Raw genomic sequence first — 144,179 nt, forward strand, 5'->3', positions numbered from 1 at the left:
CGTCCATTGCATGGAGCAGGGACCTCTGATCTTGAGCCCGATGCTCATACACTCTCCACCTCCAAGCGGAGAAATACTCCTCAATAGGATTGAGGAAAGGAGAGTAAGGTGGTAGGAACACCATGACCATCCTTGGATGAGTATTGAACCAGGCCCTGATGAGCGGGCCACGGTGGAAATTCACATTGTCCCATACAATGACATATTGTGGTAGGTGAGGCCCTACGAGACCTCTCTCATTTTCAGGGATCAAATCAAAAATGAAGGCTGTCCAAGAAGATGAGGAGCTTCTGTGTATTGTATGGGCCAAGACTGGGGATGTGAGTGGCCACACCATTCTCAGATGTGGCAGCACACATAGTTATATTGCCCCCTCGCTGGCCTGGGACATCCGCCGTGGCCCGGTGGCCAATAATATTACGGCCACGTCTTCGGCCCTTGGCCAGGTTGAAGCCAGCTTCATCAAACGAACACGAGGATGTGATGGGTCTCGTTTCCTTCCAATGCCATTATTCTCTCTACAATAGCGTAAAAAAAATAAAACATCAAATCAGTCATACAGAAGAGTCATACACTACAGTTACAGACAATTACATAGGAATAGTCTATGTTCTCCACAAGTTCAATATACTACTGGCCACTACTCCAGTGGTTCCAAACCTGGGGTACATGTACCCCTATGCAGAGGTACTACAGGGGGTATTTGACAGAAAGGGGAGGGGGGGAAATCATCAATGACTAGACTTACTGAAATGTTACAGTAAAAACCCACAGTATTAGATAGATTTACATGGGAGGCACTAAATTGCAGCTCTTTGACCCCTTTTCTTATTGTATGTTATATTCTTCAAAATAAGGATTATAATGATAATTGCATCATACAGTAAGCTGCAGTTTTTAGGCGAAATGTTGAAGTCAGATAAATCAAATACTTCCATACCTGGATTACCTGGATACCCAAATCAGGTAAAGTGGGTACTGAAGCCAAAAAAACGTTTGGGAACCACTGCTTAATTGTAAAAAGGTTATAATGACGGACAACCAGTAACTGACTTACATGTACATACTGGTACCGCAGCTCTTTCACTCTATCAGAGTTCCTCTCAAATGGTACCCTGTAAATTTGCTTCATTGTCATCTGATGCTTCTTCAATATCCGGTCTATTGTGGAGTTGCTTATAGAGTTGACATTTTGGAATATGGCATTGTCTTGTAGGATTGCAGCGCGGATCTGTCTCAATGTGATGGCATTATTTGCCATCACCATGTTACAGATCTGTTGTTCTCGTTGTTCATTGAGAAGTTTTCCTCTGCCACCCGTGCAAGGTTGTCGTCCAATCCTAGATATAGAAGTCAAAGGATAACACTCCATTCGTAATGTATACCTTATGTATTCCTTACAGAATGAGTTACCTATGTAATTGTATTGCTGTTTTACTTACAGTAACTTTACCACAATTCTAATGCGTCACTGCACAGTGACTGGAATACTACTGTAAACTGTATCATCAATAAACTATTCCATAGTTTATTTTCTCCAATGTTTTTCTTGTCATTTTTAGTATCATAACATCCCATTGAGGTAAGATATTACTGTAGGCCTATTACACACACACACACACACACACACACTAAATGAATAGGTAAATGTGTAAATAAATATATTTCTTGCTCTATGCACAGTGTCCTGTCCTATACAACATATAATTCCATCATTGACTGACTACATACCTGTTTCCCTGCGAAAGGTTTGGATGATGGAGGAGACTGTTGAGCAAGGCACATTAGGCTGCACTCGGCGACCTGCCTCCGCCATTGTGAGGCCATGGTTGATGACATGGTCTATAATTGTGACCCGAATTTCATCCGGGACAGCATGGTGTCTTCGTGCTCCTCGGCCTCTTCCCCCTATTCCACCACCACGCACCCTTACTCCTCCTCTTCTTCCTCTTCCTCGAGCAGGCAGTTGCCCTTGTTCATTTACTTGGCCAGTTGCCTCCATGTTCAGAAATTGTACTGGTCCTGCATGGTCAAGCTCTTTACATACATGTTTGGCAGCATTCACAGTCATGGACAGCACCTGTCAGGTAACTAAACATACTGTTTGATTGGTCATCTGAGATGTGTGAAACTCCTCCTTCGTCAGTCTAGTTTCACCTGACTGTCAATTGCTGTAATAAATGTATCAAATGTTCCAAGGGATTCATGGTATTATGTTCTTTACTAATTTTGACAATTGAACAGACTATTGTGCATGTGATGACTTATACAGTGAAATGACGCTGTAATGGATCTTCTTAGAGAAGTGGAGGAGTCAGGCGCAGGGATGAAGGTAAACAAAACGTGTTTACTAAAATTATTCAATCCATCTTCTCTTAAAAATACATAGTCTGGAGAAAACACCTCCAACTACACTAAACGGACAAACAATCACCGACAAGACAAACAGGAAATGCAGAGGTTTAAATAATGAACATAATTAGGGAAACTCAAAGCAGGTGTACACAATAAAGACAAAACCAAACGAACAGTGAAACATCGATCGGTGGCAACTAGTAAGCCGGTGACGTCGACCGCCGAACGCCGCCCGAACAAGGAGAGGGGTCGACTTCGGCGGGAGTCGTGACAGTACCCCCCCCCCCTGACGCGCGGCTCCAGCAGCACGCCGACACCGGCCTCGGGGACGACCCGGAGGACGGGGAGCAGGGCGATCCGGACGGAAGCGATGAAAATCCTGGATTAACGATGGATGCAGGATGTCTTCCGCCGGTACCCAGCTTCGCTCCTCCGGGCCATACCCCTCCCACTCCACGAGGTACTGAAGGCCCCTCGCCCGACGTCTGGAGTCCATAATGGCTCGTACGGTATATTCCGGGGCCCCCTCGATGTCCAGAGGGGGCGGAGGAACCTCCCGTACCTCTGACTGCTGGAGCGGACCAGTTACCACCGGCCTGAGGAGAGACACATGGAACGAGGGGTTAATATGATAATCAGGGGGAAGTTGTAACCTATAACAAACCTCGTTCAATCTCCTCAGGACTTTAAATGGCCCCACAAACCGCGGACCCAGCTTCCGGCAGGGCAGGTGAAGGGGCAGGTTTCGGGTCGAGAGCCAGACCCGATCCCCCGGGGCATAAACCGGGGCCTCACTGCGGTGGCTGTCGGCACTCGCCTTTTGCCGCCTGATGGCTCGTTGCAGACGTACATGGGCAGCGTTCCATGTCTCCTCCGAGTGAGGACCGGCTGATACCCTAGCACACACTGAAAAGGGGTAAGGTTAGTGGAAGAGTGGCGTAAGGAATTTTGGGCCATCTCCGCCCAAGGGATAAATGATGCCCACTCTCCCGGCCGGTCCTGGCAATAGGACCGCAGAAACCTACCCACCTCTTGGTTGACTCTTTCCACCTGCCCATTACTCTCGGGGTGGAACCCTGAGGTAAGACTGACCGAGACCCCCAGGCGTTCCATAAACACCCTCCAGACTCTAGACGTAAATTGGGGACCCCGATCAGAGACTATATCCTCAGGCACCCCGTAGTGCCGGAATACATGGGTAAATAGGGCCTCCGCAGTCTGTAGGGCCGTAGGGAGACCGGGCAAAGGAAGGAGACGGCAGGACTTAGAAAACCGATCCACAACGACCAGGACCGTGGTGTTCCCCCGTGACGGGGGAAGATCCGTCACGAAATCCACCGATAGGTGTGACCACGGTCGTTGCGGAACGGGAAGGGGTTGTAATTTCCCTCTGGGCAGATGTCTAGGTGCCTTGCACTGTGCGCATACCGAACAGGAGGAGACATAAACCCTCACGTCCTTGGCTAACGTGGGCCACCAGTACTTCCCCGTCAGGCAGCGCACCGTCCGACCTATACCAGGATGACCAGAGGAGGGTGATGTGTGGGCCCAACGATCGCGAACATCAAAAGGCATGTACACGCGCCCAACGGGACACTGGGAGGGAGTGGGTTCTGCACGTGACGCCCGTTCGATGTCCGCGTCCACCTCCCATACCACCGGTGCCACCAGGCATGAGGCTGGAATTATGGGAGTGGGCTCTGTGGACCGCTCCTCTATATCATACAGCCGGGACAGTGCGTCTGCCTTGACGTTCTGGGAACCTGGTTTATAAGAAAGAGTGAAAGAAAAGCGTGTGAAAAACATAGCCCACCTAGCCTGGCGAGGGTTCAGTCTCCTCGCTGCCCGAATATACTCCAGATTTCGGTGGTCAGTCCAAATGAGGAAAGGGTGTCTAGCCCCCTCAAGCCAATGTCTCCACGCTTTCAGAGCCCCGACAACAGCTAACAACTCCCTATCCCCCACGTCATAGTTTCGCTCCGCCGGGCTGAGCTTCTTCGAAAAGAAAGCACAGGGGCGGAGTTTTGGTGGGTTACCCGAGCGCTGAGATAGCACAGCCCCTATTCCAGCTTCGGATGCATCCACCTCAACTATGAACGCTAAGGAGGGATCAGGATGCGCCAGCACTGGAGCCGTGGTAAACAGAGCCTTCAGGTTACCAAAAGCTCTGTCCGCCTCAGCCGACCACCGCAACGGTCCCCCCTTCAGTAAGGAGGTAATGGGAGCCGCCACCTGGCCAAAGCCCCGGATAAACCTCCAGTAGTAGTTGGCAAACCCTAAAAACCGCTGCACCTCCTTTACCGTGGTTGGAGTCGGCCAATTACGCACGGCTGAAATGCGGTCAGTCTCCATCTCCACCCCTGACGCGGACACACGGTACCCAAGGAAGGAGACGGACTGTTGAAAGAACAGACATTTCTCCGCCTTGACGTAAAGGTCATGCTCCAACAGTCGACCAAGCACCGTACGCACAAGGGACACATGCTCAGCGCGGGTGGTGGAGTATATGAGAATATCATCTATATACACCACTACACCCCGCCCGTGCAGGTCCCTGAAGATCTCATCCACAAATGATTGGAAGACGGATGGAGCATTCATTAACCCATACGGCATGACGAGGTACTCATAGTGCCCAGATGTAGTGCTAAATGCCGTCTTCCACTCATCCCCTCCCCTGATACACACCAGATTGTACACGCTCCTGAGGTCCAATTTTGTGAAGAAGCGCGCCCCGAGCAATGACTCTGTCATACTGGCGATCAGAGGTAGCGGGTAACTGTATTTCACAGTAATCTGGTTCAAACCTCGATAGTCAATGCACGGGCGTAAACCTCCATCCTTCTTCTTCACAAAAAAGAAGCTCGAGGAGACAGGTGAAATGGAGGGCCGAATGTATCCCTGTCCCAGAGATTCAGCGACATATGTTTCCATAGCCGCCGTCTCCTCCTGTGACAGAGGATACACGTGACTCCTGGGAAGTGCAGCACCCTCCAGGAGATTTATCGCACAGTCCCCCGGTCGATGGGGTGGTAATTGAGTCGCCTTCCTTTTACAGAAGTCGATTGCCAAATCGGCATATTCGGGGGGAATGTGCATGGTGGAAACCTGGTTTGGCTTTCCACCGTAGTGGCACCTAAGGAAACACCTAAACACCTCCCTGAACACTGACAGGACCATCCCTTGAGAACCCTCTGTTGCCACTAAATAATAGGATCATGAGAAGCCAACCAGGGAAGCCCCAATACAACGGGAAACGCAGGAGCGTCAATCAGAAAGAGACTAATACTCTCTTCATGACTCTCCTGCGTCACCATAGCAATGGGAACTGTGACCTCCCTAATCAGCCCAGACCCCAAAGGACGACTATCTAGGGCATGTATAGGGAAGGGAACATCAACGGGAACAATAGGAATCCCTAATCTATTGGCCAAAGACCGATCTATAAAGTTCCCAGCTACGCCTGAATCTACTAGCGCCTTATGCTGGGAATGCGGGGAAAACCCCGGAAATCTTATAGACAACCACATGTGAGCAACAGGGGGGTCTGGGTGAGTCGTGTGCCTACTCACCTGAGATGAACCACCAGTGTTCCGCCTACCACCTCGACGACCTGGAAAACCTCCCCAGCACCGACCAGCAGTGTGTCCTCTGCGGTCACCTCTGGTGCATGGAACGTTTCCCCTCCGGTCTCCCTAGGACCAGCCCCGCCCAACTGCATTGGTGTTGGGTCTAAGGGACTGGAGGATGGAACCAACGGACCACGATCCGGACGTCTGCGGGAGGCCAGCCGATTATCCAGCTGGATAGATAAGTCCATCAGCTGGTCCAGGTGGAGGGTGGTGTCCCTGCAGGCTAGCTCCCTACGAACGTCCTCTCGCAAACCACACCTGTAGTGATCGATCAGGGCCCGCTCATTCCATCCTGCACCAGCCGCCAGAGTTCTAAAATCCAGTGCAAACTCTCGAGCGCTCCTCGTCTCCTGCTTTAAATGGAACAAGCGCTCTCCCGCCGCTTTTCCTTCTGGTGGATGATCAAACACTGCCCGAAAGCGGCGGGAGAAATCCTCGTAGTTTTCCCGAGTCGGGTCTTCCACCTCACAGATGGCGTTGGCCCACTCTAGGGCTTTACCAGTCAAACAGGAGATGAGGGCGCTCACTCTCTCGCGTCCCGAGGGCGGCGGCCGGACAGCCGCCAGGTAGAGCTCTAGCTGGAGTAGGAACCCCTGACACCCGGCAGCTGCTCCGTCATACGGTCCCGGGGGCGAGAGCCGAATCCCACCGGATCCAGACGGCGGTTGGATAGGCTCCAGAGGTGTACCGGGCGGTGGTGTGGCTGGGTCGACGGGACATCCTTTCCTCTCCACTCTCTCCATGGTCAGCAGCACGCCATCCATGGCCGTCAGTAGATCCTGGATCATTTTAGCCTGCTGCTGAACGTGCTCCTCTAGCTGATTAGGAGAACTGGCTGCTCCTGCTGACTCCATTGGTGGTCGGTGATTCTGTAACGGATCTTCTTAGAGAAGTGGAGGAGTCAGGCGCAGGACACAGCGATGAAGGTAAACCAAAACGTGTTTACTAAAATTATTCAATCCATCTTCTCTTAAAAAATACATAGTCTGGAGAAAACACCTCCAACTACACTAAACGGACAAACAATCACCGACAAGACAAACAGGAAATGCAGAGGTTTAAATAATGAACATAATTAGGGAAACTCAAAGCAGGTGTACACAATAAAGACAAAACCAAACGAACAGTGAAACATCGATCGGTGGCAACTAGTAAGCCGGTGACGTCGACCGCCGAACGCCGCCCGAACAAGGAGAGGGGTCGACTTCGGCGGGCGTCGTGACAGACACTGACACGTTTTGGAGCGAACAACCATTAGACTGAGAATCAACAATCAGTTTAGATCGATAAGATCTATTCACTTGGAAATTGTGCTAAATGTAGGCTACATGTACTAAATCATTTGCAAAGATGTACTGAGACATGTACTTAGACATTTGCAATTTGATGAAATGAATGAGAAATTCAATTCTGTTGTGAACAATTGCCAAGTGGTTTGGAGGTTTGTCCATGTAGTTTTGAGAATGTAATTTCTGTTTCAAGAAATGAGCCAAACCAATGGAGAAAAACTGTAATACCCAGCTATATGCTTGTGTTTCTACCATAGGGTGACCATATTTTAGTTTTCAAAAAAGAGGACATGTCCGGGAAAAAGAGGACGTACGGTCACCTTACTGTAAATGCAATACATTTGGAAAAAATCCCATTATTTTTATTCTTTGATGTATTGCGCGATCGTATCAGCTGTCTCATTTGAAGTGTTTTTAACTTCGACTAATTCACTTTGCACGCCACCATTCTTCCAATCAAAATACTGAATAAGCAGAGGGAATATTTTCACAGCACCGTGATTGCTCCCATCAGTAGAAACACCACAGTAAAGGTACGTCTTCTAGTGCTTTCTGAGCTATGTCGACAGAATGTCGGTCGCGTCGGCTCGGTCGTACGAGCTTCGGTCTTAGTACGAGCGCTTGAAAATGTTGGCGCAGTCTCGGAACCAGGGAAAGCCTTTTTTAACAAGGCAGACGTGCAGTCAGTCCATTGATCTGTAGCTAATGTGATGCTTCGTGTTGTGGAAACTACTGACCTGACCTCCGCAGCAGTAACAGCATCTTCTGTTTGACCTGCTCTCACAAAATAGTCAGTTCATTTCCCTGACCAACTCTCTCCTTTAGCTGCAATGTTGTGTTTTGCAGGAGCTTATGTGGGCTTCTAGGTCGCTAGCACCTTTATTTGACACTGACACGTACGTGCCAGCTTTACAGGTCCATGCATTCTGCTTCACACGGATCCCGACCAAGACGAAAACACGGGAATTTTCTCTGGAAATCGTCTGTGAATTTACATTTGCGTTTGGACATTTTTACGCTGTTCTGGAGCCATGTGCCACTGTTGACAAGCTGCTGCTGCTCTGTCTCTTGGCTGTTGCCATGGTGAGGGTAATGATTGAGATGCAGTTTGACCAATGTTTGCGTAGGCCCTACATGACCCACCAATGGTGGCGTGTGAGAAGGCGGGACCTAAAGAGAAAGGTCAAAGCAATGCAAAAAAAACCAAAACGCACACAATGAATGGCGACTGTAGAAAGCAAAAGCCGAATCCCGGACATTTTGGGCGATTTAGAAATCCCGGCTGGACACATTTTTTTAGGTCCAAAAAGAGGACATGTCCGGGAAAAAGAGAGGACGTATGGTCACCCTATTCTACCTCCAATAGTGCAGTAAAACCCAGCTAAATGCTTGTGTTTCTAGCTTCAACAGTGCAGTAATACCCAGCTAAATGCATGTTTTTCTAGCTCCAACAGTGCAGTAATACCCAGCTAAATGCTTGTGTTTCTACCTCCAACAGTAATACCCAGCTAAATGCTTGTGTTTCTACCTCCAACAGTAATACCCAGCTAAATGCTTGTGTTTCTACCTCCAACAGTGCAGTAATACCCAGCTAAATGCATGTGTTTCTACCTCCAACAGTGCAGTAATACCCAGCTAAATGCTTGTGTTTCTAGCTCCAACAGTGCAGTAATACCCAGCTAAATGCTTGTGTTTCTACCTCCAACAGTGCAGTAATACCCAGCTAAATGCTTGTGTTTCTACCTCCAACAGTGCAGTAATACCCAGCTAAATGCTTGTGTTTCTACCTCCAACAGTGCAGTAATACCCAGCTAAATGCTTGTGTTTCTACCTCCAACAGTGCAGTAATACCCAGCTAAATGCTTGTGTTTCTACCTCCAACAGTGCAGTAATACCCAGCTAAATGCTTGTGTTTCTACCTCCAACAGTGCAGTAATACCCAGCTAAATGCTTGTGTTTCTACCTCCCACCACACGTGCCCCCCAGTAATACCCAGCTAAATGCTTGTGTTTCTACCTCCAACAGTATTACCCAGCTAAATGCTTGTGTTTCTACCTCCAACAGTGCAGTATTACCCAGCTAAATGCTTGTGTTTCTACCTCCAACAGTGCAGTAATACCCAGCTAAATGCTTGTGTTTCTACCTCCAACAGTGCAGTAATACCCAGCTAAATGCTTGTGTTTCTAGCTCCAACAGTGCAGTATTACCCAGCTAAATGCTTGTGTTTCTACCTCCAACAGTGCTGTATTACCCAGCAATAAAAAACAAACAATACAAACATAATCAAGAAATAAAATAAGGAAATGTAGAAATATCTGATATATCCTAATTAATAAGTTGTACTTTCAGTGTTCGAAATTATCTTCAATTTTTCAAACATATGACTATTTTACACCATTTTAAAGACAAGACTCTCATTAATCTAACCACACTGTCCGATTTCAAAAAGGCTTTACAACGAAAGCAAAACATTAGATTATGTCAGCAGAGTACCCAGCCAGAAATAATCAGACACCCATTTTTCAAGCTAGCATATAATGTCACATAAACCCAAACCACAGCTAAATGCAGCACTAACCTTTGATGATCTTCATCAGATGACAACCCTAGGACATTATGTTATACAATACATGCATGTTTTGTTCAATCAAGTTCATATTTATATCAAAAACCAGCTTTTTACATTAGCATGTGACGTAGCATGAGACTAGCATACCCCCCGCAACACTGCCGGTGAATTTACTAAATTACTCACGATAAACGTTCACAAAAAACATAACAATTATTTTAAGAATTATAGATACAGCACATTTTGCAATATTCTCAGTAGATAGCCCGGCATCACAGGGCTAGCTATTTAGACACCCAGCAAGTTTAGCACTCACCAAAGTCAGATTTACTATCAGAAAAATGTTATTACCTTTGCTGTTCTTGGCCTGCCATAGGAGTTCTGTTATACTCACAGACACCATTCAAACAGTTTTAGAAACTTTAGGGTGTTTTCTATCCAAAGCCAATAATTATATGCATATTCTAGTTACTGGGCAGGAGTAGTAACCAGATTAAATCGGGTACGTTTTTTTATCCAGCCGTGTCAATACTGCCCCCTAGCCCTAACAGGTTAATGTTAGTTATTTTGTCTGAAACTTTGTTCCCCCTGCTGCTATTGGACCAGGTTTCTCTGTATAAACCTGTATAAATAAAGGTAAAATATATATATATATATTTATATTAATATAAGGTTTAACAGCGAAGCCTACTTACATGCCTTTTTGGGGCCATATAAAACCCTTTCTACGGTTCTTTATTGTCACGCCCTGATCTGTTTCACCTGTCTTTGTGCTTGGTACCCCTGCACATCCACTCAGTACTGGTACTTCCTGTATATAACCATGTTTTTACCCTGTACTTCCTGTATATTGCCATGTTATTACCTGGTACCCCTGCACATCCACTCAGTACTGGTACTTCCTGTATATAACCATGTTTTTACCCTGTACTTCCCTGTATATTGCCATGTTATTACCTGGTACCCCTGCACATCCACTCAGTACTGGTACTTCCTGTATATAACCATGTTTTTACCCTGTACTTCCTGTATATTGCCATGTTATTACCTGGTACCCCTGCACATCCACTCAGTACTGGTACTTCCTGTATATAACCATGTTTTTACCCTGTACTTCCTGTATATTGCCATGTTATTACCTGGTACCCCTGCACATCCACTCAGTACTGGTACTTCCTGTATATAACCATGTTTTTACCCTGTACTTCCTGTATATTGCCATGTTATTACCTGGTACCCCTGCACATCCACTCAGTACTGGTACTTCCTGTATATAACCATGTTTTTACCCTGTACTTCCTGTATATTGCCATGTTATTACCTGGTACCCCTGCACATCCACTCAGTACTGGTACTTCCTGTATATAACCATGTTTTTACCCTGTACTTCCTGTATATTGCCATGTTATTACCTGGTACCCCTGCACATCCACTCAGTACTGGTACTTCCTGTATATAACCATGTTTTTACCCTGTACTTCCTGTATATTGCCATGTTATTACCTGGTACCCCTGCACATCCACTCAGTACTGGTACTTCCTGTATATAACCATGTTTTTACCCTGTACTTCCTGTATATTGCCATGTTATTACCTGGTACTCCCTGTATGTAGCCATGTTATTACCTGGTACTCCCTGTATATAGCCATGTTATTACCTGGTACCCCAGCACATTGACTCAGTACTGGCAATTAATCAATCAATCAATCAATCAATCAATCAATCAATCAATCAATGAAATGTATTTATAAAGCCCTTTTTAGATCAGCTGATGTCACAAAGGTCTTACACAGAAACCCAACCTAAAACCCCAAACAGCAAACAACGCAGATGTAGAAGCACGGTGGCTAGGAAAAACTCCCTAGAAAGGCCAAAAACCTAGGAAGAAACCTAGAGAGGAACCAGGCTATGAGGGGTGGCCAGTCCTCTTCTGGCTGTGCCGGGTGGAGATTAGAAACCTAGAGAGGAACCAGGCTATGAGGGGTGGCCAGTCCTCTTCTGGCTGTGCCGGGTGGAGATTAGAAACCTAGAGAGGAACCAGGCTATGAGGGGTGGCCAGTCCTCTTCTGGCTGTGCCGGGTGGAGATTAGAAACCTAGAGAGGAACCAGGCTATGAGGGGTGGCCAGTCCTCTTCTGGCTGTGCCGTGTGGAGATTATAACAGAACATGGCAAAGATGTTCAAATGTTCATAAATGACCAGCAGGGTCAAATAATAATAATCACAGTGGTTGTAGAGGGTTCAACAGGTCAGCACCTCAGGAGTAAATGTCAGTTGGCTTTTCATAGCCGATCATTGAGAGTATCTCTACCGCTCCTGCTGTCTCTAGAGAGTTGAAAACAGCAGGTCTGGGACAGATAGCACGTCCGGTCAACAAGTCAGGGTTCCACAGCCGCAGGCAGAACAGTTGAAACTGGAGCAGCAGCACGGCCAGGTGGGCTGGGGACAGCAAGGAGTCATCAGGCCAGGTAGTCCTGAGGCATGGTCCTAGGACTACCTCTTCTGAGCGAAGAGAGAGTTAGAGAGAGCATACTTAAATTCACACAGGACACCGGGTAAGACAGGAGAAATACTCCAGATATAACAGACTGACCCTAGCCCCCCGACACATAAACTACTGCAGCATAAATACTGGAGGCTGAGACAGGAGGGGTCGGGAGACACCATGGTCCCATCCGTTGATACCCCCGGACAGGGCCAAACAGGCAGGATATAACCCCACCCACTTTGCCAAAGCACAGCCTCCACACCACTAGAGGGATATCTTCAATCACCAACATACCATCCCGGGACAAGGCCGAGTATAGCCCACAAAGATCTCCCCTACGGCACGAGCCCGAGGGGGGCGCCAACCCGGACAGGAAGGTCACGTCAGTGACTCAACCCACTCAAGTGACATACCCCTCCTTGGGACGGCATGGAAGAGCAGCAGTAAGCCTGTATATAGACGTTATTAGGCAGGGTAAAGTGACTAGGCATCAGGACAGATAATAATAAGGTATTAGAGGTAGATATGTACGTGAAGGCAGGGTAAAGTGACATCAGGATAGATAATAATAAGGTATTTGAGGTAGATATGTACATGAAGGCAGGGTAAAGTGACTAGACATCAGGTTAGATAATAATAAGGTATTAGAGGTAGATATGTACATGAAGGCAGGGTAAAGTGACTAGATATCAGGATAGATAATAATGAGGTATTTGAGGTAGATATGTACGTGAAGGCAGGGTAAAGTGACTAGACATCAGGATAGATAATAATAAGGTATTTGAGGTAGATATGTACGTGAAGGCAGGGTAAAGTGACATCAGGATAGATAATAATAAGGTATTTGAGGTAGATATGTACGTGAAGGCAGGGTAAAGTGACTAGACATCAGGATAGATAATAATAAGGTATTTGAGGTAGATATGTACATGAAGGCAGGGTAAAGTGACTAGACATCAGGATAGATAATAATAAGGTATTTGAGGTAGATATGTACGTGAAGGCAGGGTAAAGTGACATCAGGATAGATAATAATAAGGTATTTGAGGTAGATATGTACATGAAGGCAGGGTAAAGTGACTAGACATCAGGTTAGATAATAATAAGGTATTAGAGGTAGATATGTACATGAAGGCAGGGTAAAGTGACTAGACATCAGGATAGATAATAATAAGGTATTTGAGGTAGATATGTACGTGAAGGCAGGGTAAAGTGACTAGACATCAGGATAGATAATAATAAGGTATTTGAGGTAGATATGTACGTGAAGGCAGGGTAAAGTGACATCAGGATAGATAATAATAAGGTATTTGAGGTAGATATGTACATGAAGGCAGGGTAAAGTGACTAGACATCAGGTTAGATAATAATAAGGTATTAGAGGTAGATATGTACATGAAGGCAGGGTAAAGTGACTAGACATCAGGATAGATAATAATAAGGTATTTGAGGTAGATATGTACATGAAGGCAGGGTAAAGTGACATCAGGATAGATAATAATAAGGTATTAGAGGTAGATATGTACGTGAAGGCAGGGTAAAGTGACTAGGCATCAGGATAGATAATAATAAGGTATTTGAGGTAGATATGTACGTGAAGGCAGGGTAAAGTGACTAGACATCAGGATAGATAATAATAAGGTATTTGCGGTAGATATGTACATGAAGGCAGGGTAAAGTGACTAGGTATCAGGATAGATAATAATAAGGTATTAGAGGTAGATATGTACATGAAGGCAGGGTAAAGTGACTAGGCATCAGGATAGATAATAATAAGGTATTTGAGGTAGATATGTACATGAAGGCAGGGTAAAGTGACTAGACATCAGGATAGATAATAATAAGGTATTTGAGGTAGATATGTACGTGAAGGCAGGGTAAAGTGACTAGCCATCAGGACAGATAATAATAAGGTATTAGAGGTAGATATGTACATGAAGGCAGGGTAAAGTGACTAGGCATCAGGATAGATAATAATAAGGTATTTGAGGTAGATATGTACGTGAAGGCAGGGTAAAGTGACTAGCCATCAGGACTAGCCATCAGGGCAGATAATAATAAGGTATTTGAGGTAGATATGTACATGAAGGCAGGGTAAAGTGACTAGACATCAGGATAGTTAATAATAAGGTATTTGAGGTAGATATGTACGTGAAGGCAGGGTAAAGTGACTAGATATCAGGATAGATAATAATAAGGTATTTGAGGTAGATATGTACGTGAAGGCAGGGTAAAGTGACTAGATATCAGGATAGATAATAATAAGGTATTTGAGGTAGATGTGTACATGAAGGCAGGGTAAAGTGACTAGGCATCAGGATAGATAATAATAAGGTATTTGAGGTAGATATGTACGTGAAGGCAGGGTAAAGTGACATCAGGATAGATAATAATAAGGTATTTGAGGTAGATATGTACATGAAGGCAGGGTAAAGTGACTAGGCATCAGGATAGATAATAATAAGGTATTTGAGGTAGATATGTACATGAAGGCAGTGTAAAGTGACTAGACATCAGGATAGATAATAATAAGGTATTTGAGGTAGATATGTACGTGAAGGCAGGGTAAAGTGACTAGACATCAGGATAGATAATAATAAGGTATTTGAGGTAGATATGTACATGAAGGCAGGGTAAAGTGACTAGGCATCAGGATAGATAATAATAAGGTATTTGAGGTAGATATGTACGTGAAGGCAGGGTAAAGTGACTAGACATCAGGATAGATAATAATAAGGTATTTGAGGTAGATATGTACATGAAGGCAGGGTAAAGTGACTAGGCATCAGGATAGATAATAATAAGGTATTTGAGGTAGATATGTACGTGAAGGCAGGGTAAAGTGACTAGACATCAGGATAGATAATAATAAGGTATTTGAGGTAGATATATACATGAAGGCAGGGTAAAGTGACTAGACATCAGGATAGATAATAATAAGGTATTTGAGGTAGATATGTACATGAAGGCAGGGTAAAGTGACTAGGCATCAGGATAGATAATAATAAGGTATTAGAGGTAGATATGTACGTGAAGGCAGGGTAAAGTGACTAGGCATCAGGATAGATAATAATAAGGTATTAGAGGTAGATATGTACATGAAGGCAGGGTAAAGTGACTAGACATCAGGATAGATAATAATAAGGTATTAGAGGTAGATATGTACATGAAGGCAGGGTAAAGTGACTAGATATCAGGATAGATAATAATAAGGTATTTGAGGTAGTTATGTACATGAAGGCAGGGTAAAGTGACTAGGCATCAGGATAGATAATAATAAGGTATTTGAGGTAGATATGTACGTGAAGGCAGGGTAAAGTGACTAGACATCAGGATAGATAATAATAAGGTATTTGAGGTAGTTATGTACATGAAGGCAGGGTAAAGTGACTAGGCATCAGGATAGATAATAATAAGGTATTTGAGGTAGATATGTACATGAAGGCAGGGTAAAGTGACTAGACATCAGGATAGATAATAATAAGGTATTTGAGGTAGATATGTACGTGAAGGCAGGGTAAAGTGACTAGACATCAGGATAGATAATAATATGAGGACAGAGTAGCAGCAGCATATGATGAGTGTAAAAGTGTGTGTGTGTTTGCGATGTGTCGGTATGCTAGTGTGTGTGTGTGTGTGTGTGCGTATGTAGTGAATGTGTGTGGGTTTTGTGTGAGTGTGTTTTTAGTGTGTGTGTGTGTGTGTGCGTATGTAGTGTCTGTGACTGTGTGTGGGTTTTGTGTGAGAGTGTGTGTGTGTGTGTGTAGTGTGTGTGTGTGTGTGTATACTGTACGTCTATGTTATTCTTCCCTGAGCCACAGGGAAGGCCCAGTTCCCTGTTTATCTCTAGTCTTTATGATGCTAATGTTCAGTGTTCGCTACATTGTGGATCGGCTTGTACAGAATGACACGTTTCTCCAAAACGTTCTTGTATGTTCTTGAACAGACTTTGAGGTACGTTTGCTCCGTTCTTAGCAAATAATGTAAGAAATAACACATATGCAAAAATATCTTGCAAAGTTGTCTAGGAGCTAGGGATGGCAACCATGTCTGTCGGCGCCATCTTGTTATCTTTAACCTAACTCCCAACCCTAACCTTAACCTCTAGCTTAGCTAACATTAGCCACCTAGCTAACGTTAGCGTTAGCCACCTAGCTAATTCTAATTCGTAACATATTATGCGAATTGTATTTCGTAACATATATGGAATGGATGATGGAAATCTACAAATGAACACATACCATACCAAACGTAACATGTCGTACTAATTTGAGCGTCCCGGATTTTATTTTACTATGTTACGTCTACCCCTGAGTCCAGGTTACAATGTCAGTATTGCCTTGTAACTTATAGCTTTATGCCTTGTATGTGAATCCATTCATTTTTACAATGTAATTAAGTACATTTGCTTTGATATTCGCTTCTCATGACCCTTGATCCTAGTCAACTAAGCTCATAATACTCTATTGAACGTTCAACTATAATATTTCACGGAGTCAGTCGGGTTTATCAAATATAGACTGTTAAATATTATTTAACGCTAGTGTAAACCATTCTCAAAACGACACAAGGCCTTAACCTGAGCCTTTCACAAGACACTGTCACAGCCATAGTCACGTATAACATGTAACGGCCCCTCTCCAACACATTAGATAACTGAAATGACACTCTCACTCAGGGTTGCACAAAAAGAGCTGTGAGCAAAACCACGCCTTAAAATATTCTAATGAGCCGCTGCTCCTAAATTTGAATTATCACTAAAAGAGGGGGGGGGGGGGGGGGGAAATGTTTCTGAACTGCAAATAACCATTGAAGGGTTCCACATAGAACCATCCTCACCCCCCCCCCCCCCCCAAAAAAAATTTGAGGACCTCTTAGTGTGTAGAAATGGTTGATATTATTGCTCCCTGCAATAGTGAGATCTCAACACTAGATGTCGATATTGCATTGTTTATTAAACACTGGTTGTAAATTTAGTTCCCCGAGCTTTATCCTAATTCCCTACTGATCAGAATTGGCATAACATGATTCTTTCTTTATCTCGGAACAACAATGGTGTCCATCTTCAGCCAGACAAACCAGCACAGTAATACCGTTAAGAGGTTCCAGTGAGAGGTGATGCATGCAGCGCAAGGGTTGTTTTCTCTGCCAAATTTAACATTCACAATTAACCTTCAACATAGTTTTCATGGGTTTGTTTTCTGAAGAGATCTCAGATCTATGTTGATAGTTGACCTATTCTGGCACTGATGAGAGAGAGAGAGAGAGAGAGAGAGAGAGAGATGAGGGAGGGAAAGAGATAGGGGAAAGAGAGATGAGGGAGATGAGAGAGAGATGGATTGATGGATGGAGATGAGAGAGAGAGAGAGATAGGGGAAAGAGAGATGGATGGAGATGAGAGAGAGATGGATTGATGGATGGAGATGAGAGAGAGAGATAGGGGAAAGAGAGATGGATGGAGATGAGAGAGAGATGGATTGATGGATGGAGATGAGAGAGAGAGAGAGAGAGAGAGATGGAGGGGGAGAGAGAGAGAGAGAGATGGAGGGGGAGAGAGATAGGGGAAGATAGAGAGAAAGATAGAGGGAGAGAGAAAAAGAGTGGTGGAGAGAGAGATTTAGATCCCTGATCTCCTCAATTGTCCATCAGGTCCAACCAAAATGTATTCCAAAAGACAAACATACATATACCGGTTGGAGAGGTTTTCAGCCTGTGGACCAGTTGTTGAGGGGGGCTTAAGTGTCTTGCTCAAGGGCATCACGGCAGGTAACCACATCTAGGATCTAGCTCACTTCCCACCTGATTTTTTTTCCATCAGACCCGGGATTTGAACTGTCATGTTGCTGACTCACCTTTCTAACTGCTAGGCTACCTGCCAGGAAGGAGATCACTCACCTCTCTAACTGCTAGGCTACCTGCCAAGAAGGAGATCACTCACCTCTCTAACTGCTAGGCTACCTGCCAGGAAGGAGATCACTCACTGCTAGGCTACCTGCCAAGAAGGAGATCACTCACTGCTAGGCTACCTGCCAGGAAGGAGATCACTCACCTCTCTAACTGCTAGGCTACCTGCCAAGAAGGAGATCACTCACCTCTCTAACTGCTAGGCTACCAGCCAGGAAGGAGATCACTCACTGCTAGGCTACCTGCCAGGAAGGAGATCACTCACCTCTCTAACTGCTAGGCTACCTGCCAGGAAGGAGATCACTGAACCCCAGACAGGATGGCTGAACCACAGACAGGATATATGAACCACAGACAGGATCACTGAACCACAGACAGGATGATGAACCACAGACAGGATCACTGAACCACAGACAGGATGATTGAACCACAGACAGGATCACTGAACCACAAACAGGATGACAGAACCACAGACAGGATCACTGAACCACAGACAGGATGTATGAACCACAGACAGGATCATTGAACCACAGACAGGATCACTGAACCACAGACAGGATCACTGAACCACAGACAGGATGTTTGAACCACAGACAGAACCACTGAACCACAGACAGGATTAATGAACCACAGACAGGATCACTGAACCACAGACAGGATCACTGAACCCCAGACAGGATGAATGAACCACAGACAGGATCACTGAACCACAGACAGGATCAACTAACCACAGACAGGATCACTGAACCCCAGACAGGATGACTGAACCACAGACAGGATCACTGAACCACAGACAGGATGACAGAACCACAGACAGGATCACTGAAACCCAGACAGGATCACTGAACCACAGACAGGATGAATGAACCACAGACAGGATCACTGAACCACAGACAGGATCACTGAACCCCAGACAGGATGACTGAACCACAGACAGGATATATGAACCACAGACAGGATCACTGAACCACAGACAGCATGATTGAACCACAGACAGGATCACTGAACCACAGACAGGATCACTGAACCACAGACAGGATGAATGAACCACAGACAGGATCACTGAACCACAGACAGGATGAATGAACCACAGACAGGATGAATGAACCACAGACAGGATCACTGAACAACAGACAGGATCACTGAACCCCAGACAGGATAAATGAACCACAGACATGATCACTGAACCACAGAGAGGATCACTGAACCACAGACAGGATGTTTGAACCACAGACAGGACCACTGAACCACAGACAGGATGAATGAACCACAGACAGGATCACTGAACCACAGACAGGATCACTGAACCCCAGACAGGATGAATGAACCACAGACAGGATCACTGAACCACAGACAGGATGAATTAACCACAGACAGGATCACTGAACCACAGACAGGATCACTGAACCCCAGACAGGATCACTGAACCACAGACAGGATGTATGAACCACAGACAGGATAAATGAACCCCAGACAGGATAAATGAACCACAGACAGGGAAAATGAACCACAGACAGGATAAATGAACCACAGACAGGATAAATGAACCACAGACAGGATGAATGAACCACAGACAGGATAAATGAACCACAGACAGGATGAATGAATCACAGACAGGATGAATGAACCACAGACAGGATAAATGAACCACAGACAGGATGAGGAACCCCAGACAGGATCACTGAACCACAGACAGGATCACTGAACCCCAGGCAGGATGAATTAACCACAGACAGGATCACTGAACCACAGACAGGATCACTGAACCACAGACAGGATCACTGAACCCCAGACAGAATGAATGAACCACAGACAGGATATATGAACCACAGACAGGATCACTGAACCCCAGACAGGATCACTGAACCACAGACAGGATCACTGAACCACAGACAGGATGAATGAACCACAGACAGGATAAATGAACCACAGACAGGATGAATGAACCACAGACAGGGTGAATGAACCACAGACAGGATGATTGAACCACAGACAGGATAAATGAACCACAGACAGGATGGCAGAACCACAGACAGGATCACTGAACCCCAGACAGGATCACTGAACCACAGACAGGATGAATGAACCACAGACAGGATCACTGAACCACAGACAGGATCACTGAACCACAGACAGGATGACTGAACCACAGACAGGATATATGAACCACAGACAGGATCACTGAACTACAGACAGGATATGTGAACCACAGACATGATCACTGAACCACAGAGAGGATCACTGAACCACAGACAGGATGTTTGAACCACAGACAGGACCACTGAACCACAGACAGGATGAATGAACCACAGACAGGATCACTGAACCACAGACAGGATCACTGAACCCCAGACAGGATGAATGAACCACAGACAGGATCACTGAACCACAGACAGGATGACTGAACCACAGACAGGATGAATGAACCACAGACAGGATAAATGAACCACAGACAGGATAAATGAACCACAGACAGGATAAATGAACCACAGACAGGCTGAATGAACCACAGACAGGATAAATGAACCACAGACAGGATAAATGAACCACAGACAGGATGAATGAACCACAGACAGGATACATGAACCACAGACAGGATGAATGAACCCCAGACACGATCACTGAACCACAGACAGGATCACTGAACCCCAGACAGGATGAATGAACCACAGACAGGATATATGAACCACAGACAGGATCACTGAACCACAGACAGGATCACTGAACCCCAGACAGAATGAATGAACCACAGACAGGATATATGAACCACAGACAGGATCACTGAACCCCAGACAGGATCACTGAACCACAGACAGGATCACTGAACCACAGACAGGATGAATGAACCACAGACAGGATGAATGAACCACAGACAGGATGAATGAACCACAGACAGGGTGATTGAACCACAGACAGGATGAATGAACCACAGACAGGATGGATGAACCCCAGACAGGATGGATGAACCCCAGACAGGATGAATGAACCATTGATAGGATGAATGAACCACAGACAGGATAAATGAACCACAGACAGGATAAATGAACCACAGACAGGGTGAATGAACCACAGACAGGATCACTGAACCACAGACAGGATCACTGAACCACAGACAGGATGAATGAACCACAGACAGGATGTGTGAACCACAGACAGGATGATTGAACCACTGACAGGATCACTGAACCACAGACAGGGTGAATGAACCACGGGGATTCTCCACGTAGTGTATTGTAAGTTACCATGACAATAACATTGAACCCTGCAGTTATCATTCTTATTGCTATAGAGCCTCTGCTGTTTGGAGCTCCCCTGCCCTGCCCTGCCCTGCCCTGCCCTGCTCTCCCCTCCCTTGCCCTGCCCTGCCCTGCCCTCCTCTCCTCTCCTCTCCTCTCCTCTCCTCTCCTCTCCTCTCCTCTCCTCTCCCCTGCCCTGCCCTGCCCTGCTCTCCCCTGCCCTGCCCTGCTCTCCCCTGCTCTCCTCTGCCCTGCCCTGCTCTCCCCTTCCCTGCTCTCCCCTGCTCTGCCCTGCTCTCCCCTCCCCTGCCCTGCTCTCGCCTGCCCTGCCCTGCCCAGCTCTGTTCTAGACCTCCCCCTCCTCTTCTTCCTCCTTATCCTCCACCACCTCATTCACCTCCTCATTCACCTCCTCCTTATCCTCCACCACCTCATTCACCTCCTCATTCACCTCCTCATTCACCTCCTCATTCACCTCCTCATTCACCTCCTCATTCACCTCCTCCTTATCCCCCACCACCTCCTCCTCCACTTCCTTCTCCTCATCCTCCTCTTCCTCCTCCTCCAGATCCCCTCCTCATCATCCTCCACTTCCTCCTCCTCCTCTAGATGGAGGAGGAAGCTAGCCGGGCCCCCTCCAAGTCGAGCTGACAGGTCTGGAAAACAGATGTCCAGCCACCCCACATCCCCAGCCCCAAACCACCAGCACTCTCTTTAAAGGCGCTCAATATTAACAGAAATGGAGAGAGGCCAGTATGGTCTGCAATGCTCTGCCTGCATGTGTCCCAAATGGCACCCTGATCCCTACATACTGTGCACCTACAGGCCCTGGTCAAAAAAGTTCACTACATAGGGGAAAATGGTGTAATTTGGGACACATCCCCTCTCAGAAACATCTGTCTAACCAGACTCTAATGGGTCGGGACCTGCCTGCTGAGGTCTGTCTGTCTCCTTCCCTGCTTGCCCTGTGCCTGTCTGTCTGTCTCCCTCCCAGTCTGCCTGTCTCCCTCCCAGTCTGCCTGTCTCCCTCCCTCCCTGTCTGCCTGTCTCCCTCCCTGTCTGCCTGTCTCCCCCCCTGTCTGTCTGTCTCCCTCCCTGTCTGTCTGTCTCCCTCTCTGCTTGTCTGTCTGTCTGTCTGCCTGTCTCCCCCCTGTCTGTCTGTCTGTCTGTCTGTCTGCTCCCTCCCTCCCTCCCTCCCTCCCTCCCTCCCTCCCTCCCTCCCTCCCTCCCTCCCTGTCTGTCTGTCTCCCTCCCTGTCTGTCTGTCTCCCTCCCTGTCTGTCTGTCTGTCTCCCTCTCTGCTTGCCTGTCTTCCTCCCTGTCTGTCTGTCTGTCTGTCTGTCTGTCTGTCTGTCTGTCTGTCTGTCTGTCTGTCTGTCTGTCTGTCTCCCTCCCTCCCTCCCTCCCTCCCTCCCTCCCTCCCTCCCTCCCTCCCTCCCTCCCTCCCTCCCTCCCTCCCTCCCTGTCTGTCTGTCTGTCTCCCTCCCTGTCTGTCTGTCTCCCTCCCTGTCTGTCTGTCTGTCTGTCTCCCTCTCTGCTTGCCTGTCTTCCTCCCTGTCTGTCTGTCTGTCTGTCTGTCTGTCTGTCTGTCTGTCTGTCTGTCTGTCTGTCTGTCTGTATGCCTGTCTCCCTCCCTCCCTGTCTGTCTGTCTGTCTCCCTCCCTCCCTCCCTCCCTCCCTCCCTCCCTCCCTCCCTCCCTCCCTCCCTCCCTCCCTCCCTCCCTCCCTCCCTCCCTCCCTGTCTGTCTGTCTGTCTGTCTCCCTCCCTCCCTCCCTCCCTCCCTCCCTCCCTCCCTCCCTCCCTCCCTCCCTGTCTGTCTGTCTGTATGCCTGTCTCCCTCCCTGTCTGCCTGTCTCCCCCCCTGTCTGTCTGTCTCCCTCCCTGTCTGTCTCCCTCTCTGCTTGTCTGTCTGTCTGTCTACCTGTCTCCCCCCTGTCTGTCTGTCTGTCTGTCTGTCTCCCTCCTCCCTCCCTCCCTCCCTCCCTCCCTCCCTCCCTCCCTCCCTCCCTCCCTCCCTCCCTCCCTGTCTGTCTGTCTCCCTCCCTGTCTGTCTGTCTCCCTCCCTGTCTGTCTGTCTGTCTCCCTCTCTGCTTGCCTGTCTTCCTCCCTCCCTGTCTGTCTGTCTGTCTGTCTGTCTGTCTGTCTGTCTGTCTGTCTGTCTGTCTGTCTGTCTGTCTGTCTGTCTGTCTGTATGCCTGTCTCCCTCCCTCCCTGTCTGTCTGTCTGTCTGTCTGTCTGTCTCCCTCCCTCCCTCCCTCCCTCCCTGTCTGTCTGTCTGTATGCCTGTCTCCCTCCCTGTCTGTCTGTCTGTCTCCCTCTCTGCTTGCCTGTGTTTAGCTGTTCTTTTGAACCTCAGCTCTATGCAGGCTGTACTTCTCTGAATGGCATGTGGCTGGCTGCTATTCTGAAGGGGGATCTTCTGCTAGACCTTTACCTGTCAGTACTGTGTGTCCAAGGCCGCAGAATCTCTCACTATCTCTTTCTATCTCGTTGTATCCCTCTCTCTAACTCTCTCTCTCTCTATATATATATATATATATATATACACTGCTCAAAAAAATAAAGGGAACACTTAAACAACACATCCTAGATCTGAATGAAATAAATAATCTTATTAAATACTTTTTTCTTTACATAGTTGAATGTGCTGACAACAAAATCACACAAAAATAATCCATGGAAATCCAATTTATCAACCCATGGAGGTCTGGATTTGGAGTCACACTCAAAATTTTAAGTGGAAAACCACACTACAGGCTGATCCAACTTTTGATGTAATGTCCTTAAAACAAGTCAAAATGAGGCTCAGTAGTGTGTGTGGCCTCCACGTGCCTGTATGACCTCCCTACAACGCCTGGGCATGCTCCTGATGAGGTGGCGGATGGTCTCCTGAGGGATCTCCTCCCAGACCTGGACTAAAGCATCCGCCAACTCCTGGACAGTCTGTGGTGCAACGTGGCGTTGGTGGATGGAGCGAGACATGATGTCACAGATGTGCTCAATTGGATTCAGGTCTGGGGAACGGGCGGGCCAGTCCATAGCATCAATGCCTTCCTCTTGCAGGAACTGCTGACACACTCCAGCCACATGAGGTCTAGCATTGTCTTGCATTAGGAGGAACCCAGGGCCAACCGCACCAGCATATGGTATCACAAGGGGTCTGAGGATCTCATCTCGGTACCTAATGGCAGTCAGGCTACCTCTGGCGAGCACATGGAGGGCTGTGCGGCCCCCCAAAGAAATGCCACCCCACACCATGACTGACCCACCGCCAAACCGGTCATGCTGGAGGATGTTGCAGGCAGCAGAACGTTCTCCACGGCGTCTCCAGACTCTGTCACGTCTGTGTGAACCTGCTTTCATCTGTGAAGAGCACAGGGCGCCAGTGGCGAATTTGCCAATCTCGGTGTTCTCTGGCAAATGCCAAACGTCCTGCACGGTGTTGGGCTGTAAGCACAACCCCCACCTGTGGATGTCGGCCCTCATACCACCCTCATGGAGTCTGTTTCTGACCGTTTGAGCAGCCACATGCACATTTGTGGCCTGCTGGAGGTCATTTTGCAGGGCTCTGGCAGTGCTCCTCCTGCTCCTCCTTGCACAAAGGCGGAGGTAGCGGTCCTGCTGCTGGGTTGTTGCCCTCCTACGGCCTCCTCCACGTCTCCTGATGTACTGGCCTGTCTCCTGGTAGCGCCTCCATGCTCTGGACACTACGCTGACAGACACAGCAAACCTTCTTGCCACAGCTCGCATTGATGTGCCATCCTGGATGAACTGCACTACCTGAGCCACTTGTGTGGGTTGTAGACTCCGTCTCATGCTACCACTAGAGTGAAAGCACCACCAGCATTCAAAAGTGACCAAAACATCAGCCAGGAAGCATAGGAACTGAGAAGTGGTCTGTGGTCACCACCTGCAGAACCACTCAGGAGGCTGTATGGAGGTACTACAGGTGAAGCAGCTAGGAGTACTAGGAGTTGTACTATTAACCAATCACCGACGAAGGGGCGTAGACTTCAGCTTCCAAAATTTTGACTTACTTACCTAGAAAATGTTTTGTGTGCACAAACAGCCGAAAACCCCCAAAGACCAAAACGAACTTCAGAAAATGTTGCCATATTATATGCTGGGAAGCTTTAGCCTACACATAAAACTGAATTAGCTGACCATCTTGAGAAGTCCTCAACTTCAAAACTTTGTTCTCTCTATGGCACAACTAGCTTAGCATCGCTGTACTCACTACTGGCCTCGTTTTTTGTTATTGAATGGCAAAGACACACCCACATCAAACCACACCCCCCAAGACACACCCACATCAAACCACACCCCCCAAGACACACCCACATCAAACCACACCCCCAAGACAATGGCTGTTTGTCTTCAGTCATGGCCGCTAGCATTTCTTAATGAGCATTAAATGGAAAAACCAGGGTAAATCAGAAAGTGCAGTCATCCTTTAAAGTTGCCATATGTTTTAGGGAACTGTACTATTGGGAACTGAAAGAGATCCTACTGGGTGATCAGTGACCAACCAGGTCCTTTGAAGAGGGTAATAAACAAACAAAAGTGCTTAATAAAAGTATCATGTTAATTTGAAATGTATTCATGTTTTCAAGTCGATATGTCCAGTTCCTGCAATAACATAGGGCACATGTGCAAATATGTGCCCTACTGAGTAGGTGGCCTGTGACTTGACTGTGATGTAGAGTCATGGGGATTTGACTTGCCGCCATCCCTCCCGAGTCACAGGGTTTTGACTAGATGGGATGAAGTGACTTGTCGTAGCAAGTTAGAATTTATGCAGTAGGTTGAGAGAATTAACGTAACAGGTTAGGAGAATTAACGTAACAGGTTGAGAGAATTAACGTAACAGGTTAGGAGAATTAACGTAACAGGTTAGGAGAATTAACGTAACAGGTTAGGAGAATTAACGTAACAGGTTAGGAGAATTAACGTAACAGGTTAGGAGAATTAACGTAACAGGTTGAGATAATTAACGTAACAGGTTGAGAGAATTAACGTAACAGGTTGAGAGAATTAACATAACAGGTTGAGATAATTAACATAACAGGTTAGGAGAATTAACGTAACAGGTTAGGAGAATTAACGTAACTGGTTGAGATAATTAACGTAACAGGTTGAGAGAATTAACGTAACAGGTTGAGAGAATTAACATAACAGGTTGAGATAATTAACGTAACAGGTTAGGAGAATTAACGTAACAGGTTAGGAGAATTAACGTAACAGGTTGAGATAATTAACGTAACAGGTTGAGAGAATTAACGTAACAGGTTGAGATAATTAACGTAACAGGTTAGGAGAATTAACGTAACAGGTTGAGATAATTAACGTAACAGGTTGAGAGAATTAACGTAACAGGTTGAGATAATTAACGTAACAGGTTAGGAGAATTAACGTAACAGGTTAGGAGAATTAACGTAACAGGTTAGGAGAATTAACGTAACAGGTTAAGAGAATTAAGTTAAGGTTAGGAAAATAGTTCAGGTTTAGATAAAAATACCAAAAAATACATATACTTTCGACGTCAACTTGACATAACCCGGGCGCTGAAGGGAGAGAAAGGGGGGAGTTGACAGCAAACCAGCAGAGGGGCGTATAAAAAACACTGGCAGCGCGCTGCGAGAGAAAACAGCCTGTATAGCCCATAGTATCGGAGTGGGGACTGACCGCGGTTTACACCATTTGGGACACGGTGAAGGAACGGGACGCACTTGGAGCTTAGATTGGATAGCTGCTGGTTTTATGCTGCGCAGAACTCAGCCCAGCTCAGCCTATATTCGCGACTAATGGATGGATAATGGTCGTGGTTGAAAACGAGAACTATTCAAACTAAAAAGGATACTTTTTTGGGGGGGGGGTCCACTTCTTGGCGGTTGGATGGTGTACGAATGGTAACCACACCAGCAAGTTCATTCTCTGCGCAAATTCAAAATGACAATTTTTGGATTAGAGGATAGCCTATGTAATGCATAAGTGATCATTTGTGTCCAAACTATCAAAACAAAGGAGTGCTGCATACCATAGATGAGAGAGAGTGAGAGAGAGAGACAGAGAGAGAGAGAGAGAGAGAGAGAGAGAGAGAGAGAGAGAGAGAGAAAGAGACAGAGACAGAGAGAGAGAGAGAGAGACAGAGCGAGAGAGACAGAGCGAGAGAGAGAGAGAGAGAGACAGAGACAGAGACAGACAGAGAGAGAGAGAGAGAGAGAGAGAGAGAGAGAGACAGAGAGAGACAGAGAGAGAGAGAGAGAGAGACAGAGAGAGACAGAGAGAGAGAGAGAGAGAGAGAGAGAGAGAGACAGAGAGAGACAGAGAGAGAGAGAGAGAGAGAGAGACAGAGAGAGAGAAGAGAGAGAGAGAGAGAGAGAGAGAGAGAGAGAGAGAGAGAGAGAGACAGAGAGAGAGAGAGAGACAGAGAGAGAGAGAGAGAAAGGAACGAGAAGGTTTGATTCTAAAGCTGAGCCAAAGTATTGGTGTAAACAGTGGAGAATGCAGTGGGGGGAAACACTGGTCTGAAACTGGGCTACACGTTTCTTGATCGTGTAGAGGACTCCACCTGGAGTGCAACAAGCAATAGCCTACATTACTATAACATGCAAAATTGTGCGCAATTTTTTTTTTGTCCCGCTTTTATTTAATTACTTTCCCCATGGGTAGTGTTATACAGTCGCCCTGGCAGCATTTGTATAATTAACCTTGGAGATCCATGCCAACATAGAAGGAGCATAGTTCAAGGGGATACCAAAGGAAACCTTGCTGAATGAACCTTTAACTTTGGTTTAATGTTATCCTTTTTACACATCGAATCTGGATTCACTTTTTTGGCACATTTGAAGAACGCTCTCCACCGAGGCTGGTCGGATGTAATTCATAATAAACAAAAATATCAACCTAACATAACCACCTGATCCCAAACACAAACTTTTGACAGATTTTATTTTTCTGGAATACTCTATTCTACGTCCTATTCCCCCCCCCCCCCCCCCCCTCCCTTTCCCTTTAAAAGTGTCCTTCTGAACCTCGAAGTGGCTCCGAAGTGGTGTTGTGACTCCCGGCCCGCAGCGGATCCGGAGCGTGGAGCGTCTGCAGCGGGAGGAGTAGGCGGCGGATCCGCTGTCACACCGCAGAGACCCAAGACGGGTCGGGTGAAAAAGATGGTTCGATTGGCGGTAGAACTGTTGTTGCTTTTAGGACTTTTACTTCTTACTTTACATATCACGGTGTTACGGAGCAGCCCGTCGCACCAAGGGAATTTAACTTTGAGCCAGGATCAGCAGTATACAGTGATTGCAGAGGTAAGTGCTGTTTATTTTTTCTATTCTACCAGGAACCTGCAGTGCAGTATAAATTGCAGGGAGTCTTTTAAGCTATTGATTTCTGGGGTTAGGGCTCAATATCAAAAAAAATGGGGAATAAGCCTGTAACTTGTATTCTATGGGATCCACAGTCCTTTCCGGGAAATGCTTCTGTAACACATTCTATTTAAATGACCACAGAGTTGGATAACAGACGTGATATAGTATGGATGAACACGTTCACAGAGGGTCATTCTGAGTCCTTGGTGATATACAGCCCCCAAAATCAACTGGCTGGTCGGATCCAGACCCAGAAGGGGGATAAATACGGACCACGAGTCCCAAAATAATATCTATCCAGTTACCAGTTAAATGTTTTAAAACACAACGACTCATTCAAGGGTTTTTCTTTATTTGTTTTGACTATTTTCTACATCGTAGAATAATATGTGTTATTTCATAGTGTTGATGTCTTCACTATTATTCTTCAATGTAGAAAATAGTCAAAATAAAATCAAGAGTAGTTTTGACACTTTTGACTTCTACTGTATATCAAAAAAAAAATGTTTAACTTGTTCGGGCTTCGAACCCTGGTATCAATATAAACACACATAAGACATGGAAGAATACGCAGAATTGTGGGAAATTATCTTTGAAAACGGCTGGATTTTCACTCTGCCGACAAGAGGCGTTTGAACATTTTGAGGTCGCATGGGTTGCGAGGTGAGGGTTTGTTACTACAGCGGTAAATTACATTATCCTTCCAGATCTTTGCCACCTAGGAAATGTGTGGGACCAGACCTTCTCAAATAGCACTTGAGTACCCCTGATATACAGTATAAGAGACAGTCTATCAGTCCATTCATGGAGCCTCAGCCCACCGGGAGAGGCTAGGAGTAAGAGGTGGAATGGTAGACACACACACACACACACACACACACACACACACACACACACACACACACACACACACACACACACACACACACACACACACAATAGTCTCCCCTGGGAGAGGCTGGGAGTAAGAGATGAAATGGTAGACACACACACACACACACACACACACACACACACACACACACACACACATACACACTAGTCTCCCCTGGGAGAGGCTGGGAGTAAGAGGTGAAATGGTAGACACACACACACACACACACACACACACACTAGTCTCCCCTGGGAGAGGCTGGGAGTAAGAGATGAAATGGTAGACACACACTCACACAATAGTCTCCCCTGGGAGAGGCTGGGAGTAAGAGATGGAATGGTAGACACACACACACACACACACACACACACACACACACACACACACACACACACACACACACACACACACACACACAATAGTCTCCCCTGGGAGAGGCTGGAAGTAAGAGGTGAAATGGAAGATGGAGAGAGGGGTCACGGGGTCATCGTCCATTCACCTTCATCATAGCTGGGGGGGTTCCATGCCTTAGCTGCAGGGGTACTACTCTGTCATCACAGCCTCATCCCAGTCACCCTAGTTTCCTCTTTGGGGATGGATGGGGAGCGAGGTCAGGTCAGCGCCCTGAGGTACCCGCCATTCCCACCACATCCCATCCCGGCCTGTAGCCGCAAGGAACACTCTGCTTCTGATGGCTTTCTGGCTTCACATGACTTTTATAGTCACCTTTGATGGAGCCCTTCTGTTGGAAAGCTATCTCTCTCCCACACTTACACTGCTGCTGCCTTTATTATAAACCACTGTTATACCGCAGCTTTACAGGCAAAATAAAACCTCTCTTTTTGTCTCCCCCATTTTAACTGAAATCCATCACATTTAATCCCCTATGATGACTGGAAATGTGTCTGTTTCTTCAGCCTGACCCTTCTCTCCACCTGTTATAACCAGGTTAGTATTATTATTATTATTATTACTACCGTAGACATATTTAGGACTCCTCACCATCAGAATCACCTGAACTGATCTTCACCAATGGACCTGACCCTGTTCTAGAATTGAGAATTATATCCATTCTAAAATCAGTCATTCTAGTTGTATGGTTCGAGCTGCACATCTAAAATAGCCACAGTACACAGGACAGAGGGCGGCTACTTTGAAGAATCTCAAATATAACATTTATTTTGATTTGTTTGAATTTTTTGGGGAGGGGGGGGGGGGTTACTACATAATTCCATATGGTGTGTCCACATTTTTGACTGGTACTGTATATAAATATCTTTGAAAATACCATATTAGTACAGATGTTGGGTCTTAATTTGATCACTCCTTTCTTGATTACAATTTTCCTACACAGGTGGACATGCAAACTTTAAGTGTTTAAGGTTTAAAAAAGGCTTCTAAAATTAGTAATTTCCACTAACATTTCTGACTTGATTTTCCATAAAGTATGAGGTACAGTGCCTTGCGAAAGTATTCACCCCCCTTGGCATTCTTCCTATTTTGTTGCCTTACAACCTGGAATTAAAATATGTATTTTTTGGGGGGTTTGTATCATTTGATTTACACAACATGCCTACCACTTTGAAGATGCTAAATATTTTTTATTGTGAAACAAACAAGAAATAAGACAAAAAAACAGAACTTGAGCGTGCATAACTATTCACCCCCAAACGTTAATACTTTATAGAACCACCTTTTTCAGCAATTACAGCTGCAAGTCTCTTGGGATATGTCTCTATAAGCTTGGTGTAACAGTATAGCTTCCGTCCTTCTCCTCGCCCCCCTTTTGACCTCCTCCTTTTTCCGCAGCAACCAGTGATCCGGGTCAACAGCATCAATGTAACAGTATAGCTTCCGTCCCTCTCCTCGTCCCAACCTGGGCTTGAACCTCATCAACAACTGAGACCCCTACGAAGCATCGTTACCCATCGCGCCACAAAATCCGCGGCCCTTGCAGAGCAAGGGGAACAACCACTTCAGGTCGCAGAGCGAGTGACGTCACCCGATTGAAAGGCTATTAGCGCGCACCACCGCTAACTAACTAGCCATTTCACATCGGTTACATTGGCACATCTAGCCACTGGGATTTTTGCCCATTCTTCAAGACAAAACTGCTCCAGCTCCTTCAAGTTGGATGGGTTCCGCTGGTGTACAGAAATCTTTAAGTCATACCACAGATTCTCAATTGGATTGAGGTCTGGACTTTGACTAGGCCATTCCAAGACACTTAAATGTTTCCTCTTAAACCACTCGAGTGTTGCTTTAGCAGTATGCTTAGGGTCATTGTCCTGCTGGAAGGTGAACCTCTGTCCCAGTCTCAAATCGCTAGAAGACTGAAACAAGTTTCCCCCAAGAATTTCCCTGTATTTAGCGCTATCCATCATTCCTTCAATTCTGACCAGTTTCCCAGTCCCTGCCGATGAAAATCATCCCCACTGCATGATGCTGCCACCACCATGCTTCACTGTGGGAATGGTGTTCTCGGGGTGATGAGAGGTGTTGGGTTTACGCCAGACGTAGCTTTTTCCTTAATGGCCAAAAAGCTCAATTGTAGTCTCATCTGACCAGAGTACCGTCTTCCATATGTTTGGGGAGTCTCCCACATGCCTTGTGGCGAACATCAAACGTGTTTGCTTATTTTTTTCTTTAAGCAATAGCTTTTTTTTCTGGCCACTCTTCCGTAAAGCCCAGCTCTGTGGAGTGTACCAGATCCACTTCCAGTAGAAACCACCAACTCTAATTAGTGTGGACAGAGCAGGGCCATAGTATTTTGGACAGAAATTAAGCCATCAAATAACCATGAAATAAAACAGGACAGGACTAGGATAGAGAACAGGTTGGGAATAGCCCTGCCACAGGTACTGGCCCTGTGGGCTCTAGCTCATATGTTGTGAGAAAAGAGGTGGGCCTAGCTTGGGGAGAGTGATCAATCTGATGTAGCTAAGTGGTCCTCTATAGTGGGGTCTTTCTAGAAAAAAGAAACGCACACCTATAAAGGCGAGGTGCTGGCTAGCGGAGTAGAACACTCGAAAATAAGGGAAAGCCGCACACTCTAAGAGATCAGATGTAAAAATGTAATAACCAAAGCTGTCTTCATCAGGGTAGACAGCTTCGCTGTCGAAATGTTGGTTATTACATTTTTGCATCTGATCTCTTAGAGTGTGCGGCTTTCCCTCTATAGTGGTAAAGATAAATCTAAAGGGGGAGGCAAAGCGTTTCAGAGGATCTGTTTTATACATAATCTTATTCATTCTGATCTAAAATGTCAGAAATGATCTTAGATCAGAACTTCTACTCTGAGACACTTCATACAGGCCCTGGTCTCCACGGGGGGTGTAGAGGTACAGACTGACCCCCATCCATCAAACAGGCACAGAAATTAAAGGACAACTGAGAATAAGCGATATGGTTCTCTCTGTTTGGTTTTAGGAAGGTTAAACTGACTGCCCTAAGTAAATACAGTCAGCTCTAAAAATATTGGGGACGGTGACATTTCTCTTGTTGTTTTGGCTCTGTATTCCAGCACTTTGGATTTGAAATGATACAATGACTGTAAGGTTAAAGTGCAGACTGTCAGCTTTCATTTGAGGGTATTTCTATCCATATCGGGTGAACCGTTTAGAAATTGCAGCACTTGTTGTACATAGTTACCCCATTTTAGGGGACCAAAAGTATTGGGCCAAATTCACTTGTGTATTAAAGTAGTAAAAAGTTAAATATTTGATCCCATAATCCTAGCACACAATGATTATGTCCTGGCACACTATGCATAGTCACTTCGCCCCCACCTACATGTACAGATTACCTCTACTAGCCTGTACCCCTGCACACTGACTCTGTACCGGTAGCCCCTGTATATAGCCTCCACATTGACTCTGTACCGGTACCCCCTGTATATAGCCTCCACATTGACTCTGTACCGGTACCCCCTGTATATAGCCTCCACATTGACTCTGTACCGGTACCCCCTGTATATAGCCTCCACATTGACTCTGTACCAGTACCCCCTGTATATAGCCTCCACATTGACTCTGTACCGGTACCCCCTGTATATAGCCTCCACATTGACTCTGTACCGGTAGCCCCTGTATATAGCCTCCACATTGACACTGTACCGGTACCCCCTGTATATAGCCTCCACATTGACTCTGTACCGTAACACCCTGTATATAGCCTCCACATTGACTCTGTACTGGTACCTCCTGTATATAGCCTCCACATTGACTCTGTACCGGTACCCCCTGTATATAGCCTCCACATTGACTCTGTACCGGTACCACCTGTATATAGTCTCCACATTGACTCTATACCGGTACCCCCTGTATATAGCCTCCACATTGACTCTGTATCAGTACCCCCTGTATATAGCCTCCACATTGACTCTGTACCGGTACCCCCTGTATATAGCCTCCACATTGACTCTGTACCGGTACCCCTTGTATATAGCCTCCACATTGACTCTGTACCGGTACCCCCTGTATATAGCCTCCACATTGACTCTGTACCGGTACCCCCCTGTATATAGCCTCCACATTGACTCTGTACCGGTACCCCCTGTATATAGCCTCCAGATTGACTCGGTACCGGTACCCCCTGTATATAGCCTCCACATTGACTCTGTACTGGTACCCCCTGTATATAGCCTCCACATTGACTCTGTACCGGTACCCCCTGTATATAGCCTCCACATTGACTCTGTACCGGTACCCCCTGTATATAGCCTCCACATTGACTCTGTACCGGTACCCCCTGTATATAGCCTCCACATTGACTCTGTACCGGTACCCCCTGTATATAGCCTCCACATTGACTCTGTACCGGTAGCCCCTGTATATAGCCTCCACATTGACTCTGTACTGGTACCCCCTGTATATAGCCTCCACATTGACTCTGTACCGGTACCCCCTGTATATAGCCTCCACATTGACTCTGTACCAGTACCCCCTGTATATAGTCTCCACATTGACTCTGTACCGGTACCCCCTGTATATAGCCTCCACATTGACTCTGTACCGGTACCCCCTGTATATAGCCTCCACATTGACTCTGTACCGGTACCCCCTGCATATAGTCTCCACATTGACTCTGTACCGGTGCCCCCTGTATATAGCCTCCACATTGACTCTGTACCGGTACCCCCTGTATATAGCCTCCACATTGACTCTGTACCGTAACACCCTGTATATAGCCTCCACATTGACTCTGTACCGATACCCCCTGTATATAGCCTCCACATTGACTCTGTACCAGTACCCCCTGTATATAGCCTCCACATTGACTCTGTACCGGTACCCCCTGTATATAGCCTCCACATTGACTCTGTACCGGTACCCCCTGTATATAGCCTCCACATTGACTCTGTACCGGTACCCCCCTGTATATAGCCTCCACATTGACTCTGTACCGGTACCCCCTGTATATAGCCTCCACATTGACTCTGTACCGGTACCCCCTGTATATAGCCTCCACATTGACTCTGTACCGGTACCCCCTGTATATAGCCTCCACATTGACTCTGTACCGGTACCCCCTGTATATAGCCTCCACATTGACTCTGTACCGGTACCCCCTGTATATAGCCTCCACATTGACTCTGTACCGTAACACCCTGTATATAGCCTCCACATTGACTCTGTACCGATACCCCCTGTATATAGCCTCCACATTGACTCTGTACCGTAACACCCTGTATATAGCCTCCACATTGACTCTGTACCGATACCCCCTGTATATAGCCTCCACATTGACTCTGTACCGGTACCCCCTGTATATAGCCTCCACACTGACTCTGTACCGGTACCCCCTGTATATAGCCTCCACATTGACTCTGTACCGGTACCCCCTGTATATAGCCTCCACATTGACTCTGTACCGTAACACCCTGTATATAACCTCCACATTGACTCTGTACCGGTACCACCTGTATATAGCCTCCACATTGACTCTGTACCGGTACCCCCTGTATATAGCCTCCACATTGACTCTGTACCGGTACCCCCTGTATATAGCCTCCACATTGACTCTGTACCGGTACCCCCCTGTATATAGCCTCCACATTGACTCTGTACCGGTACCCCCTGTATATAGCCTCCACATTGACTCTGTACCGGTACCCCCTGTATATAGCCTCCACATTGACTCTGTACCGGTACCCCCTGTATATAGCCTCCACATTGACTCTGTACCGGTACCCCCTGTATATAGCCTCCACATTGACTCTGTACCGGTACCCCCTGTATATAGCCTCCACATTGACTCTGTACCGTAACACCCTGTATATAGCCTCCACATTGACTCTGTACCGATACCCCCTGTATATAGCCTCCACATTGACTCTGTACCGTAACACCCTGTATATAGCCTCCACATTGACTCTGTACCGATACCCCCTGTATATAGCCTCCACATTGACTCTGTACCGGTACCCCCTGTATATAGCCTCCACATTGACTCTGTACCGGTACCCCCTGTATATAGCCTCCACATTGACTCTGTACCGGTACCCCCTGTATATAGCCTCCACATTGACTCTGTACCAGTACCCCCTGTATATAGCCTCCACATTGACTCTGTACCGGTACCCCCTGTATATAGCCTCGTTATTGTTATTTTATTGTGTTACTTTTTATAATTTTTCACTTTAGTATATTTTGTAAATATTTTCTTAACTCTTCTTGAACTGAACTGTTGGTTAAGGGGCTTTGTAAAGTAAAGCATTTCACTGTATAGTCTACACTTGTTGTATTCGGCGCATATGACAAATAAAGTTTGATTTGATTACATTAATAATTTTATTTTGGATTCTTTAAATATTTTATTTTCACTCTGTGTTTCAAATACCTTAAATATAGACTACATCATGCCTATGACTACAAAACGTGTTGGTTGTATTTGCTGTGTTTCAGATTATTTTGTGTCCAATAGAAATGAAATGGTAAATAATGTATTGTGTCATTTTGGAGTCACTTTTATTGTTAATAAGAATACAATATGTTTCTAAACACTTCTACATTTAATGTGGATGCTGCCATGATTACAGATAATCCTGAATGAATCATGAATAATGATGAATGTGAAAGTTACTGATGCACAAATATCCTAATATTCAAAATATCTCTTGCTCTCTCTCTCTCTCTCTCTCTCTCTCTTTCTCTCCCTCCATCTAGAATAATGTCAGAGCAGAGAGCAGTTTGTTAGCCCAGCAGGGTCCAGGGAAGCGGAGAGGACCAGAGCCCCAGTCAGCCCAGCAGCCTGCTGCCCTCCCCTGGGCCCCGAGTCAGGCTACTGGAGGCAGCCTGCAGAGAGACGGGCCTGGGGCCTTCCTCCTTGACCTCCACAACTTCCCTGATCTCTCCAAGGCTGATATAAACAGACAGAACCCCAATATACAGGTAACACTGTCCCTCCTTGTAAACAGACAGGTAACACTGTCCCTCCTTGTAAACAGAGGCAGGAAGAGCAAACAGGAAGAGGCAGGATATCCTGGTGCACATCACTACCCTCTCTCTCTCAACAATTCAATTAAATTCAAAGAACTTTATTGGCATGGGAAACATATGTTTACATTGCCAAAGTATATACAGTGTTGTAACGATGTACAAATAGTTAAAGTACAAAAAGGGAAAATAAATAAACATAAATATAAACTCAGCAAAAAAAGAAACGTCCCTTTTTTTAGGACCCTGTCTTTCAAAGATAATTCGTAAAAATCCATATAACTAAACAGATCTTCATTGTAAAGGGTTTAAACACTGTTTCCCATGCTTGTTCAATGAACCATATTCAATTAATGAACATGCACCTGTGGAAAGGTAAGCAATTAAGGTCACAGTTATGAAAACTTCTACTGACTCTGAAAAACACCAAAAGAAAGATGCCCAGGGTCCCTGCTCATCTGCGTGAACGTGCCTTAGGCATGCTGCAAGGAGGCATGAGGACTGCAGATGTGGCCAGGGCAATAAATTGCAATGTCTGTACTGTGAGACAACTAAAACAGCGCTACAGGGAGACAGGATGGACAGCTGATCGTCCTCGCAGTGGCAGACCACGTGTAACACCTGCACAGGATCGGTACATCTGAACATCACACCTGCGAGACAGGTACAGGATGGCAACAACTGCCCGAGTTACACCAGGAACGCACATTCCCTCCATCATTGCTCAGACTGTCCGCAATAGGCTGAGAGAGGCTGGACTGAGGGCTTGTAGGCCTGTTGTAAGGAAGGTCCTCACCAGTCATCACCGGCAACAACGTCGCCTATGGGCACAAACCCACCGTCGCTGGACCAGACAGGACTGGCAAAAAGTGCTCTTCACTGAAGAGTCACGGTTTTGTCTCACCAGGGGTGATGGTCGGATTCGCATTTATCGTCAAAGAAATGAGCATTACACAAGGCCTGTACTCTGGAGCGGGATCGATTTGGAGGTGGAGGGTCCGTCATGGACTGGGGCGGTGTGTCACAGCATCATCGGACTGAGCTTGATGTCATTGCAGGCAATCTCAACGCTGTGCGTTACAGGGAAGACATCCTCCTCCCTCATGCAGTACCCTTCCTGCAGGCTCATCCTGACATGACTCTCCAGCATGACAATGCCACCAGCCATACTGCTCGTTCTGTGCGTGATTTCCTGCAAGACAGGAATGTCAGTGTTCTGCCATGGCCAGCGAAGAGCCCAGATCTCAATCCCATTGAGCACGTCTGGGACCTGTTGGATCGGAGGGTGAGGTCCATTCCCCCCAGAAATCTCCAGGAACTTGCAGGTGCCTTGGTGGAAGAGTGGGGTAACATCTCACAGCAAGAACTGGTAGATCTGGTGCAGTCCATGAGGAGGAGATGCACTGCAGTACTTAATGCAGCTGGTGGCCACATCAGATACTGACTGTTACTTTTGATTTTGACCCCCCCTTTGTTCAGGGACACATTATTCAATTTCTGTTAGTCACATGTCTGTGGAACTTGTTCAGTTTATGTCTCAGTTGTTGAATCTTGTTATGTTCATACAAATATTTACACATGTTAAGTTTGCTGAAAATAAACACGGCAGTCAGAGGACGCAGTTTTTGCTGAGTTTAGGTTGTATTTACAATGGCGTTTGATATTCACTGGTTGACCTTTTCTTGTGGCAACAGGTCACAAATCTTGCTGCTGTGATTGCACACTGTGGTATCAGTCAACGTGGCCTGTAATCTATAGTAAGACACTATGAGTGGTGATGGCCCCTAGTAAAATAGACAGTCAACACGGCCTGTAATCTATAGTAAGACACTATGAGTGGTGATGGCCCCTAGTAAAATAGACAGTCAACACGGCCTGTAATCTATAGTAAGACACTATGAGTGGTGATGGCCCCTAGTAAAATAGACAGTCAACACGGCCTGTAATCTATAGTAAGACACTATGAGTGGTGATGGCCCCTAGTAAAATAGACAGTCAACACGGCCTGTAATCTATAGTAAGACACTATGAGTGGTGATGGCCCCTAGTAAAATAGACAGTCAACACGGCCTGTAATCTATAGTAAGACACTATGAGTGGTGATGGCCCCTAGTAAAATAGACAGTCAACACGGCCTGTAATCTATAGTAAGACACTATGAGTGGTGATGGCCCCTAGTAAAATAGACAGTCAACACGGCCTGTAATCTATAGTAAGACACTATGAGTGGTGATGGCCCCTAGTAAAATAGACAGTCAACACGGCCTGTAATCTATAGTAAGACACTATGAGTGGTGATGGCCCCTAGTAAAATAGACAGTCAACACAGCCTGTAATCTATAGTAAGACACTATGAGTGGTGATGGCCCCTAGTAAAATAGACAGTCAACACGGCCTGTAATCTATAGTAAGACACTATGAGTGGTGATGGCCCCTAGTAAAATAGACAGTCAACACGGCCTGTAATCTATAGTAAGACACTATGAGTGGTGATGGCCCCTAGTAAAATAGACAGTCAACACGGCCTGTAATCTATAGTAAGACACTATGAGTGGTGATGGCCCCTAGTAAAATAGACAGTCAACACGGCCTGTAATCTATAGTAAGACACTATGAGTGGTGATGGCCCCTAGTAAAATAGACAGTCAACACGGCCTGTAATCTATAGTAAGACACTATGAGTGGTGATGGCCCCTAGTAAAATAGACAGTCAACACGGCCTGTAATCTATAGTAAGTGATGCCTTCTCAACATGGCTCCTCATGTTTAACTCTCTCTGTCACTCAGAAAATGTTGCCTGATGCCACGTTTGAACATCATGTACTAATATATATATATATTAGTACATGATGTTCAAACGTGTATAGTAATCTCATCTTCTTTTACCAAAGAACACAGTTCTCCAAGCTTGCTGAAGCTCTCCTGAAAGGCAGGTTTTCAATTTGAGTCCTGAGCCGTGACCCCTTTCAGAAAGATACAGGCCGTGTCCTGAATACCCATTCTTGCATCCTAAATATTAGGCCGTTTTGAGTAATGGGAAGAAGAAAAAAAATTGAGTATGGTTTTAAATGCCAGGATGTTAATATTCAACTTTCCCACAAAACATTGGAAGAGGTGGGCTGCAACTGATTGGCTACATGAAGAGAACTAGGGTCCAATCAAATTTGTCTACTTAATTGGGAAGATGCCAAATAGCAAAGCTTCTGCGGTGGTGTTCAAAATGTAGGCTAACATGCTGACTACACCGCCCGCGTTTACATGCTCGTTCCCGGTCTAGTCAGTTCGTCCTTTTTCTTCTCCTTTTGAAATGATCAGGAGTATTGCATAGTTGGCTGCATCTTTGAAAACGGAAGTATTTTTGTTATTTTATTAAGTGGATTTCTGTTTTCTCATGATTGTGTTAAGCTAAATACTAAACCATCTTTTGATCTCTGAATGTGTCGACAACAGGGACTCGGAATGTGGCTTTGTAATTGATGCCATGTTAAATCAGGCCTTTTGATTTGAACACATTAATAGTTTTGTACCTATTGAATTATTTAATTTATGAAATAATCAAGCATTAGCAGCATTTATCAAGCATTAGCAGTCATTCTGTTCTCGTTCACAATGATCAGTTCTTTAGTTTATTATGGGCGGGAGGGTAGCCTAGTGGTTAGAGGGTTGGGCTTGTAACCGTAAAGGTTGCAAGTTCGAATCCCCGAGCTGACAAGGTACAAATCTGTCGTTCTGCCCCTGAACAAGGCAGTAAACCCACTGTTCCTAGGCTGTCATTGAAAATAAGAATTTGTTCTTAACTGACTTGCCTAGTTAAATAAAGGTAAAATATATATATATATTTTTTTGCTGTCCAGGGGTTCTGAATAGCCTTTTGATTTGAACATTTGAAATGTTTTGGTGTTTGTACAAGGCTATTTGATTTAATGCTACATCACTTTGGTTTCACTAATACACTGCATGACCAGAATAAATAAATAATAATACAGTTTACACATAATAAAATATGTGGACACTTGAACATCTCATTCCAAAATCATGGACATTAATATGGAGTTGGTCCCCCCCCTTTGCTGCTATAACAGCCTCCACTCTTCTGGAAAGGCTTTCCACTAGATGTTGGAACATTGCTGCTATAACAGCCTCCACTCTTCTGGGAAGGCTTTCCACTAGATGTTGGAACATTGCTGCGGGGACTTGCTTCCATTCAGCCACAAGAGCATTAGTGAGATCGGGCACTGATGTTGGGCGGTTATGTCTGGCTCGCAGTCGGTGTTCCAATTCATCCCAAAGGTGTTCGATGGGGTTGAGGTCAGGACTCTTTGCAGGCCAGTCAAGTTCTTCCTCACCGATCTCAACAAACCATTTCTGTATGGACCTCGCTTTGTGCACGGGGGCGTTGTCATGCTGAAACAGGAAAGGGCCTTCCCCAAACTGTTGCCACAAAGTTGGAAGCACAGAATAGTCTAGAATGTAATTGTATGCTGTAGCGTTAAGATTTCCCTTCACTGGAAGGGGGCCCAAACCATGAAAAACAACCCCAGACCATTATTCCTCCTCCACCAAACTTTACAGTTGCTACTCTGCATTGAGGCAGGTAGCGTTCCCCTAGCATCCGCCAAACCCAGATTCGTCCGTCGGACTGCCAGGTGGTGAAACGTGATTCATCACCCCAGAGAACGCGTTTCCACTGCTCCAGAGTCCAATGGCGGTGAGCTTAATACCACTCCAGCCGACACTTGGCATTGCGAATGGTGATCTTAGGCTTGTGTGCGGCTGCTTGGCCATGGAAACCCATTTCATGAAGCTCCCGACGAACAATTATTGTGCAGAAGTTTCTTCCAGAGGCAGTTTGGATCTTGGTAGTGAGTGTTGCAACTGACGACAAACTACGCGCTTCAGCACTCAGTGGGCCTGTTCTGTGAGCTTGTGTGGCCTACCACTTTGTGGCTGAGCCGTTGTTGCTCCTAGACATTTCCAAGTCACAATAACAGCACTTACAGTTGACCAGGGCAGAAATTTGACGAACTGACTTGTTGGAAAGGTGGCATCCTATCACGTTGAAGGTCACTGAGCTCTTCAGTACGGGCCATTTTCCTGCCAATGTTTTTCTATGAAGATTGCATGGCTGTGTGCTCGATTTTATACACCTGTCAGCAAAGGGTGTGGCTGAAATAGCCGAATCCACTCATTTGAAGGGGTGTATATTATATATATATATATATATATATATATATATATATATATATATATATATATATATATATATATATATATATATATACACATATTGACAAGGAAGCTAACCTCCCCTTTTACAAGCCTGAGATACCAGACAAGTGAATCACGGGAGACACTTGAAAACGAGGGGAATGAGCCAATGAGTCAGGACTTTACCAAGCTTGTAGGGTCAGTGGGAGTTGACCTTTTTACTCTTGATTGGTATTTTATTCTTCAGAGTATCAAAACTAGACCAGGCAGACTGGTGTTGATGTGTCTGGAATATAACAGGCTGGACAGACTGGTGTCTGGATTATAACAGGCCGGACAGACTGGTGTTTTGTGTCTGGAATATAACAGGCTGGACAGACTGGTGTTGATGTGTCTGGAATATAACAGGCTGGACAGACTGGTGTTGATGTGTCTGGATTATAACAGGCCGGACAGACTGGTGTTGATGTGTCTGGAATGTAACAGGCTGGACAGACTGGTGTTTTGTGTCTGGAATGTAACAGGCTGGACAGACTGGTGTTGATGTGTCTGGATTATAACAGGCCGGACAGACTGGTGTTGATGTGTCTGGAATGTAACAGGCTGGACAGACTGGTGTTGATGTGTCTGGAATGTAACAGGCTGGACAGACTGGTGTCTGGATTATAACAGGCCGGACAGACTGGTGTTTTGTGTCTGGAATATAACAGGCTGGACAGACTGGTGTTTTGTGTCTGGAATATAACAGGCTGGACAGACTGGTGTTTTGTGTCTGGAATATAACAGGCTGGACAGACTGGTGTTTTGTGTCTGGAATATAACAGGCTGGACAGACTGGTGTCTGGAATATAACAGGCCGGACAGACTGGTGTTGATGTGTCTGGAATGTAACAGGCTGGACAGACTGGTGTTTTGTGTCTGGAATATAACAGGCTGGACAGACTGGTGTCTGGAATATAACAGGCCGGACAGACTGGTGTTGATGTGTCTGGAATGTAACAGGCTGGACAGACTGGTGTTTTGTGTCTGGAATATAACAGGCTGGGCAGACTGGTGTTGATGTGTCTGGAATATAACAGGCTGGACAGACTGGTGTTGATGTGTCTGGAATATAACAGGCTGGACAGACTGGTGTTTTGTGTCTGGAATATAACAGGCTGGACAGACTGGTGTCTGGAATATAACAGGCCGGACAGACTGGTGTTGATGTGTCTGGAATGTAACAGGCTGGACAGACTGGTGTTTTGTGTCTGGAATATAACAGGCTGGACAGACTGGTGTTTTGTGTCTGGAATATAACAGGCTGGGCAGACTGGTGTTGATGTGTCTGGAATATAACAGGCTGGACAGACTGGTGTTTTGTGTCTGGAATATAACAGGCTGGACAGACTGGTGTCTGGAATATAACAGGCCGGACAGACTGGTGTTGATGTGTCTGGAATGTAACAGGCTGGACAGACTGGTGTTTTGTGTCTGGAATATAACAGGCTGGACAGACTGGTGTTTTGTGTCTGTAATATAACAGGCTGGGCAGACTGGTGTTGATGTGTCTGGAATATAACAGGCTGGACAGACTGGTGTTTTGTGTCTGGAATATAACAGGCTGGACAGACTGGTGTTGATGTGTCTGGAATGTAACAGGCTGGACAGACTGGTGTTGATGTGTCTGGAATGTAACAGGCTGGACAGACTGGTGTTGATGTGTCTGGAATGTAACAGGCTGGACAGACTGGTGTTTTGTGTCTGGAATATAACAGGCTGGACAGACTGGTGTCTGGAATATAACAGGCCGGACAGACTGGTGTTGATGTGTCTGGAATGTAACAGGCTGGACAGACTGGTGTTTTGTGTCTGGAATATAACAGGCTGGACAGACTGGTGTTTTGTGTCTGGAATATAACAGGCTGGGCAGACTGGTGTTGATGTGTCTGGAATATAACAGGCTGGACAGACTGGTGTTTTGTGTCTGGAATATAACAGGCTGGACAGACTGGTGTTTAGTGTCTGGAATATAACAGGCTGGACAGACTGGTGTTTTGTGTCTGGAATATAACAGGCTGGACAGACTGGTGTTTTGTGTCTGGAATATAACAGGCTGGACAGACTGGTGTTTTGTGTCTGGAATATAACAGGCTGGACAGACTGGTGTTTTGTGTCTGGAATATAACAGGCTGGGCAGACTGGTGTTGATGTGTCTGGAATATAACAGGCCGGACAGACTGGTGTTTTGTGTCTGGAATATAACAGGCTGGACAGACTGGTGTTTTGTGTCTGGAATATAACAGGCTGGACAGACTGGTGTTTTGTGTCTGGAATATAACAGGCTGGACAGACTGGTGTTTTGTGTCTGGAATACAACAGGCCGGACAGACGTGTTTTGTGTCTGGAATATAACAGGCTGGACAGACTGGTGTTTTGTGTCTGGAATATAACAGGCTGGGCAGACTGGTGTTGATGTGTCTGGAATGTAACAGGCTGGACAGACTGGTGTTGATGTGTCTGGAATATAACAGGCTGGACAGACTGGTGTCTGGATTATAACAGGCCGGACAGACTGGTGTTGATGTGTCTGGAATGTAACAGGCTGGACAGACTGGTGTCTGGATTATAACAGGCTGGACAGACTGGTGTTGATGTGTCTGGAATATAACAGGCTGGACAGACTGGTGTTGATGTGTCTGGAATGTAACAGGCTGGACAGACTGGTGTTGATGTGTCTGGAATGTAACAGGCTGGACAGACTGGTGTTGATGTGTCTGGAATATAACAGGCTGGACAGACTGGTGTCTGGATTATAACAGGCCGGACAGACTGGTGTTGATGTGTCTGGAATATAACAGGCTGGACAGACTGGTGTCTGGATTATAACAGGCCGGACAGACTGGTGTTGATGTGTCTGGAATGTAACAGGCTGGACAGACTGGTGTTGATGTGTCTGGAATATAACAGGCTGGACAGACTGGTGTCTGGATTATAACAGGCCGGACAGACTGGTGTTGATGTGTCTGGAATGTAACAGGCTGGACAGACTGGTGTCTGGATTATAACAGGCTGGACAGACTGGTGTTGATGTGTCTGGAATATAACAGGCTGGACAGACTGGTGTTGATGTGTCTGGAATATAACAGGCCGGACAGACTGGTGTTGATGTGTCTGGAATATAACAGGCCGGACAGACTGGTGTTGATGTGTCTGGAATGTAACAGGCTGGACAGACTGGTGTTGATGTGTCTGGAATATAACAGGCCGGACAGACTGGTGTTGATGTGTCTGGAATATAACAGGCTGGACAGACTGGTGTCTGGATTATAACAGGCTGGACAGACTGGTGTTGATGTGTCTGGAATGTAACAGGCTGGACAGACTGGTGTTGATGTGTCTGGAATATAACAGGCTGGACAGACTGGTGTCTGGATTATAACAGGCTGGACAGACTGGTGTTGATGTGTCTGGAATATAACAGGCTGGACAGACTGGTGTTGATGTGTCTGGAATATAACAGGCTGGACAGACTGGTGTCTGGATTATAACAGGCCGGACAGACTGGTGTTGATGTGTCTGGAATGTAACAGGCTGGACAGACTGGTGTTGATGTGTCTGGAATATAACAGGCCGGACAGACTGGTGTTGATGTGTCTGGAATGTAACAGGCTGGACAGACTGGTGTTGATGTGTCTGGAATATAACAGGCCGGACAGACTGGTGTTGATGTGTCTGGAATATAACAGGCTGGACAGACTGGTGTCTGGATTATAACAGGCCGGACAGACTGGTGTTGATGTGTCTGGAATATAACAGGCCGGACAGACTGGTGTTGATGTGTCTGGAATGTAACAGGCTGGACAGACTGGTGTCTGGATTATAACAGGCCGGACAGACTGGTGTTGATGTGTCTGGAATGTAACAGGCTGGACAGACTGGTGTTGATGTGTCTGGAATATAACAGGCCGGACAGACTGGTGTTGATGTGTCTGGAATGTAACAGGCTGGACAGACTGGTGTTGATGTGTCTGGAATATAACAGGCCGGACAGACTGGTGTTGATGTGTCTGGAATATAACAGGCTGGACAGACTGGTGTCTGGAATATAACAGGCCGGACAGACTGGTGTTGATGTGTCTGGAATGTAACAGGCTGGACAGACTGGTGTTTTGTGTCTGTAATATAACAGGCTGGACAGACTGGTGTTGATGTGTCTGGAATATAACAGGCTGGACAGACTGGTGTCTGGAATATAACAGGCCGGACAGACTGGTGTTGATGTGTCTGGAATATAACAGGCTGGACAGACTGGTGTTTTGTGTCTGGAATGTAACAGGCTGGACAGACTGGTGTTGATGTGTCTGGAATATAACAGGCTGGACAGACTGGTGTTTTGTGTCTGGAATATAACAGGCTGGACAGACTGGTGTTGATGTGTCTGGAATATAACAGGCTGGACAGACTGGTGTTTTGTGTCTGGAATATAACAGGCTGGACAGACTGGTGTTTTGTGTCTGGAATATAACAGGCTGGACAGACTGGTGTTTTGTGTCTGGAATGTAACAGGCTGGACAGACTGGTGTTTTGTGTCTGGAATATAACAGGCTGGACAGACTGGTGTTTTGTGTCTGGAATATAACAGGCTGGACAGACTGGTGTTTTGTGTCTGGAATATAACAGGCTGGGCAGACTGGTGTTGATGTGTCTGGAATATAACAGGCTGGGCAGACTGGTGTTGATGTGTCTGGAATATAACAGGCTGGATAGACTGGTGTTTTGTGTCTGGAATATAACAGGCTGGACAGACTGGTGTTTTGTGTCTGGAATATAACAGGCTGGGCAGACTGGTGTTGATGTGTCTGGAATATAACAGGCTGGGTAGACTGGTGTTTTGTGTCTGGAATATAACAGGCTGGACAGACTGGTGTCTGGAATATAACAGGCAGGGCAGACTGGTGTTGATGTGTCTGGAATATAACAGGCTGGGCAGACTGGTGTTTTGTGTCTGGAATATAACAGGCTGGACAGACTGGTGTTTTGTGTCTGTAATATAACAGGCTGGACAGACTGGTGTTTTGTGTCTGGAATATAACAGGCTGGACAGACTGGTGTTTTGTGTCTGGAATATAACAGGCTGGACAGACTGGTGTTTTGTGTCTGGAATATAACAGGCTGGACAGACTTGTGTCTGGAATATAACAGGCTGGACAGACTGGTGTTTTGTGTCTGGAATATAACAGGCTGGATAGACTGGTGTTTTGTGTCTGGAATATAATAGGCTGGACAGACTGGTGTTTTGTGTCTGGAATATAACAGGCTGGACAGACTGGTGTTTTGTGTCTGGAATATAACAGGCCGGACAGACTGGTGTTTTGTGTCTGGAATATAACAGGCTGGTGTTTTGTGTCTGGAATATAGCAGGCTGGACAGACTGGTGTTTTGTGTCTGGAATATAACAGGCTGGGCAGACTGGTGTTGATGTGTCTGGAATATAACAGGCTGGGCAGACTGGTGTTTTGTGTCTGGAATGTAACAGGCTGGACAGACTGGTGTTTTGTGTCTGGAATATAACAGGCAGGGCAGACTGGTGTTGATGTGTCTGGAATATAACAGGCTGGGCAGACTGGTGTTTTGTGTCTGGAATATAACAGGCTGGACAGACTGGTGTTTTGTGTCTGGAATATAACAGGCTGGACAGACTGGTGTTTTGTGTCTGGAATATAACAGGCTGGACAGACTGGTGTTTTGTGTCTGGAATATAACAAGCTGGACAGACTGGTGTTTTGTGTCTGGAATATAACAGGCTGGACAGACTTGTGTCTGGAATATAACAGGCTGGACAGACTGGTGTTTTGTGTCTGGAATATAACAGGCTGGATAGACTGGTGTTTTGTGTCTGGAATATAATAGGCTGGACAGACTGGTGTTTTGTGTCTGGAATATAACAGGCTGGACAGACTGGTGTTTTGTGTCTGGAATATAACAGGCTGGACAGACTGGTGTTGATGTGTCTGGAATATAACAGGCTGGACAGACTGGTGTTTTGTGTCTGGAATATAACAGGCTGGACAGACTGGTGTTTTGTGTCTGGAATATAACAGGCCGGACAGACTGGTGTTGATGTGTCTGGAATATAACAGGCTGGACAGACTGGGCTGGTCGGCTGGACGCTGGTGTGAGGTCTGGAATGTAACAGGCTGGACAGACTGGTGTTGATGTGTCTGGAATATAACAGGCTGGACAGACTGGTGTTTGTGTCTGGAATATAACAGGCTGGACAGACTGGTGTTGATGTGTCTGGAATATAACAGGCTGGACAGACTGGTGTTGATGTGTCTGGAATATAACAGGCTGGATGGTAACACATGAGAAGTAAACAATGTATCAAATTCTTGACAATGTACAATTGTATCAAGACTGATTTCACGTCTAAATCAAGTCGCAGCGTTTTAGAAAAGTTATTTTTAATGTTGTGATTTTGAGTTGATTTGAGAGACTGTTGTTGCCCTCCCAACAGACATACAGACTCACTCACTCCAGACAGACAGACACTTACCTTCGACCCTGCTTCTCCCTCTCCTTCCTCTCCCTCCCTCCCCTTCCTCTCCCTCTCCCTCCCCTTCCTCTCCCTCTCCCTCCCCTTCCTCTCCCTCCCCCTCCTCTCCCTCCCCCTCCTCTCTCTCTCCCTCCCCCTCCCCTTCCTCCTCCCTCCCACTCCTCTCCCTCCCCTTCCTCTCCCTCCCCTTCCTCACTCCTCTCCTCTCCCTCTCCTCTCCCCTCGCCTCTCCCTCCTCTCCCTCTCCCTCCCCCTTCCTCTCCCTCCCCTTCCTCTCCCTCTCCCTCCCCTTCCTCTCCCTCTCCCTCCCCTTCCTCTCTCCTCACCCTCCCTTCCTCTCCCTCCCCTTCCTCTCCCTCCCCTTCCTCTCCCTCCTCTCCCTCTCCCTCCCCCTCCCTCCTCCTCTCCCTCCCCTTCCTCTCCCTCTCCCTCCCCTTCCTCTCCCTCTCCCTCCCCTTCCTCTCCCTCACCCTCCCTTCCTCTCCCTCTCCTCCTCTCCCTCCCCCTCCTCTCCCTCCCCTTCCTCTCCCTCTCCTCCTCTCCCTCCCCTCTCCTCTCCCTCCTCCCTCCTCTCCCTCTCCGCCTCCCTCCCCTCCCCTTCCCCTCCCTCTCCCTCCCCTTCCTCTCCCTCCTCTCCCTCCCCCTCCTCTCCCTCCCCTTCCTCCCTCCTCTCCCGTCTCCCTCCCCCTTCCGTCTCCCTCCTCTCCCTCCCCCTCCGTCTCCCTCCCCTTTCCTCTCCCATCCTCTCCCCCCTCCTCTCCTCTCCCTCTCCCGTCCGTCTCCTCCTCTCCCTCTCCCTCCCTCCCTCTCATCCTCTCCTCTCCCTCTCCCTCCCCTTCCTCTCGCCTCTCCCTCCCTTCCCTCTCCCTCCTCCCCTCCCCCCCTTTCTCTCTCCCTCTCCCTCCCCTTCCTCTCCTCCTCTTCCTCTCCCTCTCCCTCCCCTTCCTCTCCCTCTCCCTCCCCTTCCTCTCCCTCACCCTCCCCTTCCTCTCCCTCACCCTCCCCTTCCTCTCCCTCTCCCTCCCCTTCCTCTCCCTCTCCTTCCTCTCCCTCTCCCTCCCCCTTTCTCTCCCTCTCCCTCCCCTTCCTCTCCTCCTCTTCCCTCTCCCTCTCCCTCCCCTTCCTCTCCCTCTCCCTCCCCCTTCCTCTCCCTCACCCTCCCCTTCCTCTCCCTCTCCCTCCTCTCCCTCTCCCTCCCCTCCAGGTGACCATAGAGGTGGTGGACGATCTAGAAGGGGCGGAGCATGAGAACGGCCTGAAGAAGGAGAACAAACCAGGTTTGGCCGCTCCCAACTGGAGAAACTGGTGGCAAACCACCACCTCCTCTTCATCCTCCTCTTCTTCTTCGGTCTTGACCCCACGTCGACCCAAGGAGCAGGCTAGGGAGCTGCAGCCCACCTACAGAGGAGGAGTAGAAAGTGGCAGTAACACAGAGAATAGTAACTTCCTAAAACCACTAGGGGACTGGGAGAGGAGAGGAGGCGCAGGAAGTGCCAGCAAGGCTCAGGCTGAATATGGTGAGTGTAGTATGAGGGGGTCTGACGGCAAGAGGACGTGTGTGTGTTTTTTAAGGGTTGCTGATGTGTGTGTGTGTGTTTGTTAACCTCTATGGGCTAGGCGGGACGAATTGCGTCCCACCTACGTAAAAACCACTGTGAAGCCTGTGGCGCGATTTTCAAAACCTTAAAAATCCTATTACTTCAATTTCTCAAACATATGACTATTTTACAGCTATTTAAAGACAAGACTCTCGTTAATCTAACCACACTGTCCGATTTCAAAAAGGCTTTACAAAGAAAGCAAAACATTAGATTATGTCAGCACAGTACCAAGCCAGAAATAATCAGACACCCATTTTACAAGCTAGCATATAATGTCACCAAAACCCAGAAGACAGCTAAATGCAGCACTCACCTTTGATGATCTTCATCAGATGACAACCCTAGGACATTATGTTATACAATACATGCATGTTTTGTTCAATCAAGTTCATATTTATATCAAAAACCAGCTTTTTACATTAGCATGTGACGTTCAGAACTAGCATACCCCCCGCAAACTTCCGGGAATTCGCTAACATTTTACTAAATTACTCACGATAAACGTTCACAAAAAGCATAACAATTATTTTAAGAATTATAGATACAGACCTCCTCTATGCACTCGATATGTCCGATTTAAAAATAGCTTTTTGGTGAAAGCACATTTTGCAATATTCTAAGTACATAGCCCAGGCATCACGGGCTAGCTATTTAGACACCCGGCAAGTTTAGCACTCACCATAATCATATTTACTATTATAAAAGTTTGATTACCTTTTGTTGTCTTCGTCAGAATGCACTCCCAGGACTGCTACTTCAATAACAAATGTTGGTTTGGTCCAAAATAATCCATCGTTATATCCGAATAGCGGCGTTTTGTTCGTGCGTTCCAGACACTACCCGAAATGGCAAAGAAGGGTCGCACGCATGGCGCAATTCGTGCCAAAAAAATTCTAAATATTCCATTACCGTACTTCGAAGCATGTCAACCGCTGTTTAAAATCCATTTTTACGCAATTTTTCTCGTAGAAAAGCGATAATATTCCGACAGGGAATCTCCTTTCGGCAAACAGAGGCAAAAATCACAAAGGCGGGGGCGGTCGGGGTCACGCGCATAAGCCCGTGTCCCTTGATCGGCCACTTGAGAAAGGCGATGATGTGTTTCAGCCTGGGACTGGGATGACGACATTCTGTTTTTTCCCGGGCTCTGAGCGCCTATGGACGACGTAGGAAGTGTCACGTTAGAGCAGAGATCCTTAGTAAAAGATAGAGATGGAAAAGAAGTTCAAGAAATGGTCAGACAGGCCACTTCCTGTAAAGGAATCTCTCAGGTTTTGACCTGCCATTTGAGTTCTGTTATACTCACAGACACCATTCAAACAGTTTTAGAAACTTTAGGGTGTTTTCTATCCATATGTAATACGTATATGCATATTCTAGTTACTGGGTAGGAGTGGTAACCAGATTAAATCGGGTATGTTTTTTATCCAGCCGTGTCAATACTGCCCCCTAGCCCTAACAGGTTAACCTCTATGGGCTAGGTGGGACGCTTGCGTCCCACCTACTCAACAGCCAGTGTAATCCCGTGGCGCGATATTCAAATACCTCAAAAATGCAAAACCTTCAATTTTTCAAACATATGACTATTTTACACCATTTTAAAGACAAGACTCTCGTTAATCTAACCACACTGTCCGATTTCAAAAAGGCTTTACAACGAAAGCAAAACATTAGATTATGTCAGCAGAGTACCCAGCCAGAAATAATCAGACACCCATTTTTCAAGCTAGCATATAATGTCACATAAACCCAAACCACAGCTAAATGTAGCACTAACCTTTGATGATCTTCATCAGATGACAACCCTAGGACATTGTTATACAATACATGCATGTTTTGTTCAATCAAGTTCATATTTATATCAAAAAACAGCTTTTTACATTAGCATGTGACGTTCAGAACTAGCATACCCCCCGCAAACTTCCGGGGAATTTACTAACAATTTACTAAATTACTCACGATAAACGTTCACAAAAAGCATAACAATTATTTTAAGAATTATAGATACAGAACTCCTCTATGCACTCGATATGTCCAATTTTAAAATAGCTTTTCGGTGAAAGCACATTTTGCAATATTCTCAGTAGATAGCCCGGCATCACAGGGCTAGCTATTTAGACACCCAGCAAGTTTAGCACTCACCAAAGTCAGATTTACTATAAGAAAAATGTTATTACCTTTGCTGTCTTCGTCAGAATGCACTCCCAGGACTTCTACTTCAATAACAAATGTTGGTTTGGTTAAAAATAATCCATAGTTATATCCAAATAGCGGCGTTTTGTTTCATATGTTTGAGAAATTGAAGTTATAGCATTTATGAGGTATTTGTATTTTGCGCCACGCGATTCCACTGGCTGTTGACTAGGTGGGACGCAAGCGTCCCACCTTGCCCAGGGAGGTTAAGGGCTGTGTGTGTGTGTGTGTGTGTGTGTGTGTGTGTGTGTGTGTGTGTGTTTATATATGTGCATGTGTGTTCTAAGTGTGTTTGACACAGGAAGCGGGTGTATGATTGAAGCCTTAAATCAATAAAATGTATTTATAAAGCCCTTTTTACATCAGCAGATGCCACAAAGTGCTGTACAGAAACCCAGCCTAAAACCCCCAAACAGCAAACAACGCAGATGTAGAAGCACTGTGGCTAGGAAAAACTCCCTAGAAAGGCCAGAACCCAGGAAGAAACCTAGAGAGGAACCAGGCTATGAGGGGTGGCCAGTCCTCTTCTGGCTGTGCTGGGTAGACCAGAGGAACCAGGCTATGAGGGGTGGCCAGTCCTCTTCTGGCTGTGCCGGGTGGAGATTAGAAACCTAGAGAGGAACCAGGCTATGAGGGGTGGCCAGTCCTCTTCTGGCTGTGCCGGGTGGAGATTAGAAACCTAGAGAGGAACCAGGCTATGAGGGGTGGCCAGTCCTCTTCTGGCTGTGCCGGGTGGAGATTAGAAACCTAGAGAGGAACCAGGCTATGAGGGGTGGCCAGTCCTCTTCTGGCTGTGCCGGGTGGAGATTATAACAGAACGTGGCCAAGATGTTCAAACGTTCATAGATGACCAGCAGGGTCAAATGAAACACTCTTTAGTTTCATCAGATGGATTTGTCCTCTCTGTTTGTGTGTGTGTGTGTGTGCGTGTGTGCGTGCGTGCGCGTGTGACAGATTAGACGCCTCTCGAACATCAAAGTCCTCCGACAGGAACAGGGCCAAATCAGGACTGCTTCCCCAAATGGCACCCTATTCCCTATATAGTGCACTACCCAGCTAGCACATAATGTTCTGAGAACCATATGTTTCTTGGTTTGTCCTATGGTTATTTTGCATACAACCTTCCCACAACGTTCGGGGGAATGGCGCAGGATACCCAGCTAACACGTAACGTTTGGCATTGGAACATTCTCAGCACGTTTTATTTTCTTAGCATTTCATTACTTTAACAGAACGTTTCCTGAACGTTTGAACATAGTTCATTTCATTTCAATTTTGGTAATGTTCTAGAAACGTTCTCCAACTGGTTTGACATTGGGAATGTTCTTAAATAGTTCAGAGAATGTTAAGAAACAACGTTCTTCTGTGGGAATTTCAGTACTTTAAGCGTAACGTTTCCTACAGGTTTCCTCAATGGTTCTATTTAAAGACATGTTTTCAAATGATTACGAGGACGTTAAGAAAACGTTCCATTAAAAAAAAATACACAAGAACACTATAGTACACTAGCATTGAAACATTCAGTGAAAGTTTGTTAAGGAACCTAAAATTTCTGTTATCAGAACGTTAATAAAATCTACAAGGAAAGCTTTCAAGGAACCAGAGTAAAATGTTCTCAGAATCTCCCTGCAACCTATAAATAAACATTCTCAGAACAAGTTTCTGTTCTAATAAACTGTCTGTTTTACCAGTCAGGAAACGTATGGCTTCATACTCACAACCAATGTGAAACCAAAATCATACGTTCCCAAAACTTCCAAGGAACCAATGTGCTAGCTGGGTACTTTTCTGTTCAAAAGTAGTGCACTACATTGGGGGAATAGCAGACCAGTTCCTATCATTCTCAATAACTGTCTACACACTCCTGTGTCTGTGTGTGTGTGTGTGTCTCTCTCTCTCTCTCTCTCTCTCTCTCTCTCTCTCTCTCTCTCTCTCTCTCTCTCTCTCTCTCTCTTCTCTCTCTCTCTCTCTCTCTCTCTCTCTCTCTCTCTCTCTCTCTCTCTCTCTCTCTCTCTCTCTCTCTCTCTCTCTCTCTCTCTCTCTCCTCTCTCTCTCTCTCCTCTCTCTAGATAGATAGATAGATAGATAGATAGATAGATAGATAGATAGATAGATAGATAGATAGATAGATAGATACATTTCATGTAGAAGAATTCACCCTCCCCATGGTCGTACAGTATCCATCCACACCGTGTCTCAGCTTGTCCACCAACACAACACTGTTACACAGGAATGTGTGTGCTATGGAGAGCGAAGAGAAATGTCATTTTATCCATCGTGGGTACGGCTGTCAGGAATGAATGAGCAGGTTCATAAATTGTTACATTCTTATTGAAACCCTAAGCCCATGTTTACTGTCTGGGGTACTGACTGAGCCAGGTCTGGGGTACTGACTGAGCCAGGTCTGGGGTACTGACTGAGCCAGGTCTGGGGTACTGACTGAGCCAGGTCTGGGGTACTGACTGAGCCAGGTCTGGGGTACTGACTGAGCCAGGTCTGGGGTACTGACTGAGCCAGGTCTGGGTTACTGACTGAGCCAGGTCTGGGTTACTGACTGAGCCAGGTCTGGGGTACTGACTGAGCCAGGTCTGGGGTACTGACTGAGCCAGGTCTGGGTTACTGACTGAGCCAGGTCTGGGGTACTGACTGAGCCAGGTCTGGGGTACTGACTGAGCCAGGTCTGGGGTACTGACTGAGCCAGGTCTGGGGTACTGACTGAGCCAGGTCTGGGGTACTGACTGAGCCAGGTCTGGGGTACTGACTGAGCCAGGTCTGGGTTACTGACTGAGCCAGGTCTGGGTTACTGACTGAGCCAGGTCTGGGGTACTGACTGAGCCAGGTCTGGGGTACTGACTGAGCCAGGTCTGGGGTACTGACTGAGCCAGGTCTGTGGTCGTTCATTTTTTAGGTTGCAATGAGGTTGTGAGAACCTTTTACTTTGGTTCCCTGAAGGTTTTCCCTGGGAGGTTTTATTCATGGGAATTATAGGTTATTTGACTTTTTTAATAACACTGCTAGTTTAGGTTGGAACGCCACGCACAGATAGGACACTTTTGATTTACTCTACCTACATGTACATACTACCTCAACAAACCCGTACCCCCGCACATCGACTCTGCACCAGCACCCCACCGTATACAGTAGAAGTCGGAAATTTACAGACAACTTTGCCAAATACTTTTAAACTCAGTTTTTCATAATTCCTGAAATGTAATCCTAGTAAATGCCCTGTCTTAGGTCAGTTAGGATCACCACTTTTTATTTTAAGAATGTGAAATGTCAGAATAATAGTAGAGAGAATGATTTATTTCAGCTTTTATTTCTTTCATCACATTCCCAGTGGATCAGAAGTTTACATACACTCAATTAGTATTTGGTAGCATTGCCTTTAAATTGTTTAACTTGGGTCAAACATTTCAGGTAGCCTTTCACAAGCTTCCCACAATAAGTTGGGTGAATTTTGGCCCATTCCTCCTGACAGAGCTGGTGTAACTGAGTCAGGTTTGTAGGCCTCCTTGCTCGCACACGCTTTTTCAGTTCTGCCCACAAATCTTCTATGGGATTGAGGTCAGGGTTTTGTGATGGCCACTCCAATACCGTGACTTTGTTGTCCTTAAGCCATTTTTCCACAACTTTGGAAGTATGCTTGGGGTCATTGTCCATTTGGAAGACCCATTTGCGACCAAGCTTTAACTTCCTGACTGATGTCTTGAGATGTTGCTTCAATATATCCACATAATTTTCCTGCCTCATGATGCCATCTATTTTGTGAAGTGCACCAGTCCCTCCTGCAGCAAAGCACCCCCACAACATGATGCTGCCACCCCCGTGCTTCACGGTTAGGATGGTGTTCTTTGGCTTGCAAGCCTCCCCTTTTATCCTCCAAACATAACGATGGTCATTATGGCCAAAGAGTTCTATTTTTGTTTCATCAGACCAGAGGACATTTCTCCAAAAAGTATGATATTTGTCCCCATGTGCAGTTGCAAACCGTAGCCTGGCTTTTTTATGGCGGTTTTGGAGCAGTGGCTTCTTCCTTGCTGAGCGGCCTTTCAGGTTATGTCGATATAGGACTCGTTTTACTGTGGATATAGATACTTTTTTACCTGTTTCCTCCAGCATCTTCACAAGGTCCTTTGCAGTTGTTCTGGGATTGATTTGCACTTTTCGCACCAAAGTACGTTCATCCCTAGGAGACAGAACGCGTCTCCTTCCTGAGCGGTATGACGGCTGCGTGGTCCCATGGTGTTTATACTTGCGTACTATTGTTTGTACAGATGAACGTGGTACCTTCAGGCATTTGGAAATTGCTCCCAAGGATGAACCAGACTTGTGGAGGTCTACAATTTTTTTCTGAGGTCTTGGCTGATTTCTTTAGATTTTCCCATGATGTCAAGCAAAGAGGGACTGAGTTTGAAGGTAAGCCTTGAAATTCATCCACAGGTACCCTCCAATTGACTCAAATGATGTCAATTAGCCTATCAGAAGCTTCTAAAGCCATGACATCATTTTCTGGAATTTTCCAAGCTGTTTAAAGGCACAGTCAACTTCATGAATGTAAACTTCCACTGGAATTGTGATACTGTGAATTATAAGTGAAATAATCCGTCTGTAAACAATTGTTGGAAAAATTACTTGTGTCATGCACAAAGTAGATGTCCTAACCGACTTTGCCAAAACTATAGTTTGTTAACAAGAAATGTGTGGAGTGGTTGAAAAACGAGTTTTAATGACTCCAACCTAAGTGTATGTAAACTTCCTACTTCAACTGTATATTTTTAGTTTTTACTGCTGCTCTTTAATTACTCATTACTATTATCTCTTATTCTTATCTGTATTTTTTATTACTGCACTGTTGGTTCATAAGTAAGCATTTCACTGTGAGGTCTACTACACCTGTTGTATTCAGCATTTCACTGTAAGGTCTACTACACCTGTTGTATTCAGCATTTCACTGTGAGGTCTACTACACCTGTTGTATTCAGCATTTCACTGTGAGGTCTACTACACCTGTTGTATTCAGCATTTCACTGTAAGGTCTACTACACCTGTTGTATTCAGCATTTCACTGTAAGGTCTACTACACCTGTTGTATTCAGCATTTCACTGTGAGGTCTACTACACCTGTTGTATTCAGCATTTCACTGTGAGGTCTACTACACCTGTTGTATTCAGCATTTCACTGTGAGGTCTACTACACCTGTTGTATTCAGCATTTCACTGTGAGGTCTACTACACCTGTTGTATTCAGCATTTCACTGTGAGGTCTACTACACCTGTTGTATTCAGCATTTCACTGTGAGGTCTACTACACCTGTTGTATTCAGCATTTCACTGTGAGGTCTACTACACCTGTTGTATTCAGCATTTCACTGTGAGGTCTACTACACCTGTTGTATTCAGCATTTCACTGTGAGGTCTACACACCTGTTGTATTCAGCATTTCACTGTGAGGTCTACTACACCTGTTGTATTCAGCATTTCACTGTGAGGTCTACTACACCTGTTGTATTCAGCATTTCACTGTAAGGTCTACTACACCTGTTGTATTCAGCATTTCACTGTAAGGTCTACTACACCTGTTGTATTCAGCATTTCACTGTGAGGTCTACTACACCTGTTGTATTCGGCATTTCACTGTGAGGTCTACTACACCTGTTGTATTCAGCATTTCACTGTGAGGTCTACTACACCTGTTGTATTCAGCATTTCACTGTGAGGTCTACTACACCTGTTGTATTCAGCATTTCACTGTGAGGTCTACTACACCTGTTGTATTCAGCATTTCACTGTGAGGTCTACTACACCTGTTGTATTCAGCATTTCACTGTGAGGTCTACTACACCTGTTGTATTCAGCATTTCACTGTGAGGTCTACTACACCTGTTGTATTCAGCATTTCACTGTGAGGTCTACTACACCTGTTGTATTCAGCATTTCACTGTGAGGTCTACTACACCTGTTGTATTCAGCATTTCACTGTGAGGTCTACTACACCTGTTGTATTCAGCATTTCACTGTAAGGTCTACTACACCTGTTGTATTCAGCCTTTCACTGTGAGGTCTACTACACCTGTTGTATTCAGCATTTCACTGTGAGGTCTACTACACCTGTTGTATTCAGCATTTCACTGTGAGGTCTACTACACCTGTTGTATTCAGCATTTCACTGTAAGGTCTACTACACCTGTTGTATTCAGCATTTCACTGTGAGGTCTACTACACCTGTTGTATTCAGCATTTCACTGTGAGGTCTACACCTGTTGTATTCAGCATTTCACTTTAAGGTCTACTACACCTGTTGTATTCAGCATTTCACTGTGAGGTCTACTACACCTGTTGTGTTCAGCATTTCACTGTAAGGTCTACTACACCTGTTGTATTCAGCATTTCACTGTAAGGTCTACTACACCTGTTGTATTCAGCATTTCACTGTAAGGTCTACTACACCTGTTGTATTCAGCATTTCACTGTGAGGTCTACTACACCTGTTGTATTCAGCATTTCACTGTAAGGTCTACTACACCTGTTGTATTCAGCATTTCACTGTAAGGTCTACTACACCTGTTGTATTCAGCATTTCACTGTAAGGTCTACTACACCTGTTGTATTCAGCATTTCACTGTAAGGTCTACTACACCTGTTGTATTCAGCATTTAACTGTGAGGTCTACTACACCTGTTGTATTCAGCATTTCACTGTGAGGTCTACTACACCTGTTGTATTCAGCATTTCACTGTGAGGTCTACTACACCTGTTGTATTCAGCATTTCACTGTGAGGTCTACTACACCTGTTGTATTCAGCATTTCACTGTGAGGTCTACTACACCTGTTGTATTCAGCATTTCACTGTAAGGTCTACTACACCTGTTGTATTCAGCATTTCACTGTGAGGTCTACTACACCTGTTGTATTCAGCATTTCACTGTAAGGTCTACTACACCTGTTGTATTCAGCATTTCACTGTAAGGTCTACTACACCTGTTGTATTCAGCATTTCACTGTAAGGTCTACTACACCTGTTGTATTCAGCATTTCACTGTAAGGTCTACTACACCTGTTGTATTCAGCATTTCACTGTAAGGTCTACACCTGTTGTATTTGGCGCTTGTGACTAATAACATTTCATTTGACACATAGAAATTAATTTTCTTATCGATTAATCATGCAAGCACATTTACTATTTTTTTTTATTGTGGCACAGCGTCAGTGAGATTCAAACCTACGATCACCTATTCTCTATTCATGGAATTATTCCGACAACCAGGATGGAGCTAGAATGACATGTTAATGTTAGTCTATTCAAACAGACCCCATTTCAAAGGAAACAAACACAACATTTACCTTTTAGTCATTTAGTTGACACTCTCTTATCCAGAGCGACTTACAGGAGCGATTAGGGTTAAGTGCCTCAAGGGCACGTCGGCAGAGTTTTCACCTAGTCGGCTCAGAGATTCCGAACCGCAGACCTTTCAGTTACTGGCCTAACGATCTTAACCGCTAGGCTACCTGCCGCCCAGCAGTCATTAAGCTCGGGTGTGGCCAAATAGTGGGCGTGGCCAACACACCTGAGCACACTTAACAAGATAGAGATTTGTTGACGCTGAGAATGGAATGTATGTTTTTAAATAACATTCTTAGAACGTTCTGCTCTTTGAACGTTACTAATGTTTTCTTGTGTTTTTAAAGAACGTTTTCTTAACGTTCTGAGAACATGACTTTAAATAGATCCGTGAGGAAACCTGTAGGAAACGTTATGCTGTTGTACTGAAATTCCCACATGAGAAACATATGGTTCTCAGAACGTTATGTGTTAGCTGGGTATCCTGCAACTTTCCCAGAACGTTGTAGGAAGGTTGTATGAAAAATGACCATAATGATAACCCTGCTCTAACTAAGCTCTTATAAAATATTGGTCTGTGCTAGCTGGCTGCTGGTCCTGCTGAGTGAGCTGTTCTCTGTTTCTGTAAGAGCTGCCACTAGTGCGCTTTAGGTGTAATTTGTGTATGGGGGTGTAGTGGCAGGGGGGGGGTAGAGGAAGGGGCTACACTGCTATCTAGACTTGAATCTGTGAAATTAAGACAATGTGTGGCAGATGTTGGTTAGGGGGTGGTGTGTGTGTGTGTGTGTGTGTGTGTGTGTGTGTGTGTGTGTGTGTGTGTGTGTGTGTGTGTGTGTGTGTGCACCGTGAGTTTAATGTAATAGTTTAGTACTTAGTTCAGCCAGAGGAAACGTTTCCATGTATTCTCATTAAACTGATCCCTTCAATGATCATTTGGAACGAAAGGGAATTTCTTGCCATTTCAGCCCCATTTCCAAACAACACATTAACAGTCAGAAAGCAGCAAAAAAGCAGCCCGGGACTCATTTCAATGTGACTTGTGCCAAGACGAGTATTTGATTCAATTTTTTTTTTTACACTTGAGAGTATTACTGAGAGTTAAGTGCCCAACTTGGCTAAAGCTGCCAACACATTAAGTTGTGTTGCGTCAGAAGCTTTCCTGGAAAACCTATTTTCTTGCCAAATACTTCCTGGTGTGTTTGTTTGTAATTGATAAAACTGAAAACACTCACTCATTCACTCTGCCCTGGACTATAGTTAGACTACGACCACACTGAGGGATGGAGGTGTGGCCAGGTACTAGGGATGGAGGTGTGACCAGGTACTAGGGATGGAGGTGTGATCAGGTACTAGGGATGGAGGTGTGATCAGGTTCTAGGGATGGAGGTGTGGCCAGGTACTAGGGATGGAGGTGTGACCAGGTACTAGGGATGGAGGTGTGGCCAGGTACTAGGGATGGAGGTGTGATCAGGTACTAGGGATGGAGGTGTGACCAGGTACTAGGGATGGAGGTGTGATCAGGTACTAGGGATGGAGGTGTGGCCAGGTACTAGGGATGGAGGTGTGACCAGGTACTAGGGATGGAGGTGTGACCAGGTACTAGGGATGGAGGTGTGATCAGGTACTAGGGATGGAGGTGTGACCAGGTACTAGGGATGGAGGTGTGGCCAGGTACTAGGGATGGAGGTGTGACCAGGTACTAGGGATGGAGGTGTGGCCAGGTACTAGGGATGGAGGTGTGACCAGGTACTAGGGATGGAGGTGTGATCAGGTACTAGGGATGGAGGTGTGACCAGGTACTAGGGATGGAGGTGTGACCAGGTACTAGGGATGGAGGTGTGATCAGGTACTAGGGATGGAGGTGTGGCCAGGTACTAGGGATGGAGGTGTGACCAGGTACTAGGGATGGAGGTGTGACCAGGTACTAGGGATGGAGGTGTGACTAGGGATGGAGGTATGACCAGGTACTAGGGATGGAGGTGTGGCCAGGTACTAGGGATGGAGGTGTGATCAGGTACTAGGGATGGAGGTGTGGCCAGGTACTAGGGATGGAGGTGTGACCAGGTACTAGGGATGGAGGTGTGACCAGGTACTAGGGATGGAGGTGTGATCAGGTACTAGGGATGGAGGTGTGACCAGGTACTAGGGATGGAGGTGTGACCAGGTACTAGGGATGGAGGTGTGATCAGGTTCTAGGGATGGAGGTGTGACCAGGTACTAGGGATGGAGGTGTGATCAGGTACTAGGGATGGAGGTGTGACCAGGTACTAGGGATGGAGGTGTGACCAGGTACTAGGGATGGAGGTGTGGCCAGGTACTAGGGATGGAGGTGTGACCAGGTACTAGGGATGGAGGTGTGATCAGGTACTAGGGATGGAGGTGTGACCAGGTACTAGGGATGGAGGTGTGACTAGGGATGGAGGTGTGACCAGGTACTAGGGATGGAGGTGTGACTAGGTACTAGGGATGGAGGTGTGACTAGGGATGGAGGTATGACCAGGTACTAGGGATGGAGGTGTGGCCAGGTACTAGGGATGGAGGTGTGACTAGGGATGGAGGTGTGGCCAGGTACTAGGGATGGAGGTGTGACTAGGGATGGAGGTATGACCAGGTACTAGGGATGGAGGTGTGGCCAGGTACTAGGGATGGAGGTGTGACCAGGTACTAGGGATGGAGGTGTGACCAGGTACTAGGGATGGAGGTGTGACTAGGGATGGAGGTGTGGCCAGGTACTAGGGATGGAGGAGTGACCAGGTACTAGGGATGGAGGTGTGATCAGGTACTAGGGATGGAGGTGTGACCAGGTACTAGGGATGGAGGTGTGACCAGGTACTAGGGATGGAGGTGTGACCAGGTACTAGGGATGGAGGTGTGATCAGGTACTAGGGATGGAGGTGTGACCAGGTACTAGGGATGGAGGTGTGACCAGGTACTAGGGATGGAGGTGTGACCAGGTACTAGGGATGGAGGTGTGACCAGGTACTAGGGATGGAGGTGTGACTAGGGATGGAGGTGTGACCAGGTACTAGGGATGGAGGTGTGACCAGGTACTAGGGATGGAGGTGTGACCAGGTACTAGGGATGGAGGTGTGGCCAGGTACTAGGGATGGAGGAGTGACCAGGTAGGTACTAGGGATGGAGGAGTGACCAGGTACTAGGGATGGAGGTGGGACCAGGTACTAGGGATGGAGGTGTGACCAGGTACTAGGGATGGAGGTGTGACTAGGGATGGAGGAGTGACCAGGTAGGTACTAGGGATGGAGGTGTGACCAGGTACTAGGGATGGAGGAGTGACCAGGTACTAGGGATGGAGGTGTGACCAGGTACTAGGGATGGAGGTGTGACCAGGTACTAGGGATGGAGGTGTGACCAGGTACTAGGGATGGAGGTGTGACTAGGGATGGAGGAGTGACCAGGTAGGTACTAGGGATGGAGGTGTGACCAGGTACTAGGGATGGAGGAGTGACCAGGTACTAGGGATGGAGGTGTGACCAGGTACTAGGGATGGAGGTGGGACCAGGTACTAGGGATGGAGGTGGGACCAGGTACTAGGGATGGAGGTGTGACCAGGTACTAGGGATGGAGGTGTGACTAGGGATGGAGGTGTGACCAGGTACTAGGGATGGAGGTGTGACTAGGTACTAGGGATGGAGGTGTGACTAGGGATGGAGGTATGACCAGGTACTAGGGATGGAGGTGTGGCCAGGTACTAGGGATGGAGGTGTGACTAGGGATGGAGGTGTGGCCAGGTACTAGGGATGGAGGTGTGACTAGGGATGGAGGTATGACCAGGTACTAGGGATGGAGGTGTGGCCAGGTACTAGGGATGGAGGTGTGGCCAGGTACTAGGGATGGAGGTGTGACCAGGTACTAGGGATGGAGGTGTGACCAGGTACTAGGGATGGAGGTGTGACTAGGGATGGAGGTGTGACCAGGTACCAGGGATGGAGGAGTGACCAGGTACTAGGGATGGAGGTGTGACAAGGGATGGAGGTGTGACCAGGTACTAGGGATGGAGGTGTGACCAGGTACTAGGGATGGAGGTGGGACCAGGTACTAGGGATGGAGGAGTGACCAGGTACTAGGGATGGAGGTGTGACAAGGGATGGAGGTGTGACCAGGTACTAGGGATGGAGGTGTGACCAGGTACTAGGGATGGAGGTGTGATCAGGTACTAGGGATGGAGGAGTGACCAGGTACTAGGGATGGAGGTGTGACCAGGTACTAGGGATGGAGGTGTGACCAGGTACTAGGGATGGAGGAGTGACCAGGTACTAGGGATGGAGGTGTGACCAGGTACTAGGGATGGAGGAGTGATCAGGTACTAGGGATGGAGGTGTGACTAGGGATGGAGGTGTGATCAGGTACTAGGGATGGAGGTGTGACCAGGTACTAGGGATGGAGGAGTGACCAGGTACTAGGGATGGAGGTGTGACCAGGTACTAGGGATGGAGGAGTGATCAGGTACTAGGGATGGAGGTGTGACCAGGTACTAGGGATGGAGGTGTGACCAGGTACTAGGGATGGAGGTGGGACCAGGTACTAGGGATGGAGGTGGGACCAGGTACTAGGGATGGAGGTGTGACCAGGTACTAGGGATGGAGGTGTGACTAGGGATGGAGGTGTGACCAGGTACTAGGGATGGAGGTGTGACCAGGTACTAGGGATGGAGGTGTGACCAGGTACTAGGGATGGAGGTGTGACCAGGTACTAGGGATGGAGGTGTGACCAGGTACTAGGGATGGAGGTGTGACCAGGTACTAGGGATGGAGGAGTGATCAGGTACTAGGGATGGAGGTGTGATCAGGTACTAGGGATGGAGGTGTGACCAGGTACTAGGGATGGAGGTGTGGCCAGGTACTAGGGATGGAGGTGTGACCAGGTACTAGGGATGGAGGTGTGACCAGGTACTAGGGATGGAGGTGTGACCAGGTACTAGGGATGGAGGTGTGGCCAGGTACTAGGGATGGAGGTGTGACCAGGTACTAGGGATGGAGGTGTGGCCAGGTACTAGGGATGGAGGTGTGGCCAGGTACTAGGGATGGAGGTGTGATCAGGTACTAGGGATGGAGGTGTGACCAGGTACTAGGGATGGAGGTGTGGCCAGGTACTAGGGATGGAGGTGTGGCCAGGTACTAGGGATGGAGGTGTGATCAGGTACTAGGGATGGAGGTGTGACCAGGTACTAGGGATGGAGGTGTGGCCAGGTACTAGGGATGGAGGTGTGATCAGGTACTAGGGATGGAGGTGTGACCAGGTACTAGGGATGGAGGTGTGACCAGGTACTAGGGATGGAGGTGGGACTAGGGATGGAGGTGTGACCAGGTACCAGGGATGGAGGAGTGACCAGGTACTAGGGATGGAGGTGTGACAAGGGATGGAGGTGTGACCAGGTACTAGGGATGGAGGTGTGACCAGGTACTAGGGATGGAGGTGGGACCAGGTACTAGGGATGGAGGAGTGACCAGGTACTAGGGATGGAGGTGTGACAAGGGATGGAGGTGTGACCAGGTACTAGGGATGGAGGTGTGACCAGGTACTAGGGATGGAGGTGTGATCAGGTACTAGGGATGGAGGAGTGACCAGGTACTAGGGATGGAGGTGTGACCAGGTACTAGGGATGGAGGTGTGACCAGGTACTAGGGATGGAGGAGTGACCAGGTACTAGGGATGGAGGTGTGACCAGGTACTAGGGATGGAGGAGTGATCAGGTACTAGGGATGGAGGTGTGACTAGGGATGGAGGTGTGATCAGGTACTAGGGATGGAGGTGTGACCAGGTACTAGGGATGGAGGAGTGACCAGGTACTAGGGATGGAGGTGTGACCAGGTACTAGGGATGGAGGAGTGATCAGGTACTAGGGATGGAGGTGTGACCAGGTACTAGGGATGGAGGTGTGACCAGGTACTAGGGATGGAGGTGGGACCAGGTACTAGGGATGGAGGTGGGACCAGGTACTAGGGATGGAGGTGTGACCAGGTACTAGGGATGGAGGTGTGACTAGGGATGGAGGTGTGACCAGGTACTAGGGATGGAGGTGTGACCAGGTACTAGGGATGGAGGTGTGACCAGGTACTAGGGATGGAGGTGTGACCAGGTACTAGGGATGGAGGTGTGACCAGGTACTAGGGATGGAGGTGTGACCAGGTACTAGGGATGGAGGAGTGATCAGGTACTAGGGATGGAGGTGTGATCAGGTACTAGGGATGGAGGTGTGACCAGGTACTAGGGATGGAGGTGTGGCCAGGTACTAGGGATGGAGGTGTGACCAGGTACTAGGGATGGAGGTGTGACCAGGTACTAGGGATGGAGGTGTGACCAGGTACTAGGGATGGAGGTGTGGCCAGGTACTAGGGATGGAGGTGTGACCAGGTACTAGGGATGGAGGTGTGGCCAGGTACTAGGGATGGAGGTGTGGCCAGGTACTAGGGATGGAGGTGTGATCAGGTACTAGGGATGGAGGTGTGACCAGGTACTAGGGATGGAGGTGTGGCCAGGTACTAGGGATGGAGGTGTGGCCAGGTACTAGGGATGGAGGTGTGATCAGGTACTAGGGATGGAGGTGTGACCAGGTACTAGGGATGGAGGTGTGGCCAGGTACTAGGGATGGAGGTGTGATCAGGTACTAGGGATGGAGGTGTGACCAGGTACTAGGGATGGAGGTGTGACCAGGTACTAGGGATGGAGGTGGGACCAGGTACTAGGGATGGAGGAGTGACCAGGTACTAGGGATGGAGGTGTGGCCAGGTACTAGGGATGGAGGTGTGATCAGGTACTAGGGATGGAGGTGGGACCAGGTACTAGGGATGGAGGTGTGACCAGGTACTAGGGATGGAGGTGTGGCCAGGTACTAGGGATGGAGGTGGGACCAGGTACTAGGGATGGAGGTGTGACCAGGTACTAGGGATGGAGGTGTGACCAGGTACCAGGGATGGAGGTGTGATCAGGTACTAGGGATGGAGGTGTGACCAGGTACTAGGGATGGAGGTGTGACCAGGTACTAGGGATGGAGGTGTGACTAGGGATGGAGGTGTGACCAGGTACTAGGGATGGAGGTGTGACCAGGTACTAGGGATGGAGGAGTGACCAGGTACTAGGGATGGAGGTGTGACCAGGTACTAGGGATGGAGGTGTGACCAGGTGTGATCATGTGGGTCTGGACAGAGGAGATGTAATCTTTGTTTTTGTCTGTAAATTGTTTGTATGTGTATGTTTGTATATATTTATATATATTATTAAGAAAATAAACAGGGCATGTTGATAGGGGACAATAGTTAAAAGTACTAATACAACCTACGCAGATCGATCAAGATGGCGAAAGACAAATATAGGGACAAAGCGGAAGAACAATTCAGCGGGTCGGTCATGAGGCGTATGTGGCAGGGGCTCCTAACGATCACGGATTACAAAATGAAAGCCAGCTACATCGCGGTCACCAACACCACCCTACCAGACGAGCGAAACACCTTTTTCTCACACTTCAAGCACAACAACGACTCCGAGTAGCGGAAGAGAGCCCAATGAGGGCTACGTACTTAAGGTCTGCCGGGCCAGATGGCATCTCTAGCCGTGTCCTCAGAGCATGTACAGACCAGCTGGCTCTTGTGTTCTCTGACATTTTCAATCTCTCCCTAGTTCAGGACTCTATACCCACCTGCTTCAAGATGTCCACTATCATCTCAGTGCCCAGGAAAAGGAAAGTAACTGAAGTGACTGACTACTGACCCGTAGCCCTCACTTCCTTCATCATGAAGTGCTTTTGAGAGACTAGTCAAAGACCATATCACCTCCCCGACACACTCCACCCTCTCCATATCACCTCCACCCTCTTCATCTCACCTCCTCCTTCCCCGACATCACTCCACCCTCTCCATCTCACCTCCTCCTTCCCCGACATCACTCCACCCTCTCCATCTCACCTCCTCCCTCCCTCCCCGACACACTCAACCCTCTCCATCTCACCTCCTCCCTCCCTCCCTGACATCACTCCACCCTCTCCATATCACCTCCACCCTCTCCATCTCACCTCCTCCCACCCTCCCTGACATCACTCCACCCTCTCCATCTCACCTCCTCCCTCCCCTCCCCGACACACCCAACCCTCTCCATATCACCTCCTCCCTCCCTGACACACTCAACCCTCTCCATTTCACCTCCTCCCTCCCTCCCTGACACACTCAACCCTCTCCATATCACCTCCTCCCTCTTCGACATCACTCAACCCTCTCCATATCACCTCCTCCCTCCTCGACATCACTCCACCCTCTCCATATCACCTGCACCCTCTCCATATCACCTCCACCCTCTCCATATCACCTCCACCCTCTCCAATTCACCTCCTCCCTCCCCGACACACTCTACCCTCTCCACATCACCTCCTCGACACACTCCACCCTCTCCATATCACCTCCTCCCTTTTTGACACACTCAACCCTCTCCATCTCACCTCCTCCCTTCCCTGACATCACTCAACCCTCTCCAATTCATCTACTGCCCTGACAGATCCACGAACGAAGCACTCGCCATTTTACCGCACACTGCCCTTTCCCACCTGGACAAAAGGAATGCATATGTGAGGATGCTTTTCTTCGACTACAGCTCGGCTTTCAATACCATAGTGCCTTCTAAGCTTACCACAAAGCTCACGGCCCTGGGTCTGAACTCCTCCCTATTCAACTGGATCCTGGACTTCCTGACGGGCCGCCCCCCAGGTGGTGAAGGTATGCAACATTACCTCCTCGACACTGATTATCAACACCGGGGCCCCGCAAGAGTGCGTCCTCAGTCCCTTCCTGTACTCTCTGTATACCCACAACTGACTGGCCTCACACAGTTCCAACTCCATCGTCAAGTTAGCTGACGAGACGACAGTAGTAGGCCTGATCACCAACAAACACGAGACGGTTTACAGGGAGGAGGTAGGCACTCTGACGGACGTGGTGCCAAGTAAACAACCTCTCCCTCAACGTTTAGCAAAACAAAGCAGCTGATTGTGGACTTCAGGAGGAACCAGGCTGGACACCCCCCCCCCCCCCCCATTCTCATCAACGGGATCGCCATGGAGACGGTCAAAAATGTCAAGTTCCTCATTGGACTTATCTCATTGGACTTATCCCTGTCCGCCTCCTGCCCTGAATAGCCACCACTACTGACTATTAACCTCTAATCTAACCTGAACCCGGAATTTTGGACTGGAAATCTCAATGTGCCCACAGCCTTTTCAGTGTTTTTTCCCTTAGAGCCGTACGTCGACTAAACAGACGATCACAAACTTATTTTCCGACGACTTTTTTTTTCCACTTCATAAATTGACTAGGCTTCTTTTCATTTAAAAGAATATGGAACATGAAACAAATGTTTCTGCCGAGGCGCACTTTGAATATGCTAGAACTGTCCACGTGTATTTTTCCTCTGCCATCAAAAAAAAAACGAGTGACAAAACAGGAAATCGGGGGTTTTAATTGCCGTTGTTAAAAAGAGGGCGATCTCAGCTTTCCAGTGCTACCACGTTTATTTCTCAACTCATACAGTTGCAGGCGTAGCATCATTTTAAATATGCAAATAGGCTACAACCAGAGATTCAAGGTTTAGGCAGAATGGCACCTTAAAGGGGCAATGGCATACTCTGTAATATAAAAAAAATAATACTAATTATTCATAATTAATAAATTATCAAATTAAATATATTGAAGGTTCTAAAAGATAATAATACTTAAATGGTATTTGTTACGCTCGTCGTAAAGATTGGACCAAGGCGCAGCATGGTAAACGAACATTTTACTTTTTATTAAAATGAACACCGACAAAACGACAAAATACAAAAAACGAACGTAAAGTTCTGCAGGCTATACAGCAGCTATACAAAATCACGATCCCACAAACTAAGGTGGGAAAAAGGCTGCCTAAATATGATCCCCAATCAGAGACAACGATAGACAGCTGCCTCTGATTGTGAACCATACCCGGCAAACAAAGAAATAGAAAAACTAGAATTCCCACCCAAATCACACCCTGACCTAACCAACATAGAGAAATCAAAAGGCTCTCTAAGGTCAGGGCGTGACAGTATTGTTAAAGATATTGATATAGGCCAACTGATTAAAGTGTCAACAATGGAGTAGTCAACTGCTGTTCGTTTAACACCAGCTTCATACTTCTGGAAGTCTCTTCCTGTAGCTCAGTTGCTAAACAAGACATTTTTTGAATAAATCACATACTGAGATTCGGAAAAATACTGATATTCCTTCAGTGATTTAACTGATATATAATAAAAAAAATTTTTAACAAAATAAAAAATAATGCATAATATGAAGATCAGATTGTGGCAATTCATATTGTGCAGTAAAACTGTAAATATGACTTTAATCTCAAGAGAAAATTGATTTAATGTTAAAGGATTAATGTTCTCTTACTTAGAAAATAGTCCTGATCATAAAGACCTAGACCAAAAACTACTAACAATACACTGAATTCATACATTTTCAGTCAATTTTTTTGCCACAACTAATTTCACTGACCTGGGAGGTAAACTCATTAAAGTATTTAATTTTTTAGCTGTGTATTTGGAATGGAATCAAGGCATGAGAAAGTATCAGAGGCCACCAAAAGAGAGCTTGTTCGAAAACAACATCCTCTGGTTGGGGTCATGCCCCCCGGAACCCCCTAGACAGCCCAGAATGCTCTGGCTAGCTACTTTTTCTATTTGGCTGGCTAATCTGTGTACTGGCTTATACTGACAGTGTTTTCTCTCTCTCTCTCACTTTCTGCTCTCTCTCTCTCTCTCTCTCTCTCTCTCTCTCTCTCTCTCTCTCTCTCTCTCTCTCTCTCTCTCTCTCTCTCTCTGCTTCTCTCCCTCTGCTTCTCTCCCTCTGCTTCTCTCCCTCTGCTTCTCTCCCTCTGCTTCTCTCCCTCCAGACTATATCGACGGTGGCTGGAGTAACTGGTCTCCATGCAGTGTAACCTGTGGGAACGGGAACCAGAAGAGGACCAGGTCATGTGGTTACGCCTGCAGCGCCACCGAGTCACGCACCTGTGACATGCCACCCTGCCCAGGTGAGGAGGGGGTGTGTGTGTGTGTGTGTGGATCCAGGGTTGTAATCATTAGTCCAAACCGTAGAAAACAGTTGCGATGAAAACAAGAGTTTATATTGGACAAATTCAGGTAGGTCCCTCCTCATTTTGTTGTGTTTGGTTCCTATTGAATACACCCCTGGTTATCAGTTAAATGTTCTTTTTAAGGTGTTTTCTACATCTGCAGCATTTACAGCCAACGTGATCTTCGTGAACGCCGGGGAAATTTCCGTTAAAAGTCTTATCGCTGTGCACAGGTCATTAATCTGTGTTTGAATCCTGGCCAGCTTAGTTTACCAGCACTTCAGTCATTAAATATGTATTGGGGTTTATTATGGATCCCCATTAGTTCCTGCCAAGGCAGCAGCTACTCTTCCTGGGGGTTTATTATGGATCCCCATTAGTTCCTGCCAAGGCAGCAGCTACTCTTCCTGGGGGTTTATTATGGATCCCCATTAGTTCCTGCCAAAGCAGCAGCTACTCTTCCTGGGGTTTATTATGGATCCCCATTAGTTTCTGCCAAGGCAGTAGCTACTCTTCCTGGGGGTTTATTATGGATCCCCATTAGTTCCTGCCAAAGCAGCAGCTACTCTTCCTGGGGTTTATTATGGATCCCCATTAGTTCCTGCCAAGGCAGCAGCTACTCTTCCTGGGGGTTTATTATGGATCCCCATTAGTTCCTGCCAAGGCAGCAGCTACTCTTCCTGGGGGTTTATTATGGATCCCCATTAGTTCCTGCCAAGGCAGCAGCTACTCTTCCTGGGGGTTTATTATGGATCCCCATTAGTTCCTGCCAAAGCAGCAGCTACTCTTCCTGGGGTTTATTATGGATCCCCATTAGTTCCTGCCAAGGCAGTAGCTACTCTTCCTGGGGGTTTATTATGGATCCCCATTAGTTCCTGCCAAAGCAGCAGCTACTCTTCCTGGGGTTTATTATGGATCCCCATTAGTTCCTGTCAAGGCAGCAGCTACTCTTCCTGGGGTTTATTATGGATCCCCATTAGTTCCTGCCAAGGCAGCAGCTACTCTTCCTGGGGTTTATTGTGGATCCCCATTAGTTCCTGCCAAGGCAGCAGCTACTCTTCCTGGGGTTTATTATGGATCCCCATTAGTTCCTGTCAAGACAGCAGCTACTCTTCCTGGGGTTTATTATGGATCCCCATTAGTTCCTGCCAAGGCAGCAGCTACTCTTCCTGGGGTTTATTATGGATCCCCATTAGTTCCTGCCAAGGCAGCAGCTACTCTTCCTGGGGTTTATTATGGATCCCCATTAGTTCCTGCCAAGGCAGCAGCTACTCTTCCTGGGGTCCAGCAACATTAACCTGTTTAGGATAGGGGGCAGTATTTTCACGGCTGGATAAAAAATGTACCTGATTTAATCTGGTTATTACTCCTGCCCAGAAACTAGAATATGCATATAATTAGTAGATTTGGATAGAAAACACCCTAAAGTTTCTAAAACTGTTTGAATGGTGTCTGTGAGTATAACAGAACTCATATGGCAGGCCAAAACCTGAGAAGATTCTATATTGGGTCAAATGTTTTGGGTAGCCTTCCACAAGCTTCCCACAATAAGTTGGGTGAATTTTGGCCCGTTCCTCCTGACAGAGCTGGTGTAACTGAGTCAGGTTTGTAGGTCTCCTTGCTCGCACACGCTTTTTCAGTTCTGCCCACAAATCTTCTATGGGATTGAGGTCAGGGTTTTGTGATGGCCACTCCAATACCGTGACTTTGTTGTCCTTAAGCCATTTTTCCACAACTTTGGAAGTATGCTTGGGGTCATTGTCCATTTGGAAGACCCATTTGCGACCAACCTTTAACTTCCTGACTGATGTCTCTGAGCGAAAAACAGTAGGGGTTTTGGAGAGTGCTCCTTCTGAGAACAATGAGACGGGGGCGCGCGTGCATGTGAAGACTCAATTTTCTTATTTCAGTGTTTGAACGGATACAACGTCTCCCTGTTGGAATATTATCGCTATTTTATGAGAAAAATCGCATAAAAATTGATTTTAAACAGCGTTTGACAATCTTCAAAGTACGTTAATGGAATATTTTGAATTTTTTTGTCACCATATGCGCGGGCGCGTCACCCTTCGGATAGTGTCTTGAACGCAAGAACAAAACGCAGCTATTTGGATATAACTATGGATTATTTGGAAGTAGAAGTCTGGGAGTGCATTCTGACGAAGAACAGCAAAGGTAATCCATGTAGTACTGTGCGCCTCCCATAGTCTGTTCTGGACTTGGGGACTGTGAAGAGACCTCTGGTGGCATGTCTTGTGGGGTATGGATGGGTGTCTGAGCTGTGTGCCAGTCAGTTTAAACAGACCTCTGGTGGCATGTCTTGTGGGGTATGGATGGGTGTCTGAGCTGTGTGCCAGTAGTTTAAACAGACCTCTGGTGGCATGTCTTGTGGGGTGTGTATGGGTGTCTGAGCTGTGTGCCAGTAGTTTAAACAGACCTCTGGTGGCATGTCTTGTAGGGTATGGATGGGTGTCTGAGCTGTGTGCCAGTCAGTTTAAACAGACCTCTGGTGGCATGTCTTGTGGGGTATGTATGGGTGTCTGAGCTGTGTGCCAGTAGTTTAAACAGGCAGCTCAGTGCATTCAACATGTCAATACTTCACACAAATACAAGTAGTGATGAAATCAATTTCTCCACTTTGAGCCAGGAGAGATTGACATGGATATTATTAATGTTAGCTCCCTGTGTACATTTAAGGGCCAGCCGTGCTGCCCTGTTTGTGGCACCTGACCACACAACCGAACAGTAGTCTATGTGCGACAACTAGGGCCTGGTAGGACCTGCCTTTTGTTGATAGTGTTGTTAAGAAGGCAGACCAGCGCTTTATTATAGATGTAGGAGTGATACGCTTGTCAGTCGCGCCATTCACTGTCCATTCACTGTCCATTCACTGTCCATTCACTGCCCATTCACTGTCCATTCACTGCCCATTCACTGCCCATTCACTGTCCATTCACTGTCCTCTGTGTGCAGGTATTGAAGATGCATTCAAGACAGCTGCCACTGAGGTCAGTCTGCTGGCTGGAACAGATGAGTTCAACGCTACAGAGCTCTTTGGAGTCGGTAAGATTCTTCTCTCATTACTCTTTATTTTCATCAATAACACACTCTGCTCTGTGATCTGGTCCCAATAACACGCTCTGCTCTGTGATCTGGTCCCAATAACACACTCTGCTCTGTGATCTGGTCCCAATAACACACTCTGCTCGGTGATCTGGTCCCAATAACACGCTCTGCTCTGTGATCTGGTCCCAATAACACGCTCTGCTCTGTGATCTGGTCCCAATAACACACTCTGCTCTGTGATCTGGTCCCAATAACACACTCTGCTCGGTGATCTGGTCCCAATAACACGCTCTGCTCTGTGATCTGGTCCCAATAACACGCTCTGCTCTGTGATCTGGTCCCAATAACACACTCTGCTCTGTGATCTGGTCCCAATCTGGTCCCAATAACACACTCTGCTCTGTGATCTGGTCCCAATAACACACTCTGCTCTGTGATCTGGTCCCAATAACACGCTCTGCTCTGTGATCTGGTCCCAATCTGGTCCCAATAACACGCTCTGCTCTGTGATCTGGTCCCAATAACACGCTCTGCTCTGTGATCTGGTCCCAATCTGGTCCCAATAACACGCTCTGCTCTGTGATCTGGTCCCAATAACACGCTCTGCTCTGTGATCTGGTCCCAATCTGGTCCCAATAACACACTCTGCTCTGTGATCTGGTCCCAATCTGGTCCCAATAACACACTCTGCTCTGTGATCTGGTCCCAATCTGGTCCCAATAACACACTCTGCTCTGTGATCTGGTCCCAATCTGGTCCCAATAGCACGCTCTGCTCTGTGATCTGGTCCCAATAACACGCTCTGCTCTGTGATCTGGTCCCAATCTGGTTCCAATAACACACTCTGCTCTGTGATCTGGTCCCAATCTGGTTCCAATAGCACACTCTGCTCTGTGATCTGGTCCCAATAACACGCTCTGCTCTGTGATCTGGTCCCAATCTGGTTCCAATAGCACACTCTGCTCTGTGATCTGGTCCCAATAACACGCTCTGCTCTGTGATCTGGTCCCAATCTGGTTCCAATAACCTCAGCCAGAAAAACACACATCTTGATTTTGTTACAACCTTAACATGCTGCACCTAGCGACCTAGCGAATACGCCTGTAAAATATGTCTACGGGACCAAGACGATATTTGGCAATATGCACATTGTTACGTCAAACCAATAAAGCACATTTTTTTTATGAAATAAAGGGACCGAGCGAGAGAGGAAAAGAGAACGAGTAAGAGAGAGATCCAGACTAACTAACTCTGTCTCTAATGTCTTCTAGACACAGACAGCTGTGAACGCTGGATGAACTGTAAGTCTGAGTTCCTGAAGAAATACATGACCAAAGTCTCCAACGACCTCCCTAGCTGCCCTTGCTCCTACCCTACCGAGGTGGCCTACAGCACGGCCGACGTCCCCGACCCCGCCACACGCCGGGGCTTCCGCTGGAAAGACGCCAGCGGCCCCAAGGAGAAGCTAGAGATCTACAAACCCACGGCTCGGTACTGCATCCGCTCCATGTTAACTCTAGAGTCCACTACTCTGGCCGCACAGCACTGCTGCTACAATGACAACATGAAGCTCATCACCCGGGGAAAAGGAGTTGGAACACCCAACCTCATCAGCAATGAGTTCTCTGCTGACCTTCACTACAAGGTAGACATCTTGCCCTGGATCATCTGTAAAGGGGACTGGAGTCGCTATAACCAGGTCAGGCCTCCTAACAATGGGCAGAAGTGTCCAGACAACCCCCTGGATGAGGATTACCTCAAACAAGTTGAGGAGGCATTGGAGTTTTAGAACTGGAGAGATGAATATATGAAAAAGGGGGAAAAAAATAAATAAACGTAAAATGAAATATTTGTATGAATGTGATACTTCAATTGCTGCTTCGAACCATCCAAGGCTAGAGTCCAAATGAACAGGACTGTCTGTTGATATCAGCCAAAGTGATAAAGAGACAACGTATCGCTCACATGGACACATTGTCCTCAACAGAGACTATGGACTCTATTTGAATAAAACCTAAATCTAAGCACTGGCGGTTCGGGGGGCGTCAGAAATATTTTTGCTATTTTCATAACCAGAATTATTGTCTCAGTAGTAGGCGGTGGTGCATAAGGGCTGGGTTTATTGTCTCAGTAGCAGGCGGTGGTGCATTAGGGCTGGGTTTATTGTCTCAGTAGCAGGCGGTGGTGCATAAGGGCTGGGTTTATTGTCTCAGTAGCAGGCGGTGGTGGTGCATTAGGGCTGGGTTTATTGTCTCAGTAGCAGGCGGTGGTGCATTAGGGCTGGGTTTATTGTCTCAGTAGCAGGCGGTGGTGCATTAGGGCTGGGTTTATTGTCTCAGTAGCAGGCGGTGGTGGTGCATTAGGGCTGGGTTTACTGTCTCAGTAGCAGGCGGTGGTGCATTAGGGCTGGGTTTATTGTCTCAGTAGCAGGCGGTGGTGCATAAGGGCTGGGTTTATTGTCTCAGTAGCAGGCGGTGGTGCATAAGGGCTGGGTTTATTGTCTCAGTAGCAGGCGGTGGTGCATAAGGGTTGGGTTTATTGTCTCAGTAGCAGGCGGTGGTGCATAAGGGCTGGGTTTATTGTCTCAGTAGCAGGCGGCGGTGGTGCATTAGGGCTGGGTTTATTGTCTCAGTAGCAGGCGGCGGTGGTGCATAAGGGCTGGGTTTATTGTTTCAGTAGCAGGCGGTGGTGCATTAGGGCTGGGTTTATTGTCTCAGTAGCAGGCGGTGGTGCATAAGGGCTGGGTTTATTGTCTCAGTAGCAGGCGGCGGTGGTGCATAAGGGCTGGGTTTATTGTCTCAGTAGCAGGCGGTGGTGCATTAGGGCTGGATTTATTGTCTCAGTAGCAGGCGGTGGTGCATAAGGGCTGGGTTTATTGTCTCAGTAGCAGGCGGTGGTGCATTAGGGCTGGGTTTATTGTCTCAGTAGCAGGCGGTGGTGCATTAGGGCTGGGTTTATTGTCTCAGTAGCAGGCGGTGGTGCATTAGGGCTGGGTTTATTGTCTCAGTAGCAGGCGGTGGTGCATTAGGGCTGGGTTTATTGTCTCAGTAGCAGGCGGTGGTGCATAAGGGCTGGGTTTATTGTCTCAGTAGCAGGCGGTGGTGCATTAGGGCTGGGTTTATTGTCTCAGTAGAAGGCGGTGGTGCATAAGGGCTGGGTTTATTGTCTCAGTAGCAGGCGGTGGTGCATAAGTGCTGGGTTTATTGTCTCAGTAGCAGGCGGTGGTGCATAAGGGCTGGGTTTATTGTCTCAGTAGCAGGCGGTGGTGCATAAGGGCTGGGTTTATTGTCACAGTAGCAGGCGGTGGTGCATTAGGGCTGGGTTTATTGTCTCAGTTGCAGGCGGTGGTGCATAAGGGCTGGGTTTATTGTCTCAGTAGCAGGCGGTGGTGCATAAGGGCTGGTTTTGTCTCAGTAGCAGGCGGTGGTGCATAAGGGCTGGGTTTGTCTCAGTAGCAGGCAGTGGTGCATAAGGGCTGGGTTTATTGTCTCAGTAGCAGGCGGTGGTGCATTAGGGCTGGGTTTATTGTCTCAGTAGCAGGCGGTGGTGCATAAGGGCTGGGTTTATTGTCTCAGTAGCAGGCGGTGGTGCATTAGGGCTGGGTTTATTGTCTCAGTAGCAGGCGGTGATGCATAAGGGCTGGTTTTGTCTCAGTAGCAGGCGGTGGTGCATTAGGGCTGGGTTTATTGTCTCAGTAGCAGGCGGTGGTGGTGCATTAGGGCTGGGTTTATTGTCTCAGTAGCAGGCGGTGGTGCATTAGGGCTGGTTTTGTCTCAGTAGCAGGCGGTGGTGCATAAGTGCTGGCTTTATTGTCTCAGTAGCAGGCGGTGGTGCATAAGTGCTGGGTTTATTGTCTCAGTAGCAGGCAGTGATGCATAAGGGCTGGGGTTGTCTCAGTAGCAGGCGGTGGTGGTGCATTAGGGCTGGGTTTATTGTCTCAGTAGCAGGCGGTGGTGCATTAGGGCTGGGTTTATTGTCTCAGTAGCAGGCGGTGGTGCATACGGGCTGGGTTTATTGTCTCAGTAGCAGGCGGTGGTGCATACGGGCTGGGTTTATTGTCTCAGTTGCAGGCGGTGGTGCATACGGGCTGGGGTTATTGTCTCAGTAGCAGGCGGTGGTGCATAAGGGCTGGGTTTATTGTCTCAGTAGCAGGCGGTGGTGCATTAGGGCTGGGTTTATTGTCTCAGTAGCAGGCGGTGGTGCATAAGGGCTGGGTTTGTCTCAGTATCAGGCGGTGGTGCATAAGGGCTGGGTTCGTCTCAGTAGCAGGCGGTGGTGCATTAGGGCTGGGTTTATTGTCTCAGTAGCAGGCGGTGGTGCATTAGGGCTGGGTTTATTGTCTCAGTTGCAGGCGGTGGTGCATACGGGCTGGGGTTATTGTCTCAGTAGCAGGCGGTGGTGCGTTAGGGCTGGGTTATGATGAATAAACATGTTGATGGTACAGGATGGGCTCCATGGCCAATCAGAATGGGCTCCATGGCTAAATATGTGGTTTCTTCAAGCTGCGTATTTATGGTATTTTATGTATTGCGTTGTCATCAATTCCAATGTTAGTCCGTTATAGTTTGTTATTAAAGAGTCTACAGAAACACAATAACAACATATAGCCCTATCCTATATTTACTAAACATAGTAACTATATAGTAAATATGTTTTTGAACAGTAATTGCTTCATATATGCAAATATATTGTTAACGTAGAATTCACACTGATATACAGTGGCAAGAAAAAGTATGTGAACAATTTGGAATGACCTGGACTTCTGTATAAATTGGTCATAAGTTTGATCTGATCTTCAAGTCACAACAATAGACAAACACAGTATCGTAACAACACAGCCTCCTTATCGCCAGCCAAACACAGAGCCTTCATTTGTATGATATATGCCTTTGTAATGATCAATGTAATGATTAAAAGTAAAACTGTATAATGGATTTTGCCAATATTCTGTCTGATAATTAAAATGTTAAAAGGGACAGCTTGGTGTAGATTCAGAAACATTATGTAGATGTTTATGTTATTTTAATTTGTTTCTGATTGGTCAAAAAGGAGAACCCAGGGATCTCCGTTGCCCAATTGGACACTATGTTTTGAGTGACACCCACCCTGACCTATCAGAAGATATATATATATATCGGGATGGGTCACCATTCTACTAGCTTCCCACTGTCAGACATCACCCGCAGAATGGCTGTGGTCAAGGCTAGCTTTCTACCGCCCTCTCCTAAAGGTGACTTGGGTAGATATATGATATTCTGGTTCCCATGTGTGCTTATACGCTTGTTTATTCAGAATGGACTTGTTTATTTTTCGTTGAATGACGGACCCGATCTACCCTCCACTCTACCCTAGGGATCTACCCTCCACTCTACACTAGGGATCTACCCTCCACTCTACCCTAGGGATCTACCCTCCACTCTACCCTAGGGATCTACCCTCCACTCTACCCTAGGGATCTACCCTCCACTCTACCCTAGGGATCTGCCCTCCACTCTACCCTAGGGATCTACCCTCCACTCTACCCTAGGGATCTGCCCTACACACTACCCTAGGGATCTACCCTCCACTCTACCCTAGGGATCTGCCCTCCACTCTACCCTAGGGATCTACCCTCCACTCTACCCTAGGGATCTGTCCTCCACTCTACCCTAGGGATCTACCCTCCACTCTACCCTAGGGATCTGCCCTACACACTACCCTAGGGATCTACCCTCCACTCTACCCTAGGGATCTGCCCTCCACTCTACCCTAGGGATCTGTCCTCCACTCTACCCTAGGGATCTACCCTCCACTCTACCCTAGGGATCTGTCCTCCACTCTACCCTAGGGATCTACCCTCCACTCTACCCTAGGGATCTGCCCTCCACTCTACCCTAGGGATCTGTCCTCCACTCTACCCTAGGGATCTACCCTCCACTCTACCCTAGGGATCTGCCCTACACACTACCCTAGGGATCTACCCTCCACTCTACCCTAGGGATCTGTCCTCCACTCTACCCTAGGGATCTGTCCTCCACTCTACCCTAGGGATCTACCCTCCACTCTACCCTAGGGATCTACCCTCCACTCTACCCTAGGGATCTGCCGTCCAGATCATTATCTCTGGTGTAAAAAAAAAAAAAAACGGCATTATTTTTCTAAAGTATTTATTGAGCTGTACCTTCATTTACCAGTGTTGGGTGTGTATTATTATGGTCGCTGATTGGTTAATGGCTGAGTGCTAACTTGAGATACACCTAGCAACGCTCAGACGTGAGATACGCCTAGCAACGCTCAGACGTGAGATACGCCTAGCAACGCTCAGACGTGAGATACGCCTAGCAACGCTCAAACTTTAGCTTAAATCATTTTTTAATGTCGATCTTTGTACCAAAGCTTTGAGCTAGCCCCTCATCATCTCAAGTTAGGATTCAGCCCACTAATAGAGAGGAAGCAATATGTCAATACAGTTGTTGTGATATACATTTTTTAAATAAAAAAAACATGATGTAACATTTCAGAGAAAACGTGCATCCTATCTTTATGCTTTAATGTTCGTTGTGCCTGTCGGCATGTGACATGATATACACAGAGTGTACCAAACATTAAGAACACCTGTTCTTTCCCTGACATGGACTGACCAGGTGAATCCAGGTGAAAGCAGATGATCCCTTATTGATGTCACCTGTTAAATCCACTACAATCAGTGTAGATGAAGGGGAGGAGACAGGTTAAAGAAGGATTGTTAAGACTTGAGACAGTTGAGACGTGGATTGTGTGTGTGTGTCGTTCAGAGGGTGAATGGACAAGACAAGATATTGAAGTGCCTTTGAACGGGGGTATGGTAGTAGGAGCCAGACACATCGATTTCAGTCAAGAACTGCAAAGCTGCTGGGTTTTTCACCATCAACAGTTTCCCCGTGTGTATCAAGAATGATCCACCACCCAAAGGACATCCAGCCAACTTGACACAACTGTTGTAAAGCATTGGAGTCAACGTGGGCCAGCATCACTGTGGAACGCTTTCGACACCTTGTTAGACCATTGGGCCAGTAAACGAAAGGTTGCTAGATTGAATCCCCGAGCTGACAAGGTAAAAAAAAAAAATCTGTCATTCTGTCCCTGAACAAAGCAGTTAACCCACTGTTCCCCGGTAGGCTGTCATTGTAAATAAGAATTTGTTCTTAACTGACTTTCCTAGTTAATTAAAGATTACATTTTAATTAAGAGAGTCTATGCCCTGACCAATTGAGGATGTTCTGAGGGCAAAATGGGGGCTTGCAACTCATTATTAGGAAGTGGTCCTAAATGTTTTCTACACTCAATGTATATATTATTATAAACTGGGTGGTTCGAGCCCTGAATGCTGATTGGCTGACAGGCGTGTTATATCAGACGTGTATATCACGGGTATGACAAAACCATTTATTTCTACTGCTCTAATTACGTTGGTAACCGGTTTATAATAGCAAATGAGGCACTTCGGGGGTTTGTGGTATATGGCCAATATACCACGGCTAAGGGACGTATCCATGCAGTCTACGTTTCATCGAGCAGAAGAACAGCCCTTAGCCGCGGTATATTGGCCTTATACCACACCGCCCTGGGGCCTGATTGGTTAACCCATAAGAGTCTAAGTCCTGTCTATGCCGGGGGAGGGAGTTCTACTAAGCTATATGGAATTGTTTTAAGAAGGTCATACCAAGGATCATTTAGCTATGTGGCTTTGAATTTGAAGACCCCATGAAGTATGGCTAAATTTGGCCCTCATACCATCAATCTGGCCCTCATACCATCACAGCCACCTAATCATCCCCAGCTTCCAATTGGCTCATTCATCCCACCCTCCTCTCCCCTGTAACTATTTCCCAGGTCGTTGCTGTAAATGAGAATGTGTTCTCAGTCAACTTACCTGGTAAAATAAATAAAATAAAAGTATCAAAAAATATATGGAAAATGATTTGATGAAAACATATTTTTTTGGCCTTACTGCTATTAGTCCATACGAACGTATTCAATAACAGATTCACTACATTTAACAAGAGATAGTTCCCCCCCCAAATGTTTTTAAAAAAAATAAATAAGTTTGTTCTGAAGTGTCTGACCTATATCTGAGAGATATAAGAAAGATCAGGAAACATTAGTTTGTTTAATTATATATATATATATATTTTTTTACATGTATTTAACCCCTTAGTTTTGGTACTAAACTGTCTCCATAAATACTTCCATTCGTTTTTTGAAACGGTACTGAGGGACATTCATGCGGGTCTTGTGAGGCCTCCTAGAACAAAACAGGTGAGAGTCTCACCTTGACACAGAGGGGTCATATTAGTGTGTAGCCCTAACTGTTCTAACGCTGCAGAGAGAAGTTGGCAGATCGGCTGTACCGACTTCAGACGGGTCCCAAGACGAGAAAAACGGAGAGAAAAAAAAAAAAAAAAAAAATGTTCACACTCTACAGGTCGATTTTGTGAGAAAACTGATCTTAAGAAACACCTCTCTAGCTCTGTCACCTTTCGACGCAGATGCGGAAGTTGTTCTAAAAAAATGTTTTAACTAGGCAAGTCAGTTAAGAACATTCTTATTTACAATGACGGCCTACTACTCCACAGCCAAATGCCAGACGACGCTAGAACAATTGTGCGCCGCCCTATGGGACTCCAAATCACAGCCGGGTTTGCGATACGGCCTGGAATCGAACCAGGGTCTGTAGTGACGACGACTAGCACTGCGATGCAGTGCCTTAGACCGATCTGTGCCACTCTGGAGTCCATACATGTGACATCGGCGACGGATTGGGACGCATCCAGTACAAAGAAACAGATATCTCCATCTTATACTGAAGGGTTTTGTATTACGCCAATTAGATTTTTCACAGTGGCGCGGACGCCGACTCTAGAAGGGGTTACTTAGATATTATATATCCATAATAATCTGATAAAACAGCATATCGGTGAAGTACTTACAACAAGGTTCAGTTGGTAGAGCATGGTGTTTGCAACGCCAGGGTTGTGGGTTCGATTCCCACGGGGGGGGGGGGGCCGGTACAAAACAAAATGCATGAAATGAAAATGAAAATGTATGCATTCACTACTGTAAGTCGCTCTGGATAAGAGCGTCTGCTAAATGACGAAAATGTAAATGTAAGGTTATATGAGAGGATATGTAACTCCTGGGATTATAATTGTAGAAAGGTATTTTACGTCAGGATGTTTTGAATCGCCTGCTGCCATTCACTTTCCTTCCTTGTTATTGATAATCATCAATAACAAACAAAAAAAAACATCTCAGGAAAAGGTTACGCCAGCGAACAAGACTCCCATTTTAGTTCCATTCAGCATGCCACTGAGACACAGGCAGCCATTTTGATAGGATTGTGATATTCTGTAAAGTGGGAGGAAGGCCCCCTGACACATAACAGATTATCATTTATTTATTTTATTTCCCCTTTATTTAACCAGGTAGGCAAGTTGAGAACAAGTCCTTTATTTAACCAGGTAGGCCAGTTGAGAACAAGTCCTTTATTTAACCAGGTAGGCAAGTTGAGAACCAGTCCTTTATTTAACCAGGTAGGCAAGTTGAGAACAAGTTCTCATTTACAATTGCGACCTGGCCAAGATAAAGCAAAGCAGTGCGACACAAACAACAACACAGAGTTACACATGGAGTAAAACAAACATACAGTCAATAATACAGTAGAACAATAAGTCTATATACAATGTGAGCAAATGAGGTGAGATAAGGGAGGTAAAGGCAAAAAAAGGCCATGGTGGCAAAGTAAATACAATATAGCAAGTAAAACACTGGAATGGTAGATTTGACAGTAGATGAATGTGCAAAGTAGAAATACTGGAGTGCAAAGGAGCAAAATAAATAAATACAGTAGGGGAAGAGGTAGTTGTTTGGGCTAAATTATAGATGGGCTATCATGTTCTTTAAATTTTGGATTGTCTGAGTAACTTCTCTGAGAATGTACACCACACACACACACACACACACACACACACACACACACACACACACACACACACACACACACACACACACACACACACACACACACACACACACACACACACACACACACACACGCTTGGAGCAGGTGGGGCCCTTTGACCATTCCCTGTGATGGAAGTGAACATACCATCAGTGCTGTAGTCATTGTCACACAGAAAGACCATTCAATGCTGGCCCTCATTCCTTAGAGCCTGCCTTTAGTGTTGTGTGTCTGAGCCTCATTCCTTAGAGCCTGCCTTTAGTGTTGTGTGTCTGAGCCTCATTCCTTAGAGCCTGCCTTTAGTGTTGTGTGTCTGGCCCTCATTGCTTAGAGCCTGCCTTTAGTGTTGTGTGTCTGAGCCTCATTGCTTAGAGCCTGCCTTTAGTGTTGTGTGTCTGAGCCTCATTCCTTAGAGCCTGCCTTTAGTGTTGTGTGTCTGAGCCTCATTCCTTAGAGCCTGCCTTTAGTGTTGTGTGTCTGAGCCTCAGCTGGGTTGCTGTGTCAGGGTCCTGTCTCTCTGTCTCAGCCTTTCTACAGCAGCAGGTCGCAGCACATTCCAGCTCTGCGTGAAACCCCTCGGGTACGTCTTCCATCTGCATAACCGCTCACATACACACCCTGAACGTCTTCATTACAGCCACACATATACACACCCTGAACGTCTTCATTACAGCCACACATATACACACACTGAACGTCTTCATTACTGGTCTCTCTCTTTATGTAGTGTTGTGGTCTCTCTCTCTCTATGTAGTGTTGTGGTCTCTCTTTATGTAGTGTAGTGGTGTCTCTCTCTTTATGTAGTGTTGTGTTGTCTCTCTTTATGTAGTGTAGTGGTGTCTCTCTCTTTATGTAGTGTTGTCTCTCTTTATGTAGTGTTGTCTCTCTTTATGTAGTGTTGTGGTGTCTCTCTCTTTATGTAGTGTAGTGTTGTCTCTCTTTATGTAGTGTTGTCTCTCTTTATGTAGTGTTGTGGTGTCTCTCTCTTTATGTAGTGTTGTGGTCTCTCTCTCTTTATGTAGTGTTGTGGTGTCTCTCTCTTTATGTAGTGTAGTGTTGTCTCTCTTTATGTAGTGTTGTGTTGTCTCTCTTTATGTAGTGTAGTGTTGTCTCTCTTTATGTAGTGTGGTGTCTCTCTTTATGTAGTGTTGTGTTGTCTCTCTTTATGTAGTGTAGTGGTGTCTCTCTCTTTATGTAGTGTTGTGTTGTCTCTCTTTATGTAGTGTAGTGTTGTCTCTCTTTATGTAGTGTTGTCTCTCTTTATGTAGTGTTGTGGTCTCTCTCTCTTTATGTAGTGTTGTGTTGTCTCTCTTTATGTAGTGTTGTGTTGTCTCTCTTTATGTAGTGTTGTGGTGTCTCTCTCTTTATGTAGTGTTGTGTTGTCTCTCTTTATGTAGTGTAGTGTTGTCTCTCTTTATGTAGTGTTGTGGTCTCTCTCTCTTTATGTAGTGTTGTGTTGTCTCTCTTTATGTAGTGTTGTGGTGTCTCTCTCTTTATGTAGTGTAGTGGTGTCTCTCTCTTTATGTAGTGTTGTCTCTCTTTATGTAGTGTTGTGGTGTCTCTCTCTTTATGTAGTGGTGTCTCTCTTTATGTAGTGTTGTGGTGTCTCTCTCTTTATGTGGTGTCTCTCTCTTTATGTAGTGTAGTGTTGTCTCTCTTTATGTAGTGTTGTCTCTCTTTATGTAGTGTTGTGGTCTCTCTCTCTTTATGTAGTGTTGTGGCGTCTCTCTCTTTATGTAGTGTTGTGTTGTCTCTCTTTATGTAGTGTAGTGGTGTCTCTCTCTTTATGTAGTGTTGTGTTGTCTCTCTTTATGTAGTGTAGTGTTGTCTCTCTTTATGTAGTGTTGTGGTGTCTCTCTCTTTATGTAGTGTAGTGTTGTCTCTCTTTATGTAGTGTTGTCTCTCTTTATGTAGTGTTGTGGTGTCTCTCTTTATGTAGTGTAGTGGTGTCTCTCTCTTTATGTAGTGTTGTGTTGTCTCTATGTAGTGTAGTGTTGTCTCTCTTTATGTAGTGCTGTCTCTCTTTATGTAGTGTTGTGGTCTCTCTCTCTTTATGTAGTGTTGTGTTGTCTCTCTTTATGTAGTGTTGTGGTGTCTCTCTCTTTATGTAGTGTTGTGGTCTCTCTTTATGTAGTGTAGTGGTGTCTCTCTCTTTATGTAGTGTTGTCTCTCTTTATGTAGTGTTGTGGTGTCTCTCTCTTTATGTAGTGTAGTGTTGTCTCTCTTTATGTAGTGTTGTGGTGTCTCTCTCTTTATGTAGTGTAGTGTTGTCTCTCTTTATGTAGTGTTGTGGTGTCTCTCTTTATGTAGTGTTGTGGTGTCTCTCTTTATGTAGTGTTGTGTTGTCTCTCTTTATGTAGTGTAGTGGTCTCTCTCTTTATGTAGTGTAGTGGTCTCTCTCTTTATGTAGTGTGGTGTCTCTCTTTATGTAGTGTAGTGGTGTCTCTCTCTTTATGTAGTGTTGTGTTGTCTCTCTTTATGTAGTGTAGTGTTGTCTCTCTTTATGTAGTGTTGTCTCTCTTTATGTAGTGTTGTGGTCTCTCTCTCTTTATGTAGTGTTGTGTTGTCTCTCTTTATGTAGTGTTGTGGTCTCTCTCTCATTATGTAGTGTTGTGGTGTCTCTTTCTTTATGTAGTGTAGTGGTGTCTCTCTCTTTATGTAGTGTTGTGTTGTCTCTCTTTATGTAGTGTAGTGTTGTCTCTCTTTATGTAGTGTTGTCTCTCTTTATGTAGTGTTGTGGTCTCTCTCTCTTTATGTAGTGTTGTGGTGTCTCTCTCTTTATGTAGTGTGGTGTCTCTCTTTATGTAGTGTTGTGTTGTCTCTCTTTATGTAGTGTAGTGGTCTCTCTCTCTTTATGTAGTGTTGTGTTGTCTCTATGTAGTGTAGTGTTGTCTCTATGTAGTGTAGTGTTGTCTCTCTTTATGTAGTGTTGTCTCTCTTTATGTAGTGTTGTGGTCTCTCTCTCTTTATGTAGTGTTGTGTTGTCTCTCTTTATGTAGTGTTGTGGTGTCTCTCTCTTTATGTAGTGTTGTGGTCTCTCTTTATGTAGTGTAGTGGTGTCTCTCTCTTTATGTAGTGTTGTCTCTCTTTATGTAGTGTTGTGGTGTCTCTCTCTTTATGTAGTGGTGTCTCTCTTTATGTAGTGTTGTGGTGTCTCTCTTTATGTAGTGTTGTCTCTCTTTATGTAGTGTTGTGGTGTCTCTCTCTTTATGTAGTGTAGTGTTGTCTCTCTTTATGTAGTGTTGTGGTGTCTCTCTTTATGTAGTGTGGTGTCTCTCTTTATGTAGTGTTGTGTTGTCTCTCTTTATGTAGTGTTGTGTTGTCTCTCTTTATGTAGTGTAGTGGTCTCTCTCTTTATGTAGTGTGGTGTCTCTCTTTATGTAGTGTTGTGTTGTCTCTCTTTATGTAGTGTAGTGGTGTCTCTCTCTTTATGTAGTGTACTGTTGTCTCTCTTTATGTACTGTTGTCTCTCTTTATGTAGTGCTGTGGTCTCTCTCTCTTTATGTAGTGTTGTGTTGTCTCTCTTTATGTAGTGTTGTGGTGTCTCTCTCTTTATGTAGTGTTGTGGTGTCTCTCTCTTTATGTAGTGTAGTGTTGTCTCTCTTTATGTAGTGTTGTCTCTCTTTATGTAGTGTTGTGGTCTCTCTCTCTTTATGTAGTGTTGTGGTGTCTCTTTCTTTATGTAGTGTAGTGGTGTCTCTCTCTTTATGTAGTGTTGTGTTGTCTCTCTTTATGTAGTGTAGTGTTGTCTCTATGTAGTGTTGTCTCTCTTTATGTAGTGTTGTGGTCTCTCTCTCTTTATGTAGTGTTGTGGTGTCTCTCTCTTTATGTAGTGTGGTGTCTCTCTTTATGTAGTGTTGTGTTGTCTCTCTTTATGTAGTGTAGTGGTCTCTCTCTCTTTATGTAGTGTTGTGTTGTCTCTCTTTATGTAGTGTAGTGTTGTCTCTTTATGTAGTGTTGTGTCTCTCTCTCTTTATGTAGTGTGGTGTCTCTCTTTATGTAGTGTTGTGTTGTCTCTCTTTATGTAGTGTAGTGGTGTCTCTCTCTTTATGTAGTGTTGTGTTGTCTCTCTTTATGTAGTGTAGTGTTGTCTCTCTTTATGTAGTGTTGTCTCTCTTTATGTAGTGTTGTGGTGTCTCTCTTTATGTAGTGTTGTGGTGTCTCTCTTTATGTAGTGTGGTGTCTCTCTCTTTATGTATTGTGGTGTCTCTCTCTTTATGTAGTGTTGTGTTGTCTCTCTTTATGTAGTGTTGTGTTGTCTCTCTTTATGTAGTGTTGTGTTGTCTCTCTTTATGTAGTGTTGTGGTGTCTCTCTTTATGTAGTGTTGTGTTGTCTCTCTTTATGTAGTGTTGTGTTGTCTCTCTCTTTATGTAGTGTTGTGGTGTCTCTCTCTTTATGTAGTGTTGTGGTGTCTCTCTCTTTATGTAGTGTTGTGGTGTCTCTCTCTTTATGTAGTGTTGTGGTGTCTCTCTCTTTATGTAGTGTTGTGGTGTCTCTCTCTTTATGTAGTGTTGTGGTGTCTCTCTTTATGTAGTGTTGTGGTGTCTCTCTTTATGTAGTGTTGTGGTGTCTCTCTCGTTATGTAGTGTTGTGTCTCTCTCTCTTTATGTAGTGTTGTGTTGTCTCTCTTTACGTAGTGTTGTGGTCTCTCTCTTTACGTAGTGTTGTGGTGTCTCTCTTTATGTAGTGTTGTGGAGTCTCTCTCTATGTAGTGTTGTGTTGTCTCTCTTTATGTAGTGTTGTGTTGTGGTGTCTCTCTTCATGTAGTGTTGTGGTGTCTCTCTTTATCTCGTGTAGTGCTGTCTCTCTCTTTATGTAGTGTTGTGGTGTCTCTCTCTTTATGTAGTGTTGTGTTGTCTCTCTCTTTATGTAGTGGTGTGTTGTCTCTCTTTATGTAGTGGTGTGTTGTCTCTCTTTATGTAGTGGTGTGTTGTCTCTCTTTATGTAGTGTTGTGGTCTCTCTTTATGTAGTGTTGGGGTGTCTCTCTTTATGTAGTGTTGGGGTGTCTCTTATGTAGTGTTGTGTTGTCTCTTATGTAGTGTTGTGGTGTCTCTCTCTTTATGTAGTGGTGTGTTGTCTCTCTTTATGTAGTGGTGTGTTGTCTCTCTTTATGTAGTGGTGTGTTGTCTCTCTTTATGTAGTGTTGTGGTCTCTCTTTGTGTAGTGTTGTGGTGTCTCTCTTTATGTAGTGTTGTGTTGTCTCTCTCTTTATGTAGTGGTGTGTTGTCTCTCTTTATGTAGTGTTGTGGTGTCTCTCTTTATGTAGTGTTGTGGTGTCTCTCTTTATGTAGTGTTGTGTTGTCTCTCTTTATGTAGTGTTGTGTTGTCTCTCTTTATGTAGTGTTGTGTTGTCTCTCTTTATGTAGTGTTGTGGTGTCTCTCTTTATGTATTGTTGTGGTGTCTCTCTTTATGTAGTGTTGTGGTGTCTCTCTTTATGTAGTGTTGTGTTGTCTCTCTCTTTATGTAGTGGTGTGTTGTCTCACTCTTTATGTAGTGTTGTGGTCTCTCTTTATGTAGTGTTGTGGTCTCTCTTTATGTAGTGTAGTGTTGTCTCTCTTTATGTAGTGTTGTGTCTCTCTCTCTTTATGTAGTGTTGTGGTGTCTCTATGTAGTGTTGTGGTGTCTCTCTTTATGTAGTGTTGTGGTGTCTCTCCCTTTATGTAGTGTAGTGTTGTCTCTCTTTATGTAGAGTTGTGGTGTCTCTATGTAGTGTTGTGTTGTCTCTTATGTAGTGTTGTGGAGTCTCTCTTTATGTAGTGTTGTGGCCTCTCTCTCTTTATGTAGTGTTGTGTTGTCTCTCTTTATGTAGTGTTGTGGTGTCTCTCTTTATGTAGTGTTGTGTTGTCTCTCTCTTTATGTAGTGTTGTGTTGTCTCTCTCTTTATGTAGTGTTGTGTTGTCTCTCTCTTTATGTAGTGTTGTGGTCTCTCTCTTTATGTAGTGTTGTGGTCTCTCTCTTTAAGTAGTGTTGTGGAGTCTCTATGTAGTGTTGTGGCCTCTCTCTCTTTATGTAGTGTAGTGTTGTCTCTCTTTATGTAGTGTTGTGTCTCTCTCTCTTTATGTAGTGTTGTGGTGTCTCTCTCTATGTAGTGTTGTGGTGTCTCTCTTTAAGTAGTTTTGTGGTGTCTCTCCCTTTATGTAGTGTAGTGTTGTCTCTCTTTATGTAGAGTTGTGGTGTCTCTATGTAGTGTTGTGTTGTCTCTTATGTAGTGTTGTGGAGTCTCTCTTTATGTAGTGTTGTGGCCTCTCTCTCTTTATGTAGTGTCGTGTCTCTCTCTTTATGTATTGTGTTGTCTCTCTTTATGTAGTGTTTGGTGTCTCTCTCTTTATGTAGTGTTGTGGTGTCTCTCTTTATGTAGTGTGGTGTCTCTCTCTTTATGTAGTGTTGTGTTGTCTCTCTTTATGTAGTGTTGTGGTGTCTCTCTTTATGTAGTGTAGTGGTGTCTCTCTCCTTATGTAGTGTAGTGGTGTCTCTCTCTTTATGTAGTGTTGTGGTGTCTCTCTTTATGTAGTGTTGTGGTGTCTCTCTTTATGTAGTGTTGTCTCTCTTTATGTAGTGTTGTGGTGTCTCTCTTTATGTAGTGTTGTGGTGTCTCTCTTTATGTAGTGTTGTGTTGTCTCTCTGTATGTAGTGTTGTGGTGTCTCTCTTTATGTAGTGTTGTGGTGTCTCTCTTTATGTAGTGTTGTCTCTCTTTATGTAGTGTTGTCTCTCTTTATGTAGTGTTGTGGTGTCTCTCTTTATGTAGTGTTGTGGTGTCTCTCTCTATGTAGTGTTGTGGTGTCTCTCTTTATGTAGTGTTGTGGTGTCTCTCCCTTTATGTAGTGTAGTGTTGTCTCTCTTTATGTAGAGTTGTGGTGTCTCTATGTAGTGTTGTGGCCTCTCTCTCTTTATGTAGTGTTGTGGCCTCTCTCTCTTTATGTAGTGTTGTTGTCTCTCTTTATGTAGTGTTGTGGTGTCTCTCTTTATGTAGTGTTGTGTTGTCTCTCTCTTTATGTAGTGTTGTGGAGTCTCTCTTTATGTAGTGTTGTGTTGTCTCTCTCTTTATGTAGTGTTGTGGTCTCTCTCTTTATGTAGTGTTGTGGTGTCTCTATTTAAGTAGTGTTGTGGAGTCTCTATGTAGTGTTGTGGCCTCTCTCTCTTTATGTAGTGTTGTGTCTCTCTCTCTTTATGTAGTGTTGTGGTGTCTCTCTCTATGTAGTGTTGTGGTGTCTCTCTTTATGTAGTGTTGTGGTGTCTCTCCCTTTATGTAGAGTTGTGGTGTCTCTCTTTATGTAGAGTTGTGGTGTCTCTATGTAGTGTTGTGTTGTCTCTTATGTAGTGTTGTGGAGTCTCTCTTTATGTAGTGTTGTGGCCTCTCTCTCTTTATGTAGTGTTGTGGAGTCTCTCTTTATGTAGTGTTGTGTCTCTCTCTTTATGTAATGTCGTGGTCTGTCTCTTTATGTAGTGTTGTGTCTCTCTCTTTATGTATTGTGTTCTCTCTTTATGTAGTGTAGTGTTGTCTCTCTTTATGTAGTGTTTGGTGTCTCTCTCTTTATGTAGTGTTGTGGTGTCTCTATTTATGTAGTGTGGTGTCTCTCTCTTTATGTAGTGTTGTGGAGTCTCTCTTTATGTAGTGTTGTGTTGTCTCTCTCTTTATGTAGTGTTGTGGAGTCTCTCTTTATGTAGTGTTGTGTTGTCTCTCTCTTTATGTAGTGTTGTGGTCTCTCTCTTTATGTAGTGTTGTGGTGTCTCTATTTAAGTAGTGTTGTGGAGTCTCTATGTAGTGTTGTGGCCTCTCTCTCTTTATGTAGTGTTGTGTCTCTCTCTCTTTATGTAGTGTTGTGGTGTCTCTCTCTATGTAGTGTTGTGGTGTCTCTCTTTATGTAGTGTTGTGGTGTCTCTCTTTATGTAGTGTTGTGGTGTCTCTCCCTTTATGTAGAGTTGTGGTGTCTCTCTTTATGTAGAGTTGTGGTGTCTCTATGTAGTGTTGTGTTGTCTCTTATGTAGTGTTGTGGAGTCTCTCTTTATGTAGTGTTGTGGCCTCTCTCTCTTTATGTAGTGTTGTGGAGTCTCTCTTTATGTAGTGTTGTGTCTCTCTCTTTATGTATTGTGTTGTCTCTCTTTATGTAGTGTAGTGTTGTCTCTCTTTATGTAGTGTTTGGTGTCTCTCTCTTTATGTAGTGTTGTGGTGTCTCTATTTATGTAGTGTGGTGTCTCTCTCTTTATGTAGTGTTGTGGAGTCTCTCTTTATGTAGTGTTGTGTTGTCTCTCTCTTTATGTAGTGTAGTGGTGTCTCTCTCCTTATGTAGTGTAGTGGTGTCTCTCTTTATGTAGAGTTGTGGTGTCTCTATGTAGTGTTGTGTTGTCTCTTATGTAGTGTTGTGGAGTCTCTCTTTATGTAGTGTTGTGGCCTCTCTCTCTTTACGTAGTGTTGTGGTGTCTCTCTTTATGTAGTGTTGTGTTGTCTCTCTCTTTATGTAGTGTTGTGGAGTCTCTCTTTATGTAGTGTTGTGTCTCTCTCTTTATGTAATGTCGTGGTCTGTCTCTTTATGTAGTGTTGTGTCTCTCTCTTTATGTATTGTGTTGTCTCTCTTTATGTAGTGTAGTGTTGTCTCTCTTTATGTAGTGTTTGGTGTCTCTCTCTTTATGTAGTGTTGTGGTGTCTCTATTTATGTAGTGTGGTGTCTCTCTCTTTATGTAGTGTTGTGTTGTCTCTCTTTATGTAGTGTAGTGGTGTCTCTCTCCTTATGTAGTGTAGTGGTGTCTCTCTCTTTATTTAGTGTTGTGGTGTTTCTCTTTATGTAGTGTTGTGGTGTCTCTCTTTATGTAGTGTTGTGGTGTCTCTCTTTATGTAGTGTTGTGTTGTCTCTCTTTATGTAGTGTTGTGGTGTCTCTTTATGTAGTGTTGTGGAGTCTCTCTTTATGTAGTGTTGTGTTGTCTCTCTCTTTATGTAGTGTTGTGGAGTCTCTCTTTATGTAGTGTTGTGTTGTCTCTCTCTTTATGTAGTGTTGTGGTCTCTCTCTTTATGTAGTGTTGTGGTGTCTCTATTTAAGTAGTGTTGTGGAGTCTCTATGTAGTGTTGTGGCCTCTCTCTCTTTATGTAGTGTTGTGTCTCTCTCTCTTTATGTAGTGTTGTGGTGTCTCTCTCTATGTAGTGTTGTGGTGTCTCTCTTTATGTAGTGTTGTGGTGTCTCTCTTTATGTAGTGTTGTGGTGTCTCTCCCTTTATGTAGAGTTGTGGTGTCTCTCTTTATGTAGAGTTGTGGTGTCTCTATGTAGTGTTGTGTTGTCTCTTATGTAGTGTTGTGGAGTCTCTCTTTATGTAGTGTTGTGGCCTCTCTCTCTTTATGTAGTGTTGTGGAGTCTCTCTTTATGTAGTGTTGTGTCTCTCTCTTTATGTATTGTGTTGTCTCTCTTTATGTAGTGTAGTGTTGTCTCTCTTTATGTAGTGTTTGGTGTCTCTCTCTTTATGTAGTGTTGTGGTGTCTCTATTTATGTAGTGTGGTGTCTCTCTCTTTATGTAGTGTTGTGGAGTCTCTCTTTATGTAGTGTTGTGTTGTCTCTCTCTTTATGTAGTGTAGTGGTGTCTCTCTCCTTATGTAGTGTAGTGGTGTCTCTCTTTATGTAGAGTTGTGGTGTCTCTATGTAGTGTTGTGTTGTCTCTTATGTAGTGTTGTGGAGTCTCTCTTTATGTAGTGTTGTGGCCTCTCTCTCTTTACGTAGTGTTGTGGTGTCTCTCTTTATGTAGTGTTGTGTTGTCTCTCTCTTTATGTAGTGTTGTGGAGTCTCTCTTTATGTAGTGTTGTGTCTCTCTCTTTATGTAATGTCGTGGTCTGTCTCTTTATGTAGTGTTGTGTCTCTCTCTTTATGTATTGTGTTGTCTCTCTTTATGTAGTGTAGTGTTGTCTCTCTTTATGTAGTGTGGTGTCTCTCTCTTTATGTAGTGTTGTGTTGTCTCTCTTTATGTAGTGTAGTGGTGTCTCTCTCCTTATGTAGTGTAGTGGTGTCTCTCTCTTTATTTAGTGTTGTGGTGTTTCTCTTTATGTAGTGTTGTGGTGTCTCTCTTTATGTAGTGTTGTGGTGTCTCTCTTTATGTAGTGTTGTGTTGTCTCTCTTTATGTAGTGTTGTGGTGTCTCTCTTATGTAGTGTTGTGTTGTCTCTCTGTATGTAGTGTTGTGGTGTCTCTCTTTATGTAGTGTTGTGGTGTCTCTCTTTATGTAGTGTAGTGTCTCTCTTTATGTAGTGTAGTGTCTCTCTTTATGTATTGTGGTGTCTCTCTTTATGTAGTGTTGTGTCTCTCTCTATGTAGTGTTGTGGTGTCTCTCTCTATGTAGTGTTGTGGTGTCTCTCTTTATGTAGTGTTGTGGTGTCTCTCCCTTTATGTAGTGTAGTGTTGTCCCTCTTTATGTAGAGTTGTGGTGTCTCTTATGTAGTGTTGTGGTGTCTCTATGTAGTGTTGTGTTGTCTCTTATGTAGTGTTGTGGAGTGTCTCTTTATGTAGTGTTGTGGCCTCTCTCTTTATGTAGTGTAGTGGTGTCTCTCTTTATGTACTGTTGTGTTGTCTCTCGCTTTATGTAGTGTTGTGGTCTCTCTCTTTATGTAGTGTTGTGGAGTCTCTCTTTATGTAGTGTTGTGGAGTCTCTCTTTATGTAGTGTTGTGGTGTCTCTCTCTTTATGTAGTGTTGTGGTCTCTCTCTTTATGTAGTGTTGTGGTGTTGTGTTGTCTCTCTCTTTATGTAGTGTTGTGTTGTCTCTCTCTTTATGTGGTGTTGTGTTGTCTCTCTTTATGTAGTGTTGTGGAGCTCTCTTGATGTAGTGTTGTGGAGTCTCTCTCTTTATGTAGTGTAGTGGTGTCTCTCTCTTTATGTAGTGTAGTGGTGTCTCTCTCTTTATGTAGTGTTGTGGTGTCTCTCTTTATGTAGTGTTGTGGTGTCTCTCTTTATGTAGTGTTGTGGTGTCTCTCTTTATGTAGTGTTGTGGTGTCTCTCTTTATGTAGTGTTGTGGTGTCTCTCCTTTATGTAGTGTTGTGGTGTCTCTCTATGTAGTGTTGTGGTGTCTCTCTCTTTATGTAGTGTTGTGGAGTCTCTCTTTATGTAGTGTTGTGGAGTCTCTCTTTATGTAGTGTTGTGGTCTCTCTCTCTTTATGTAGTGTTGTGTCTCTCTCTCTTTACGTAGTGTTGTGGTCTCTCTCTTTACGTAGTGTTGTGGTGTCTCTCTTTATGTAGTGTTGTGGAGTCTCTCTCTATGTAGTGTTGTGTTGTCTCTCTTTATGTAGTGTTGTGTTGTGGTGTCTCTCTTTATGTAGTGTTGTGGTGTCTCTCTTTAACTAGTGTAGTGCTGTCTCTCTTTATGTAGTGTTGTGGTGTCTCTCTCTTTATGTAGTGTAGTGTTGTGTTGTCTCTCTTTATGTAGTGGTGTGTTGTCTCTCTTTATGTAGTGTTGTGGTCTCTCTTTATGTAGTGTTGTGGTGTCTCTCTTTATGTAGTGTTGTGGTGTCTCTTATGTAGTGTTGTGGTGTCTCTTATGTAGTGTTGTGGAGTCTCTCTTTATGTAGTGTTGTGGAGTCTCTCTTTATGTAGTGTTGTGGCCTCTCTCTTTATGTAGTGTTGTGGTGTCTCTCTTTATGTAGTGTTGTGGTGTCTCTCTCTTTATGTAGTGTTGTGGTGTCTCTCTTTATGTAGTGTTGTGTTGTCTCTCTCTTTATGTAGTGTTGTGGTCTCTCTCTTTATGTAGTGTTGTGGTGTCTCTCTTTATGTAGTGTTGTGGTGCTCTCTTTATGTAGTGTTGTGGCCTCTCTCTCTTTATGTAGTGTTGTGTCTCTCTCTCTTTATGTAGTGTTGTGGTGTCTCTCTCTATGTAGTGTTGTGGTGTCTCTCTTTATGTAGTGTTGTGGTGTCTCTCCCTTTATGTAGTGTGTTGTCTCTTATGTAGTGTTGTGGAGTCTCTCTTTATGTAGTGTTGTGTTGTCTCTCTTTACGTAGTGTTGTGGTGTCTCTCTTTATGTAGTGTTGTGTTGTCTCTCTCTTTATGTAGTGTTGTGGAGTCTCTCTTTATGTAGTGTTGTGTCTCTCTCTTTATGTAGATGTTGTGGTCTGTCTCTTTATGTAGTGTTGTGTCTCTCTCTTTATGTATTGTGTTGTCTCTCTTTATGTAGTGTTGTGCTGTCTCTCTTTATGTAGTGTTGTGGTGTCTCTCTCTTTATGTAGTGTTGTGGTGTCTCTCTTTATGTAGTGTGTGTGTCTCTCTCTTTATGTAGTGTTGTGGTGTCTCTCTTTATGTAGTGTTGTGGTGTCTCTCTCCTTATGTAGTGTTGTGTGTCTCTCTCTTTATGTAGTGTTGTGGTGTCTCTCTTTATGTAGTGTTGTGGTGTCTCTCTTTATGTAGTGTTGTGGTGTCTCTCTTTATGTAGTGTTGTGGTGTCTCTCTTTATGTAGTGTTGTGGTGTCTCTCTTTATGTAGTGTTGTGGTCTCTCCTTTATGTAGTGTTGTGTCTCTCTCTCTATGTAGTGTTGTGTCTCTCTCTCTTTATGTAGTGTTGTGTCTCTCTCTCTTTATGTAGTGTTGTGACGTCTCTCTTTATGTAGTGTTGTGTCTCTCTCTCTTTATGTAGTGTTGTGTCTCTCTCTCTTTATGTAGTGTTGTGTCTCTCTCTCTTATGTAGTGTTGTGGTGTCTCTCTTTAAGTAGTGTTGTGGAGTCTCTATGTAGTGTTGTGGTGTCTCTCTTTATGTAGTGTGGTGTCTCTCTCTTTATGTAGTGTTGTGGTCTCTCTCTTTATCCTCTCTGGGCTAGGCGGGACGAAATCGTCCCACCTACGCAACAGCCAGTGTAATCCCGTGGCGCGATTTTCAAATACCTTAGAAATGCTATTACTTCAATTTCTCAAACATATGACTATTTTACACCATTTTAAAGACAAGACTCTCGTTAATCTAACCACATTGTCCGATTTCAAAAAGGCTTTACAACTAAAGCAAAACATTAGATTATGTCAGCAGAGTACCCAGCCAGAAATAATGAGACACCCATTTTTCAAGCTAGCATATAATGTCACAAAAACACAGAAGACAGCTAAATGCAGCACTAACCTTTGATGATCTTCATCAGATGACAACCCTAGGACATTATGTTATACAATACATGCATGTTTTGTTCAATCAAGTTCATATTTATATCAAAAACCAGCTTTTTACATTAGCATGTGACGTTCAGAACTAGCATACCCCCCGCAAACCTCCAGTGAATTTACTAAATTACTCACGATAAACGTTCACAAAAAGCAGAACAATTATTTTAAGAATTATAGATACAGAACTCCTTTGTGCAATCGAGGTGTCCGATTTTAAAATAGATTTTCGGTGAAAGCACATTTTGCAATATTCTGAGTAGATTGCCCAGCCATCACGGCTAGCCATTTAGACACCCACCAAGTTTAGCCCTGACCAAACTCCGATTTACTATTACAAAAGTTTGATTACCTTTGATGTTCTTCGTCAGAATGCACTCCCAGGACTGCTACTTCAATAACAAATGTTGGTTTGGTCCAAAATAATCCATCGTTATATCCAAATAGCGGCGTTTTGTTCGTGCGTTCAAGACACTATCCGAAGTGTAAATAAGGGTCACGAGCATGGCGCAATTCGTGACAAAACATTTCTAAATATTCCATTACTGTACTTCGAAGCATGTCAACCGCTGTTTAAAATCCATTTTTATGCCATTTTTCTCGTAAAAAAGCGATAATATTCCGACCGGGAATCTGCGTTTAGGTAAACAGAGGAAAGAAAACAAAGCATTCGGTCGACGCGGGCACGAGCCTGAGTCTCACAGTACTGTAACCAGCCACTACCCAAACGCGCTACTTTTATTCAGCCAGAGCCTGCAAAGCCACGATTCAGCTTTTTGCCGCCTTCTGAGAGCCTATGGGAGCCGTAGGAAGTGTCACGTAACAGCAGAGATCCTTTGTAATGGATAGAGATAATCAAGAAGGGGAAGAAATTGTTAGACAGGCCACTTCCTGCATGGAATCTTCTCAGGTTTTGGCCTGCCATATGAGTTCTGTTATACTCACAGACACCATTCAAACAGTTTTAGAAACTTTAGGGTGTTTTCTATCCAAAGCCAATAATTATATGCATATTCTAGTTACTAGGCAGGAGTAGTAACCAGATTAAATCGGGTACGTTTTTTATCCAGCCGTGTCAATACTGCCCCCTAGCCCTAACAGGTTAAGTAGTATTGTGGTGTCTCTCTCTTTATGTAGTGTTGTGTTGTCTCTTTATGTAGTGTAGTGGTGTCTCTCTCTTTATGTAGTGTTGTGGCTCTCTCTTTATGTAGTGTTGTGGTGTCTGTTTATGTAGTGTTGTGGTGTCTCTCTTTATGTAGTGTTGTGGTGTCTCTCTTTATGTAGTGTTGTGTCTGTCTCTCTTTATGTAGTGTTGTGGTGTCTCTCTTTATGTAATGTTGTGTGTGTCTCTTTATGTAGTGTTGTCTCTCTTTACTGTAGTGTTGTGTCTCTCTCTCTTTACTGTAGTGTTGTGTCTCTCTCTCTTTATGTAGTGTTGTGTCTCTCTCTCTTTATGTAGTGTTGTGGTGTCTCTATGTAGTGTTGTGTTGTCTCTCTCTTTATGTAGTGTTGTGGTGTCTCTCTTTATGTAGTGTTGTGGTGTCTCTCTTTATGTAGTGTTGTGGTGTCTCTCTTTATGTAGTGTTGTGTCTCTCTCTCTATGTAGTGTTGTGGTCTCTCTCTTTATGTAGTGTTGTCTCTCTTTATGTAGTGTTGTGTCTCTCTCTCTTTACGTAGTGTTGTCTCTCCCTCTTTATGTAGTGTTGTGTCTCTCTCTCTTTATGTAGTGTTGTGGCGTCTCTCTCTTTATGTAGTGTTGTGGCGTCTCTCTCTTTACGTAGTGTTGTGTTGTCTCTCTTTATGTAGTGTTGTGTTGTCTCTCTCTTTATGTAGTGTTGTGGCGTCTCTCTCTTTATGTAGTGTTGTGGCGTCTCTCTCTTTATGTAGTGTTGTGTCTCTCTCTCTTTATGTAGTGTTGTGTCTCTCTCTTTATGTAGTGTTGTGGTGTCTCTCTTTATGTAGTGTAGTGTTGTGGAGTCTCTATGTATTGTTGTGTTGTCTCTCTCTTTATGTAGTGTTGTGGTGTCTCTCTCTTTATGTAGTGTTGTGTTGTCTCTCTCTTTATGTAGTGTTGTGTTGTCTCTCTCTTTATGTAGTGTTGTGGTGTCTCTCTTTATGTAGTGTTGTGGTGTCTCTCTTTATGTAGTGTTGTGGTGTCTCTCTTTATGTAGTGTTGTGTCTCTCTCTCTATGTAGTGTTGTGGTCTCTCTCTTTATGTAGTGTTGGTCTCTCTTTATGTAGTGTTGTGTCTCTCTCTCTTTACGTAGTGTTGTCTCTCCCTCTTTATGTAGTGTTGTGTCTCTCTCTCTTTATGTAGTGTTGTGGCGTCTCTCTCTTTATGTAGTGTTGTGGCGTCTCTCTCTTTACGTAGTGTTGTGTTGTCTCTCTTTATGTAGTGTTGTGTTGTCTCTCTCTTTATGTAGTGTTGTGGCGTCTCTCTCTTTATGTAGTGTTGTGGCGTCTCTCTCTTTATGTAGTGTTGTGTCTCTCTCTCTTTATGTAGTGTTGTGTCTCTCTCTTTATGTAGTGTTGTGGTGTCTCTCTTTATGTAGTGTAGTGTTGTGGAGTCTCTATGTATTGTTGTGTTGTCTCTCTCTTTATGTAGTGTTGTGTTGTCTCTCTCTTTATGTAGTGTTGTGGTGTCTCTCTTTATGTAGTGTTGTGGTGTCTCTCTTTATGTAGTGTTGTGGTCTCTCTCTCTTTATGTAGTGTTGTGTCTCTCTCTCTTTATGTAGTGTTGTGTCTCTCTCTCTTTATGTAGTGTTGTGTCTCTCTCTCTTTATGTAGTGTTGTGGTGTCTCTCTCTTTATGTAGTGTTGTGTCTCTCTCTCTTTATGTAGTGTTGTGTCTCTCTCTCTTTATGTAGTGTTGTGTCTCTCTCTCTTTATGTAGTGTTGTGGCCGCTCTTTATGTAGTGTTGTGTCCCTCTCTTTATGTAGTGTTGTGGCGTCTTTATGTAGTGTTGTGTCTCTCTCTCTTTATGTAGTGTTGTGTCTCTCTCTCTTTATGTAGTGTTGTGGCGTCTTTATGTAGTGTTGTGTCTCTCTCTCTTTATGTAGTGTTGTGTCTCTCTCTCTTTATGTAGTGTTGTGTCCCTCTCTTTATGTAGTGTTGTGGCGTCTTTATGTAGTGTTGTGTCCCTCTCTTTATGTAGTGTTGTGTCCCTCTCTTTATGTAGTGTTGTGTCTCCTCTCTTTATGTAGTGTTGTGGCGTCTTTATGTAGTGTTGTGTCCCTCTCTTTATGTAGTGTTGTGGCGTCTTTATGTAGTGTTGTGTCCCTCTCTTTATGTAGTGTTGGTGTCCCTCTCTTTATGTAGTGTTGTGTCCCTCTCTTTATGTAGTGTTTTGGCGTCTTTATGTAGTGTTGTGTCCCTCTCTTTATGTAGTGTAGTGTCTCTCTCTCTTTATGTAGTGTCTCTCTCTCTTTATGTAGTGTTGTGTCTCTCTCTCTTTATGTAGTGTTGCGTGTCTCTCTCTCTTTATGTAGTGTTGTGGAGTCTTTATGTAGTGTTGTGTCCCTCTCTTTATGTAGTGTTGTGGCGTCTCTTGTCGTGATCTGTGTTTTGTACTACATTTTTAATCTCAGTCCCTGCAGGAGGCCTTTTTCCTCTTAATTGACTTGCCGAGTTAAATAACAAAACATCAGAAAAGGTCAACCAGTGAAGAACAAACACCATTGTAAATACAACCCATATTTATGCTTATTTATTCCCCCTTTTGTACTTTAACTATTTGCACGTTGTTACAACACTGCATATAGACACAATATAACTCTTGAAATGTCTCTATTCCTTTGAAACTGTCGTGCGTGTAATGTTTAATATTAATTTCAGATTCTTCCGGTTATTTCACTCGCTTGAGCAATGTAAACAAATGTTTCCCATGCCAATAAATCCCTTTGAATTTATTTGGGAGAATGTGAGCCAGAAAACAAGAGAGCGAGAGAGTGTTACCAAAAATACCTCAACATCATCTGCAAATTGAACGGCAACAAAATATGTATGTGGCCTGAAAATTACCGCAGCTGCCTGCCAAATATGAATCTGTGGGCCGTTAGCAGGACCTGTTTTGAACAGATGTAAGCCATCTATAAATCACAAAGCTTTCTGCTTGGATCTCTTTGTTGCTACGCTGTATCCAGTTGTTAGATCATTTCTGCTTTTCGCTAAAGTTTTATATTCTGTATTGTAATTTCCTCCTCCATGCCAAACTGAGACGAGACGTGACCTGACGTGACCTGACGTGACCTGACGTGACCTGACGTGACCGACTGTCTGTCTGTCTGTCTGTGTGTGTGTGTTACTTACTGATTCATTTGTTCTGCATCCTCCAGCAGTGCCTGGTGAACATCTTCAGACCGAATGGCAAAAGAACACTCCTGCGCTTGTCTGGATTAGAAGCTCCCCACATCAACACACCTCAACACACATCAACACACCTCAACACACCTCAACACACATCAACACACCTCAACACATCAACACACCTCAACACATCAACACACCTCAACACACCAACACACCTCAACACACCTCAACACACATCAACACACATCAACACACCTCAAAATATATCAACACACCTCAACACACCTCAACACACCTCAACACACATCAACACACCTCAACACACCTCAAAATATATCAACACACATCAACACACCTCAACACATCAACACACCTCAACACACCTCAACACATCAACACACATCAACACACATCCACACACCTCAACACACATCAACACATCAACACACCTCAACACACATCAACACACCTCAACACACCTCAACACACATCAACACACCTCAACACACATCAACACACCTCAACACACCTCAAAATATATCAACACACATCAACACACCTCAACACATCAACACACCTCAACACATCAACACACCTCAACACACATCAACACACCTCAACACACATCAACACACCTCAACACATCAACACACCTCAACACACATCAACACACCTCAACACACATCAACACACCTCAACACATCAACACACCTCAACACATCAACACACCTCAACACACATCAACACACATCAACACACCAACACACCAACACACATCAAAATATATCAACACACCTCAACACATCAACACACATCAACACATCAACACATCAACACACCTCAAACACACCATCAACACACCTCAACACACATCAACACACCTCAACACATCAACACATCTCAACAGACCAACACACATCAACACACCTCAACACACCTCAACACACCTCAACACATCAACACACCTCAACACATCAACACACCTCAACACATCAACACACCTCAACACACATCAACACATCAACACACCTCAACACACCAACACACATCAAAATATATCAACACACCTCAACACATCAACACACATCAACACATCAACACACATCAACACATCAACACACATCAACACATCAACAGACCTCAAAATATATCAACACACATCAACACACCTCAACACACATCAACACACCTCAACACATCAACACATCTCAACAGACCAACACACATCAACACACACCAACACACATCAACACACCTCAACACACCTCAACACATCAACACACCTCAACACACCAACACACCTCAACACACCTCAACACATCAACACACCTCAACACATCAACACACCTCAACACATCAACAGACCTCAAAATATATCAACACACATCAACACACCTCAACACACATCAACACACCTCAACACATCAACACATCTCAACAGACCAACACACATCAACACACACCAACACACATCAACACACATCAACACACAACAACACCTCAACACACCTCAACACACCAACACACCTCAACACACCAACACACCTCAACACATCAACACACCTCAACACATCAACACACCTCAACACATATGATGTGCGCCGGAAGGTAGGGCTGCCGTCTTATCCGCTCTCAACCAATCATTCTATTTTGTTGTTCGTTGTTGGTAACTTGTTTTGTACATAATGTTGCTGCTACCGAGCAGGTTGAGAGCTTCAACTTCCTTGGTGTCCACATCATTAACAAACTAACATGGACTAAGCACACCAAGACAGTCATGAAGAGGGGCACGACAAAACCTATTTCCCCTTCAGGAGACTGAAAAGATTTGTCATGGGTCCTCAGATCCTCAAAAGGTTCTACTATCGGAGTATCCTGATGGGTTGCATCACTGCCTGGTTCGGCAACTGCTCGGCCTCCGAATGCAAGGCACAACAGAGGGTAGTGTGAACGGCCCAGTACATCACCGGGGCCATGCTTCCTGCCATTCAGGACCACTATACCAGGCGGTGTCAGAGGAAGGCCCTAAAAATTGTCAAAGACTCCAGCCACCTCAGTCATAGGCTGTTCTCTCTGCTACCGCACGGCAAGCTGTACCGGAGCGCCAAGTCTAGGTCCAAGAGGCTTCTAAACGCCTAAGCCCACAGTCCCTTGATCGGCCACTTGAGAAAGGCGATAATGTGTTTCTGGGATGACGACATTCAGGTTTTTCCCGGGCTCTGAGCGCCCATGGACGACGTAGGAAGTGTCACGTTAGAGCAGAGATCCTTTGTAAAAGATAGAGATGGCAAAGAAGTTCCAGAAATGGTCAGACAGGCCACTTCCTGTAAAGGAATCTCTCAGGTTTTGACCTGCCATTTGAGTTCTGTTATACTCACAGACACCATTCAAACAGTTTTAGAAACTTTAGGGTGTTTTCTATCCATATATAATAAGTATATGCATATTCTAGTTACTGGGTAGGATTAGTAAGCATATTAAATCGGGTACGTTTTTTATCCAGCCGTGAAAATACTGCCCCCTAGCCATAAGAGGTTAAGTTTGCTGACGACACAATAGTGGTAGACCTGATCACCAACAACGATGAGATATCAACCTCTCCCTCAATGTGAGCAAGACAAAGGAGCTGATCGTGGACTATAGGAAAAGGAGGGCCAAACAGCCCCCCATTAACATCGACGGGGCTGTAGTGGAGCGGGTCGAGAGTTTCAAGTTCCTTGGTGTCCACATCACCAACGAACTATCATGGTCCAAACACACCAACACAGTTGTGAAGAAGGTACGACAAAACCTTTTCCCCTCAGGAGACTGAAAAGATTTGGCATGGGTCCCAAAAAATTCTACAGCTGCACCATCGAGAGCATCCTGACTGGTTGCATCACCGCCTGGTATGTTAACTGCTCGGCATCTGACCGTAAGGCGCTACAGTGGGTAGTGTATACGGACCAGTGCATCACTGGGGCCAAGCTTCCTGCTGTCCAGGACCTATATACTCGGCGGTGTCAGAGGAAAGTCCCAAAAATTGTCAAAGTCTCCAATCACCCTAGTCATAGACTGTTCTCTCTGCTACCACATGGAAAGCACTACCAGAGCGCCAAGTCTAGGACCAAAAGGCTCCTTAACAGCTTCTACCCCCAAGCCATAAGACTCCTGAACAACTAATCAAATTAAATTAATCTAATGGCCACCGGACTATTTACATCGAACCCTCCCGCACATATGTTTTGTACACTGCTGCTACTCGCTGTTTATTGTCTATCGCATTGTCACTTCACCCCTACCTACATGTACATATTACCTCGAATAACACTGTACCCCCGCACATTGACTCGGTACCGGTACCCCCTGCATATACAGTTGAAGTTGGAAGTTTACATGCACCTTAGCCAAATACATTTAAACTCAGTTTTTCACAATTCTTGACATTTAATCCTAGTAAAAATTCCCTGTTTTAGGTCAGTTAGGATCACCACTTTATTTTAAGAATTTTGACCCTTTCCTCCTGACAGAGCTGGTGTTACTGAGTCAGGTTTGTAGGCCTCCTTGCTCGCACAATGCTTTTTCAGTTCTGCTCACAAATTTTCTATGGGATTGAGGTCAGGGCTTTGTGATGGCCACTCCAGTACCTTGACTTTGTTGTCCTTAAGCCATTTTGCCACAACTTTGGAAGTATACTTGGGGTCATTGTCCATTTGGAAGACCCATTTGCGACCAACGAGTTTTAATTACTCATAAGTAAACATTTCACGTCAAGGTCTACACCTGTTGTATTCGGCGCATGTGACAAATAACATTTGATGTGATTTGAATAGTATAAAACTGAGAGTGTGTGTGTGTGGTGTGTGTGTGTGTGTGTGTGTGAGACAGCCAGCCACGGAGGGAGATGGAGGAAACACTGCCGACTTGTGAAGCGTGCTGGCGGCGACCGCAGCAACAGAACGAGGAAACTAAAAAGTCAACAGAGACCAACGTATGAAGACAGACAGGCATATTAACTGGACCGGAGAGAAGTGAGGACGGAGGAGGATAAGGGGATGGGGGAAGAGAGAGAGAGAGAGAGAGAGAGAGAGAGAGAGAGAGAGAGGGGAGGGTAAGGAGAGAGAGAGAGAAGGAGAGAAGGGAGGGTAAGGAGAGAGAGGAGAAGGAGAGAGAGACAGGGAGAGAAGGGAGGGTAAGGAGAGAGAGGAGAAGGAGAGAGAGACAGGGAGAGAAGGGAGGGTAAGGAGAGAGAGGAGGAGGAGAGAGAGACAGGGAGAGAAGGGAGGGTAAGGAGAGAGAGGAGAAGGAGAGAGAGACAGGGAGAGAAGGGAGGGTAAGGAGAGAGAGGAGAAGGAGAGAGAGAGAGAAGGAGAGAGAGGAGAAGGAGAGAGAGAGAAGGAGAGAGAGGAGAAGGAGAGAGAGGAGAAGGAGAGAAGGGAGGGTAAGGAGAGAGAGGAGAAGGAGAGAGAGACAGGGAGAGAAGGGAGGGTAAGGAGAGAGAGGAGAAGGAGAGAGAGACAGGGAGAGAAGGGAGGGTAAGGAGAGAGAGGAGAAGGAGAGAGAGAGACAGGGAGAGAAGGGAGGGTAAGGAGAGAGAGGAGAAGGAGAGAGAGAGACAGGGAGAAAAGGGAGGGTAAGGAGAGAGAGAGAGAGAAGGGAGGGTAAAGCGGAGAACTCCTCCTCTCCCTGTAGCAGAACTCAGAACCCAAATTATTGTTTTTCAGCTTCGTTTGATGAGAATGCCTTTCAAGTCTCTGGGGATATTCAAAACATGTGTTCTGGAAGACACATTTAGTCTGCGGTACCAAATGACCCCTACCCCCTATATAGTGCACTACTTTTGACCATATCCCTGAGGGGCCCTGATTCACTTTAAAGAGACATAGGGTGTCATTAGGAACGCAGACTTTTCTTCCACATCTATCCTCATAAGGAAAGAGTTTGATGTCGACTCAGGTGAAATGAATAGCCAACTAGAGGAAGACGGCGCAGGGGCTGACAACATCTACAGGGCATTTAACTCGTGGTCGTTAAGGTCAATACAGATTATCCCCAAATAAGAACAGGGTATTTAGCTAATAAGGGATGAAAATTAGAAGGAAGGAAGATCATGGTTTGTCCTTCAGTCTGAAACACTATACAGTGACCCAGACCCCAGACCCTAGACCCAGACCCTAGACCCAGACCCTAGACCCAGACCCTAGACCCAGACCCTAGACCCAGACCCTAGACCCAGACTCTAGACCATAAAACCATGGCCTGGCACGACTCCAAAACCATCATTAAGTTTGCAGACGACACAACAGTGGTTGGCCTGATCACCGACAACGATGAGACAGCCTATAGGGAGGAGGTCAGAAACCTGGCAGTGTGGTGCCAGAATGACAACCTATCCCTAAACGTAACCAAGACTAAGGAGATGATTGTGGACTACAGGAAATGGAGGGCCGAGCATGCCCCCATTCACATCGACGGAGCTGTAGTGGAGCAGGTTGAGAGCTTCAAGTTCCTCGGTGTCCACATCAACAACAAACTAGAATGGTCCAAACACACCAAGACAGTCGTGAAGAGGGCACGACAAAGCCTATTCCCCCTCAGGAAACTAAAAAGATTTGGCATGGGTCCTGAGATCCTCAAAAGGTTCTACAGCTGCACCATCGAGAGCATCCTGACCTGTTGCATCACTGCCTGGTATGGCAATTGCTCGGCCTCTGACCGCAAGGCACTACAGAGGGTAGTGCTTAAGGCCCAGTACATCACTGGGGCCAAGCTTCCTGCCATCCAGGACCTCTACACCAGGTGGTGTCAGAGGAAGGCCCTAAAAATTGTCAAAGACCCCAGCCACCCTAGTCATAGACTGTTCTCTCTACTACCGCATGGCAAGCGGTACCGAGTGCCAAGTCTAGGACAAAAAGGCTTCTCAACAGTTTTTACCCCCAAGCCATAAGACTCCTGAACAGGTAACCAAATGGTTACCCAGACTATTTGCATTGTGTGCCCCCCCACCCAACCCCTCTTTTTACGTTGCTGCTACTCTCTGTTTATCATATATGCATAGTCACTTTAACTATACATTCATGTACATACTACCTCAATTGGGCCGACCAACCAGTGCTCCCGCACAGTGGCTAACCGGGCTATCTGCATTGTGTCCCACCCACCACCCGCCAACCCCTCTCTTACTCTACTGCTACTCTCTGTTCATCATATATGCATAGTCACTTTAACCATACCCACATGTACATACTACCTCAATAAGCCTGACTAACCGGTGTCTGTATATAGCCTCGCTACTTTTATTTTCAAATGTCTTTTTACTGTTGTTTTATTTCTTTACTTACCTACACACACACACACACTTTTTTTTTTTCGCACTATTGGTTAGAGCCTGTAAGTAAGCATTTCACTGTAAGGTCTACACCTGTTGTATTCAGCATTTCAATGTGAGGTCTACTACACCTGTTGTATTCAGCATTTCACTGTGAGGTCTACTACACCTGTTGTATTCAGCATTTCACTGTGAGGTCTACTACACCTGTTGTATTCAGCATTTCACTGTGAGGTCTACTACACCTGTTGTATTCAGCATTTCACTGTAAGGTCTACTACACCTGTTGTATTCAGCATTTCACTGTAAGGTCTACTGCACCTGTTGTATTCAGCATTTCACTGTGAGGTCTACTACACCTGTTGTATTCAGCATTTCACTGTGAGGTCTACACCTGTTGTATTCAGCATTTCACTGTAAGGTCTACTACACCTGTTGTATTCAGCATTTCACTGTAAGGTCTACTACACCTGTTGTATTCAGCATTTCACTGTGAGGTCTACTACACCTGTTGTATTCAGCATTTCACTGTGAGGTCTACTACACCTGTTGTATTCAGCATTTCACTGTGAGGTCTACTACACCTGTTGTATTCAGCATTTCACTGTGAGGTCTACCACACCTGTTGTATTCAGCATTTCACTGTAAGGTCTACTACACCTGTTGTATTCAGCATTTCACTGTAAGGTCTACACCTGTTGTATTCAGCATTTCACTGTGAGGTCTACAACACCTGTTGTATTCAGCATTTCACTGTAAGGTCTACACCTGTTGTATTCAGCATTTCACTGTAAGGTCTACACCTGTTGTATTCAGCATTTCACTGTGAGGTCTACTACACCTGTTGTATTCAGCATTTCACTGTAAGGTCTACTACACCTGTTGTATTCAGCATTTCACTGTGAGGTCTACTACACCTGTTGTATTCAGCGCATGTGACAAATAAACATTGATTTCTTTCTCTCTCCCTTTCTGTTCCTCCCTCTCTTTCCCCATCTCTCCCTCTCTCCTTTCCCTCTGCCAGCTCTGCTCAGCTAACCCATCTCAGTTTATGATAGAGACATAAAAGAAAACCTCAACACAAAACAGAACGGCTCCATTGAATAAAAACAAGAGAGTAGTTGTTTTTAGTGGTTAACAGGCAATGTGAGGAGACACAATGAGAACAAGGACAACGGGACTATGAAGTGAAATGGCACCAGCGGGCTAATGATCATCCACTGCAGGTTTAGAGGATGAGAAGAAACCAAACCCTCCCTCTCCCCACCTCTCCCTCCCCACCACTCCCCCTCCCTCCCTCCCTCCCTCCCTCCCTCCCTCCCTCCCTCCCTCCCCACCTCTCCCCCTCCCTCCCTCCCCACCACTCCCCCTCCCTCCCCACCTCTCCCCCCTCCCTCCCTCTCTCCCCCCTCCCCACCTCTCCCTCCCTCCCCACCTCTCCCCATCCCTCCCTCCATCCATCCATCCCCACCTCTTCCCCTCCCTCCTTCCCTCTCCACCTCTCTACCTCCCCACCTCTCCCCCTCTCTCCCTCCCCACCTCTCTCCCTCCCCACCTCTCTCCCTCCCTCCCTCCCCACCTCTCTCCCTCCCTCCCCACCTCTCTCCCTCCCTCCCCACCTCCCTCCCTAACCTTTCCACATACAGCAGGTTTAATGTATTAAGCTAAACTTCAGTGAAGACCCACTCAGCCCTGCAGTACACCTGGTCTGCAGCTGACTAATAAATGGGAAACTCCACAATGAACTAATCAGGTAGGGAAGTGACTGATGTAGGAAAGGAAAACAGTCCGTAGGAGAGTAAGGGTGGAGGGTACTGGTGCTGTAGAGTAAGGGTGGAGGGTACTGGTGCTGCAGAGTAAGGGTGGAGGGTACGGGCGGGTGGGTGGGGGCGGTGCTGCAGAGTAAGGGTGGAGGGTACTGGTGCTGCAGAGTAAGGGTGGAGGGTACTGGTGCTGTAGAGTAAGGGTGGAGGGTACTGGTGCTGTAGAGTAAGGGTGGAGGGTACTGGTGCTGCAGAGTAAGGGTGGAGGGTACTGGTGCTGTAGAGTAAGGGTGGAGGGTACTGGTGTTGTAGAGTAAGGGTGGAGGGTACTGGTGCTGCAGAGTAAGGGTGGAGGGTACTGGTGTTGTAGAGTAAGGGTGGAGGGTACTGGTGTTGTAGAGTAAGGGTGGAGGGTACTGGTGCTGCAGAGTAAGGGTGGAGGGTACTGGTGCTGCAGAGTAAGGGTGGAGGGTACTGGTGCTGCAGAGTAAGGGTGGAGGGTACTGGTGCTGCAGAGTAAGGGTGGAGGGTACTGGTGCTGCAGAGTAAGGGTGGAGGGTACTGGTGCTGCAGAGTAAGGGTGGAGGGTACTGGTGTTGCAGAGTAAGGGTGGAGGGTACTGGTGCTGCAGAGTAAGGGTGGAGGGTACTGGTGCTGTAGAGTAAGGGTGGAGGGTACTGGTGCTGCAGAGTAAGGGTGGAGGGTACTGGTGCTTGCAGAGTAAGGGTGGAGGGTACTGGTGCTGCAGAGTAAGGGTGGAGGGTACTGGTGCTGCAGAGTAAGGGTGGAGGGTACTGGTGTTGTAGAGTAAGGGTGGAGGGTACTGGTGCTGCAGAGTAAGGGTGGAGGGTACTGGTGCTGCAGAGTAAGGGTGGAGGGTACTGGTGTTGCAGAGTAAGGGTGGAGGGTACTGGTGCTGCAGAGTAAGGGTGGAGGGTACTGGTGTTGCAGAGTAAGGGTGGAGGGTACTGGTGCTGCAGAGTAAGGGTGGAGGGTACTGGTGCTGCAGAGTAAGGGTGGAGGGTACTGGTGTTGCAGAGTAAGGGTGGAGGGTACTGGTGCTGCAGAGTAAGGGTGGAGGGTACTGGTGCTGCAGAGTAAGGGTGGAGGGTACTGGTGCTGCAGAGTAAGGGTGGAGGGTACTGGTGCTGCAGAGTAAGGGTGGAGGGTACTGGTGCTGCAGAGTAAGGGTGGAGGGTACTGGTGCTGCAGAGTAAGGGTGGAGGGTACTGGTGCTGCAGAGTAAGGGTGGAGGGTACTGGTGCTGCAGAGTAAGGGTGGAGGGTACTGGTGCTGCAGAGTAAGGGTGGAGGGTACTGGTGTTGCAGAGTAAGGGTGGAGGGTACTGGTGCTGCAGAGTAAGGGTGGAGGGTACTGGTGTTGCAGAGTAAGGGTGGAGGGTACTGGTGTTGCAGAGTAAGGGTGGAGGGTACTGGTGCTGCAGAGTAAGGGTGGAGGGTACTGGTGCTGCAGAGTAAGGGTGGAGGGTACTGGTGCTGCAGAGTAAGGGTGGAGGGTACTGGTGCTGCAGAGTAAGGGTGGAGGGTACTGGTGCTGTCAGAGTAAGATACAGTGTTGAGCCCAGAGAAGGAGACCGGGAGGGAAGGAGAGAGGAGAGCGAGGGAAGGAAGGAGAGAGGAGAGCGAGGGAAGGAAGGAGAGAGGAGAGCGAGGGAAGGAAGGAGAGAGGAGAGCGAGGGAAGGAAGGAGAGAGGAGAGCGAAGGAAGGAGGAGAACGAGGGAAGGAAGGAGAGAGGAGAGCGAGGGAAGGAAGGAGAGAGGAGAGCGAGGGAAGGAAGGAGAGAGGAGAGCGAGGGAAGGAAGGAGAGAGGAGAGCGAGGGAAGGAAGGAGAGAGGAGAGCGAGGGAAGGAAGGAGAGAGGAGAGCGGGGGAAGGAGAGAGGAGAGCGAGGGAAGGAGAAAGAGGGAGGGAAGGAGAGCGAGGGAAGGAAGGAGAGAGGACAGCGAGGGAAGGAAGGAGAGAGGAGAGCGAGGGAAGGAAGGAGAGAGGAGAGCGAGGGAAGGAGAGAGGAGAGCGAGGGAAGGAGAGAGAGAGAGCGAGGGAAGGAAGGAGAGAGGAGAGCGAGGGAAGGAAGGAGAGAGGAGAGCGAGGGAAGGAAGGAGAGAGGAGAGCGAGGGAAGGAAGGAGAGAGGAGAGCGAGGGAAGGAAGGAGAGAGGAGAGCGAGGGAAGGAAGGAGAGAGGAGAGCGAGGGAAGGAAGGAGAGAGGAGAGCGAGGGAAGGAAGGAGAGAGGAGAGCGAGGGAAGGAGAGAGGAGAGCGAGGGAAGGAAGGAGAGAGGAGAGCGAGGGAAGGAAGGAGAGAGGAGAGCGAGGGAAGGAGAGAAGGAGAGCGAGGGAAGGAGAGAAGGAGAGCGAGGGAAGGAGAGAGGAGAGCGAGGGAAGGAGAGAGGAGAGCGAGAGGAAGGAGAGAGGAGAGCGAGGGAAGGAAGGAGAGAGGAGAGCGAGGGAAGGAAGGAGAGAGGAGAGCGAGGGAAGGAAGGAGAGAGGAGAGCGAGGGAAGGAGAGAGGAGAGCGAGGGAAGGAGAGAGAGCGAGGGAAGGAAGGAGAGAGGAGAGCGAGGGAAGGAAGGAGAGAGGAGAGCGAGGGAAGGAAGGAGAGAGGAGAGCGAGGAAAGGAAGGAGAGAGGAGAGCGAGGGAAGGAAGGAGAGAGGAGAGCGAGGGAAGGAAGGAGAGAGGAGAGCGAGGGAAGGAAGGAGAGAGGAGAGCGAGGGAAGGAAGGAGAGAGGAGAGCGAGGGAAGGAAGGAGAGAGGAGAGCGAGGGAAGGAAGGAGAGAGGAGAGCGAGGGAAGGAAGGAGAGAGGAGAGCGAGGGAAGGAAGGAGAGAGGAGAGCGAGGGAAGGAGAGAGGAGAGCGAGGGAAGGAAGGAGAGAGGAGAGCGAGGGAAGGAAGGAGAGAGGAGAGCGAGGGAAGGAAGGAGAGAGGAGAGCGAGGGAAGGAAGGAGAGAGGAGAGCGAGGGAAGGAAGGAGAGAGGAGAGCGAGGGAAGGAAGGAGAGAAGAGAGCGAGGGAAGGAAGGAGAGAGGAGAGCGAGGGAAGGAGAGAAGAGAGTGGGGGAAGGAGAGAAGAGGGGGAGGGAAGGAAGGAGAGAGGAGAGCGAGGGAAGGAAGGAGAGAGGAGAGCGAGGGAAGGAAGGAGAGAGGAGAGCGAGGGAAGGAAGGAGAGAGGAGAGCGAGGGAAGGAAGGAGAGAGGAGAGCGAGGGAAGGAAGAAGAGAGGAGAGCGAGGGAAGGAGAGAAGAGAGTGGGGGAAGGAGAGAAGAGAGGGAGGGAAGGAGAGGAGAGCGAGGGAAGGAAGGAGAGAGGAGAGCGAGGGAAGGAAGGAGAGAGGAGAGCGAGGGAAGGAAGGAGAGAGGAGAGCGAGGGAAGGAGAGAGGAGAGCGAGGGAAGGAAGGAGAGAGGAGAGCGAGGGAAGGAAGGAGAGAGGAGAGCGAGGGAAGGAAGGAGAGAGGAGAGCGAGGGAAGGAAGGAGAGAGGAGAGCGAGGGAAGGAGAGAGGAGAGCGAGGGAAGGAGAGAGGAGAGCGAGGGAAGGAGAGAGGAGAGCGAGGGAAGGAAGGAGAGAGGAGAGCGAGGGAAGGAAGGAGAGAGGAGAGCGAGGGAAGAGAGAGGAGAGCGAGGGAAGGAAGGAGAGAGGAGAGCGAGGGAAGGAAGGAGAGAGGAGAGCGAGGGAAGGAAGGAGAGAGGAGAGCGAGGGAAGGAAGGAGAGAGGAGAGCGAGGGAAGGAAGGAGAGAGGAGAGCGAGGGAAGGAAGGAGAGAGGAGAGCGAGGGAAGGAGAGAAGAGAGTGGGGGAAGGAGAGAAGAGGGGAGAGAGGAAGGAGAGGGAGAGCGAGGGAAGGAAGGAGAGAGGAGAGCGAGGGAAGGAAGGAGAGAGGAGAGCGAGGGAAGGAAGGAGAGAGGAGAGCGAGGGAAGGAAGGAGAGAGGAGAGCGAGGGAAGGAAGGAGAGAGGAGAGCGAGGGAAGGAGAGAGGAGAGCGAGGGAGAGAGAGGGAGAGGAAGGAGAGAGGAGAGCGAGGGAAGGAAGGAGAGAGGAGAGCGAGGGAAGGAAGGAGAGAGGAGAGCGAGGGAAGGAAGGAGAGAGGAGAGCGAGGGAAGGAGAGAGGAGAGCGAGGGAAGGAAGGAGAGAGGAGAGCGAGGGAAGGAAGGAGAGAGGAGAGCGAGGGAAGGAAGGAGAGAGGAGAGCGAGGGAAGGAAGGAGAGAGGAGAGCGAGGGAAGGAAGGAGAGAGGAGAGCGAGGGAAGGAGAGAAGAGAGTGGGGGAAGGAGAGCAAGAGGGAGGAGGGAAGGAGAGCGAGGGAAGGAAGGAGAGAGGAGAGCGAGGGAAGGAAGGAGAGAGGAGAGCGAGGGAAGGAGAGAGAGAGAGCTGGGGGAAGGAGAGAAGAGGGGGAGGGAAGGAGAGCGAGGGAAGGAAGGAGAGAGGAGAGCGAGGGAAGGAAGGAGAGAGGAGAGCGAGGGAAGGAAGGAGAGAGGAGAGCGAGAGAGGGATTCTGCTCCTACAGAAAGTAAACTGAGTTGAATAAGTAGATCATGTCATGGCCCCAACGGACACAGAGGTACATTCATTGATGTGTCATGACGGGTCCCTCTGTAGGTATAGCGAGTGCCTTTCCCCTCTTACACCCAGATTCTGTTATCTCAGAATTGTATTTCTGTTTAAAAGTTTAACTAAATCATTGGCCCGGCCACCATGAGCACAGACATCGATCTGGCCCTTTTCTACTGTTACGAATATAACCCCCACCTGAGGAAATTCCCTTCAGACCATGCCTACCTCGAGCATCGAGGGAGATAAGGTTGAGTAGAGACCACAGGAATCTCAGTATAAGCTAAGGTTGTAATGATTGTTGTTAACTCTGAGACTATCGATTCCGACAGAATAAGAGCAACTCTTCGATACTAATTACTAGTCTGCGGCTAGGAATTATGTACCATTGAACGCAAAGACCGACAACTGCCGAAACATCTATTCTACAAGAACATTTCTGAATGTTACTCTGAAGTATCCAGCCGAACCACGAGAGACGATCAGATTAACTTTCCAACAGAAAGACGGAAGATTTCAACAGAGATCACGACGACACACTTTGAGCGTAAATATATTTATATTGATTGCAGTTATTCCCGAATGAATGAGCGTTCATGTGCGAAGGATTAACATTTCAATTAATAATTATCAACTGTGTAGTGATTCTTGTAATTCCCGCCCTTCTCTGTACTTCCCTTTGTCCACCAAGCCGTCATGTCGGTTTAGCCCACTAGGGAACATCCACCTATCATTTCCTTGTAACCATATCTACTGTTTGTTTGTTTATGCATTTCTGTGATTATTTAGTTAGTAAATAAATGACTAAGACAATTGATGTATGGATGATTCATAGTAAAAACTGGGTTCGTGCAGATAAACAATTTACGATGTTTGGAATGAGACTAACGTGAGGTAAAGAATAATTCATTAATTCGAAGACTAATTGATCAGATGTTAAAATATCTGAAGAGTTATGTTAGGAAAATTATAACTTTGTAATCTTAAGATTTTCCTTGGTGCCCCAACTTCCTAGTTAATTACAGTTACATGGTAAGTTTAATCACGTAATAATAATTCCAAAGAATTGATTTGATAAAATCACAGTCTTCAATTTAATGATGCCAAAGATTCAACAAATGTAACATTTAACTCAGATACATTAATTAATATAACATTTATTTAAATCAGATACATTAATTAATGTAACATTTATTTAACTCAGATACATTAATGAATATAACATTTATTTAAATCAGATACATTAATTAACATAACATTTATTTAAATCAGATACATTAATTAACATAACATTTATTTAAATCAGATACATTAATTCCTTGAACAATTTAAATCGTGCCAACCAGTTAACAAAACATTCTCAGTTCCAGTGACAGCCTGGGATTATTGGTTGTCTTGTATAACGACAAGAAATGTATATGATCTCTTAATTGATATTGTAATGTGAACACATACTGCTATATACAGCATGGAGCAGCAGCCATCACCGTTGGCACTGGACTTTCCTTATGGTTGTATAAGATAGAGATGAGACCCCAATCTCTCAGCGTATTAGACCGGTAGAGATGAGACCCCACTCTCTCAGTGTATTGGACTGGTAGAGATGAGACCCCACTCTCTCTGTGTATTGGACTGGTAGAGACGAGACCCCACTCTCTCAGTGTATTAGACCGGTAGAGATGAGACCCCACTCTCTCAGTGTATTAGACTGGTAGAGATGAGACCCCACTCTCTCTGTGTATTAGACTGGTAGAGATGAGACCCCACTCTCTCTGTGTATTGGACTGGTAGAGATGAGACCCCACTCTCTCAGTGTATTAGACTGGTAGAGATGAGACCCCACTCTCTCTGTGTATTGGACTGGTAGAGATGAGACCCCACTCTCTCAGTGTATTAGACCGGTAGAGATGAGACCCCACTCTCTCAGTGTATTAGACCGGTAGAGATGAGACCCCACTCTCTCTGTGTATTGGACTGGTAGAGATGAGACCCCACTCTCTCTGTGTATTGGACTGGTAGAGATGAGACCCCACTCTCTCTGTGTATTGGACTGGTAGAGATGAGACCCCACTCTCTCAGTGTATTAGACTGGTAGAGATGAGACCCCACTCTCTCAGTGTATTGGACTGGTAGAGATGAGACCCCACTCTCTGTGTATTGGACTGGTAGAGACGAGACCCCACTCTCTCAGCGTATTGGACTGGTAGAGATGAGACCCCACTCTCTCTGTGTATTGGACTGGTAGAGATGAGACCCCACTCTCTCTGTGTATTAGACTGGTAGAGATGAGACCCCACTCTCTCTGTGTATTGGACTGGTAGAGATGAGACCCCACTCTCTCAGTGTATTGGACTGGTAGAGATGAGACCCCACTCTCTCTGTGTATTAGACCGGTAGAGATGAGACCCCACTCTCTCAGTGTATTGGACTGGTAGAGATGAGACCCCACTCTCTCAGTGTATTGGACTGGTAGAGACGAGACCCCACTCTCTCAGCGTATTGGACTGGTAGAGATGAGACCCCACTCTCTCTGTGTATTGGACTGGTAGAGATGAGACCCCACTCTCTCTGTGTATTGGACTGGTAGAGATGAGACCCCACTCTCTCTGTGTATTGGACTGGTAGAGATGAGACCCCACTCTCTCTGTGTATTAGACCGGTAGAGATGAGACCCCACTCTCTCAGTGTATTAGACCGGTAGAGATGAGACCCCACTCTCTCTGTGTATTGGACTGGTAGAGATGAGACCCCACTCTCTCTGTGTATTAGACCGGTAGAGATGAGACCCCACTCTCTCAGTGTATTAGACCGGTAGAGATGAGACCCCACTCTCTCAGTGTATTAGACCGGTAGAGATGAGACCCCACTCTCTCAGTGTATTAGACCGGTAGAGACGAGACCCCACTCTCTCAGCGTATTGGACTGGTAGAGATGAGACCCCACTCTCTCTGTGTATTGGACTGGTAGAGATGAGACCCCACTCTCTCAGCGTATTGGACTGGTAGAGATGAGACCCCACTCTCTCAGTGTATTGGACTGGTAGAGATGAGACCCCACTCTCTCTGTGTATTGGACTGGTAGAGATGAGACCCCACTCTCTCTGTGTATTGGACTGGTAGAGATGAGACCCCACTCTCTCAGCGTATTGGACTGGTAGAGATGAGACCCCACTCTCTCTGTGTATTAGACCGGTAGAGATGAGACCCCACTCTCTCTGTGTATTGGACTGGTAGAGATGAGACCCCACTCTCTCAGTGTATTGGACTGGTAGAGATGAGACCCCACTCTCTCTGTGTATTGGACTGGTAGAGATGAGACCCCACTCTCTCTGTGTATTGAGAGAGTGGGGTCTCAGGGAAGACAGAGGCCCACTCAGTATCCCAACAATCTGTCTTTGTGTGACCTGTTCACTTTCCATTATGGACTGGTACAAGACAAAATGGCGGATACTGTCTAACCCATGCTTACACCAATCCAATGCTTTTTATATTCGTGGGGTCGGAGTGCACACTTTAGGGTAAAGGACACATTATTAGGACATATGGCTATTCCCTGTTGCCATGGAACCACCATAACATTCTCTCAGTGCAAAGGTCAGGGGTCATCCTATCAGTCTATTAGCTGACTGTCCTGCTCAAAGTCTGTGTCGTCGTTGTCGTTGTCGTGTCGTCGTCGTTGTGTTGTTGTTGTGGACGAGGAGAATATTTCCTCCGGGAGAACTTCAGACACAAATCATCTCCTAACTGGTTCAGATCAAACAACACCTGGGGGGGGGAAGAGAAAATATACTGTTAGAGAGGGAGAGAAGGAAGGGGAGAGAGGGAGGGAGGTAGAAAGGGCGAGAGGGAGGGGGAGAGAGAGAGAGGGCGAGAGGGAGGGGGAGAGAGGGAGAGAGGGAGGGAGGTAGAAAGGGCGAGGGGGAGAGAGAGAGAGAAGGAGGGGGAGAGAGGGAGGGAGGTAGAAAGGGCGAGAGGGAGGGGGAGAGAGAGAGAGAGAGGGAGGGAGGGAGGGAGGGAGGGAGGGAGAGAGATAGAGAGAGAGAGGGAGAGGAAGAGGGAGGGAGAGAGAAAGGGAGAGAGAGGGAGAGAGGAGGTACAGTACATGGTGGCAGATTATCTGACCACTGTGACTGATGGAAAACACTGACTAGGTAGAGACTCAGAGAGGACAGTCTGGCTATAGAGACCGGTCGTCACAGACCAACCTGGCTGCCCAGAGAGGACAGTCTGGCTGCCCAGAGAGGACAGTCTGGCTGCCCAGAGAGGACAGTCTGGCTGCCCAGAGAGGACAGTCTGGCTGCCCAGAGAGGACAGTCTGGCTGCCCAGAGAGGACAGGCTGTGCTCACTCTGCTCCAGGGGAGAGGTAGAGACAGAGCTGCATTTCCTATTACACTGTGACAAATACTCAGACCTAAGAGAATATTTCTTACCCCAAAATGATCGTTCAGTGATAAAGAATGCAAAAACCTAAGGAAGAAATGTAGAAACCTGTCCAACCAAAATCATAGAGACCCAGAAAACCTGAGATCTTCACTATGTTGAATCACTAAACAACTAGATTCAGCTGTGGATTTCTTTAGTGGTCGAGGGCCAGAACATAATTACAAATAACTACTAGACCGTAAATTGACCGCAAGAAGCCCAAACAGACATAATATTTGACTAAAACGTAATCATTTCAAACCTTGTTTTACATTTGTATATCGTTACGTGTCTCTCTGTTGTGCGTGGAAATACTTGAACAGATTTCCCAAATGAAAATAAAAATTGAACCCCAAAAAATACAAATCTTTTTTTTTTCCCTCTCTCTCTCTCTCCGATAACCCTGCACTAAAAACAATACAGAAATACACTACGGATAAAGAAGGAACAGCACGTCAGGAAATCAGCTCAATGTAACTGAAGAATCCATAGATTCTAACCACTTCTGGGAAAATTGGAAAACTCTCAACAAACAACACAAAGAATTCACAAAATGGGACAAACACCAAAATATCCTCTGTGTCCAACGTAAAACACCAAATAATCCATGCAGAGCAGAATTAGGCCGATACCAGCTAATTATCAAAAATCCAGAAAAGAGCCGTTAAATTCTACAACCACCTAAAAGGAAGCGATTCCCAAACCTTCCGTAACAGAGCCATCACCTACAGAGAGATGAACCTGGAGAAGAGTCCCCTAAGCAAGCTGGTCCTGGGGCTCTGTTCACAAACACAAACAGACCCCACAGAGCCCCAGGACAGCAACAGAATTAGACCCAACCAAATCATGACAAAACAGAAAGATAATTACTTGACACATTGGAAAGAATTAACAAAAAAACAGAGCAAACTAGAATGCTATTTGTCCCTAAACAGAGAGTACACAGTGGTAGAATGCCTGACTAGAGGTCGACCGATTAATCGGCATGGCCAATTATGGCCGATTAAATTGCAATCCACGAGAAGACTGCCTGGCAGGCTGACTACCTGTTACTCGAGTGCAGCAAGGAGCCAGTATTTTACATAATTATGACATAACATTGAAGGTTGTGCAATGTAACAGCAATATTTAGACTTAGGGATGCCACCCGTTAGATAAAATACAGAACGGATCCGTATTTCACTGAAAGAATAAACATTTGTTTTCTAAATGATAGTTTCCAGATTTGACCATATTAATGACCTAAGGCTCGTGTTTCTGTGTGTTTATTATATTATAATTAAGTCTATGATTTGATATTTGTTAGAGCAGTCTGACTGAGCGGTGGTAGGCAGCAGCAGGCTCGTAAGCATTCATTCAAACAGCACTTTCCTGCATTTGCCAGCAGCTCTTCGCTGTGCCTCAAGCATTACGCTGTTTATGCCTTCAAGCCTATCAACTCCCGAGATTAGGCTGGCAATACTATAGTGCCTATAAGAACATCCAATAGTCAAAGGTATATGAAATACAAATGATATAGAGAAATAGTCCTATAATTCCTATAATAACTACAACCTAAAACTTCTTACCTGGGAATATTGAAGACTCATGTTAAAAGGAACCACCAGCTTTCATATGTTCTCATGTTCTGAGCAAGGACCTTAAACGTTAGCTTTTTTACATGGCACATATTGCACTTTTACTTTCTTCTCCAACACTTTGTTTTTGCATTATTTAAACCAAATTGAACATGTTTCATTATTAATTTGACACTAAATATATTTTATTTATGTATTAAGTTAAAATAAAAGTGTTATTGTTCATTCAGTATTGTTGTAATTGTCATTACTACAAATATATCTAGAAATCGGCCGATTAATCGGCATCGTTTTTTTTGGGGGGGGTCCTCCAATAATCGGTCGACCTCTATACCTGACCACTGGACCGACACAAATTCAAGGAAAGCTTTTGACTATGTACAGACGTGTGTGTGTGTGTTTGCGTCTCTCTGTGTGTGTGTTTGTGTGTGTCTCTGTGTGTGTGTGTGCGTCTCTGTGTGTGTGTGTCTCTGTGTGTGTGTCTCTCTGTGTGTGTGTTTGCATCTCTGTGTGTGTCTCTGTGTGTGTGTGTGTTTGCATCTCTGTGTGTGTGTGTGTGCGCATCTCTGTGTGTGTGTGTGTGTGTGCGTGTCTCTGTGTGTTTGCGTCTCTCTCTGTGTGTGTGTGTGTCTCCGTGTGTGTGTGTGTGTTTGTGTCTCTGTGTGTGTGTGTCTCTTTGTGTGTGTTTGCATCTCTCTCCGTGTGTGTGTGTGTGTGTGTGTGTGTGTGTGTGTGCTCACCTGGTCGAGCATGGCCTTGGTGTGTGTAGCAGACAGACAGAAGCGTGCCCGTGCCTCGGTGATGGGCGTAGCAGGGAACCCTACCACCACCACTCCGATCTTCCTCTCCAGCATGGCACGAGAGAAAGCCCTGCGGCAGCAGAACACAGTCACATTGTAAAAGACGTGAAACATGATGTATGAATAAATCTCCGTATTTAAAGCGTTCTTTACGTTACCAGCTGTCATAAAAAGGCTGAGACCATCTAGACCCCATGAGAAAACAACTGACAGTGTTAAACACAGCCAGCTTTACACTAGGACCCTGGATACACACTAGGACCCTGGATACACACTAGGGCCCTGGATACACACTAGGACCCTGGATACACACTAGGACCCTGGATACACACTAGGGCCCTGGACACACACTAGGGCCCTGGACACACACTAGGGCCCTGGACACACACTAGGGCCCTGGACACACACTAGGGCCCTGGACACACACTAGGGCCCTGGAAACACACTAGGGCCCTGGACACACACTAGGGCCCTGGACACACACTAGGGCCCTGGACACACACTAGGGCCCTGGACACACACTAGGGCCCTGGACACACACTAGGGCCCTGGACACACACTAGGGCCCTGGACACACACTAGGGCCCTGGACACACACTAGGGCCCTGGATACACACTAGGGCCCTGGACACACACTAGGGCCCTGGACACACACTAGGACACCCATAGGACACACACTAGGACACCCACTAGGACACACACTAGGACACACACTAGGACACACACTAGGACACCCATAGGACACACACTAGGACACACACTAGGACACACACTAGGACACACACTAGGACACACACTAGGACACACACTAGGACACCCACTAGGACACACACTAGGACACCCATTAGAACACACACTAGGACACCCACTAGGACACCCACTAGGACACACACTAGAACACACACTAGGACACACACTAGGACACACACTAGGACACCCTAGGACACACACTAGGACACCCATTAGAACACACACTAGGACACCCATTAGAACACACACTAGGACACACACTAGGACACCCACTAGGACACACACTAGGACACCCACTAGGACACACACTAGGACACCCATTAGAACACACACTAGGACACACACTAGGACACACACTAGGACACCCATTAGAACACACACTAGGACACACACTAGGACACACACTAGGACACCCATTAGAACACACACTAGGACACACACTAGGACACACACTAGGACACCCATTAGAACACACACTAGGACACACACTAGGACACACACTAGGACACACACTAGAACACACACTAGGACACACACTAGAACACCCATTAGAACACACACTAGGACACACACTAGGACACACACTAGGACACCCATTAGAACACACACTAGGACACACACTAGGACACACACTAGGACACACACTAGGACACCCATTAGAACACACACTAGAACACACACTAGAACACACACTAGGACACACACTAGGACACACACTAGGACACACACTAGGACACCCATTAGAACACACACTAGGACACACACTAGAACACACACTAGGACACACATTAGAACACACACTACAACACACACTAGGACACCCATTAGAACACACACTAGAACACACACTAGGACACACACTAGGACACACACTAGGACACACACTAGAACACACACTAGAACACACACTAGGACACACACTAGGACACACACTAGGACACCCATTAGAACACACACTAGGACACACACTAGAACACACACTAGGACACACATTAGAACACACACTAGAACACACACTAGGACACACACTAGGACACCCATTAGAACACACACTAGGACACACACTAGGACACACTAGGACACCCATTAGAACACACACTAGGACACACACTAGGACACACACTAGGACACACACTAGGACACCCATTAGAACACACACTAGAACACACACTAGGACACACACTAGAACACCCACTAGAACACACACTAGAACACCCATTAGAACACACACTAGAACACCCATTAGACACACACTAGGACACCCATTAGAACACACACTAGGACACACACTAGGACACCCATTAGAACACACACTAGGACACACACTAGGACACCCATTAGAACACACACTAGGACACACACTAGGACACACACTAGGACACACACTAGGACACACACTAGGACACCCATTAGAACACACACTAGGACACACACTAGGACACCCATTAGGACACACACTAGGGCACCCATTAGAACACACACTAGGACACACACTAGAACACCCATTAGAACACACACTAGAACACACACTAGGACACACACTAGAACACACACTAGAACACACACTAGAACACACACTAGGACACCCATTAGAACACACACTAGGACACCCATTAGAACACACACTAGAACACACACTAGGACACCCATTAGAACACACACTAGAACACACACTAGAACACCACACTAGAACACACACTAGGACACCCATTAGAACACACACTAGAACACACACTAGAACACACACTAGGACACACACTAGAACACACACTAGGACACCCATTAGAACACACACTAGAACACACACTAGAACACACACTAGGACACCCATTAGAACACACACTAGAACACACACTAGAACACACACTAGGACACCCACTAGGACACACACTAGGACACACACTAGAACACACACTAGGACACACACTAGGACACCCATTAGAACACACACTAGGACACACACTAGGACACACACTAGGACACACACTAGGACACCCATTAGAACACACACTAGGACACACACTAGGACACACACTAGAACACACACTAGGACACCCATTAGAACACACACTAGGACACACACTAGGACACACACTAGGACACCCATTAGAACACACACTAGGACACACACTAGGACACCACTAGAACACACACTAGGACACACACTAGAACACACACTAGGACACACACTAGGACACACACTAGGACACCCATTAGAACACACACTAGAACACACACTAGGAACACCACACTAGGACACACACTAGGACACACACTAGAACACACACTAGGACACACACTAGGACACACACTAGGACACACACTAGGACACCCATTAGAACACACACTAGAACACACACTAGGACACACACTAGGACACACACTAGAACACACACTAGGACACCCATTAGAACACACACTAGGACACACACTAGGACACACACTAGGACACACACTAGAACACACACTAGGACACACACTAGAACACACACTAGGACACCCATTAGAACACACACTAGGACACACACTAGGACACACACTAGGACACCCATTAGAACACACACTAGAACACACACTAGGACACACACTAGGACACCCATTAGAACACACACTAGGACACCCACTAGAACACACACTAGGACACACACTAGGACACCCATTAGAACACACACTAGAACACACACTAGGACACACACTAGAACACACACTAGGACACCCATTAGAACACACACTAGGACACACACTAGGACACACACTAGGACACACACTAGGACACACACTAGGACACACACTAGGACACACACTAGGACACACACTAGGACACACACTAGGACACCCACTAGGACACACACTAGGACACACACTAGGACACACACTAGAACACACACTAGGACACACACTAGGACACACACTAGGACACACACTAGGACACACACTAGGACACACACTAGGACACACACTAGGACACACACTAGGACACGCCACTAGGACACACACTAGGACACACACTAGGACACACACTAGGACACCCATTAGGACACACACTAGGACACACACTAGGACACACACTAGGACACACACTAGGACACCCACTAGGACACACACTAGGACACACACTAGGACACACACTAGGACACACACTAGGACACACACTAGGACACCCATTAGAACACACACTAGGACACCCATTAGGACACACACTAGGACACACACTAGGACACACACTAGGACACACACTAGGACACACACTAGGACACACACTAGGACACACACTAGGACACACACTAGGACACACACTAGGACACACACTAGGACACACACTAGGACACACACTAGGACACACACTAGGACACACACTAGGACACACACTAGGACACACACTAGGACACACACTAGGACACACACTAGGACACACACTAGGGCCCTGGACACACACTAGGGCCCTGGACACACACTAGGGCCCTGGACACACACTAGGGCCCTGGACATTTGGTCTGTGTTGTGTTGTTTATTACCGGCTCACATGGTCAAACCTTAATCCCATTGAGAACTAGTGGTCAATCCTCAAGAGGCGGGTGGACAAACAAAAACCCACAAATTCTGACAAACTCCAAGCATTGATTATGCAAGACTGGGCTGCCATCAGTCAGGATGTGGCCCAGAAGTTAATTGACAGCCTGCCAGGGCGGATTGCAGAGGTCTTGAAAAAGAAGGGACAACACTGCAAATATTGACTCTTTGCATCAACTTCATGTAATTGTCAATAAAAGCCTTTGACACTTATGAAATGCTTGTAATTATACTTCAGTATTCCATAGTAACATCTGACAAAAATATCTAAAGACACTGAAGCAGCAAACTTTGTGGAAATTAATATTTGTGTCATTCTCAAAACTTTTTGGCCACGACTGTAGACATAATGTGTCACGTCCTGACCAGCAGAGGGCGTAATTGTGTTAGTTTTGGTCAGGATGTGGCAGGGGGTTTTGTGTGTGTGAATGGTTGTGTTGGTGATTGGGACTCCCAATTGAAGGCAGGTGTGTTGAGTTGCCTTTGATTGGGAGTCCTATATAGGAGTGTGTGTTTTTCTTTGGAGTTGTGGGTAGTTGTTTTTGCACTGCGTTTATATAGCCTGTAAAACTGTTGCTGTCTTGCTTATTTTTCCGGTGGATGCTTTACTCTTTTTTAAAAAAATTAAAATATGAGTATCCACATTCCCGCTGCGCCTTGGTCCATTTTTGAAGACAATTGTTACATAATGTCATTTGTAATATCTGTGAGTGTAATGTTTACTGTTCATTTTTATTTATTTATTTCACTTTTCATTATTAATGTTTTTATCTAGAGACATTAAACACGTTCAAAGTCATCTTTTAGCTTCTCAACTGACCCCCTCGGGTAAAACGAGCACCTGTCATGCTTTCAAAAAACAGATTTAAAAAGGCAGATCACAATTTATTGTGAAAGTAACTCGATTAATTTAAACAGCGTGGAAAGATAAAAAGGTAACTGAATGTCGTTACGAAAGCAACAGCCCGTTTTAAACACATTCAGATGTTGACGTGACCTCTGGACAGAAACCATCACATTTTAACGTATCTGTAACTGTATGTCAGCAGAAGAAGAATAAGAATAAGAACTACGCCCATAAACAGAGGAAGCAGATTATTTTCTGGGTGAAGGTTCCTTGTGAGACGCCCCCTAGTGGTAAGGGTTATAATCTATCCCCTCCATTCAGTTCCTTCACAATAAAAACATACACAAATATATATATATATAAAAAAAGGTAACTTTTGACAGTTACACTTTTCCCCCGTCATGTAGACCAGAAGGGATAGAATCAGTGTCCCTGTCAAATAAACGTAACAAAGTAAAGTTAACTTACACAACTTTTCCTGGCATGTAGAGCAGAATCGGGACCACGGGAGAATAATCGTTACCATAGATGATGAAGCCCATCTCCTGAAGGCGTGACCTGAAGTAGCGTGTGTTCTCTGCTAGCTGGTGCACCCTGGCCTGACCTAGAGAGAGAGAGAGAGAGAGAGAGAGAAGAGAGAGAGAGAAGAGAGAGACAGAGAGAGACAGAGAGAGACGGAGAGCAGAGACGAGAGACAGATAGAGACAGAGAGACAGAGACAGAGAGAGAGAGACAGAGAGAGAGAGACAGAGAGAGAGAGACAGAGAGAGAGAGAGAGAGAGAGAGAGAGCGAGACAGACAGAGAGACAGAGAGAGAGAGAGAGCGAGACAGAGAGAGAGCGAGAGAGTGTATGGGACTAGGACTAGTGATGAGGGGTCCAACCCAGGCCTGGAGACAGAGTTAGTATGGGACTAGGGCTCTCCCCCCCCCCCATCTTCCTCCTCTCTACTCTGCTGCAGCCAGATGGTTCTGATATGTCCGCCTGATGGACATAGGATTTGATGTACTACACTCACATCTTGCCAAGATCAGAGACTCTCCCTCACAATGCAATGTATGTCTCAGTTCCTGGACCCTGGAGCTACCTCTCTGAATGTCTCAGTTCCTGGAGCTACCTCTCTGGATGTCTCAGTCCCTGGAGCTACCTCTCTGGATGTCACAGTTCCTGGACCCTGGAGCTACCTCTCTGGATGTCTCAGTTCCTGGACCCTGGAGCTACCTCTCTGTATGCCTCAGTTCCTGGACCCTGGAGCTACCTCTCTGGATGTCTCAGTTCCTGGACCCGAGCTACCTCTCTGTATGTCTCAGTTCCTGGAGCCTGGAGCTACCTCTCTGGATGTCTCAGTTCCTGGACCCTGGAGCTACCTCTCTGGATGTCTCAGTTCCTGGAGCCTGGAGCTACCTCTCTGTATGTCTCAGTTCCTGGACCCTGGAGCTACCTCTCTGTATGTCTCAGTTCCTGGAGCTACCTCTCTGAATGTCTCAGTTCCTGGAGCTACCTCTCTGTATGTCTCAGTTCCTGGACCCTGGAGCTACCTCTCTGTATGTCTCAGTTCCTGGACCCTGGAGCTACCTCTCTGAATGTCTCAGTTCCTGGAGCCTGGAGCTACCTCTCTGGATGTCTCAGTTCCTGGACCCTGGAGCTACCTCTCTGGATGTCTCAGTTCCTGGAGCCTGGAGCTACCTCTCTGTATGTCTCAGTTCCTGGAGCTACCTCTCTGTATGTCTCAGTTCCTGGAGCTACCTCTCTGAATGTCTCAGTTCCTGGAGCTACCTCTCTGTATGTCTCAGTTCCTGGACCCTGGAGCTACCTCTCTGAATGTCTCAGTTCCTGGAGCCTGGAGCTACCTCTCTGTATGTCTCAGTTCCTGGACCCTGGAGCTACCTCTCTGAATGTCTCAGTTCCTGGACCCTGGAGCTACCTCTCTGTATGTCTCAGTTCCTGGAGCTACCTCTCTGTATGTCCTGGACCCTGGAGCTACCTCTCTGGATGTCTCAGTCCCTGGAGCTACCTCTCTGTATGTCTCAGTTCCTGGAGCCTGGAGCTACCTCTCTGTATGTCTCAGTCCCTGGAGCTACCTCTCTGTATGTCTCAGTTCCTGGAGCTACCTCTCTGTATGTCTCAGTTCCTGGAGCTACCTCTCTGTATGTCTCAGTCCCTGGAGCCTGGAGCTACCTCTCTGTATGTCTCAGTTCCTGGAGCTACCTCTCTGGATGTCTCAGTTCCTGGACTCTGGAGCTACCTCTCTGTATGTCACCGTTCCTGGAGCTACCTCTCTGAATGTCTCAGTCCCTGGAGCTACCTCTCTGTATGTCTCAGTTCCTGGAGCTACCTCTCTGTATGTCTCAGTCCCTGGACCCTGGAGCTACCTCTCTGGATGTCTCAGTTCCTGGAGCTACCTCTCTGGAGTAGAAGACATGTTGCTCACCCACGGTGGTTCCATCCAGTCCCATGATGCATTTCATGGCTCTGAGGATCTGCTCTGTGATGGGAGGAGATATAGCAGAGGCGTAGACCGCACTGTGGGAGTGGCTACGCAGATAGTCAACCAATTCCTGCAGAGAGAGAGAGAGAGATATAGATAGAGGGAAAGAGAGATAGATAGAGAGATAGAGAGGGAGAGAGAGAGAGATAGAGAGGGAGAGAGAGATAGATAAAGAGAGATAGAGAGGGAGAGAGAGATAGAGAGGGAGAGAGAGATAGATAAAGAGAGATAGAGAGGGAGAGAGAGATAGAGAGGGAGAGAGATAGAGAGGGAGAGATAGATAAAGAGAGAGATAGAGGGAGAGAGGGAGTGTTAGATAAAGAGAGCGAGAGGGAAAGAGAGATAGGGAGAGAGGGATAGACAGAGAAAGATAGAGGGGGAGAGAGAGATCGATAGAGAGAGAGGGAGAGAGTAATAAACGGAGATAGAGGGAGAGAGAGACAGAGATAAACAGAGAGAGAGGGAGAGAGAGATACACAGAGATAGAGGGAGAGAGATAGATAGTGAGACAGGGAGTGAGAGTGAGATATATATATAAAGAAATGTAAACAGAGAGAGAGAGAGAAAAAGGGATAGATAGAGGGAGAGAGAGATAAACAGAGAGAGAGAGGGAGAAAAAGGGATAGATAGTGAGAGAGAGATAGATAGTGAGACAGGGAGTGAGAGTGAGATATATATATAAAGAAATGCAGAGAGAGAGAGAGAGGGAGAGAGAGAGGGAGAGATAGAGAGGGAGAGAGGGAGAGAGGGAGAGGGAGAGGGAGAGATAGCAATAGAGGGATATACACAAAAAGGGACAAACACCAAATTGAGAATTCATGCAGAATTCTGCAGAAAATATCCTCAGTGTACAACGTAAAACACCAAATAATGCATGCAGAGCAGAATTACACCGATATCTGCTAATTATCAAAATCCAGAACAGAGCCGTTAAATTCTACAACCACCTAAAAGGAAGCGATTCCCAAACCTTCCATAACAAAGCCATCACCTACAGAGAGATGAACCTGGAGAAGAGTCTCCTAAGCAAGCTGGTCCTGGGGCTCTGTTCACAAACACACCCCACAGAGCCCCAGGACAGCAACACAATTAGACCCAACCACATCATGAGAAAACCAAAAGATAATTACTTGACACATTGGAAAGAATTAACAAAAAAACAGAGCAAACTAGAATGTTATTTGTCCCTAAACAGAGAGAGACACAGTGGCAGAATATCTGACCACTGTGACTGACCCAAACTTAAGGAAAGCTTTGACTATGTACAGACTCAGTGAGCATAGCCTTGCTATTGAGAAAGGCCGCCGTAGGCAGACCTGGCTCTCAAGAGAAGACAGGCTATGTGCAACACTGCCCACAAAATGAGGTGGAAACTGAGCTGCACTTCCTAACCTCCTGCCAAATGTATGACCATATTAGAGACACATATTTCCCTCAGATTACACAGATCCACAAAGAATTAGAAAAACCCGATGTTGATAAACTCCCATATCTACTGGGTGAAATACCACATTGATCCATCACAGCAGCAAGATGAACTCCCATATCTACTGGGTGAAATACCACAGTGATCCATCACAGCAGCAAGATGAACTCCCATATCTACTGGGTGAAATACCACAGTGATCCATCACAGCAACAAGATGAACTCCCATATCTACTGGGTGAAATACCACAGTGATCCATCACAGCAGAAAGATGAACTCCCATATCTACTGGGTGAAATACCACAGTGATCCATCACAGCAACAAGATAAACTCCCATATCTACTGGGTGAAATACCACAGTGATCCATCACAGCAACAAGATGAACTCCCATATCTACTGGGTGAAATACCACAGTGATCCATCACACCCCCCGGGGCCCGGACCACACAGCCAGATGAACTCCCATATCTACTGGGTGAAATACCACAGTGATCCATCACAGCAGAAAGATGAACTCCCATATCTACTGGGTGAAATACCACAGTGATCCATCACAGCAGCAAGATGAACTCCCATATCTACTGGGTGAAATACCACAGTGATCCATCACAGCAGAAAGATGAACTCCCATATCTACTGGGTGAAATACCACAGTGATCCATCACAGCAGCAAGATGAACTCCCATTTCTACTGGGTGAAATATGTTGTAGATGTTCTCTACCATTCGGACATCAGATTTGCCACCAACGCTCCTTATAGGACACATCACTGCACTCTATACCCCTCTGTAAACTGGTCATCTCTGTTTACCCGTCGCAAGACCCACTGGTTGATGCTTATTTATAAAACCCTCTTAGGTCTCACTCCCCCCTATCCGAGATATCTACTGCAGCCCTCATCCTCCACATACAACACCCGTTCTGCCAGTCACATTCTGTTAAAGGTCCCCAAAGCACACACATCCCTGGGTCGCTCCTCTTTTCAGTTCGCTGCAGCTAGCGACTGGAACGAGCTGCAACAAACACTCAAACTGGACAGTTTTATCTCCATCTCTTCATTCAAAGACTCAATCATGGACTCTCTTACTGACAGTTGTGGCTGCTTTGCGTGATGTATTGTTGTCTCTACCTTCTTGACCTTTGTGCTGTTGTCTGTGCCCAATAATGTTTGTACCATGTTTTGTGTTGCTACCATGTTGTTGTCATGTTGTGTTTCTACCATGTTGTGTTTCTACCATGCTGTGTTGTCATGTTGTGTTTCTACCATGTTGTTGCATGTTGTGTTTCTACCATGTTGTATCGCTACCATGCTGTGTTTCTACCATGCTGTGTTTCTACCATGCTGTGTTTCTACCATGTTGTGACTCTACCATGCTGTGTTTCTACCATGCTGTGTTTCTACCATGTTGTGTTTCTACCATGCTGTGTTCCTACCATGCTGTGTTTCTACCATGTTGTTGTCATGTTGTGCTCCTACCATGCTGTGTTCCTACCATGCTGTGTTTCTACCATGTTGTTGTCATGTTGTGTTCCTACCATGCTGTGTTTCTACCATGCTGTGTTCCTACCATGCTGTGTTTCTACCATGTTGTTGCCATGCTGTGTTTCTACCATGTTGTTGCCATGCTGTGTTTCTACCATGCTGTGTTTCTACCGTCCTGTGTTTCTACCATGTTGTGTTTCTACCATGCTGTGTTTCTACCATGCTGTGTTTCTACCATGTTGTGGTTCTACCATGCTGTGGTTCTACCATGCTGTGGTTCTACCATGCTGTGTTTCTACCATGTTGTGTTTCTACCATGCTGTTGTCACGTTGTGTTTCTACCATGCTGTGTTTCCACCATGCTGTGTTTCTACCATGTTCTGTAGTCATGTTGTTCTGCTACCATGTTGTTCCTACCATGCTGTGTTTCTACCATGCTGTGTTTCTACCATGCTGTGTTTCTACCATGTTGTGTTTCTACCATGTTGTGTTTCTACCATGTTGTGTTTCTACCATGCTGTGTTTCTACCATGCTGTGTTTCTACCATGCTGTGTTTCTACCATGCTGTGTTTCTACCATGTTGTGTTTCTACCATGCTGTGTTTCTACCATGCTGTGTTTCTACCATGCTGTGTTACTACCATGTTGTGTTTCTACCATGTTGTGTTTCTACCATGCTGTGTTTCTACCATGTTGTGTTTCTACCATGCTGTTGTCATGTTGTGTTTCTACCATGCTGTGTTTCTACCATGCTGTGTTTCTACCATGCTGTGTTGTCATGTGTTGCTGCCATGCTGTGTTGTTGTCTTATGTCTCTCTTTATGTAGTGTTGTGTTGTCTCTCTCTTTATGTCGTGTTTTGTTTGTCTCTCTTGTCGTGATGTGTGTTTTGTCCTACATTTTTATTTAATTTATTTTTATTTTTAATCCCAGCTCCCGTCCCCGCAGGAGGCCTTTTGCCTTTTGGTAGGCCGTCATTGTAAATAAGAATTTGTTCTTAAATGACTTGCCTAGTTAAATACATTAAATATAAAAAGACCAGAACTCCCATATCTACTGGGTGAAATACCACAGTGATCCATCACAGCAACAAGTTGAACTCCCATATCTACTGGGTGAAATACCACAGTGATCCATCACAGCAGAAAGATTAACTCCCATATCTACTGGGTGAAATACCACAGTGATCCATCACAGCAGAAAGATGAACTCCCATATCTAGTGGGTGAAATACCACAGTGATCCATCACAGCAGCAAGATGAACTCCCATATCTACTGGGTGAAATACCACAGTGATCCATCACAGCAGCAAGATGAACTCCCATATCTACTGGGTGAAATACCACAGTGATCCATCACAGCAACAAGATGAACTCCCATATCTACTGGGTGAAATACCACAGTGATCCATCACAGCAACAAGTTGAACTCCCATATCTACTGGGTGAAATACCACAGTGATCCATCACAGCAGAAAGATGAACTCCCATATCTACTGGGTGAAATACCACAGTGATCCATCACAGCAACAAGATGAACTCCCATATCTACTGGGTGAAATACCACAGCAGAAAGATGAACTCCCATATCTACTGGGTGAAATACCACAGTGATCCATCACAGCAGCAAGATTTGTGACCTGTTGTCACAAGAAAAGGGCAACCAGTGAAGAACAAACACCATTGTAAATATAACCCATATTTATGCTTATTTACCTTTTGTACTTTAACATTGTTACAACACTGTATATATACATAATTATGACATTTGAAATGTCTCTATTTGTTTGGAACTTTTGTGAGTGTAATGTTTAATGTTCATTTTTTATTGTTTATTTCATTTTTTGGTTTATTATCTATTTGACTTGCTTTGGCGATGTTAACATATGTTTCCTATGCATATAAAGCCCTTTGAATTGAGTGAGTGAGAGAGACGGTATGTACAGTTCCTTCAGAAAGTATTCACACCCCTTGACTTTTTTCAATGTTTTGTTTTTACAAAGTGGGATTAAAATAGATTAAATTGTAATTTTTTTTGTCAATGATCTACACAAAATACTCTATAATATGTAAGTGGAAGACAAACTCTAACATTGGTAAAAAAAAATAATAAAAATGCATGAAAAATAAACCCCTAATATCTAGATTAGTATTCAACGCTCTGAGTCAATACATGTTAGAATCACCTTTGGCAGCGATTACAGCTGCGAGTCTTTCTGGGTAAGTCTCTAAGAGCTTTCCACATCTGGATTGTGCAACATTCGGCCATTATTCTTTTCTAAATTCTTCAAGCTCTGTCAAATTGGTTGTTGATCATTGCTAGACAACCATTTTCAGGTCTTGCCACAGATTGTCAAGCAGATTTAAGTCAAAACTGTAACTCGGCCACTCTGTCTTCTTGGTAATCAACTCCAGTGTGTATTTGGCCTTGTGTTTTAGGTTTTTGTCCTGCTGAAAGGTGAATTCATCTCCCAGTGTCTGGTGGAAAGCAGACTGAACCAGGTTTTCCTCTAGGATTTTGCATGTGGTTAACTCCATTCTGTTTCTTTTTTATCCTGAAAAACTCCCCAGTCCTTAACGATTACAAGCATACCCATAACATGATGCAGCCACCAATATGCTTGAAAACATGGAGAGTGGCACTCAATAATGTGTTGTATTGGATTTGCCCCAAACATAACACTTAACTACAATGTTGTTGATCCATCGTTAGTTTTCTACCATCACAGCCATTAAACTCTTAACAGTTTTTGGGTATAGCCGCTACTCTTCCTGGGGTCCACACAAAACATGAAACATGACATAGTACAGAACATTAGTAGACAAGAACAGCTCGAGGACAAAACTACATTTAAAAACGGCACACAGATCCTAGATATCAATAAATGCACACAAAATATCTCGGTCGAATTAGAGGAGAGGCGTTGCTTTATCCGGGTTTTTTTTAATCAGGTTTGCTGTTAATTTGATCTGAAACGGAGTTCCTGTGTAATACTGGCTCTATATAATACTGCACGCTTTCTTGAATTTGTTCTGGATTTGGGGACTGTGAAAAGACCCCTGGTGGCATGTCTAGCGGTGTAAGTGTGTGTGTGTGTGTCAGAGCTGTGTGTGTAAGTTGACTATGCAAACAATTTGGGATTTTCAACACATTAATGTTTCTTATAAAAAGAAGAAGTGATGCAGTCAGTCTCTTATCAACTCTCAGCCAATAGGCCCTGGGTCTGAACCCCGCCCTGTGCAACTGGGTCCTGGAATTCGTGACGGGCCACCCGTAGGTGGTGAAGGTAGGAAACAACACCTCCACTTCGCTGATCCTCAACAGAGGGGCCCCACAAGGGTACGTGTGCAGCCCCCTCCTGTACTCAATCTGAAATGGTCCACCCGAGCCATTGCCTGTTCACCCCGCTATCATCCAGAAGGCGAGGTCAGTACAGGTACATCAAAACTGGGACCGAGAGACTGAAAAACAGCTTCTATCTCAAGGCCATCAGACTGTTAAATAGCCATCACAGGCCGGCCTCCACCCAGTACCCTGCCCTGAACTTAGTCACTGTCACTAGCCGGCCTCCACCCAGTACCCTGCCCTGAACTTAGTCACTGTCACTAGCCGGCCTCCACCCAGTACCCTGCCCTGAACTTAGTCACTGTCACTAGCCGGCTACCACCCAGTTACTCAACCCTGCACCTTAGAGGCTGCTGCCCTATGTACATAGACATGGAATCACTGGTCACTTTAATAATGTTTACCTACTGCTTTACTCATCTCATATGTATATACTGTATTCTATTCTACTGTATTTTAGTCTATTTAATTCGAGATTGCTCGTCCTAATATTTATATATTTCTTAATTCCATTCTTTTACTTTTAGATGTGTGTGTATTGTTGTGAATTGTTAGATACTACTGCACTGTTGGAGCTAGAAACACAAGCATTTCGCTACACCCACAAAAACATGTCTAAATATGTGTATGTGACTAATAACATTTGATAGTCTGTTGTTAATTTGTCTACAGAGAAGTAGCATTGTATATTGTCACACAACATTAAAAAAAAAAAAAAAGTTTTCCCGTGAGCTGGAAGCTGATAGGTCTGATAGGTCAACTGATAGGAAGCTGATAGGTCAACCAAGGCCGCTTGACCAATCGTGCGTAGCGGAATGACTTTGTCTTCCCTTCTAGGCCTGAGGACCAAGACTTTCCTCTAGCCTCAGATTAAAGATATGACAGATATAGGAGTGGCTGTAGAGTCAGCTACCATCCTCAGTAACTTTCCATCTAAGTTATCAATGCCAGGAGGTTTGTCATTATTGATCGATAACAATACTTTTTCCACCACTCCCAAACTAACTTTACAAAATTCAAACTGGAAATGCTTTTCTTTTTATGCATGAATACCATGGCTCACTGTTCGTCGTTGGCATTTCCTGCTTAAGTTTGCCCACAAAGTAAAATAATTGGCAACATCAAATGGTTTTGTGATGAATAAGCCATAATTTCAAGACATCTGATTCGATGAAAGATGGGAGTTGAATTTGTCTTGTCACGGCTGTTCAAAGGATCGGACCAAAATGCAGCGTGTTTGTAGTTCCACATATTTATTTATTCCGTGAAACTAAATGCAATACACTAAATACTTGAAACACAAAAAAACAACAAACCGTGACGCAGAGAAGAAAACACACTACTCAAAAGATAATCACCCACAAAAACAGGTGGGGAAAAACATCAACATAAATATGACCTCCAATTAGAGGTAACGAGGATCAGCTGCCTCCAATTGGAGATCAACCCAAACAACACCAACATAGAAATAGACAAAACTAGAACTAAAACATAGAAATAGACAACATAGAAAAACCACCCAAAACACCCCGTCATGCCCTGACCTACTCTACTATAGAAAATGACCCTTTACAAGGGTCAGGAAGTGACATTTCTGCTCATAATTTCATTTAAAGTACTCCAAAGTTTATTTGAAAATTTTTTGTTGTTGAGTTAAGTCACATAATTTCTCAGTTTGCAGTAAGTCAGCCAGTCAGATGTGCAGCCAGACTTATGAGCCACTCATTTTGCCCCCATCTCTTTCAACCATACCGTTTTTCCAATTCCTCATCAATCCATGGAGCCTTAACAGTTCTAACAGTCAGTTTCTTAACAGGTTCATGTTTATCAATAATTGGAAGAAGCAATTTCATAAATTCATTAAGTGTAGCGTCTGGATGCTCCTCATTAATCACATCAGAACAACAAATATTTTTAACATCATCCACATAAGAGTCACAGCAAAATCTTTTGTATGATCTCTTATAAACTATTTTAGGCCCAGCTGTTGGAACTTTACCTTTCCTGGATATAGCCACTATATTGTGATCACTGCGTCCAATGGGTACGGATACAGCTTCAGAACAAAGTTCTACAGTATTAGTAGAAATGTGATCGATACATGTGGATGATCTTGTTCCTGTAGTGTTTTGTAAACACCCTGGTAGGTTGAATAATAACCTGAACCAGATTACAGGCACTGGTTACAATGAGAAGATTCCTGTTGAGGGGACAGCTTGATGAAAACCAGTCAATATTCAAATCCCCAAGAAAGCAGACCTCTCTGTTTACATCACATACACTCTCCGGGCAACACGTCCGAAATACAGCCCACATCTGGGGAGTGTAGTGTGGACCGACGTCACTCACACACAGAAGAGTTTTTGGGGAGTGTGGACCGACGTTTGAGTTCGAGTGTCTGACTCATTTTGAGACTCATAGCTAGCCTCCTAGCCTACCCACTGGAGGGAAAATGAGAGTGAATTGTCACTGGTTCCTTTGATAAATCACTTCATTCTTAATAAAGCCTTTGATAAACAACCAAATTATGGCAGTGTGTTTCTCTCTCTCCCTCCTTCCCTCCCTCTCCCTCCCTCTGCACTGCCAGCTTTATTAAATACTATTAGAGACCAGGGCCAACTATTAGAGTCCAGGGCCAACTATTAGAGCCCAGGGCCAACTATTAGAGTCCAGGGCCAACTATTAGAGTCCAGGGCCAACTATTAGAGGCCAGGGCCCACTATTGGAGGCCAGGGCCAACTATTAGAGACCAGGGCCCACTATTAGAGGCCAGGGCCAACTATTAGAGACCAGGGCCAACTATTAGAGTCCAGGGCCAACTATTAGAGACCAGGGCCCACTATTAGAGGTCAGGGCCCACTATTAGAGGCCAGGGCCAACTATTAGAGACCAGGGCCAACTATTAGAGGCCAGGGCCCACTATTAGAGTCCAGGGCCCACTATTAGAGTCCAGGGCCATCTATTAGAGACCAGGGCCAACTAGTAGAGTCCAGGGCCACCTATTAGAGTCCAGGGCCAACTATTAGAAACCAGGGCCCACTATTAGAGTCCAGGGCCAACTATTAGAGGCCAGGGCCAACTATTAGAGACCAGGGCCACCTATTAGAGTCCAGGGCCAACTATTAGAGACCTGGGCCCACTATTAGAGGCCAGGGCCAACTATTAGAGGCCAGGGCCAACTATTAGAGGCCAGGGCCATCTATTAGAGTCCAGGGCCAACTATTAGAGGCCAGGGCCAACTATTAGAGGCCAGGGCCAACTATTAGAGACCAGGGCCACCTATTAGAGGCCAGGGCCCACTATTAGAGGCCAGGGCCCACTATTAGAGTCCAGGGCCATCTATTAGAGGCCAGGGCCAACTATTAGAGTCCAGGGCCAACTATTAGAGTCCAGGGCCCACTATTAGAGACCAGGGCCCACTATTAGAGGCCAGGGCCCACTATTAGAGTCCAGGGCCATCTATTAGAGGCCAGGGCCCACTATTAGAGGCCAGGGCCAACTATTAGAGACCAGGGCCCACTATTAGAGGCCAGGGCCAACTATTAGAGACCAGGGCCCACTATTAGAGGACAGGGCCAACTATTAGAGACCAGGGCCCACTACTCTCTAAAAGTCTCTCTATCAACCTCTCTTTCCCTCTGCCTTTCTTTCTACACCTCTTCTCTTTCCCTGTCTGTATAGCTCTCTCTCTCTCTCTCTCTCTCTGTGTAATTAAAACAGCATGGCTTCCTTCGTTTCGTTCCGTTCCTCTAATCAACTGCCGACTGCCACTCAGATGTGGTTATGTACTGAAGTGCAGCTTTTAATGGAGTTATAATGGAGAAGGCCCTCAGAGAGAGAGAAGGGAACATTTGTTGGACACATGGGAGGGCTGAGGGAGAACAGGGACCGGTGTGGGGGAGAACAGGGGACGCGGTGTGGGGGAGAAACGGGGACGCGGTGTGGGGGAGAAACGGGGACGCGGTGTGGGGGAGAACAGGGACGCGGTGTGGGGGAGAACAGGGGACGCGGTGTGGGGGAGAACAGGGGACTGGTGTGGGGGAGAAACGGGGACGCGGTGTGGGGGAGAAACGGGGACGCGGTGTGGGGGAGAACAGGGGACGCGGTGTGGGGGAGAAACAGGGGACTGGTGTGGGGGAGAAACGGGGACGCGGTGTGGGGGAGAAACGGGGACGCGGTGTGGGGGAGAACAGGGACGCGGTGTGGGGGAGAACAAGGGACGCGGTGTGGGGGAGAAACAGGGGACTGGTGTGGGGGAGAAACGGGGACGCGGTGTGGGGGAGAAACGGGGACGCGGTGTGGGGGAGAACAGGGACCGGTGTGGGGGAGAATAGGGGACGCGGTGTGGGGGAGAAACAGGGGACGCGGTGTGGGGGAGAAACGGGGACGCGGTGTGGGGGAGAACAGGGACTGGTGTGGGGGAGACAAAGGGACCGGTGTGGGGGAGAAACGGGGACGCGGTGTGGGGGAGAAAAAGGGGACTGGTGTGGGGGAGAAACGGGGACGCGGTGTGGGGGAGAAACGGGGACGCGGTGTGGGGGAGAACAGGGACCGGTGTGGGGGAGAAACGGGGACGCGGTGTGGGGGAGAACAGGGACTGGTGTGGGGGAGACAAAGGGACCGGTGTGGGGGAGAAACGGGGACGCGGTGTGGGGGAGAAAAAGGGGACTGGTGTGGGGGAGAAACGGGGACGCGGTGTGGGGGAGAACAGGGACTGGTGTGGGGGAGAAACGGGGACGCGGTGTGGGGGAGAAATGTTCAAACTGTGTGAGCAGGAAGTGGTTAGCAGGAAGTGTTAGCAGGAAGTGAGTAGATACACCTGTCATGCAGGTGGGGGGGGGGGGGAAGCAGCAGAAATACATATCTGGGGTAATGAACAAGCACCAGGAGAAGAGGCATGGGGTTAAAGAACGTACCTTCTTCCCAGCTATGTATCCTCCTGCAGCTCCGAAGCTCTTGGTGAACGTTCCCATCATGACGTCAATGTCCGAGGGGTCCAGCCCGAACAGTTCGGTCACACCCCGACCTGTCGGTCCCACCGCCCCGATACTGTGAGCCTCGTCCAGATACAGGTAGGCCTTGTACTTCTTCTTCAGGGCTACGATGTCCGGCAGACGCACCACAGACCCCTCCATACTGTGGTAGCCAGAGAAGGGAGAAGGATACAGTGGTTTATCTACAATTCAAAGCACACTTAACCAGCGTGGTTACCACAGCGTTCTGCAGTGATACGCCATCCCATCTGGTTTGGGCTTAGTGGGACTATCATTTGTTTTTCAACAGGACAATGACCCAACACACCTCCAGGCTGTGTAAGGGCTATTTGACCAAGAAGGAGAGTGATGGAGTGCTGCATCAGATGACCTGACCTCCACAATCACCCGACCTCAACTCAATTGAGATGGTTTGGGATGAGTTGGACCGCGGAGTGATGGAAAAGCAGCTAACAAGTGCTCAGCATATGTTCGGAACTCCTTCAAGACTGTTGGAAAAGCATTCCAGATTAAGCTGGTTGAGAGAATGCCAAGAGTGTGCAACGCTGTCATCAAGGCAAAGGGTGGCTATTTGAAGAATCTCAAACATAAAATATATTTAGATTTTTTTAGCATTTTACTACATGATTCCATATGTGTTATTTCATAGTTTTGATGTCTTCACTTTTATTCTACAATGTAGAAAATAGTAAAAATATAGAAAAACCCTTGAATGAGTAGGTGTTCTACACTTTTGACTGTTACTGTACATTTATACGGACTCTACAGACCTATACACCCACTCACATACAAGCTGCTGCTACTCTGTTTATCTTCTATCCTGATGCCTAGTCACCTGTCCCCTATACATATCTACCTCCATCACTCCAGTATCCCTGTCTCCTTCGCCCTATACATATCTACCTCCATCACTCCAGTATCCCTGTCCCCTTCCCCCTATACATATCTACCTCCATCACTCCAGTATCCCTGTCCCCTTCCCCCTATACATATCTACCTCCATCACTCCAGTATCCCTGCACATTGTTAATATGGTACTGACCCTGTATATAGTCACCTTACCCCTATATATACACAGTTGAAGTTGGAAGTTTACATACTCTTAGGTTGGAGTCATTAAAACTCGTTTTTCAACAACTCCACACATTTCTTGTTATCAAACTATAGTTTTGGCAAGTCGGTCAGGACATCTACTTTGTGCATGACACAAGTTATTTTCCAACAACTGTTTACAGACAGATTATTTCACTTATAATTCACTGTATCACAATTCCAGTGGAAGTTTACATACACTAAGTAGACTGTGCCTTTAAACATCTTGGAACATTCCAGAAAATGATGTCATGGCTTTATCAAATCAACTTTTATTGGTCACATTCACATGGTTAGCAGATGTTAATGCGAGTGTAGCGAAATGCTTGTGCTTCTAGTTCCGACCATGCAGTAATATCTAACAAGTAATCTAACAATTCCACAACAACTACCTAATATACACACACAAGTGTATAGGAATGAATAAGAATATGTACATATAAATATATGGATGAGCGATGGCCGAACGGCATAGGCAAGATGCAGTAGATGGTATAGAGTACAGTATATACATATGAGATGAGTAATGTAGGGTATGTAAACATTATATAAAGTGGCATTGTTTAAAGTGATTAATGATACATTTATTACATCCAATTTTTTATTGTTAAAGTGGCTAGAGAGTTAACTTCACTAGGATAGGGGGCAGCATTCGGAATTTTGGATGAAAAGCGTGCCCAAACTAAACTGCCTGCTACTCAGGCTCAGAAGCTAGGATATGCATATAATTGGTAGATTTGGATAGAAAACACTCTAAAGTTTCCAAAACTGTTAAAATAATGTCCGTGAGTATGGCAGGAAAAAACCTGAGACAAATCCAACCAGGAAGTGGGAAATCTGAGGTTTGTAGTTTTTAAAAGTGATTGCCTATCCAATATCCTGTGTCTGTGGGGTCAGATTGTACTTCCTAAGGCTTCCAGTAGATGTCAACAGTCTTTAGAAGTTGTTTCAGGCTTGTATTTTGAAAGGGGATCGAATAAGAGCTGTTTCAACAAGTGGTCAATCTGAAAGCCTTTAGTTTTAATCACACGCGCAGCCATGAGCGCGACGCTCGTTCTCTTTCCTTTCTAATGACATCGGAATTGTCCGGTTGGAATATTATTGAAGATTTATGATAAAAACATTCTAAAGATTGATTATATACATCGTTTGACATGTTTCTACTAACTTTAATGGAACTTTTTGGACTTTTCGTCTGGACTTTGTGCCCGCGCTTTGTGCATTTGGATTACTGGACTAAACGGAGGTATTTGGACATAAAGATGAACTTTATCGAACAAAACAAACATTTATTGTCTAACATGGAGTCCTGGGAGTGCCATCAGAGGAAGATCATGAAAAATAAGTGATTAACTTTAATGCTATTTCTGACTTTTGTACCTGCTGCGTTTTGGTCTCATCACTACGACAACTGTGACATTTAATGCTATTTCTGACTATTTCTGACTATTTCTGACTTTTCTCCTTGGTTGGAAAATGGCTGTATGGTTTTCTGTGGCTAGGCGCTGACCTAACAATCACATGGTGTGCTTTCGCCGTAAAGCCTTTTTGAAATCGGACACAGCGGCTGGATTAACAAGAAGTTTATCTTTAATTCTATGTATAATACTTGTATCTTTCATCAATGTTTATGATGAGTATTTCTGTAATTTGATGTGGCTCTCTGTCACGATTCCTACCGACGGTGGCGCCCCCTCCTGCTCGGGTGGCGCTCGGCGGTCGTCGTCACCGGCCTATTAGCTACCACCGATTCCCTTTTTGTTTTTCCCTTTTTTTATGTTTTCTCACCTGCCCTGAGTTAGGCAATTAAGAGGGCTATTTAGTTCAGCTGGCCCGCACCCTATTGTGCGGGATTGTTTTTCTGTGTGTCGACTGCGTTTGTTCGACTGTGCTTGTCTATTGTATTTTTCCGTGTTGTTGGGAGACCTTTTATTTTTGTACTGGTGGTTCCATTAAAATTACCACACAGTGTTCGCTGCTTCCTGCGCTTCTTTCCGCCACACTACAGACAAGACGTTACAGAATCCCGCACCACCCAGAAGGAGCATGGAATCAGCGGGAGCAGCGGGCACTCCACTACCCTCAATGGAGGAACGTGTCCAGCACAATACATCGGTCCTGCATCGCATCGGATCCGCCATGGACCAGATGATGGAGAGGATGGACCGATGGGAGAGGAGTGGTATCCTCTCTCCACCTACACCCCCCCCGATACAACCATCTCCTCCTCCTACGACGTCTGGCTCTGGCGCGCTTCGCCTGGCACTCCCGAGGGAGTACGATGGGACGGCGGCTGGGTGCAAGGGGTTTCTTCTCCAGCTAGAGTTGTACCTGGACACCGTCAGACCGGCTCCTACAGGAGAGGAGAGCGTGAGTGCCCTCGTTTCCTGCCTGACGGGCCGAGCTCTGGAGTGGGCTAATGCGGTCTGGAACGCTACAGACTCGGCGAGGGACCACTACCCAGAGTTCACCGTGAACGGTTGTTCCACCTCAGGCAGGAGACGAGGAGCGCTCAAGACTTCGCGCTGGAGTTTAGGACCTTGGCTGCTGGAGCGGGGTGGAATGACAGGGCCCTCATAGACCACTACCGGTGTAGTCTCCGGGCGGACGTCCGCAGGGAGCTGGCCTGTAGGGACACCAATCTATCCCTGGACGAACTCATTGACATGTCCATACGGTTGGACAATTTGCTGGCTGCCCGCGGGCGTTCGGAGAGGGTCCTGCCCGTTCCACCCCCACCCCTACCCCTATGGAGGTAAGGGGGGGCCGTGCCAAGGGGCACCGGAGGAGGTGGCTCCTCCTGCACCAGCTGTGGTTGGAGAGGACACACGGCCGACCGGTGCTGGAGGAGCCAGTCTGGGAGTCGAGAAGGCAGGCAGAACACTTCTCGGTCACCTCAGGTGAGTCAGCACCAGATTCGCCCAGAACCCCCTGTTGGTCATGTGTTTTTGCCTGTTTCATTTTCTAAATTTTTTCCCTCTTCCCAGCATAGGGCGCTAGTCGATTCAGGCGCAGCTGGGAACTTTATGGACCGTGGACTTGCCATTAAGCTGGGCATTCCACGGGTGCCGATAGATTCCCCCTTCCCCGTGCACTCCTTAGATAGCCGACCATTAGGGTCAGGGCTAGTCAGGGAGTCTACGGTGCCGCTGGACATGGTAACGCT

The 144,179-nt window shown here is 46.1% G+C and overlaps 2 protein-coding genes across 2 annotated transcripts in view; one reads left to right on the forward strand and one right to left on the reverse strand.

The window, feature by feature from the left end:
• The first annotated feature begins 27,734 nt into the window (after window positions 1–27,734).
• On the forward strand, window positions 27,735–80,690 carry LOC106589976 (isthmin-1). The gene is made up of 6 exons (XM_045710223.2): window positions 27,735–28,783; window positions 36,884–37,108; window positions 50,104–50,416; window positions 70,951–71,088; window positions 74,104–74,193; window positions 75,468–80,690. Exons 1-6 carry the CDS (start codon window positions 28,643–28,645, stop codon window positions 75,983–75,985), a joined length of 1,425 nt encoding a protein of 474 aa, XP_045566179.1. The 5' UTR covers window positions 27,735–28,642; the 3' UTR covers window positions 75,986–80,690.
• Window positions 80,691–115,283: 34,593 nt separating this feature from the next.
• The window catches only part of LOC106591118 (serine palmitoyltransferase 3), a 100,126-nt gene continuing 71,230 nt past the window's right edge, over window positions 115,284–144,179 (reverse strand). The window contains exons 8-12 of the mRNA XM_045710244.2: window positions 139,844–140,063; window positions 128,614–128,740; window positions 126,652–126,787; window positions 120,957–121,086; window positions 115,284–117,981 (exon numbers count right to left, since the gene is read on the reverse strand). Coding sequence (XP_045566200.1) covers window positions 117,835–117,981; window positions 120,957–121,086; window positions 126,652–126,787; window positions 128,614–128,740; window positions 139,844–140,063 — 760 coding nt within the window. The 3' untranslated portion in view covers window positions 115,284–117,834. The remainder of the gene's footprint in view (window positions 117,982–120,956; window positions 121,087–126,651; window positions 126,788–128,613; window positions 128,741–139,843; window positions 140,064–144,179) is intronic.

The sequence above is a fragment of the Salmo salar genome, chromosome 28 (genome assembly GCF_965601325.2).
Source record: "Salmo salar chromosome 28, fSalSal1, whole genome shotgun sequence".
Classification (NCBI taxonomy): domain Eukaryota; kingdom Metazoa; phylum Chordata; class Actinopteri; order Salmoniformes; family Salmonidae; genus Salmo; species Salmo salar.

Excerpts from the sequence above, each read along its gene's own strand:
- LOC106589976 (XM_045710223.2), top strand. The coding sequence starts at position 28,643 with ATGGTTCGATTGGCGGTAGAACTGTTGTTGCTTTTAGGACTTTTACTT. Across the intron at positions 50,417-70,950 it reads CAAGGCTCAGGCTGAATATG|ACTATATCGACGGTGGCTGG; the intron begins GTGAGTGTAGTA and ends CTCTCCCTCCAG. Across the intron at positions 71,089-74,103 it reads TGACATGCCACCCTGCCCAG|GTATTGAAGATGCATTCAAG; the intron begins GTGAGGAGGGGG and ends CTCTGTGTGCAG.